The 117,698-nt window shown below is 57.5% G+C and overlaps 4 protein-coding genes and 1 long non-coding RNA gene across 7 annotated transcripts; 2 read left to right on the top strand and 3 right to left on the bottom strand.

Moving 5' to 3' along the window:
• The first annotated feature begins 1,928 nt into the window (after positions 1 to 1,928).
• On the top strand, positions 1,929 to 23,007 carry LOC142011658 (uncharacterized). Its single transcript, XR_012645157.1, has 3 exons — positions 1,929 to 1,981; positions 2,431 to 2,547; positions 22,714 to 23,007. It is a non-coding gene; the product is annotated as an uncharacterized LOC142011658 (long non-coding RNA).
• SCARA3 (scavenger receptor class A member 3) lies at positions 15,859 to 45,799 on the bottom strand. 2 transcript variants are annotated; one of them, XM_074991508.1, is made up of 6 exons: positions 45,419 to 45,799; positions 33,980 to 34,036; positions 32,255 to 32,374; positions 27,614 to 27,712; positions 25,936 to 26,979; positions 15,859 to 15,920 (listed from the first exon to the last, which is right to left on the bottom strand). In XM_074991508.1, exons 1-6 carry the CDS (start codon positions 45,423 to 45,425, stop codon positions 15,916 to 15,918), a joined length of 1,332 nt encoding a protein of 443 aa, XP_074847609.1. In that variant the 5' UTR covers positions 45,426 to 45,799; the 3' UTR covers positions 15,859 to 15,915. The 2 variants fall into 2 exon arrangements, with proteins under 2 accessions (XP_074847609.1, XP_074847608.1); XM_074991507.1 differs by lacking the exon at positions 15,859 to 15,920 and adding an exon at positions 18,561 to 21,929.
• A 5,985-nt stretch (positions 45,800 to 51,784) lies between these two features.
• CLU (clusterin) lies at positions 51,785 to 67,969 on the top strand. Of its 2 annotated transcripts, none has more exons than XM_074991506.1 (9): positions 51,785 to 51,871; positions 57,135 to 57,247; positions 59,414 to 59,562; positions 60,476 to 60,646; positions 61,045 to 61,471; positions 64,100 to 64,213; positions 65,178 to 65,404; positions 66,180 to 66,361; positions 67,746 to 67,969. In XM_074991506.1, the coding sequence occupies exons 2-9, from the start codon at positions 57,163 to 57,165 to the stop codon at positions 67,750 to 67,752; spliced, it is 1,362 nt and encodes a 453-aa protein (XP_074847607.1). In that variant the 5' UTR covers positions 51,785 to 51,871; positions 57,135 to 57,162; the 3' UTR covers positions 67,753 to 67,969. The 2 variants fall into 2 exon arrangements, with proteins under 2 accessions (XP_074847607.1, XP_074847606.1); XM_074991505.1 differs by having other exon boundaries at positions 67,743 to 67,969.
• Positions 67,970 to 68,118: 149 nt separating this feature from the next.
• Positions 68,119 to 81,364, bottom strand: LOC142010750 (uncharacterized). Its single transcript, XM_074989162.1, has 5 exons — positions 80,903 to 81,364; positions 78,989 to 79,072; positions 76,634 to 76,871; positions 69,777 to 69,983; positions 68,119 to 69,087 (listed from the first exon to the last, which is right to left on the bottom strand). Exons 1-5 carry the CDS (start codon positions 81,362 to 81,364, stop codon positions 68,870 to 68,872), a joined length of 1,209 nt encoding a protein of 402 aa, XP_074845263.1. The 3' UTR covers positions 68,119 to 68,869.
• A 3,374-nt stretch (positions 81,365 to 84,738) lies between these two features.
• Positions 84,739 to 100,247, bottom strand: SLC35F6 (solute carrier family 35 member F6). Its single transcript, XM_074989062.1, has 6 exons — positions 100,150 to 100,247; positions 93,620 to 93,692; positions 91,994 to 92,165; positions 89,766 to 89,978; positions 88,561 to 88,671; positions 84,739 to 88,143 (listed from the first exon to the last, which is right to left on the bottom strand). The coding sequence occupies exons 1-6, from the start codon at positions 100,224 to 100,226 to the stop codon at positions 87,662 to 87,664; spliced, it is 1,128 nt and encodes a 375-aa protein (XP_074845163.1). The 5' UTR covers positions 100,227 to 100,247; the 3' UTR covers positions 84,739 to 87,661.
• Between the last annotated feature and the right edge of the window lie 17,451 nt (positions 100,248 to 117,698).

Below are 117,698 nucleotides of genomic sequence, written 5' to 3'. Positions count from 1 at the left end.
AGTGGGCTCGGGAGCGGCACCACCAGCTGCTTGAAATAACGCCGCTCCTGTGCCATAATGCAGACGGGAAGAGCCATCCAGCACAGCTTTCCCCTGAGACGTGTATTTCTCTTGGCACCGGCGGCTGTAGCCCAGGTCCTGGTGCCAGGGAAAACTGGTACATAGAGTGAAGTTGGCGAGGAGGCTCAGAGGGGAGGGGTGGTTGCCAGGAGACACCATATACTGCACTTACAGAGTGAGGAAAACAACCCACACCTACCTTGTCCCTCTGTCTACCCGGGTATTTCTGTGCCAGGAGCCCAAGCAGAGACAGCCAGCTGCGATTTAACCCTCGCTCTGAACAGGGGTCCAGATGGCTCAGTCGACCTCACAATTTAGTTTCATTAGCCCCAGGTGGGGAAACTGAGGCACCGAGAAGGGCTGTGACTTCCCAGAGGTCACCCAGCAGGCCAATGGCAGAGCTGGGACCAGACGGGCAGGTGCTTGGGGCTTTATTTCCCAGGCCACACTAACCTTCCCCTAGGTGACATAAGAACGGCCACACTGGGTCAGACCCAAGGTCCATCTAGCTCAGGAGCTGACGGTGGCCAGAGCCAAGTGTCCCAGAAGGAGTGAACCCAACAGGGTACCAGCAAGCGATCTCTCCCCATCGCCTGTTCCCAGTTTCTGAACAATAAAGGTTAGGAACCCTAACCCTGCCCAGCCTGCCTAATGAATTCATCTAGCTCTTTTGTGAACCGTCACAGTCCGGGCCTTCACAGCACCCTCTGGCAGGGAGTTCCACAGGTTAACTGTGCGTTGCATGAAGAAATGCGTCTCTGTGTGTGTTTTAAACCTGCTCCCTGCTAATTTCATTGGTTGCCCTTTAGATTTTGTGCTATGGGAAGGAGTAAATCACTTTTCCTTATTCCCTTCCTCCGCACCAGTCATGATTTCATAGACCTCTCTTGCATCCTCCCAGAGTTGTCTCTCTGCCAGGCCGAGAAGCCCCAGTCTTATTCATGTCTCCTCATACACAAGCTGTTCTATACAGTGCCAGCATCCTGTCTACACAAGTCCCCTCCCCATTGCCAGCAGCCAGAGCAATAGCGGAGAGCTAGTGAGGCAGGGACAGGCAGATTGCACATGAACTAATAGTAGCAGAGAGGGAGCTGTGCTAGTCTATACACCAGCAAAACAAAAAGCAGTCAAGTAGCACTTTGAAGACTAGCAAAATAATTTATTAGGTGAGCTTTTGTGGGACAGCGTCCCACGAAAGCTCACCTAATAAATTATTTTGCTAGTCTTCAAAGTGCTACTTGACTGCTTTTTGAGCTGAGTTCTGTACTCACGTCAGCCCCCCAAGAGTTAAGGTCTGAGGCAGTTCCTGGTGAAAGGAAAGCAATCTTTTCAGTGACTTCCCCTACGCGGCTTCCCGCACACTGCTAGAGAAAGAGGTCCTTGTGGTCAGAGCAGCATGCTATGGCGTCTGGAGACCGGGCTTCCAGGCCTGGTCCGTTGCTGGTTCCCTGAGACCATCTGCGGTTTTCTCTGTTTCTTTGCCTTTGCTTTCCGTGCCGTGAGGACACACTCGGGTCAGGTTTTCAGCCTTTTGTCCACAAACCTGAGCACTTGAAACACTTTTTCCATGAAAGCCGAAGGTGTGTCTGTATTCCAGAGCCTAAGTTGACAGAGCTCTGCCAGCCTGACCCTCCCACCAGCTCACAGGCAGCCCACGTGCACAGAAGGAGTTTTTCTGTAGGTTTGCAAACACTGCCACCTCCCCAAACACAGCCCTCCTAGACCCAGGGGAAGCCGCTCAAACATCCCAAGAGGCTGGCCAGGGGCAGGACACCAGCCTGGGAGGGCAGATGTTGTCCTTCCCCTATAGCGTGTCAACTTCTGCACCATGCCCAGAGTGTCTCAGTGAGAGCAAAAGGCTCTAAGGAGAAGCAGAAGCAGAACCCTCTTCTGAGTCACCCTCATCCACCCTGAATTTGATGTGAGTGACACCTGACCCCCGGTCCCTGGTGCCAGGCTGGCTCTGATGGGCTGTAGGATCTGCTCCGTCAGGGGCTGTGGGGAGTTGGGTGTGTTCCCCTTGGGGAGTCAGAGCAGGGAATGAGATTGACTCAGGTTCACTTTCTCCTTGGACAGTGGAGATCCTGGGCACTCAAGGGGACCCTGCTCCAGCCAGGCTCATGCCTGGCCTTGGGCCCCTTCTTCTCCTCCTGGAGCAGCTGCGGGTGCAAGTCCTCATGGGGGACTTGTCCACAACCCTTGGCTCCAGAATCCCTTGGGAGGAAGAAGGAGCCAACAAACTAGCTCTAGCTCCCCTCCCCCAGCGTCTCCAGCAGAGGGACCGGGGGACGGAGACAGACTCCCAGACAGGCGAGATTGGGAGCTGGCAGGAAAGCGCTGATGGGGCCCCCTCTCCTTCCCTCCCATTAGAACTCAGCACTCGGGAACTCGGTGGCTTAGCTGCGACCGTCCACCAGCGACCAGCCGAGCACACGGGCCGGCCAGGGAGGGGATTTACCGGCTCTGCAAACTGCTGCCAGGCCGCAGGTAAGGAAACCCCACTGGGAAACGGGACCCAACAGAGCAGTGACGCTGACAGGAGCCAGGCAATGGGACCCCAGAGGAAATGTTCCATCCCCCATCTCAAACAGTCCCCCAGTGGGAAATGGGAGCCCTGTCAAAACCCACCAAATCCTCTGGGACTGACCCCCACTGGAGGATCATAGAATCACAGGGCTGGAAGGGACCTAAAGGGGTCATTGAGCCCAGCCCCCTGCTTCAGGCAGGATCAACCCCCACTAAGTCATCCCAGCCAGGACCTTGTCAAGCTGGGACTTAAAAACCTCAAGGGCTGGAGAATCCACCACCTCTCTAGGCGCGGTATCGCCTCCCTTCCTCGTGTGCCGCTGCTGCTGGCAGGGCTGAATTCCAACCTCGAAGGCCACAGAGCAGCAGCCGCTGGCCAGGCACCCAGCTCAGAAGGCAGCGCTGCCACCAGCTGCAGCACAGAACAAAGGGTGGCAGGTGATAGTATCACTGCCCTTCCTTCTGCCCACTGCTGGCGGCAGTTCTGTCTTCCAAGCTGGGCAGCCGGAAAGGCAGCGCCACCGCCAGCCGCAGCGCAGAAGGAAGGGTGGCCCGGCGAGGTATTGTCACCGCTCCTTCTGCACTGCTGCAGGTGGCGGTGCTGCCGGCTGAACTGGGCAGCCACAGCGCAACGACCAGGCGCCCGGCTCAGGCTGCAGCCCTGTTGCGATCAGTAGCACAGGTGGAAGGGAGACGTGGTGCGGTGTCGCCAGCCTTCCTTTTGTGCTGCCGCTGGCACTGGCTCTACCCTCTAAACTGTCCATCAGGAGAGTCAGGCACCAAGCTCAGCGGGCAGCCTGGCCCCAGCGGAGGTGCAGAAGGACGGGTGACATGGTCTGCTACTGCCACCCTTCCTTCCGTGCCACCACCGGAGCTGGTAACCTCCTTGGGACCAGGACTGGGTCCCGCTCGGGCCTGGGGGAGCTGCTGCCCTACGGCTGTTAAACGCTCAGTGCACATTCCAGCCCAGCCCAGAAGTGAGGCAGGGGCTTCACCTCCGCAGAGATGTTACTCCCGCCCGGCCCGGCATCCCCAGGGCTAGATCCTGCCCAGGCGCCTCCAGGCCTGGTGCACTTACCCCTTACTGCTGCCTGTACTGAGCGTCACGAGTGACAGCACTGAGCACCTGCAGGATCAAACCCCAGGTTTAGCTGGGATTGAAACAGGAACGTCCAGACTGGGTCAGAGCCGGGCCCCATGCGCACCAGGGCCCTCCGCACCCCCAGTGGCAGCCCCGGCTGCATGGGAGCACAGGTGAGAAATCCTGCAGCCAGGCACCGGGGGGACCTGCCCTGGGACTGTTTCCACCCGGCGCCAGCACTTAGCCTGGCTCTTTAGAGAAGTGATTTGGAATTTCCTGTCCCTGTCGCAGCGGTGCCTGAGGGTCTGTTAGCTGTTCCGATTGCCACGAGCGGTCCCAGCTGGTCTAGAGCCCATCTGTTGTCTGGGGAGAGGGGACTGTGCTTTCCAACGTGCATTACTTTGCACTTATCAACACCGAATTTCAGCCGCTGTTTTGTTCTCCAGCGGCCCAGTGTTATGAGATCTGTCCCAGCTGGAAGCAAACAGGGACGTAGGGACCATTCCAGCCTCGGGGATCCGGCTACAGATCTGGCACAGATGGGTACCCCCGGAAAGTGTCACACCCTGTGTGCTCTGGGGCCATCCTCCTGCACCCTGAGCTGGCCCTTCCACCCCCAGTTGATACCTGGGCACAGCTGGGGCCTGCCCTTCCCTTCAGTCCCAGGGGGCGGATCGGGCTGGTGCCCGGTGGGGTGGGGCCAGAGGGGGCAGGAGTTTGCAAAGGGAAAAGCCCTGTGATACCTTGTGCCATTTGAGCCCTCGCAGCCAGTCCCTGCCCGCCTGGAGCGGGCGGAAGGCCTCCTGCTGGGATCTGGACGTGGCAGAGCAGCCGTGGGAGCTGGGAGTGGCGGAGCACCTCGCATGTCCCCTCAGGACGACGTCTGAACAAGCCAGGAGTCTCCAGAGCTTGGCCATTGAGGTGGATGCCAGCAGGGGTGTGAATACCCTGGGTGCAATCACACCCCAGCACACAGGAGAGCCCAGGGCTTCTTGTGAACCCCAACGGCCTGTCACACTCCCAGAAATGGTGTCCAGGGACAGCTCCCAGCACGGCCTGGTCTTCTCCGCCCCCCGCCCACACCCAGGGACAGCTCCCAGCACGGCCTGGTCTTCTCTGCCCCCCGCCCACGCCCAGGGACAGCTCCCAGCACGGCCTGGTCTTCTCTGCCCCCCGCCCACGCCCAGGGACAGCTCCCAGCACGGCCTGGTCTTCTCTGCCCCCCGCCCACGCCCAGGGACAGCTCCCAGCACGGCCTGGTCTTCTCCGCCCCCCGCCCACACCCAGGGACAGCTCCCAGCACGGCCTGGTCTTCTCTGCCCCCCGCCCACGCCCAGGGACAGCTCCCAGCACAGCCTGGTCTTCTCTGCCCCCCGCCCTCGCCCAGGGACAGCTCCCAGCACGGCCTGGTCTTCTCTGCCCCCCGCCCACGCCCAGGGACAGCTCCCAGCACGGCCTGGTCTTCTCCGCCCCCCGCCCACACCCAGGGACAGCTCCCAGCACGGCCTGGTCTTCTCTGCCCCCCGCCCACGCCCAGGGACAGCTCCCAGCACGGCCTGGTCTTCTCTGCCCCCCGCCCACGCCCAGGGACAGCTCCCAGCACGGCCTGGTCTTCTCTGCCCCCCGCCCTCACCCAGGGACAGCTCCCAGCATGGCCTGGTCTTCTCTGCCCCCCGCCCACACCCAGGGACAGCTCCCAGCACGGCCTGGTCTTCTCCGCCCCCCGCCCACACCCAGGGACAGCTCCCAGCACGGCCTGGTCTTCTCTGCCCCCCGCCCACACCCAGGGACAGCTCCCAGCATGGCCTGGTCTTCTCTGCCCCCCGCCCACACCCAGGGACAGCTCCCAGCACGGCCTGGTCTTCTCTGCCCCCCGCCCACGCCCAGGGACAGCTCCCAGCACAGCCTGGTCTTCTCTGCCCCTGGCCCACGCCCAGGGACAGCTCCCAGCACGGCCTGGTCTTCTCTGCCCCCGCCCACACCCAGGGACAGCTCCCAGCACGGCCTGGTCTTCTCTGCCCCCCACCCACACCCAGGGACAGCTCCCAGCACGGCCTGGTCTTCTCTGCCCCCCGCCCATGCCCAGGGACAGCTCCCAGCACGGCCTGGTCTTCTCTGCCCCCCGCCCACGCCCAGGGACAGCTCCCAGCACAGCCTGGTCTTCTCCGCCCCCGCCCACACCCAGGGACAGCTCCCAGCACGGCCTGGTCTTCTCTGCCCCCCGCCCACACCCAGGGACAGCTCCCAGCACGGCCTGGTCTTCTCTGCCCCCCGCCCACGCCCAGGGACAGCTCCCAGCAGAGCCTGGTCTTCTCCGCCCCCGCCCACACCCAGGGACAGCTCCCAGCACGGCCTGGTCTTCTCTGCCCCCGCCCACACCCCAGGACAGCTCCCAGCACAGCCTGGTCTTCTCTGCCCCCCGCCCACACCCAGTGACAGCTCCCACCACAGCCTGGTCTTCTCTGCCCCCGCCCACACCCCAGGACAGCTCCCAGCACAGCCTGGTCTTCTCCGCCCCCGCCCACACCCCAGGACAGCTCCCAGCACTGCCTGGTCTTCTCTGCCCCCCGCCCACGCCCAGGGACAGCTCCCAGCACGGCCTGGTCTTCTCTGCCCCCCGCCCACGCCCAGGGACAGCTCCCAGCACGGCCTGGTCTTCTCTGCCCCCCGCCCACGCCCAGGGACAGCTCCCAGCACGGCCTGGTCTTCTCTGCCCCCCGCCCTCACCCAGGGACAGCTCCCAGCATGGCCTGGTCTTCTCTGCCCCCCGCCCACACCCAGGGACAGCTCCCAGCACGGCCTGGTCTTCTCCGCCCCCCGCCCACACCCAGGGACAGCTCCCAGCACGGCCTGGTCTTCTCTGCCCCCCGCCCACACCCAGGGACAGCTCCCAGCACGGCCTGGTCTTCTCTGCCCCCCGCCCACACCCAGGGACAGCTCCCAGCACGGCCTGGTCTTCTCTGCCCCCCGCCCACGCCCAGGGACAGCTCCCAGCACAGCCTGGTCTTCTCTGCCCCTGGCCCACGCCCAGGGACAGCTCCCAGCACGGCCTGGTCTTCTCTGCCCCCGCCCACACCCAGGGACAGCTCCCAGCACGGCCTGGTCTTCTCTGCCCCCCACCCACACCCAGGGACAGCTCCCAGCACGGCCTGGTCTTCTCTGCCCCCCGCCCACGCCCAGGGACAGCTCCCAGCACGGCCTGGTCTTCTCTGCCCCCCGCCCACGCCCAGGGACAGCTCCCAGCACAGCCTGGTCTTCTCCGCCCCCGCCCACACCCAGGGACAGCTCCCAGCACGGCCTGGTCTTCTCTGCCCCCCGCCCACACCCAGGGACAGCTCCCAGCACGGCCTGGTCTTCTCTGCCCCCCGCCCACGCCCAGGGACAGCTCCCAGCACAGCCTGGTCTTCTCCGCCCCCGCCCACACCCAGGGACAGCTCCCAGCACGGCCTGGTCTTCTCTGCCCCCGCCCACACCCCAGGACAGCTCCCAGCACAGCCTGGTCTTCTCTGCCCCCCGCCCACACCCAGTGACAGCTCCCACCACAGCCTGGTCTTCTCTGCCCCCGCCCACACCCCAGGACAGCTCCCAGCACAGCCTGGTCTTCTCCGCCCCCGCACACACCCCAGGACAGCTCCCAGCACTGCCTGGTCTTCTCTGCCCCCTGCCCACACCCAGTGACAGCTCCCAGCACAGCCTGGTCTTCTCCGCCCCCTGCCCACACCCAGGGACAGCTCCCAGCACGGCCTGGTCTTCTCTGCCCCCTGCCCACACCCAGTGACAGCTCCCAGCACTGCCTGGTCTTCTCTGCCCCCTGCCCACACCCAGTGACAGCTCCCAGCACAGCCTGGTCTTCTCCGCCCCCTGCCCACACCCAGGGACAGCTCCCGGCACGGCCTGGTCTTCTCTGCCCCCTGCCCACACCCAGTGACAGCTCCCAGCACGGCCTGGTCTTCTCCGCCCCCTGCCCACACCCAGTGACAGCTCCCAGCACAGCCTGGTCTTCTCTGCCCCCGCCCACACCCAGGGACAGCTCCCAGCACAGCCTGGTCTTCTCTGCCCCCGCCCACACCAAGGGACAGCTCCCGGCACGGCCTGGTCTTCTCTGCCCCCGCCCACACCCAGGGACAGCTCCCAGCATGGCCTGGTCTTCTCTGCCCCCTGCCCACACCCAGGGACAGCTCCCGGCACGGCCTGGTCTTCTCTGCCCCCGCCCACACCCAGGGACAGCTCCCAGCACAGCCTGGTCTTCTCTGCCCCCGCCCACACCCAGGGACAGCTCCCAGCACAGCCTGGTCTTCTCCGCCCCTGCCCACACCCAGGGACAGCTCCCAGCACGGCCTGGTCTTCTCTGCCCCCCGCCCACACCCAGGGACAGCTCCCAGCACGGCCTGGTCTTCTCTGCCCCCCGCCCACACCCAGGGACAGCTCCCAGCACGGCCTGGTCTTCTCTGCCCCCCGCCCACGCCCAGGGACAGCTCCCAGCACGGCCTGGTCTTCTCTGCCCCCCGCCCACGCCCAGGGACAGCTCCCAGCACGGCCTGGTCTTCTCCGCCCCCGCCCACACCCAGGGACAGCTCCCAGCACGGCCTGGTCTTCTCTGCCCCCCGACCACACCCAGGGACAGCTCCCAGCACAGCCTGGTCTTCTCTGCCCCCCGCCCACGCCCAGGGACAGCTCCCAGCACAGCCTGGTCTTCTCCGCCCCCGCCCACACCCCAGGACAGCTCCCAGCACAGCCTGGTCTTCTCCGCCCCCGCCCACACCCCAGGACAGCTCCCAGCACTGCCTGGTCTTCTCTGCCCCCTGCCCACACCCAGTGACAGCTCCCAGCACAGCCTGGTCTTCTCCGCCCCCTGCCCACACCCAGGGACAGCTCCCGGCACGGCCTGGTCTTCTCTGCCCCCTGCCCACACCCAGTGACAGCTCCCAGCACGGCCTGGTCTTCTCCGCCCCCTGCCCACACCCAGTGACAGCTCCCAGAACTGCCTGGTCTTCTCTGCCCCCTGCCCACACCCAGTGACAGCTCCCAGCACAGCCTGGTCTTCTCCGCCCCCTGCCCACACCCAGGGACAGCTCCCGGCATGGCCTGGTCTTCTCCGCCCCCTGCCCACACCCAGTGACAGCTCCCAGCACGGCCTGGTCTTCTCCGCCCCTGCCCACACCCAGGGACAGCTCCCAGCATGGCCTGGTCTTCTCCGCCCCTGCCCACACCCAGTGACAGCTCCCAGCACAGCCTGGTCTTCTCCGCCCCTGCCCACATCCAGGGACAGCTCCCAGCACAGCCTGGTCTTCTCCGCCCCCGCCCACACCCAGGGACAGCTCCCAGCACAGCCTGGTCTTCTCCGCCCCTGCCCACACCCAGGGACAGCTCCCAGCACAGCCTGGTCTTCTCTGCCCCTGCCCACACCCAGGGACAGCTCCCAGCACAGCCTGGTCTTCTCCGCCCCCCGCCCACACCCAGTGACAGCTCCCAGCACGGCCTGGTCTTCTCTGCCCCCCGCCCCCACCTAGGGACAGCTCCCAGCACGGCCTGGTCTTCTCCGCCCCCTGCCCACACCCAGGGACAGCTCCCAGCACAGCCTGGTCTTCTCTGCCCCCCGCCCACGCCCAGGGACAGCTCCCAGCACAGCCTGGTCTTCTCTGCCCCCCGCCCACACCCAGGGACAGCTCCCAGCACGGCCTGGTCTTCTCTGCCCCCTGCCCACGCCCAGGGACAGCTCCCAGCACAGCCTGGTCTTCTCTGCCCCCCGCCCACACCCAGGGACAGCTCCCAGCACAGCCTGGTCTTCTCCGCCCCCTGCCCACACCCAGTGACAGCTCCCAGCACGGGCTGGTCTTCTCTGCCCCCCGCCCACACCCAGGGACAGCTCCCAGCACAGCCTGGTCTTCTCTGCCCCCCGCCCACACCCAGGGACAGCTCCCAGCAAGGCCTCTGCTGATAATTTGCTCCCCTGGCAGGTTGCATAATGCACACCAGAGGTGACGAGCTGAGGATTTAAGGGGGCCTCCCACCAGCCATGTGCCCCATCCCCTCCCTGCCATGCTCCACCCATGCCCCTCCCTCTCCCCTTGCTCAACCCCATGCCCCACTTCCCCCACCTGCTCCTGCCCATCTCATCCCCCATAAGCGCTGTGTCGGTGCCAGTGGGGGTGGGTCACTCTCCCCCCCTGCCCCGGAGCGGCACAGCCCTAGGAAACTCCCACGGGTCTCAGCCCCACACTCGCCGGACGTGGTGCAGCTCTGACAGTGGGGGGGGGGTGACAATGGGGGGTGTGCGTGTGACCCCCGGTGCTTTCCGCCCCCCCATGTCGCCTCTGACACCCAGGCTCTTTTCTCCCCGGTCCCAGCAGTGTGGGGCTCATGCCAGGAGGCGGCGGAAGCTCTCGCCCAGTCGTTTCATGCCAGTGGGGCAGGGCACCGCCTTTGCCGTCCCCCACCTGGCCCCTTCACGCACCACAGTCGCAAGCCCCCGTGCAAACAGGACCACGTGTCCCAGCAGCTATGGGGCTGTTCCCAGGGGGTGGGGGACTCATCTGCCCCCGGGGGGGGGGGGGGCTCGTCTGCCCCCATCCTTTCCCACGCCTGGCCCAGCTAGCGGCTGTGGCTGAGAGTCCCTGGAGCCTCTAGGCAGCCAGGCCCAGCAGACTGCGGGCTCCAGCAATGAAAACCGACTCCTCGCGATCCCTGACGGCCGCTCATTAGCGGGGCGGGGGCATGGGGTGGGGAGGTGTGCATGGCAGAAAGGCTCCTGCAGGGTCTGATGGTGTGACTAGGGGGTTGAACCTGGCACCCACCCGGTCATGCTGCAATCCAGTGCACAGCACCATGGGTAGACAGAGAGATCCCAGGTCTGGGTCTCCTGTCACTTGTGCTGGTGGAAACTGGGCACAAGGTCGCTGAGTTCTCCCGGTGTCAGCAAGAGCAGGGTCAGCCCCAGAGCCCCCGTGCCAAACCTGAACAGCCCCTGTTCCCCATAACATGCAGCCCCCTGGTACTGACACCCGGGGCGGAATAAATTTTGATATGTGCACCAAGACAGGTACAGAAGTGCACCACCAATAGAAACACACGCTGGGGCGGGGGGTGCTGCTCGTCAGCTGGGCAGCACCTGAGTCCCGCCTGGGTGGCTACCCAAGTGCTCGGCTTGTAGGGAACAGCAGTTATCATCACCGCAATGGACACCTGCTGGTCAGCGGGCGAGGGCGGGTAGCATGTTTTTAAAAAGGTCTGTAACCTTGTGGATGTATTGTCCTCACGCTGCCGCACCCAAGTGCCAAAGGGAGAGAGAGAGAGAGCCAGCGTCCGCGTTGTAAACCTCTGTGGCTATCAAAACAAAGCTCGAGAAATGTAGCACTTGGAGGACTCGCAGAATGATTTATTTGGTGATGAGCTTCTGTGGGACAGACCCGCTTCTTCAGCTCAATTGCATTAAGCTGAAGCAGTGGGTCTGTCCCATGAAAGCTCGTCACCGAATAAATCATTTTTTAGTCCTTCAAATGGTACATTTCTGCTGCTTTTTTTGCTGGAGTACAGACTAGTACGGCCACCTCTCTGTGACTATTATCAGAGAGGGAGCTGTGTTAGTCTGTATCTCCAAGAACAACAAGAAGTCCTGTGGCACCTTATAGACTAACAGATATTTTGGAGCATGAAGCAGGTCTTTGTCCTCGAAAGCTGATGCTCCAAAATATCTGTTAATCTATAAGGTGCCACAGGACTTCTTGTTCTCTGTGGCTATGTAAGTCATCAGCCAGAACAGAGCCTAAGAACTGCCACAGTGGGTCAGACCAGAGCTCATCTAGCCCAGTGGCCAGTGTGCCGACAGTGGCCAGTGCCGGACGGCCCAGAGCGAGTGAACAGAACAGGGAATCAAGTGATCCCTCCCCTGTCACCTTTTTCCAGCTTCTGACAGAGGCTAGGGCACCTGCCTTGGCCAGTAGCCACTGATGGCCCTAACCTCCCTCTCAATTTATCTAGTGCTTATTTGAACCTGCAACAGTCTTGGCGTTCACAACATCCTCCAGCAGGGAGTTCCACAGGTTGGCTGTGTGCTGTGTGTAGAAACACTTCCCTGTGTTTGCTTTAAACCTCCTGCCTGTTAATTTCACACGGTGACCTTAGTTCTTGTGTCATGAGAAAGAGTAAATAACATTTCCTGATGTACTTTCTACACACCCGTCATGGTTTTATAGACCTCTATTATATGCTCCCGTCATTGTTTTTTTGTTTCCTAACTGAAAAGCCCCAGTCTTAGTAATTGCTTCTCATGCGGAAGCTGTTCCATATCCCTAATCAGCTTTGTTGTCCTTTTTCAGAACCTTTTCCAACTCTCGTACATCTTTTTTGAGATGGGCTGACCACATCTGCACGCAGTATTCAAGCTGTGGGCATAGCATGGATTTATAGATAGGCAATATGATCTTCTCTGTCTTATTCTTTATCCCTTTCTTAATGATTCCCAGCATTCTGTTAGCCTTTTCTTTTGACTGACGCTGCACATTGAATGAATGTTTTCAGAGGACTATCCACAATGACTCCCAGATCTCTTTCTTTGGCTGTAATTTAGACCCCATCATTTTATATGTGTGGTTGGGTTGTTTTCCAACGCGCTTTGCATTTATCAACATTGAATTTCATCTGCCATTTTCTTGCCCAACCACCCAGTTTTGTGAGATCCTTTGGTACTTCTTCCCAGTCTGCTTTGGCCTTCACTATCCTGAGTAGTTTTGTATCAGCTGCAAACTTTGCCACCTCATTGCTTATTCCCCTTTCCAGATCATTTATGAGCAGGGAGAGAGCCTCGTGAGAAGGAAACAACAATCTCTAAGCATCAGAGAGGTAGTCGTGTTAGTCTGTATCTTCGAGAGCAACAAGAAGTCCTGTGGCCCCTTATAGACTGACAGATATTTTGGAGCATCAGCGTTCGTGGGCGAAGACCCGCTGCACAGGTTACAGTGAGAGATTGCGCCACACACTCTGACTCATGCCCACAAAAACTCACGCTCCAAAATATCTGTTAGTCTATAAGGTGCCGCAGGACTTCTTGTTCTCAGCAATCTCAAGCTGGATCCTGCTCATTGAATGCAAACAAACGTTGTGCTAGACCAGGGGGTCTCGCTCAGCCTTTCCAGATTACTCTGCCCCTTTCAGGAGTCGGGCTCGACTGTGTGCCCCTCAATTATGCCTCACTTTAAAGCAACTTGCTTACAAAATCAGCCATAAAACTCCAAGTATCACAGCCCCCCACCTACTGAAAAATTGCGTCTTTTCTCGCTTTCCCACATCTTTATAAAATAGCCCATTTGGAATTTCAATCCTCTACCTACGTTTCCGTGCATGGACTATGGAGCAGCATGAACAAGTCGCTGTCTTTATGCAGTTTTCATTGGGGCTGACTTTTGCTAGTGTTTTTTAGGCAGCCTGTTGTAAAACTGGCTGCTCTATCGGTGAGCTGCTCTGCCCCCTGGAAGACCTCTGTGTTCCCCCAGGGGCACAGTAGCGCTGGAGGAGAATCACTGCCCCAGATAAGGATCAAAGACTCTGTTAAGTGTATTCTCTCTGCTTCCTGCCCCCCTCAGTCAGGGACCTGTGTGGGAACTGTTGCTCTCAGCTTGGCTTCTGAAGGAAGAAGATACAAATGCTGAGGACGGAAATATGATCTTCTCTTTGAACTCTGGTGGGGCCAGGGACGCTAACTAAAGCTGAGAAACCCAGGGCAGGCCCCAGTCCCCGCCAAAGACACTTTGAATGAACAGATTCTTACCGCTCTGTGGCCCTGAGAAGCCATAGTCGTTCACTCAGGTGTGTGTTTGCTTGCTTTAATATGAAAATAACTCTCCTTTCTCCTCATTAATAAAGTGATGGGCTTTGTCTACACAGCCAATGGAGCGACAAAACTTCTGTTAACAACAAGTCCTGTGGCACCTAATAGACTAACAGATATTTTGCAGCATAAGCTTTCATGGGCAAGGATCTGCTTCATCAGATGCATGAGTGGGGGGGGGGGTGGTCTCAGAGGGGTATTTAAAGAGTGAGGTCCCAGTAAGAGGGAGGGCCAGAGCTGACAAGGTCTATTCAGCAAGGTGGAAATGGCCCAGTATTAACAGCACTTATCAAAAGAGGAAAAAACAAATCTGATCAGACAGGGGGATGTGAGCCATTGTCAGAGTCTAATGGGGAGATAGTAACACCCAGAGCAGAGAAACTGCCTTTGTAAGCTGGCAGCACAGAGACTGGGAGAGGCTCGCAGTTTACAAAGGCAGTTTCTGTGCTCTGAGTGTTAATATCTCCCCATTAGACTCTGACAATGGCTCACATCCCCCTGTCTGATCAGACTTGTTTTTTCCTCTTTTGATAAGTGCTGTCGATACTGGGCCATTTCCACCTTGCTGAATAGACCTTGTCAGCTCTGGCCCTCCCTCTTACTGGGACCCCACTCTTCAAATACCCCTCTGAAACCACCCCACCCCACACTCATGCATCTGACGAAGCGGGTCTTTGCCCACGAAAGCTTATGCTCCAAAATATGTTAGTCTATAAGGTGCCACAGGACTTCTTGTTGTTCTCGAAGCTACAGACTAACATGGCTACTTCTCTAAAACTTTTGTTGTTCACAGTTGCTAAAAATCCCTGCCCTGGTACTCACACAAAAATCTCTGTCATTCCCACACTCTAGGGATACACACACCTTTACCCATTCCTAGTGCTCAAGGTGTGGCCCTGTTAATTTAAGTACCCATCTGTACCAAATTCCTGGGCTCTGTTTACAGCACCTTGCACCAGGGAAAGAGCCTCACACAATAACTTTCTTTGTCTCCATTTATTGACAATTACCCAGCAAGCAGAACACACGTGCGGCACACCCAGGGCCCTGCTCAGGCAGGAGAACCTCCCTAAGAGCCAGGCTATATCAGTTCCATCTGGATTCTAGTTGCTGCACATCTCGGTTGTGCAGAGGATTTATGGCAGCTCTGGTTTTAGGCTGCGTCTTGCAGGTGAGTTCTTCTCCCAGGGCCGCCTTCCTTTCCTGCCTTTTCCCGCTGGTCTCCTGCTTGGGTCTGAGTGCATATAGTGAAACTTGAGTCCTGCTTAGCTGCACTGTAACCAGTTATTTTTACACAAATTTTATGGAAGTGGGATGGACCTGCTTCTTCAGCTCAGTTGCATTAAGCTGAACCAGTGGGTCTGTCCCATGAAAGCTCGTCACCGAATAAATCATTCTTTAGTCTTTCAAACGCTACTTTTCTGCGGCTTTGTTTTGCTGGAGGGTTTTGCTGTGACTATTATCAGAGCGGCAGCCGTGCGTGTCTGTATCTTCGAGAACAACAAGAAGTCCTGTGGCACCTTATAGACTAACAGAAAAGTTTTGAGCATGAGCTTTGGTGAGCACAGAACACACATCTGATGAAGAGAGTCTGTGCTCACGAAAGCTCATGCTCGAAACTTTTCTGTTAGATAAATTGAGGGAGGTTAGGTCCATCAGTAGCTACTGGCCAGGGCAGGTGCCCTAGCCTCTGTCAGAAGCTGGAAAAAGGCAACAGGGGAGGGATCCCTTGTTTTCCTGTTCTGTTCACTCGCTCTGGGCCGTCCGGCACTGGCCACTGTCGGCACACTGGCCACTGGGCTAGGTGAGCTCTGGTCTGATCCACTGTGGTGGTTCTTAGGCTCTGTTCTGGCTGATGACTTACATAGCCACAGAGAACAACAAGAAGTCCTGTGGCCGTGTCTACACTTGCCCAAAACTTCGAAAGGGCCAGGCAAAGGGCCATTTTGAAGATTGCTAATGAAGTGCTGAAATACATATTCAGCGCCTCATTAGTATGCGGGCTGCTGCGGCACTTCGAAATTGACGCGCCTCGCCGCCATGCCGCTCATCCAGACAGGGCTCCTTTTCGAAAGGACCCTGGGAACTTCGAAGTCCCCTTATTCCTATCAGCAGATATCAGCAGATAGGAATCGTGCTAATGAGGCGCTGAATATGTATTTCAGCGCTTCATTAGTAGTCTTCGAAATGGCCATTTGCATGGCTATTTCGAAGTTTTGGGGTAGTGTAGACACAACCTTAGCGTGCTAGTTTCTAAGGTGTGTAACCCCTCCTGTTCACTAGCCCAGTGTGAAGTTAATCCACATAGGGGAAGCCTTGCAATTTCTTGCATAACTTGGGAGGCTCCTTGGTGTGCTCTGCGTTGTGTGTTAATCTGTGTGCGCCTCTGACCAGCCCCACTCAGCCAAACCACCAAGAACAGGCTTCATTCTGTAGAAAAACACAAAACAGGATCACAGTTCAGCAGCCCTGCTCCTCCGCCTGCAGCCTGCAGGCTGCTTCAGCTCAGTCTCTGCTGAGACCCTGCTCGGGCGCAGAGGACACATCCTGGCAGGAATTAGGGAGTTCTCCCAGCATGCTGCAGTTTGTACTCCACAACTTGTGGTTCCCAGGGCTGGGGCTGAAATGCACTGCTCCTTGGGCTGCAGGGCTGCCTGTTACCTGTGAAGCTACAGACTAAGGTGGATTGCCCTCTAGGTCTACAGGAAGAGAATTCCCTAACCAACCAGACCCCACCACCTTCATTGATTTACACTGAGCGAAGTCAATGATACAGCAGGTGGGAACAATTAAAAACCAGAGATCAGACAAGGAAAGCGAGGCCCATAATCAGAGAATGAGGGTTCCACCACCCCAGCTACTGATGAGGAGTTTCTTGCGGTTGGACTATGTTTTCTTTACAAGCACTCCTGAGGGCTGTTTCTTTGGCTGGAGGCCATAAGGCCAGGGGCTCCTTCTTAGCAGCCTGGCATTACGTTATTTTAATGCACTGGAAGCAGAATGCGAGGCGGGGCCTCCCGGCTTTACAGCTGAGGGTGGCTGCTCTTTTCATCTGGCTGCAAATGAAGGCCCTAGGCTGTGGCTTGCCAATGGGGCTACGGAGAAAGGTGGTCTCCTCACAGCCCCAAAGACCAAAACTGGGCTCCAGCAAGAGGCAGTGTAAACAGCACATCCAATGCGAATCCTGCTAGCCGGGAGGGGCAGTATTGTGTTGGTACTCAGTGTTTGCACAGCCTGATGCTTAGAGGCACAGCTACGTCGTGCGGAGGAACTTTAACCATCGTTTATTCCAGGCCTGGCTACAGCCGTTTGGCGTTAAGATAAGATCTGGGGTAGCAACTCATCTGGGGTAAGCGAATGGTATCTTGGCACTGGGAACAACCCAAACGCGGGTGATTTCGGGCGCACCTGAGCAGGGCTCTCCAAGCCCAGCTTGCCAGGGTGGTGCACAACTCCGGCGAGCCCCAGGCGCCTGTCTGCAGTGATTCAGGAGTTCACCCCATCAGCCCTGCCCTGCTTTGGACGGTGGGCCTGGAGGTGTGGCCTGCCGGTTATGGGCACCTCCAGACCAGGTGTCCAGCGGATCTGTGACTTCGGTGCCTGGAGGAACAGGTCTGAGGTTCGGGGGCAGGCTGCATCTGGTGCTACTATGCCGCAAGGCAGCAGAGTCCATGTACGCTGAAGGGGGTGCTTGGCTTGCTGGGGGTTGGGAGCTGGCCCCTGGCAGACACAGACTGGGCTCCCTCGCTGGAAGGGCAGATGACAATGCTGGGTACCCCCGGGAAGTGTCACACCCTGTGTGCTGTGGGGCCCTCCTCTTGCACCCTGAGCTGGCCCTTCCACCCCCAGTTGATACCTGGGCACAGCTGGGGCCTGCTGTTCCCTTCGGTCCCAGGGGGCGGATCGGGCTGGTGCCCGGTGGGGTGGGGCCAGAGGGGGCAGGGGTTTGCAAAGGGAAAAGCCCTGTGATACCTTGTGCCATTTGAGCCCTCGCAGCCAGTCCCTGCCCGCCTGGAGCGGGCGGAAGGCCTCCTGCTGGGATCTGGACGTGGCAGAGCAGCCGTGGGAGCTGGGAGTGGCGGAGCACCTCGCATGTCCCCTCAGGACGACGTCTGAACAAGCCAGGAGTCTCCGGAGCTTTGCCATTGAGGTGGATGCCAGCGGGGTGTGAATACCCCAGGTGCAATCACACCCCAGCACACAGGAGAGCCCAGGGCTTCTTGTGAACCCCAACGGCCTGTCACACTCCCAGAAATGGTATCCAGGGACAGCTCCCAGCAAGGCCTGGTCTTCTCTGCCCCTCGCCCACACCCAGGGACAGCTCCCAGCACAGCCTGGTCTTCTCTGCCCCCCGCCCACACCCAGGGACAGCTCCCAGCACGGCCTGGTCTTCTCTGCCCCCCGCCCACACCCAGGGACAGCTCCCAGCACGGCCTGGTCTTCTCCGCCCCCGCCCACACCCAGGGACAGCTCCCAGCACGGCCTGGTCTTCTCTGGCCCTCGCCCACACCGAGGGACAGCTCCCAGCATGGCCTGGTCTTCTCTGCCCTCCGCCCACACCGAGGGACAGCTTCCAGCATGGCCTGGTCTTCTCTGCCCCCGCCCCCACACGCAGGGACAGCTCCCAGCACGGCCTGGTCTTCTCTGCTCCCCGCCCACACCCAGCAGGGCCTGGTCCTCCCCCTCATGCCCAAGGGCAGGACCTGATCACCCCACTCTCTAGACCTCCTGCATGGCTGGACCCACCAGCTGAGTAGCCGTTCTACAGCCAGTGAATCGTTGCTTCATTTGGGGGCAGCAGGGGGAGGTCTCCTCTTGTTCCCTTTCCCACCATCCCACCTCTACCCCTGGGGTGGGGGCCAGCCTTCCACTCCATCTGCTCCCCAAAACCCTGGCCAGTCGCAACCTCAGGCCAAGCAGGCCAACGGAGGCAGAACGGCCCCTGGCCAGGAGAGCAGCCCGCCGGGAATGGGGCACCCCAGGGCCCAGCAGTGCATGGACCACACATCTCTTTGCCTCGACGCAAAAGCGCTGGGGAATGCAGCACACACAACGCCCAGACGCAGCCCCTCCCCATACAGCTGCATCTTTATTGAGCCGGGAATACACCCGTCACTACATCCTAGGGAGAGACCTGGGGGCGGGGGGGGGGGGGGGGAGGCCACAGACCAGCTGCACCTCAGAGCTCAGACGCGCACACAACACCCTGCCAGCCCGTGCCGCCTCCCATTGTGAAGGCACCATGGCTGCTTAGGTGGCTGCTGCTCCCAGCCTGTTGCTGCCGGGTCCCCGAGCCACACACCCATCCCTCTTGCAAGGGCAGGGGGTGTTGGCTGTGGGCTGGTCCCCTCAGGCCTGGGCTGGGGCGCTCCCCAGGTGCTGGAGGGTTTGGGGGCCTGCAGTGGGGCTGGGTGAGGGATGCCCACACCAGCCGTGGCTGGGAGCAGGCGTGGTGGGGCTGAGGTGTACTGCAGGGGCTGTTCCAGCCCCGGTTCAGACAGCGATGCCGAGCCCGGTGTGCCCATGGGAGTCCTTCCCTCCCCAGGTGTGGGCCTGCCCCCGACCACGGGCACCATGTGTGAGAGGAGGCAGCGCCTGGGCCCATCATCCCAGCACGGCGCTGGGGCCGCGAGCCGGTCAAGGGCTCAGCTCCAGGAATATGGTGCTCCCCAGCCTCTTCATCACTCTCCTTCCCTATCCCCTGGAGACACCCCACACCTCCCCGAGCCTGCTCCACCTCTAGGCCCAGGCTGCTCCAGGTCAGCCTCCCCCACCACCCTGGGTGCTCCCCGAGAGCCACGTGGCACCTTTCCCCGGCCTGTTGCCATGTCGCTGGTCGCCCCTTGCTTGCCCACCCTTAGCTCCCTGCTATTCCCACCGCTGCAGCCACCTGCCGCATGCCTGGGCACTGTGCAACCCATGGCTAAATCGTCCTGCCTCGGGGGTCAGAGCAAGGGGCTTTGCAGTTCAGGCCAGCCATGGAGTAAGCTGTGTGTCTCTCCATCAGCCACTAATGTTCCCCCTACTATGTCCCATCCCGGGGCGGGAGGAATTTTATGTGCGCCGAGGGGTACGTGGCTGAGCACAAACCACAGAAAGACACACTGCCGGCTGCGGGCGCTCTGCTCAGCAGCTGGGCGGCATTTGAGTCATTCCTGGGCGCCTGCCCAGGCTCTTAGCTTACCAGGCCCTCCCAGCCACCAGCCTGGGACTTGGGTTCTAACTCCACCCCCATATCACTGCGTTCAGCTGGGCTCCCACAGCTGGCAAAGGAGCATTCAGGGATCAGACCACCAGTGTAAACACCATCTCTGCCCCCTGCCCGACACAGGCCAGACACCTGCCCCCCAGGAATTCAGCGAGCCCCATAGCCACGCTTGATGGGCACTGAGGGAGACCTGACCTGGGGATGTTGCCCCAGGACCATTTACCCTCATGGTTAAACATAACAAGCAGTCCCATGGCACTTTGGAGACCAACGAACAAATCTCCTGTCTTGATTTGTCTGGTTTCAGCTCCCAGCCCTTGGGCTGTGCTAGATCTTCCCTGCAAGCCGGTTATTAAATGCTGACAGCCTGTGGGCAAGTCACCCTTTACCATTGCTCTGTGAAGCTCGACGGAATTGTAAAATCCCAGGGCTGGAAAGGGCCTCAGGAGGTCATCGAGTCCAGCCCCCTGCATAAAGCAGGATCAACGCCCACTAAGTCATCCCAGCCAGGGCTTGGTCAATCCGGGACTTAGGGATGGAGATGCCACCTCCTCTCTAGGTAACGCATTCCAGTGCTTCACCACCCTCTTGGGGAAATAGCTTTTCCTAATCTTCAACCCACAGCTCCCCCTCTGTAACTTCAGACCATTGCTCCTTGTTCTGCCATCTGACCCCACTGAGAACAGCCTCTCTCCAGCCTCTTTAGAGCCCCCCTTCAGGAAGTTGAAGGCTGCTATTGAATCACCTCTCACTCTTCTTTTCTGCAAACTAAATAAGCCCAAATCCCTCAGCCTCTCCTCATAGACTGAGCAGCACCAGGCTAGCTCTGCAAGGCAGGTTCTCAAACCCTTTAATTAGGCCCACAGCTGCTCTCTCACCCCTTGGCAATTTGTCAGCATCCTTCCAAGGGCTGGAGGTTTTAACCATGAATTGAGAGCCCACTGGCTTGGCTGCCTAGGGCACAGTCTGTTCCCCAAATCCCCATCCTGACTTAGGGGAGCCCTGTTCAAGGGGAGCCTGGGCCCCTTTGCTGCGAGTGGCCAGCTAGGGTGGTGGGTGATTATGCTGGGGGCCCAGGCTACCAGGAGCTGAATGGGGACCGACCTGGCTGGTGCGTGATTGGGAGGGTGGATCCTCGTGTTTGAATACAGGCCTGAGGGATGCTGGGCGAGAGCCCTGCGCAGGTGTGGCATGAGAGCAGGGTGGCACTGGCTGGAGCGGAGGATGCGGGAAAGAAGCTGATGGTGGAGACTGAGGCAATGAGCGACTGGAGGCAAATCTGTCTGTGCCAGGCAGCCAAGTGCCCAGCAGGCTCTGCCAGCCAAAGCGCCATGGGAGCCCTGCTGCAGCCAGCTGCCCAGGTCTCAGCTGCAGGGCAAGGCCTGGGGGCTTCTCAGCCAGGCCCAGCCTGGTCCCTCAGCCAGACGCTCACTCCCACACCCCCAGCTGCACACGGTGACTCCGCTCTGTGCCTGGCAAAGAGCCCGGGACGGGCAGGGCAGGGTGGAGGCAGCGCTGGCTTCCCTTCAGGCCCTTCTGGGCACCGGGCTGTCCTTGGCTGTCTCTGAGGGTGTGGGAACCGGCACAGGTGGTGTCCCTCGTCGCTGCTGGGCACCCAGTCACTCTGCTCAGGCAGGGCCGCGGGGGTGGGTCTCTGCTGGGAGCACCAGCTGCCGCCGTCGCAGGGCCAGCGGGTGCTGGTGACGGTCTAGGCCCAGCTGGCGTGTTCAGTCTGTGCTGTGCTGGGGAGATCCCTCCTCCTGGCCCCAGCAGGGCCAGTGTCCCACAGGCAGGGCTGCCTTACATGCCTGGTGGCCCCGGTGAGCCCGGCAGCCCCCTCACCCCGGGGTCTCCCTTTGGACCTGGTGGCCCAATCTGGCCTGGTGACCCCGGCTTCCCTGGGGTCCCTGGCTTCCCTTGTGGCCCCGCTGGCCCCTCTGGCCCTGGAGCTCCCTCTGGCCCTGGAGGGCCCATGTCGCCTTTCAGCCCCATCTGTCCCTTAGGTCCCATCTGCCCAAAGATGCCCTTGGTGCCTTTCAAGCCCGGCTGGCCTTTCGCACCGATAGGTCCTCTCTCGCCTTGTGGGCCTGAGGCGCCTGCAGGGCCTATGGAGCCATGGGGGCCGGGAGAGCCCAGACCCCCAGTATCTCCTTTCCACCCCTTGCTTCCTGCGGGCCCCTTCGCTCCCATGTCGCCTTTGAGTCCTCTGGGTCCAGGGAGGCCTGGCACACCTGTGGGAAAAGGATCAGGTGGTGAGCACAGAGCATCGCTCATCCATGTTACCTCGGATACGGTATCCAGGTAACGGGAAAGGAACAGGCTGGGAGCGCAAAGCAATGTTAACCTGTGTTACCCTGGTTACAGTATCCAGGTAATGCGAAAAATCACGTGGTGAGTACAGAGCATCGTTCATACATGTTACCTTGGTTACAGTATCCAGGTAGTGGGAAGGGATTAGGTGGTGAGCACAGAGTATCGCTCCTCCATGTTACTGTGGTTACGGTATCCAGGTAACAGGAAAAGAACATGTAGGGAGTGCAGAGCATCCTTAAGCTGTGTTACCCTGGTTACAGTTTCCAAGCAACAGTAAAGGATTAGGAGTGCAGAGCATGCTCAGCCAGTGTGACCTTGGTGACAGTCTCCAGGCAGTGGGAGAACAGGTAGGGAACACAGAGCATCAGAGAGCTCTGAGCTCTGCCTCTGGAGACCCCCTGAGCTGGGCAGGCAGCACAGGAAGGTAACAAAGGACCTAAACCCACCGGCACCTGCCCATGCAGTCAGGGGGCACCAAGTCTGTGGGAGGTACTAGATCACACCGCAAAAGCCACCTGTGCTATGCCTGCAAAGCACTCAGTAGCGAACAGGCAGCTGGCGGGTCCAGACCACGGCTTACTGCACTGTTCATAACCATCTGACTGGTACATTGTCCAACACCCTCCTCCCCGACTGTTGTATCTGATTGTCATCTCTTCTCAGCTGGTGACTCCTCTGCATCTGTCTCTCTTGTTTCCACAGCAATTGGAACAATGGCACCTGGCCCGGGTAGAACAGCCAGTAATAAATATTAACACCCAGCTGAGCGGTGGCTTTGGCAGGTGAGGCAGGAGAGGGAAAAGGTGCTGTACGATGGGACCAGCCAATCCGTTTTCACTTGTACCCGAGCTCTGTTTTGGGTCAGTGAACTGAGCCACGGGCTTCCCGGCTGCATGCCGGGTTGCAGCCAACTGCATCTTTCTGCAAAGGCGGAGAACGTCGGATTTCCCAGCAGCACGGCTGAACACAAGGAACCCCAGTCCTGGTGCTGCACCAGGTCTGCTCAGCCCTTGGGGGGAGGGGAGGAAATCTGCCTCCCCCAGTAAAACAGGACTGAGCAATTAGGTGTAATTATGGAGAACTTTTTAAAAAATTTTCCCTCCGAGGCACCTGCCTTTGGTGGCCATCGGAGACAGGGAACCAGGGCAGACGGAGGCCCTAGGGTGATGTTCCCCCCCGCCCCGCCCCGTTGCTACGTATGTGGGGCTGGTGGCTCGTCCTGCTTTCTGCACACCCCGGGGGCAGGAATAGCCCCTCTCTCCTCCTGGTGCACGCAGCCCCAGAGGCTGTCTGGAGCTCAGCAAGGGGAGAGTATCTGAGGTGCTCCGGAAGCCTCCAGTAGGGCCTGGGGTCCCCGACTGCCGGCCGGTACGGGCCACGCTCGGCAGGGCTGTCCCAGGGCATCTTGAGCAGCTGCACAGGGAGAAAAAGCCTCTGGCTGGACACACAACAGGCTGAACCGGGGCAGGACCCCCCCAACCACCCAGCACTGTCTCCTGATGCTGCGCTCCCCTCCCGACCAGCAGTGAGGGGGAGGGCTGGGGGTGGGTGTGAGGTGTGGGTGAGGTGCGTGTGAAGGGGGAGGGTTGGGTGTGGGGCGCACTGTGGGTTGGCGGAGAGGTGTGGGTGACGTGCGTGTGAAGGGGGAAGGTTGGGGAGTGGGGCACACCATGTGGTGGTTGTGAGGTGTGGGTGAAGGTGAGGGTTGGGGGGTAGGGCGCACTGTGGGGTGGGTGTGAGGTGTGGGTGACGGGGGAGGGTTGGGCTGTGGGGCACACCATGGGGTGGGTGTGAGGTGTGGGTCAGGAGCATGTGAAGGGGAAGGTTGGGGAGTGGGGTGCACCGTGGGGTGGGTGTGGGGTGTGGGTGAGGTGAGTGTGAAGGGGGAGGGTTGGGTGTGGGGCGCACTGTGGGGTGTGTGTGAGGTGTGTGTGAAGGGGGAGGGTTGGGTGTGGGGCGCACTGTGGGGTGGGTGTGAGGTGTGGGTGAGGTGTGTGTGAAGGAAGAGAGTTGGGGTGTGGGGTGCACCATGGGGTGGTGGTGAGGTGTGGGTCAGGTGCATGTGAAGGGGAAGGTTGGGGAATGGGGCGCACCGTTGGGTGGCGGTGAGGTGTGTGTGAAGGGGGAGGGTTGGGTGTGGGGCGCACTGTGGGGTGGGTGTGAGGTGTGGGTGAGGTGTGTGTGAAGGGGGAGGGTTGAGGGGTAAGGCGCACTGTAGGGTGGGTGTGAGGTGTGTGTGATAGTGAGGGTTGAGGGGTAAGGCGCACTGTAGGGTGGGTGTGAGGTGTGGGTGAGGTGTGTGTGAAGGTGAGGGTTGGGGGGTAGGGCGCACCGTGGGGTGGGTGTGAGGTGTGGGTGGGGTGGGTGTGAGGTGTGGGTGAGGTGCGTGTGAAGGGGAGGGTTGGGGGGTAGGGCGCACCGTGGGGTGGGTGTGAGGTGTGGGTGACGTGCGTGTGAAGGTAGGGGTTGGGGGGTAGGGCGCACCGTGGGGTGGGTGTGAGGTGTGGGTGACGTGCGTGTGAAGGTAGGGGTTGGGGGGTAGGGCGCACCGTGGGGTGGGTGTGAGGTGTGGGTGAGGTGCGTGTGAAGGGGAAGGTTGGGGGGTAGGGCGCACCGTGGGGTGGGTGTGAGGTGTGGGTGAGGTGCATGTGAAGGGGAAGGTTGGGGGGTAGGGCGCACCGTGGGGTGGGTGTGAGGTGTGGGTGACGTGCGTGTGAAGGTAGGGGTTGGGGGGTAGGGCGCACTGTGGGGTGGGTGTGAGGTGTGGGTCAGGTGCGTGTGAAGGGGAAGGTTGGGGAGTGGGGCGCACCGTGGGGTGGCAGTGAGGTGTGGGTGAGGTGTGTGTGAAGGGGAGGGTTGGGGGGTAGGGTGCACCATGGGGTGGGTGTGAGGTGTGGGTCAGGTGCGTGTGAAGGGGAAGGTTGGGGAGTGGGGCGCACCGTGGGGTGGCAGTGAGGTGTGGGTGACGTGCGTGTGAAGGGGAAGGTTGGGGGGTAGGGCGCACCATGGGGTGGGTGTGAGGTGTGGGTGACGTGCGTGTGAAGGTAGGGGTTGGGGGGTAGGGCGCACCGTGGGGTGGGTGTGAGGTGTGGGTGACGTGCGTGTGAAGGTAGGGGTTGGGGGGTAGGGCGCACCGTGGGGTGGGTGTGAGGTGTGGGTGAGGTGTGTGTGAAGGTAGGGGTTGGGGGGTAGGGCGCACCGTGGGGTGGGTGTGAGGTGTGGGTGAGGTGCGTGTGAAGGGGAAGGTTGGGGGGTAGGGCGCACCGTGGGGTGGGTGTGAGGTGTGGGTGAGGTGTGTGTGAAGGGGAAGGTTGGGGGGTAGGGCGCACCGTGGGGTGGGTGTGAGGTGTGGGTGACGTGCGTGTGAAGGTAGGGGTTGGGGGGTAGGGCGCACCGTGGGGTGGCAGTGAGGTGTGGGTGTGTGGGAACTGCGTACTCCAGCTCTGCTTTCGCAGGGCTCTGGAAGGCCGTGATTTCCCTCTCAATGGGTGTGCGCCCCCACCCCAGCGGTAGCAGTAACCCCACTTGCCAGGGCCGTGGGGTCTCCGCTGGCGACACCCCACAGAGGTCTGCTTTGCCCCTCGCACTAGGCCCGTTCCCTCAGGCCAAGCCCCAGAGAACCCTCCTCCCTCCTGAAATCAAGACCCTGAGGTTTTTGTGCCAGAACCAGCGTCCCAAGGCACCTCCAAAAGCCCCTGCCTCCAGTTCGGCCACGTACCAGAGTCAGCTCCCCGCTTTGGGTTGCCTGTCTGCTGCCTCAGTTTCTCTGCTGGGCTCCCTGGTGAAGGCGCACACGCTTGTGCGGCTCACCTGCACCACAGCGCTTTATCAGGTTGTTACGTCATCTGCCCGAGGGGCCTGGCCCTTTCGGGCCGCACATCCCGGGCTGAAGCCCCAGATAGGATACACCCCCGTCCAGCTCACCTCGTAAGATGGTGACGTTGCGGAGGACCTCCCCGTGCCGGACGTCCACCACTTTCATCTCCTCCATGACCATGGACAGGTTGCGTATGTCGAAGTCCAGCCGGGCGCTGAGCAGGCTGAACCGCTCCCGCAGCAGGTCGGTGGTGGCCAGCATGAGGCCGACGGACTTGTTCAGGTAGTAGAGCTCCTCGGCGTGTGAATGGAAGCCCAAGGTGCAGGAGAGCCGCACGTCATCCAGGTACTTGAGCATGCTGTGCACGTGGCTGTCCGTGGCATTGATGTTGGTGAAAATGGTGCTGATCTCGATCTCGTGGGAGGTCATGCGCCCTTCCAGCGTCTCGAACCGCTCTGCCGTCCGGTTCTGTGCGTACCGGGCGTGGTACTGCAGGTCCCGTGTGCTCTCCTCCTGGTCGTCCAGGAAGGAGGAGATATTTTCCAGCTGCATTTGCAGCCCCATCACCTGCAGCACGAGGTCGTGCACGCCTTCCGCGTTCTGGCTGACCCTCCGCGAGGCCACGGTCGTGCTGGCCTGGACGCTCTTGACCAGCTCGCTGGTCTTGGAGGAGGCGGCCCTCAGGCTGCCGAAGAGCCGAGTGTAGTTCTGCCACTCGCTCACGATCTTCTGCAGCGTCAGCGTCTCCTCGTCCGTCTTGCGCTGGATGGCGCGGATCCACTCCGAGGTCTGCCCTGCCGTGAAGTTCATCTGCTCCACCACCGCCCTGACGTCGTAGTGCTCCTGCCGCAGCCCCTTCAGGGAGCCATCCAGGGCCGAGGTGGCCGCCTGCCAGCCTCTCACCTGGGCCAGGAAATGTCCCAGGCTCTGGTTGACCTGCTGGATGGAGAAGGAGCAGCCGTCCATCTCGCTGGTGATCTTGCTGCTGGAAGCCGAGAGTTGCTGGTAGCTCTGGGAGGTCCGGTCCAGCAGGATCTCCTGCACCAAGAGCATCTTCTGTATCTCCTCCAGCTCCTCCTGCAGCTTCCTGATCTCCTGCCCCAGCTGCCCCACGTCGCGGCAGGAGGAACAGTTTCCCGAGGGTGTCTGATCTGGTAGAGATGCAGAGCTCTGTCATGCTAAGCACCAAGCAATGCCTCCCCTGACGACTACACCTCGGCGCCAGTAAGCCCTCTCCATGGCCTTCTTCCCATGTGTCCTGGGATCGCTAATGCTTGGACATGGGTACTGATGAGCCACACATGGGCTAACTACAGATCTCTCCAACTGGGGAGGCGCCAAGATCACTGGGTCCTTACCCCGACTCTGACACTGAATCCCCGCAAAGCCCTAGTCAAGTCACCTAACTGCTCCATGCCTCAGTTTCCCCCATATCTCGCTCCAGCTTTCCCATATTTTCTCATGGGAACTTTTGCAAGGAAACGGTGGCAGAGACATAGGTCTCCCACCCCGGACGTCCTCCTAGTTCTTCCTCTAGCCAGAATAGCAGCTCACGTGGAAGGTTCCCAACATCTGCCCCGTTCTATCTGCTAGAGCAAAGTGCTGCTTCCACCTAGGCTGGTAGAAGAATTGCTTGCACCACGGGCCAGCAGCCTCCCCACTCCCCTCCCACTAACACCCACGCAAACTCCTGGACTCCAAGGGCCACTCTGCTGTCCTGGGGTTCACAGCGCAGGACGAGGAGACCTACCAGGGCTGGGGCTCCATGGGGATCCAAACACTCACCCAGCTGCTGCAGGTTCTGCTGGACAGACACGAGTTTCTTCTCATAGTACATCTGGGCTGAGCTGATGTCATCAGCTATGGAATTGACCTTCTTAAAGACTGCGGGGAAGAGAGAGAGAGGGTAGCATTGGCGGGGGGGGGGGGTCATGGTCTTTCCAGAAACCAAACGGCCCAGAACAGCAGATGTTTTGGAGCCAGATCCCCAGCTGATAGAAACTGGGGAAGCTCTGCTGAAACCCTTGGAGCCAGATCACTCTCTGGTGTAAATAAGCACAGCTCCACGGACATCAATCAGGCCAGATGCCCAGGGAGCACAAATGGGTGGGGTGGCCAGAGGGCAAAGTCAGGAGCGAAAGGCTCTTGCAGAACAAGCCCTGAGCAGCAAGGGGGCACCTGACACAGCCAGAGGAACTCCCCCCAACCTAGTGGTGCCAGCGGTGTGCGGTGATGCCGCTCTGGCGCCCCAGAACAGCTGCAGGTGGCTAGAACCCAGCTGGCTGTGCCAGGAGCTGTCCAAACCAGTGTGCTTTTCTGGACGCACTGAGCAACCCCAGGGGGACGAGGATGCCTCTGCAGCCCCACATGAGCACCGGGTGCTGAACAGAGACACCAGCCCTCATGGTACAGTTGTGTACATCAGCCTGGTGACGTTAAACACCCCCGTCTTGGTGGACTGGTGTGAAGAAGCTGCTCTGCCAGGTCAAGGCTGCAGGACTCTGAAACCCCAGGTCTCTGACCTGGCAATCTCTCTTCCCACCCAGCGCAGAGCTTGAGGCCTGAAGGGACTGCCAGTCATCCAGCTGGCCTCTTGCACAATGTTCCTGCTTATTCTGAACACTCATGCACAGAATAAGTTTTGCTACAGGCACAGAGGTGTGTGTAGGGGCGCAGCAACGACAGAAACACAGGCTATGGGCACTCTGCTAATCACCTGCGTGGCACCAGACTATCTTCTGGCTGGCTGCCCCGGTGCTCAGCTCCCAGGGAACCCTGCTCTTGCACATCGCAGGTGACTCCCTTCATGCAGCACCTGCCCACAAAACTCCCCACCCAGCTGTGAAAACGAGGAGCCCTGGGGCACCTTAAAGGCTTTATTTGGGGCTAAGCTTTGGTGGGTAAGAACCACTGCGTCAGATCCATCTCCCAAAGGGCTTTTTACCCACCAAAGCTTATGCCCCAACAAATCTGTTAATCTTTAAAGTGCCAGGGCACGGGGGTCTGTACAGCTCCACCCAGACACGACCTGCACTGTGGCGCTGGCCAGGGCGGGCGGGCACTGGATATCGGCTCCAGGCGGTAAGAGCCATTTCCGTCTCGGCCGCTGGTCAGATTTTCCACCGGGGGCGGCAGCAGCTTCCCATCCGTCTCCCTCTCTCGATTTCCTCCCACATGTCATTTACAAGCCTCAAACATGACAGGGAAGGTCTGTCTTTAACGGGTGCGGAACAGGCAGGCAAGCTTCCCAGGGGCCGGAGCTGCCAGCTGTCCCTGGAGCGGAGCAGAGCAGAGCCTTGGAAACAGGTCGCTCAAATCCTCTGGGTGGACGGGACTCCACGGGCTTGGTGGAAATGGGAGGAGCTGTGGGGAAGTGGATGGTGCTTCACCACATTGCACCAGCGGGGGTCGGGCCCCCTGAGGCTGGTGACGCAAAGGACCCCCCGGTGTTGGGAAGGCGAGATAACCCGGGCATCAGCTTTGCAGAAACTCCCCTGGCTCATGGCTGCTGGGGAGGCCTTCCCATCCAAACCCAACTACAGAAGCACTTCCCACAGGGTGACCAATGGGAGTGGCAGCCTGAGGCTGAGCAGGGGTTGGGCAAGGAGCCCAGAGCGCGCTGGGAACAGACCCGCCACCGGGATCAGGGACAGGTCACCTCCTATGCAGCATTTGCTGAGTTACTGCGCTGGCCCGGGGGCTTGCAGGGGCTGGGGCTTGCAGGCTGGGGGGAGGGGAGGATGCTGGTGGGCGGAGAGAAGAGAGGCTCTGGGTTTGGATTGATGGCCCCAGCCGGACTTGCGCTCTCCAGGGCTTGCACTCTGGCCCCAAGGCTGGGTGTGCTCAGGTTCAGAGGCGGGAATGGGCGACCCTGGGGATGGCTTGTTATAGCGCCATGGGGGTAAAACCTCCCTGGGCAGAAGCTGGAGGTTGTCTGGAGTATAAGGGGGATTTGAGGGTGGGAGGCCCAGACCAGAGGACTGGACTCAATGTCACAGAAGGGTCTGGCCAGGCCTGCGTTCCCGTCTCCCACCCTGGGGCTTGCGGGCGCAGCTCCGTCAGCGGATGGAGCTCCACCGCGAAGGTTTGGCCCCGCCTCTTGGTTTGGCCCCGCCTCTCAGTTGTTCCAGGTCATCTCCAGGTACTCGCACCGGCCCATCGCCGCTGGATCTGGGCTCTTCCCAGTTGTTCCTGGATTTCGCCCCGCGGCGCCCACCCTTCGCCCCTCTCTCTGCTAGCACGGCCGAGTCCTGGCCCCTGTGCCCTGTAAGCTTAGCAGGTGAACGGCCGCCCAGTGAGAGGCCAATGCTGCCCAGCGGATTGGCAGAGTGCCCACCGCTGGGTTGTGTGTTTCTGTGGGTGGTGTACATCTGCAAGTGCCACGGTGCAAATAAAATTTAATCGGCACATAGATGAGAAAAACAGCACATGGATGGAAAAAAATTAGAGGGCCCCCTCCGAGCCCAAGGAACATGCCAGGCCTCTGCTCTGGGCTCGCCAGGCATGGGAAAGCCCCTTCACCCCCATGCTGGGTGAGGCCCTATCTAACAGCTCTGTGCTGGGAGCCTGTCTGCATCAGTCAGCTGTTCTCGGTGGGCAGCTGTCACACGGCAGGGTTGTGCTGCCACGTGACACTGTCAGTGTAGCAGCTGGCTGGTGCTGCGGGACAGGACAAGCTGGTCTCTCCTACGCCGGTGCAGTGGGCTAGCCAGATGGCAGGGGGCTGCAGGTAAGACAGGCCACAGCTCTGCTGGCCCATCCTACCCGGGGGGAGGAGAGCCCCGAGCGTGAAGCTGGCTTGGCACAGGAACGACCTGAGAACCGGTAGGAGCAGAAAGCCCCGAGGCCACCCATGCAGGGGAGAGACCAGGGCTAAGGCTGCAAGATCCAGCCCTCGGGTTACTCAGGACTTTCCCAGCCCAGCACAACCCTTGCCCGCCCAGCCTGCAGGATCTGGCAGCTCCCTCTGCCCAAAATAAGGCCCTGCAGAAAAGCCTGGAAGAAACCACCACGCCAATTGCTGGGTCTAACTGGTACGAAGGCCCTGTGCCAAACCAGAGATCCCCAGGCTAGGCTGCTGCTCCGCTGCCCGGAGGGGCTGTGGGTGGTCTTCACGCGTCATGGGAGGCAGGAACTTGCTTTCTTCATGCGCTCGGCAGGATCTCTGCCCCCCCAGTGCTCTGCAGGTCAGGGGAGCTGGGCAGGGAGATGCTGGTGAGCTGTGCCTGACCTGCCGGGTCCCGGCCCACAAGACAGGTGCTGAAATGCCAGAGGGGTATGCTGGCTTCATCTGGGTGAGCCCCAAGCGTGTGGCTTTAGTTGGACAGGCACCAGACTAGCGCACAAGGCGCTAGAGACTTGAGTTCTCTGCCTGGCTCTGGAAGGGCTCGAGGACAGCGAGAAAACAGCCACCGCTAACTGGTGACAGAAGGAGGTGAAGGGGAGAAGGTGTCACGTAAGGGGCTCGGGGGCGTGGACAGCTTTAGCAGGGTTTGGGCGGCTAAAGGGTTAATCTTGGCTAGCAGTAGAGGGGCTAGGACACTGGGATGAAGTGGGGCGTGTGAGGGTTTTATTGCCCTGGTGAGGCTGCGCGTGTTTCCTGATGTCTTGTAGTAACACCAGGGAGGTGCCTCAGTTTCCCTAGGCCTGACACTGGTGCACAGTGGTGAGGGGAGTTTGGGTGTGATGACTTCTCACCCACGCCCAATGACCCTCCATGGCCTTTGTAACTCACGCTGCCCCCTTTCTTCCCCAGGAAACACAACGAAGGCGGGAGGAAGGGCCGGGCTGGTTTGAATGGGAACTGGGCTGGGGAGTGGGGCAGTCTGGTCTGGCTGGAGAGAGAGGAAGGGGGACAGGGCCTGGCTCGGGGACCCCTCTCCCAGGGTGGATGGTACCAACGGCTGCTGGTTCCTGTGCTGGCAAGTCTGTTCCACGCTGTATCCCTGTCGGCTCATAACCCTCCTGTTCCCCCAGCTGAGTGAGAGCCACGTCTGCCCACGGAGTCGGGGGGGTGAAGGCTGGGGATCCCCCCACTCCGTGACAGACACACAGCAAAGCAGTTTGGATTCCACCCACCAGCTGTGTCCAGGGCACACATGCACCCTTAACCCAAGCAGGTGAGTGGATTTGGCACTGGTGTTAGGAGACATAGATTCCAGCCAGCTCTGCTACTGAACCACGGCATGACCTTGGGCAAGTCACTTGTCCATGCCTCAGTTTACCCACTGGTAAAACGGGGGTGACTGTCCCTGCCCAGCCTTTGTGACGTGAGGGTTAATATCATTACAATTACAGTCCCCCAGGCCTCAAGGGAATCAGGTGAGGCCTCCCAGGCAGGGCAAGCCCCCGACAGGCTGTCAGCTCGTGTCTCCTGGGGAGGGGCAGCCCGGAAGGAAGAGAAGTTGGCTTCCCCAAGGTGCTCACCCAGGGATGCCAGCACAGTCACTGCGATGATCAGCAGGATGCAGAAGACGTACAGCCCTTTGACGGCGGTCTGGAGCGTCAGGTTCCGCTGGCACCGGCTGCAGTTGGTGCGTGTCCTGCCTGAATGGGGACAATGAGGAGGGAAGGTTGGACCTTTCTGTGCAGGGCCTGGCATCCACCCCCTGGGGATGGACAGAAAGATGCAGCCCCTCAGGACTGGGGCAGCCCTCGGTTTGCCCCCGCCCTGACACGCACGGTGGTTGTGAACTCGGGGGCAGCTATTTGCATCCCACCCACGGGGTGGCTGTAAGCAGAGGGTAGAATCAAGGAATCAACCCCTGGAGGCCACCGGGTCTGACGGCATCTCCCTGGGTGCCCCTCTGGTACTGACGCCTGGAGCCTGAGGTAATGGGGAGCAGGAGAGAGGCTAAGGCCCCCTCCCTTTTGGGCTCCCCATCCCAGTTCCAAAGGGGACGAACAGGGATCCTCGCCGGCCACCCACCGCACACTCTCCGGGGTACGGTCCCACGGGCGGGCAGGGCCCAGGCTTCGGGGCAGGAGGGAATTGTTCCCCTGCTCCCACCAGGGCCAACCGGTGCTGGGATGAGATGGCTGGAGGAAGAGAGGGCACAGGGCCCCAGGCCCACATCCTCTGACAGTGAGAGAAAGGCCCCAGGACCAGGCCTAGCTGAATTTGCTCCACCCTGCATGGCCCTGAAGCTCTCGCATGGAACCCCCAGGGAAGACACAAAAGAGGAAGACCTCGGACAATGGGGAGAAGATCGACTGAGACCGAAGGACAACAACCAGGGCACTCCTGGAGCCAGCTAGAAGTTCCGTCCCAAGACAGAGTGAAGTAGAGGAGACGTGGACGTGACCCGTGCTCCATGCGGAGTGCAAGGCTGTAAGCCAAGCGAGGCTCTCACAGACTCTCAAACCCCAGCCCCAGGCTCCCAGCCAGCCCCCGCCCACCCCTCAGAGCACCCGACTTCAGCAGGCTGTGCCCAATGCACATGTGGTCCAAGTTCCTCTGCCACAGCCCTTGGGCTCTCTGTGGCTGAGGTCAGTGCCTGGGGGAACCAGCGTTGGGAGGCCAATTTCTGACCCCCCCCAGTGGGCTTCTCCTCAGTTGCCTCTTCTAGCCCATGCGGGGAGAGATCGGGGCTCTCCTTGGCTGCTTGAGGGCTGGGCTCCCTTCTCCAGCGAGCATCACGCCCGGAGCACAGGGCCTGGGACAGTCCCTGCCCTGCCATTAGGTGGTGGGACTGATGGGTACGTCAGTCTGGTGGGAGGTCATAGGGACGCTCCTGGCATACAGGCAGCAGCTCCCTCTGCGAGGGCCTAGCCCAGGCCAGGCCGTAGCCGCTGCACAGACAGCATGAGGGAATCTGGGAACTGGAGGACGACAGGGTCCTTCCCCGTCCCTGGGACCCATTTCTGTCCCCTCTGCTACCCCGCAGCCAGCGCAGGGAAAGGCCACCATCCATGGTCCAAACCCTGCTCACCTTCCTCAGACCTGCCCTGCGATAAGGCCCTGCCTCACTTCCTCCCCACTTATGGGCCCCTGGGCTAATTACAGGGTCTCCCCAAAGAGCCCTTCCCCCTTGGGGCAGAGCCTTGTGAAGGGAGCCCTGGAAGACGGACACCAGGGAGAGTCCCAGCTTGCCCGTGGGGCATGGAGCGGGCAACACCTGATGGGCTTCCCCGGCTGGCCGGCCCCCTCACCGTCTGGTCTGTATCGGAAGGACGGCATGTCGTCGTCTTCTCCCGGGACGTCTTCTTCTGGAAGGCAAGCAGAAGCCTCAGAGACTTTGCCCTTGACCCGGCTGAACAGACCCACGCGGTGGCCTGGCAGGGGGCCAGAGGGTGCCACCTGTGCCCACCCTGTACCGCTCCTCATGCCCCAGGTGGCTTCCGTGGGAGGGGTGCCCCTTGGCATGAGTCGGGGCAACAGGGTCCGGCTGGTGGGTGACGGTGCCAAGCTGGTTCCAAGGTGGCAGTTTATTTTGGGCCTTTTTCCAATAAACTCCTGGGGGCTCAGCCCCACCCCTCACCCCCTTGGCTTCTACCCAGCTCAGGCATTTGGCAGGTGGAAGAGGCCCAGGCAGGGGGCTTTGGAAATTGCCCCATCCAAGCTCGATTGTGTTTGGGAGCGAGCAGCTGCAGTCCGTTCGGTACAGCGGAGGGATCCCTGCTGGCCGCTGGCTGAGCTCAGCAACAGCAAACCAGGGTGTCCCGTTCCCCGCATTGCTTCTGCGCCTTTGCGCACAGCAATAGGGTGGGAACCAGCCCAGCAGTAACCAAGAGCTCTCCCAGCCTCGCCCTTCTCCCAGCTTGTTCCCAGCACTCAGACGCTAAGGCCAGAGGGACCATGGTGATCATCTGCCCTGAGCTGCTCCTCGCAGGTGGCAGATCCCCTCCTACCGCGCCGGGAACAGGCCCAGGCCGAGCGCTTGACATCCCCAAATCCTGACTTAGAGCCTTCAGATCGCAGAGAATTCACCGGTTATCGGGGATCCTTTCAAGCCCGCAATTAACATCTCCCAGTTCAGCTGCACTGGCTACCACCCTGCCCTGCCTCGCCCCCTCCTGCTGACGTGGGGCAGACAGGAGACCGGATACACAGAGCCCCGCTCAGTCCTGCACGCCCAGCCCCTGGATTCACGGAGTGGGGGGGGCCTCTGCTCCCTGGAGCAGGGCTGAAGTCTGTCCCCGCCCAGCCCTCATGTAGCGCTGTAAACGGGCACCGCACTGCAGTGACCGCCAGCTGCCGGCCCCTGCCCCGAGGGGCTGGGAATCCCTGGGGCGGTACGTCACCGGGGCAGTGAGACACAGCTTGTGTGCAGGCAGCTGGGGGAGACGGGGTGGGGGCGCAGAAATTGGCAGTGCACTGGAATGAACTGTGGGGGGGAGCTTTCCCTCAAGGGTGCCATCACAGCTAGCTCCTAGGAGCGTACGAGCCCTGCTCAGGTGTGTCCCTGCCCAGAGGGCGCTGGCGGAGAGCTGGAAGCCTTAGGCGGGTGCCCCGGGGGATCACAGAGCAGACACAGCAGCTGTTACCCTGAACCCGCCCAGCTAATCCTGGCTGCTCGGCTGCTGGCCTGCTTGCGGGGAGAAAGGCTCCCATTCCCAGCCCCTGCGGGGCAGGCCGGGGGGCTCTCCTGCGACGTGAGCCCCCACGGCCTGGCTGCTGGGATGTGAAACCCACATCCGCCTTAATGCAATACAGGCAGAGCTGTCTACGAGCTCAGGGCAGGTCCTCGGGCTTCACCCCCTTTTCCTTCCAATGCACATTACCCAGCCCCTGCACTGCAGCCGTTCCGGGGGCCCCGGCCAGCCCCTGGTTCGGAACACAGCTCTGAAACGCGCTAACAAGCAGAGCAGGTGGGGACACACGGCCTTGCACACCCGTTAGAGCTGGGTGTGCGTGCTCCAAGCCAGGCCGGGCATGGTTGTGAACAGGGTAGGAGGAGCGAGGTGAGGCCGGCCCATTGGCCGAGCTGCAGAACACCTTGGGCTGGGCTCGGGGGCTGCTTACCGCCTGAGACAGCTGATTGCAACCAAGGTTATTCATAGAACATCCGGTGAGAAGAGAAGGAGCCTGGGGAGCGGCACGCCTCCATTCGATTCCTTTCTTTGCCACTGCTGAGCCCCTCTCTGTGCCTCCGTTTCCCCAGCTGCAAAACTATTATGCGCTTGGAGGCCAACCAAATGGGGCCCCTTTGTGCTAGGTGCTGTACACCGCATAAATGAAAGTCCTGCCCCAGAAAGTCCACAGTGGAGCCTATCGGACCGTAATACCTCCCAAGGGCCTGGCTTTCCCATGGGGCACACTAAGCCACGTTCCTCCTGCTCCGCTCCTTCCTGCCCTCAGCACGGCAGAGTGAGACGCCACATGCTCAGCTGTGGGGCAGGTGGAATCCCACCTCGGCTGTTTGCGAAACGAGGCGTGACTGGGGTAGCGGGCGGAGCTCAGCAGAGCTGAGACTAGTGGGGCAGACGCCTTAGCTCTGCCAATATCTCCATCCCCCCAGGGCTAGAAAAAACCCACAAACCCCACTAATCTTTTGGATCAGACATTCCCAGGGCAAGAGCCAGGACTGGTCAGCTGAGCGGCTGCTACAAACTCCCATGCCCAGCAGTGGGAGCAGGAGGGAGCCAACCCTTACCACCGGCTGTGCTGTCAGGGCCGGCTTCAGCCAGGTGTTGTTAGGTGGAGGAGGGGTGCTAGGTGCTGTACGCACACACAGCAAGGAACACCCCAGCCCTGCAGCGCCCACAGTCTGAGGAATCAAAGCACACCGAGATCCAGCACCTCACCCAAGCGGCGGCAGCGGAGCCAGGCAGAGACGCCTGATCTGATTTCCCAGCTGGTGCACTAGCTCCCCCCCAACCCAGCTCGCTAGCCCGCCTGCCCAGCTCGCTAGCCACCCTGCCCAGCTCAATAGCCCCCCTGCCCCGCTTGCTAGCCACTGCACTCAGCACGCTAGCCTATCTGGCCAACCCTTTGTCCCCACTGTGCCCCAGACCAGTTCAGGGACCAGCCCACTGGCATTCCTTATTAAACAGCCGGAGGGGAGATCCTGGTGTATATCCCACAACCCCGTCCTGACTCAGGGGGCTGAAGATCTCACCCCAAGTTCTTGGCCAGTGCAGGGAGCAGAGCTTCAGCCTGGCCAGGTGGCGAGGTCCAGAGGTCAGGGGAAGCTGCATGGCCGAGGGTCTGGCCCCATTGCTCTGCGTCCACCGCTGAGTGTCATTGGAATGAGGAAGGCCCCTTTCGTATCCAGCCTCTCTTGCTCAGAAGCCGCAGGGCCATCTGCCTGCACCGACCGGGCCCTGGGCAGCCCTGTGGGGTCAGATCCCGCACCACGGGGCTGGGCAGAGCACATGGCATTGTTCACAAATGAGCAGACGCAGTCCATATGGCCGTGCCCTGCACGTGGCCTCTCCAGCCTGGCTGGAACCCAGGGTCTGCTCCCCGCTCTGGGGGGGACGGATCTTGAAACCTGGCTAGATTTCAGCACAGTGGAACCCCGAAACCTCACTGGCAGCAGAACCCCAGCTCCCCAAGTCCAGAGCTCAGTGTGTGGTCATAGGCAAACGGTGGCCCCCCAAGGGAAGGAGGACATCCGTTCCCCCCACCGATCCAGGGACAAGGAAAGAGAGAAAGTCGTGAGACGCAATCCTGGCCTCTCACGGCCCCTGGCACAGGAGAACAGCCGCATGGGATGGGGACGGATGGAAGAAAGAGCTCCCATCTGATTCTAATTTCCCCCGACACAATCCCGCTCCTGCACTGAACGGACTAATGAACCCTCATGTGCTTACAAACAGCTCCTGAGCCGTAAGACTCAGACGCGGGTTTTGCGTCCCTCAGCTGTGTCGGAGGGTGGCTGGATCCGGCGTCTCCTGTTGGCACGTCAGAAGCCCTGCAGAGCCCGTTGTGACGGGTCCCTTATGCTTTCGAACGTCTCACCAAACCCTGGGGCTGCCTGGAAGAAGATGCCGGACAGCACCAGGCTGGTGGCTCAGCCCCACCGGGCTGACCTTATTTTAGACAATTCCAAGGCCGGCGGCTTTCTCCTTCTGCTTTGGGGAGCCAAAGGGTGGGAGCGCACATCGGCCGCAGCCCTCGCTAACAGATGACACTGTGCTGCTTTAGCGATGGACCGTCACCCAGGAGGACATAAAAAATGGGGTTTATTAACATGCCTCTGGAGTTTGTTGTGGATGTTGTTCTGGAGCTGCACCCCGATTCCTGGCACTCCCCCAAGTACAGTCCTAGGCAGGCGACAGGCAACACTGACTCCAAGAGCATCCATTGGAGTTTCTTTGGAATTTCCGGATGTAGGATAAAAAACCCTCCAGAGTGAAGTGAGACTTGGGTAGCACTTAGAATTGGCACTGCCCTTCTACAGACACTGAAATTTTAGACTTGGCTACCACGGTCGAGACAGGTGTCGAATCAATTAGATGAACGCCAATTTTCCCAATCGGTCTGGGTGCCCAGAGAAATCGGATGACTGCAATGAATCATCCGTCAACCTGGCCTGGAACCAAATTCACTTAACAGATATAGCTGAAAAAATCCACTGGGGTCTCTAGCATATGAAAGAGCCACATCTCAGGGCTTTGATGTAATTACCATGCACCACAACTGTTTAGCCAAAAGGATCACATTATGCAAATAGACAAGAGTCAGTTTCCAGCTGTGTGGCTGAATCCCCTGCCAACACCAGAACTCTACTAATCAGGGAGAGACAATTTGTTATTTAAAGCTCAGAAGTGAAATTGTAACAGTGAAAAAATGATTCTCTTAATGAGGGCCCCGGGAGATTCGGGCACGTGAAACCCTGCTAGTTTTCATCTGCCTCTGGCTCAGTCTTAAAACTGACATCTTGACATACAAAACTGTCAAAATCTCCAGGGTTTGCTTCAAAACAAGAAGTGCACAAAAATAACAGAGAGAAAACATGATATTGGCAATAGCTCTCGACGAACAAAGACCGGCCGCTTGTCCACAAGTAGAGTCGCAAACCTGAGTGACTGTTTTCTTTCTAAAAAAACGTGTCGGCCTGAGGTACCATATAGACTAACAGATTTATTGGTGCATAAGCTTTCGTGGGCAAAGACCCGCTTCGTCAGAAACATCAACCTCGCAGGTTTTGAGGCTATAAATTCTGTGCCGAGTCTCACCAGGCAGTAGTCAGAAACCGCAGCGAACGGAAGATGACACACGGCTCGATTCTGTCCTCATTTATGCCTGTGTAATTTGGGAGTAACTGACCTCCCTGATGTCAGAAGAGAGATATTGGCATACAACCGAGCTGAGCTGAGAACGAGTCCACAAATCTGATGGGACTCCATAAATTAGTTGCAGGTTTGCTCAGGTCTAGATGCTTCACCGAAGGGAAAAGAGCTCTTCCAAACGCAATGACCTGCATCATGGTGTGTGCGCTCCGTTTGAGCCAACAGCTTTCGGCACCAAAGCAGAGTTTTATGCTAGAAGAATAACTCCATTATCTGGTACCAACAGTGGTCTCTGATCCCCTGGGGCTGCATAACACCCACATCGGAAGGTTACGCAGCCCACGTGTGGCTTTCGCACCGCTCACAAAACTGGATGAATTGTGCATCTTCATGGCATCCTCGCAAAAACCTCATGTTTCTCTTTGCAACAGCTGATCGCTAACAAAGTGAAATGTTACCAGACAAACACCCAGGAGCGGACAGGAAACAAGATTTTATTGCGCCTTTAAACCAGTGTGTGGTTAGACTAAAGTGTGGTCAGCCAGGCTATGTCCGCACAGCAAAGTTATAGTGAAACAACAGCTGTTATTTCGAAATAACTTTGTTGTCGTCTATGCAATGCACGGGTGTCATCACTGTCATCTACACAATACAGGTGCATTATTTGGAAATCTATAAGCCTCATTTGAGAAGGAACAGCACCTACTTCGAAATAAGCGCAATGTACTTGGACAATGGCTGTGTCTACACTTGCATTCCTCTTTCAAAAGAGGTATGCAAATAAGTTAAATCAAAAATGCAAATGAGGTACCAATTTGCATATCTGGCACCTCATTTGCATGTCCTTATTTTGAAATAGCTTCTTTCAAAAGAAGAAAAGCAGTGTTGACACGGCTCTTTTGAAAGGAAACCCCATCTTTGAAAGAATCCTTCTTCACCCTCAAAAAAGGGAAGAAGGATTCTTTCGAAGATGCGGTTTACTTTTGAAAGAGCCGTGCCTACACTGGTTTTCTTTCGAAAGAAGCTATTTCGAAACAAGAACATGCAAATGAGGTGTCGGGTATGCAAATGTGTGCCTCATTTGCATTTTCAATTTCCCTCATTTGCATACCTCTTTCGAAAGAGGAATGCAAGTGAAGACACAGCCAATGTGTTCTGAAATAGCAAAGTGCGAAACTGAAATACATTTCTGTGTGTAGCTGCGTTATTGCAGAACAAAATCTGATCTGATGATATGATCTGAAGAAGTGGGTCTGTCCCACAAAAGCTCATCACCGAATAAATCGTTTTGTTGAGCCTTTAAAATGCTACCTGACTGCTGGTTCATTTTGTTAGAATATAGCCTAACCCGGCCCCTCCTTTCTGTTACTATTTCAGAACAGTTCTGCTGGACGAGCTATTCTGGAGTAATTTATTCTGGAATGGATCTGCTGTGTAGACGTAGCCTCAGGTATCACCAAACAAACGACCAAGCAAGATAGGCTGGTCTCCCGGTTGTGAGTAAATCAACAAGCCAACTGATTTGTGCTCTGCTAATTCCCATGAGCTCCCCAGAGCTCACAGCTCCTCCCCCTTCTCTCCGTTGCCAAGGTTCCCTCTAATTTTTTCCATCCATGGCCAGAATAAGTTTTGCTCTGTGCGCCGAGGCATGGCCAAACGTGCACCATCACTAGACATAGAGGCTGCCAGCTGTAGGTGCTCGGCTAATCAGCTGGGTGGCACCTGAATCTCTCCTGGGCAGCCGCCCAAGCACTCAGCATGCAGGGAACACGGCTGCTGCCCCGAGAGGGCACACGCCACCTGGTGGTATGGTCAGGGCACAGTGCCAAGGTGGGAGGACAAGCCAAAGCGGGTTATACTCACCGGGGAGCCAGGGGGTCAGTTTGCCCTGGCACTAGCTCTGGCACTCTACATTGGAGTGAGTGCCCTGCCCCCCGCAGGACCTGACCATAACAGATTGTGGGGTGCAACGTTCCTGCTCCCTCCAGCGGTGCTCAGACGCTGCTCTCCCCGCAGTCAGATAGAGAGGGAAGAGGCTCTATGTGGATTATTCCCACCTGCTGTCACGGATGAGCAAACTGCTGGGTGAGGCTCTCAGGAGATCAGCCGAGATGCTCATAAAAAGTCCCTTTAAGGCTTCAGCATCTAACAGTCTCAGAAGCAAACCACCAACAGCCTGAAGACTAATGCTCTGCGTTCCTGCAGCACTGCCACCAGAAGACAGCAAAGGGCTCTTGCGACAAACCAGGCGCCTCCCAACCCATCGCAGAGCCACCTGCGTCACTGTCCCCGTTTCATACACAGGGAAACTGAGGCATGGGGGGAGTGACTGTCAAGGTAAGGTCAGTGGCAGGGTTGTGAATAGAACCCAGCGGCTGCGACATGCAGCCTGCAGCCTAACCACTAGGCCTGCTTCCCTTCTTCGGTCTAGCCCCTCTCTCCGCAACGCGGGAGGACGCCAAGTCAAACGCGGTCCAGATGGGACACGCAGCACGTCGAAGAAGTGAGAAGTCACTTGGCAACGCCGATCCGTCGCTCGTCCCTAGAGCCTCGGTTGCTTCCCTGGACGGCACATTTTCCACACCGAGGGAACGGGGCATTTGAACCCTCATCAGCCGTGGGCGTGAATTCGATGGCAGCTGCCCGTGTGCTCCGGGAGGTGAGACCCGCTGAGTGCAGCTTTAAGTCTGTATGGCTTCTCGGGCTCCCTCGGGGGAGGAGGAGATGTACAGGGCTGCGAATCGTCTCCGGAGTCGTGTGCCTTGGGCTCTGGGGGGCTTTGAGCGGTGGGGCATGGCGGGGCAACAGTGTGGTCCAGGCAGCGCTAAGGACTGGCTGCCCCAGCCGTACCCCTTCCACACAAGACCGTGCCCCTTCTGGGAGCACATCCACACACACCATCTCCCCCAGGGCCCAGCGAGGCCATTGGCTCTCCTGCTGGCCCTTAGGCTGGGTAGCAGTGGGCGTTCAGGATTTCTAGGGGGAAGCTGTGGTAGTCTGCAGCTTCACAAAAGACAAGCCGTTCTGTAGCCTCTTAAAGACTAGCACATTCATTTATTAGGTCATGCGCTTTCCTGGGTAACACCCTAACCCAGGAAAGCTCAGGGCCTAATAAATAAATGTGCCAGTCTTTTAAGGTGCTACAGAACTGCTTGTGTTTTGGGATTACTAAGGGTGATTTTTACTCCTCTGATGTGTGCAATAAAGGTGCCTGCCTGTGAACGAGAAAGCAGTGTGCAGGAGGGAGTGGTCCAGCTGTTTCCCCGTGCTCATGAACCTGATGACTGGGCCTGGCATGGTGTGGATGCCTTCCAGACTCAGTCTTGCAGATTTCAAAGCCAGCAGGGACGGCTGTTTTCGTCTAGTCTGACCTGCATGGCACAGGCCACAGGACTGCCCTGAAACAACTCCTGTCTGAAGCAGAGCTGTTCTTTGAGGAAAACATCCCCTCAGGACTGAAAGACTGCCAGGGATGGAGATAGGATCTCCCTTGACTTCCGAAGGCTTTGGATACCACCCCATGTGACTGTCTCCGGAGCAAACTAGGGAAAAACAACCTAGTTGGAGCTGCCATAAGGTGGGATCAAAGCTGGCTCGAAAACCAGACTCAAAGAGCAAGTGACCGATAGTTCACAGCCAGGAGGGAAGGGCAAATTGAGTAGGCTCCGAGAGGGATGTTGCCTGGATCTGCTCCGAGGCAGTAACATCTTCAGAAATGGTTTGGATAATGGCCTCCAGAGCACACTGACAAGGTTCGTAGAGCAACAAGAAGTCTCGTGGCAGTTTATAGACTAACAGATTTTTTGGAGCATAAGCTTCCGAGGGCAAAGACCTGCTTTGTCAGATGCATGAGATATGACCAACAATCACGAGTAAAGGTCTAGAGAACAATACTGACCAGGGAAGACTGAAAAAGCATGAGGAGACACAATGGTCTTCAGAGCTGTACGAGGAGCGTGGTAATTTGTTCTCTTTGTCCACTGGGGACAGGACAAGACGCAACGGACTTAAATTTCAGAGAGATTTAGGTCATGAGACACTAGGAAAAACTTCCTAACCGTCAGGGTCGCTAAGCACCGGAATAAATTGCAGCTGTAAGCTGAGGGCTTGGATGGCCAGCTGGGAGAGAATTAAGTGCCACCCAGCTGATTAGCAGAGCGCCTGCCGCTGGCAGTGTGAGTTTCTATTGGTGGTGCACAGCCCCCCAGGCTTTGGTGCTCATAAAACTTATTCCACACACGGATGGACAAAACTAGCGGGACCATTCCTAGGAAGACGGCAGAATCTCTCTCCAGGGAGGTTTTTAAGAACAAGTTAGACGAGCTTGTGGCAGGGACACTCTAGCTAGTGCAGGCAATGATGAACTCACTTTGGCACATTGTTCCAGTGATTAACGACCCAGAGCTTTGACTCCTGCTCGTTGGACCTTGCTCTGCCTTTGCCTGTTGGTTGAGGGGCACCCTAAGGTCAGAGATCTTCCATCTCCCCGCCCAGGCTGGAACACACACACTGATCCAGTCACCAGAGCAAGCTCCTGGATTCTCTCCTTGTAAGGCAGGCGTTCCAGACTTCATTAGTGCTCGTGTGGCCATAAGCAAACGCCCTCGAGTGCTAAATTAACCCGGTGTTCCACGTGGAACAGCTCCACAGGCTCTGCAAACAGATACTCCGCGAGTTTCCACCACTGGCGGCGTCCCAATTAGCAACCACTTATAAAACTCCCTCTCCCCACCTAAAAAATAAAGGAGCCCTGGAAAGGGGTTGTGGGAGCCTGGCTGTGCACATGACATTTTCCAAAGCAGGCAAGCGGCCCTCTGGCTTCCCCCTCCCTCTGGATCACACACAGCCGCAGGGCGAGGGGCTGGAGAACCTCCCCTCTGACCAACGCGCCCTGAGCTCAGCTGTGGCCACAGTTGTGTTGGAACTTTTTGCCCTCAGACAGTTGCTTCCGGGCGGCCGGTTTGGAACATGCCCAGGCCGACGCCCAGTGCGCGGGGCAGGGGATTGCTCTGTAGCCCAGGGTCAGCTGGTGCCGCTGCTTTCAGGTCCCAGGCGAACGCCTGCCTAAGGAGCTGCAGGTGGCAGGGGAACGGCTGGTCCCGCTCCGAGGAGAATCAGCCTCAGTCATCTCCCGAACTCGACCTTTAACCCCAGTGAGCTCCCACGAGAATCGGCCTCGGCCACCTCCCGAACTCGACCTTTAACCCCAGTGAGCGTTACCCATTGCATATGTGGTGGTGGGGACTGGGGGATAGCTCAGTGGTTTGAGCATTGGCTTGCTAAACCCAGGGTTGTGAACTCAATCCCTGAGCAGGCCGATTAGGGAAAACAGATGTCAGGGATGGTGCTTGGCCTTGCCCAGAGGGCTGGGGACAAGACTAGATGACCTCCCAAGGTCCCTTCCAGCTCTAGGAGATGTACATTACTATTATTATTACACATGCAGCACTTCTGACATGCAGCCTGTTCTGGGGCAGAGGGAACACACTGCCCAGCAGGCAGTTCATTTGGCTTGAAAAGGCTGAGCCAACCCTCCAACGCAGCTGCCAGGTCCTTACCCGGCCCCCACTATCGCAGCGACCAACCCCTTTGCCACCGCTAACCCCGTCTCCTGCGTTCACCTCCCTGGGAACTTCCAAGCACCCCGGCAGTCCTGCAAACCCCCTCCCTGGGGCACACCATGCTCTGCACTGTCGCTCGGCCGGGGGGAAGGTACCGCAGCAGGGATGCCAGGCCGGCACCCAGCAATCCTGCGAGATCAGATGCAATCAAAGAAGCTGCCGCGGGGTCCTCCTGCCCTGGGAATCCCCCTGCCCCCACCCCGGACCTTGTGGCCCTCCCTGAGGCCTGTGCCAGCCACTTCATGGGCACAGGGTCTGCCTGTGGCCCACAGCAGCCAGGCGTGTAACAGCCTCGCTCCCGACCCCCACCCGGGCTGGCCGCCCGCTGCGCACCAGGCAGGACGGCTCCCGCGGGGCGACGCACAGACTGCGGCTGGGCTGGCCCCCGGGACACGTGCCGCGCGGAGGGGCCGGGGTCCCTGGCGCTGCGCTGGGGGCTCCTTCTCCCACATCCCGCCCCGGGCCGACCGAGCTGGCGGCTGGGCTGGGCAGGGAGGGGTTTTCTCGCCTCTCTGCTCCGGTGCCCGGTGTCAGCCCCTTCCCCGCTCCGGCCCCAGTTCCGGGCCTGCACCCAGGGCTGCCGGCGGCCGTTCCCCGGCCTGGGTCACACAGGGAGGCTGGGCGCTGCCGGCCCTTCCGCCCGGGGGTCTGTGACTCTGCCCAGCACCCCCAGCTGACTGCATCTGCCCCCCGCCCCCGGCTGGCTCCTCCCGCCTCGCCCTGGGCTGCCAGGAGACCCCAGCGCCCCCGGAGCCTCGCAGCGGCCGCCACACCCGGGCACCCGACTCACCTTTCATGGTCCGCGCGGCGGGGCCGGGGGCTGCTCGCTCCAGGGACGCGGGCTCCGCGGGGAGCGTGCAGCGAGGGCAGCCGCTCCGCCCCTGGCCGGGAAAGGCCCCGCGGTCACGGCTCCAGCCCTCTTGCCCGCGTGCCCGGGCCGCCCCTCCACACGGGCATCCCTCGCTCCCTCCCCGGCCGGCCCCTCAATCAGCGGCCGGGTCAGCTTCCCCGCTACCCCCGAACCGCCCCGAGCAGCCGGGCTGTGCCCTGCGCCCTTCCCATGGCCGCGGCCCCGGAGCCGGGCGCGGGGGGGAGCCGCCGCCCGGACGCAGCCCAGCGAATACGTGCTGGAGAAGACGGGCTGCTCCCCGCTCTCTCCCGCCAGCGCTAATTGCTACCAAATGTCCAGGCTCCGGCCCAGCGCGGGGACGGGCTGTGTGGGAGGGACGGGGCGGGGGAGCGGAGGGCAGCTGGGACAGAGCGGGGAAGTGGCCACCCCGGAGCCAGGGTTTCACGAGCGGCAAACATGGGCTGGCTCGGGGTGGCTGGAAAACTCCGGGAGGGTTTGGAGCCCGGGGGCGGCTTCTGCCGTCGGTAGGAGTCAGGGGCGGCTGGGATAAAGTGCAGACCCGAATTCCGGGGGCAGGGAGCGGGTGGTGCTGATCCTGCCCGTCCTGGGGGCCAGATCCTGAGCTGAGCGGGCCCCGTGCTTGTGGGAGGGCAGGCTTGCAAACTGGGCTCCGGCATCAGCCCACTAGAAATGGGGGCCGATGGGGCATCTGTGTGTGTGCACGTGTATGTGTGCACGTGTGTGAATGGTGTGCGCATGCATGAGAGTGCACGCGCACGCACAAGTGTGTGTGCAAGCACGTGTGTGTGCACGCACACGCATGGTGTGTGCATAGACCTGCATGTGTGCATGGTGTGCAAGTGCATGAGGGCGCATTTGCATGCAGACGTGTGTGCATGGTGTGCGTGTGCATGAGAGTGCATGTGCATGCACAAGTGTGTGCGCGAGGCCACGTATGCGTGTGTACGCATGCATGGTGTGTGCATAGACGTGCATGTGTGCATGGTGTGTGTGTGCGTGAGTGCATGTGCATGCACAAGTGTGTGCGAGCCCACGTGTGCATGTGCATAGTGTGTACATAGACACATGCATGTGTGCATGGTGTGTGTGTGCATGAGTGCATGTGCATGCACAAGTGTGTGTGCAAGCCTGTGTGTACGCGTGCACGCATGCATGGTGTGTGCATAGACATGCACGAGGGTGCATTTGCGTGCACAAGTGTGTATTTGCGTGCATAAGGGTGTGTGTGTGTGTGCAAGTGCGTGTGCATGTGCACGAGGGCTGGTGTGCGTGTGCGCACGGGTGCGTGATGTTCTGACCTGGGGTGCAGGGGCTGTGGGTCGCAGAGCCAGGGAAGGCAGAGGAGGGGGGTTAACCGTTTCGCTGCTGCTGCAGGGCTTGGTTAGCATGTGAGGGGCCGGCAGGCAGAGACAGGGCGGGTTAAGTCCCTCTGCAGGCGAGGGGCCCACAGGAGCCACCCCCAGCTCTGAACACAGTGCTTGGGGGTTGGGCAGCTTGCCCCAGACCAGCTTGGAAGTGGCTCCCAGCGTGTCTAAGACACAACAAACCCTGCAACTCGGTGGGAGGGGGCTTAGCCTAGCCACCCCGTCAGGTCCCCTTCTGGCCCTGGGGTCTGGTGGTTCCCTGCTCTGGGCAGTCTGCAGCATGTCCCCAAGGCTCTACCGCTACTCGCTGGGGACAGCAGCAGGATCCGAGCTGCATTGAAAGAGGGGCCTCCCTGGCAGTGATGGGAGCCCCCAGGAATTAAAGCCCCAGAAGTCTGGGCCAGAGGGTCCGGAGACCAGGCTGAGAACTTCCCACAGCATTTCCAGTGGTGGTGAAGAGCCGGGCGGGGCCTTGTCGCTTTCTCTGACTCATGCTCTGTACACAGGGTCTCCCCACATGCCCTACAGTTAAGGAACCTTAAACCTCCCCAGCTTGGGTGCTGACATCTCTGGGCCTGCACCCTGAGTACCGTGAACCCTCTGCTCCAGGTGGGGGTCCCAGCAGATGTCTGCGCTGACCCATTAGCAAGCAAGGAGCCCTGCACTAGCAGGGGTGGGCGGAAGCCAGGCGAAGAGGCCCAGGCTCTCTCCACAGGTTTCCCTAGGGCACGGCTTCCCAAACTGGGGAGCGTGCCCCTCTGGGGAGGTGTGAAGAAATTCCAGGGGGGCCTGAGGCAACTCAGTCCTCCCCCATTCTCCCTCTTCCAAGAAGGAGTCGGCCTTTGCTTCCAGCTCTCAGCCCCTGCTATTTTACATGGGCGACCCAGTGCAGCCAATAGAAAAAGCAGGCAGCCGGCAAAGGCCCGTGTGGCACTAGCTGCCTCCAGCAAAGGTGTGTGGGTTGTTGGGGGGGAGGAGGAGGGGGTTAGATGGGGGCTAGGGGAGCCTGGCTCAGGGTAGAGGAGGGACTCAGGTGGGTGGCTATTGAGGCTCGGGTGGCTGGCCCCTGCTTGAGCTGGCGGGGAAGAAGCGCTCTGTATTCTTCTTCCAGTTTTGTAAATACACCCCTGTGAAAAAAGCTTTTCAAGTTTACTCACATTGAAAACGAAGCAGATCAGCTGGATGTCCAAAACCATGTGTGTTGGGCACTTCCATCTTTCCAACCTAGGACTCCCCAGCTTGTGAAGAAAATGCAGAGTCATCCTTCGCATTAAATTCATTTTCTTTCTGCTGTTTCTGCTGTTAAATTACATTTTCATTAAATTTTTGGGCCAAGAAAAACTCTCTGTGTTTATTTTTAATTTTAATAACATTTTATATCAAGTTTTTGTGTTTATTTTAAATTACAGATTGAATTTTTGGTTAGCAGGGGGTTGGATGATAGTGAAGAGGAGGTGGGGGCGTGAAGGTGTCTCAAAAATCAAAAGTGGGGGCGTGATGCTGAAAAGTTTGTGAAAAGTTTGCTCCAGAGCATGGGGACCCTCTGCTGCCTTCTGCTGGTCAAGGGCCACACTTTTCTGTGGAGGGGCTGTGGGGTCTGGGGTGGAGGTTGGGTGCAGAGAGAAGCTCGGGATCAGGCGCTGGAGTGCAGGCGAGGAGGTGGGGCCAGAGGGGGAGTTTGCATGAAGAAGAGGGCTGTGAGCTGGGGGCAGGATCAGGGTAGGGGTAGGGGCATAGGAGAGGGTTCTGGCCTGGAGAAGGGGTGCAGGAGCGTGCAGCATCTGGGAGGGAGTTGTGACCTGGGATGTGCACAGGGTCTGGGTGGTGATCTGCGGGAGGGATTTGCGGGGAGGCGGGAAGGGAGTTTGCAGGGCCAGAGGAGAGGGGGAACACTGTGCACTCTGCCCACACCCCCAGATCAATCTCTGCAGCTCCCATAGAATCACAGAATCCCAGGCTGGAAGGGACCTGAGGAGGTCATTGAGTCCAGCCCCCTGCTTCAAACAGGATCAGCCCCCACTAAGTCATCCCAGCCAGGGCTTCGTCAAGCTGAGACTTTAACTTCTCGGATGGAGATTCCACCACCTCTCTAAGTAACACATTCCAGTGCTTCATCACCCACCTGGGGAAGTAGTTTTTCCTAATATCTAACCTACACCTCCCCCTCTGTAACTTCAGACCATTGCTCCTTGTTCTGCCGTCTGACCCCACTGAGAACAGCCTCTCTCCATCCTTTTTGGAGCTCCCCTTCAGGAAGTTGAAGGCTGCTATTAAATCACCCCTCAGTCTTCTCTTCTGTAAACTAAACAAGCTCAAATCCCTCAGCCTCTCCTCATAGGTCTTGTATCGGAGGGGTAGCCGTGTTAGTCTGGATCTATAACAGTAACGAAGGATCCTGTGGCACCTTATAGACTAACAGAAAAGTTTTGAGCATGAGCTTTCGTGAGCACAGACTCACTTCTGTGCTCACGAAAGCTCATGGTCAAAACTTTTCTGTTAGTCTATAAGGTGCCACAGGACACGTCGTTGCTAATAGGTCATGTGCTCCAGCCCCTCAATCATTTTTGCTGCCCTCTGCTGAACCTGCTCCAGCAAATCCACATCCTTTTTATACTGGGGGGCCCAAAACTGGACACAGTATTCCAGACGTGGCCTCACCAGTGCTGAATAGAGGGGAACAACCACTTCCCTAGATCTGCTCAAAATGGTCCTCCTAATGCACCCTAATATGCCGTTAGCCTTCTTGGCTACAAGTTCACAATGTTTACTCTTATCCAGCCTTTCATCCACCATAACCCCTAGATTCCTTACCACTGTACTGCTGCTGAGTCAGTCGGTCCCCAGCCTGTAACAATGTTTGGGATTCTTCCGTCTGAGTTGCAGGACTCTGCACTTCTCCTTGTTGAACCGCATCAGATTTCTTTTGGTCCAATCCTCCAATTTATCCAGGTCACTCTGGATCCTCTCTCTATCCTCCAACGTATCTACCTCTCCCCATAGCTTGGTGTCATCTGCAAACTTGCAGAGGGTGCAATCCAGTCCCTCACCCAGGTCATTAATAAAGATGTTGGTTTCTGGCCAATGGGAATGGAAAGGATTGGGTGGGGGACATGGGACACGCAGCACAGCGAGGCACATGTGGGGAGCTTCCAGTCATTTTGAGCCTGCCTTGGGGTCCCGGTGGGGGAGCTGTGGGCTGGATCCAAAGGCGTGGGGGGCTGGATCCCGCCTGCAGGCCGTTCCTTGCCTGCCCATGGCATAGAGAGGGAACTCATAAAGTCAGCAGACGAGTCCAAGCCAGGAGGGGTTGCATCCGCATTGGAGAACAGGGTCAGAATTGAAAATGGTCTGGACAAACAGGAGAAATAGTCTGATGCAAACAGGATGAGGCTCAATAGGACAAATGCACAGTACTGCATGGAGGGAGGAACAATCAGTATCACACACGCATAATGGGAAGGGACTGTTTAGGCAGCAGCACAGCAGAAAGGGATGGAGGGGTCAGAGCTGACCACAAGCCGAGTACGAGTCACCAGTGTGAGGCTGCTGTAAAAAGCAAACCTGATTTGGGGACGTATTCCCAGAAGGGTTGTGAGCACGACCCAAGAAGCCATTCCTCTGCTCCACCCTGCGCTGGGCAGGCCTCGCCTCGAGCGCCGTGAGACGTGCTGGGTGCCACATTTCAGGAAAGCTGGGGAGAAACTGGAAAAACTTCAGTGAAGAGCAACTCAAACAGTCAAGTATCAGAGACGGAGCCATGTTAGTCTGTATCTTCGAGAACAACAAGAAGTCCTGTGGCACCTTATAGACTAACAAGTATTCTGGAGCATCAGCTTTCGTGTGCAAAGACCCGCTTTGTCAGATGCATGAGTGGGCAAAACGATCAAAGATCTGGAAAACTTGAGCTCTGGGTTAGACTGAAAAACCTGTCATCAGCTGGCAGAAGAGACGATGGAGAGGGGACGCGTGACACTTAGCCCTGCCCTGAGGGGACTAGCTCAGATGACCTTGGAAGGTCCCTCCCCGGCCTACCACTCTATGCATGAGGCACCTGCATATTGCTGGGGATCTGAGCCCAAACAAGATCCCAACAACAGCTGCCCAAGCAGGGCTGGATTTGAACCCAGGACCAAGGGGCATGTGCCCCTTAACGGCCCACAGCAGCAAGAAGGCTGGGGGGGAGCCCCGGGGGCTGGAGGAGAAGGGAAGGGGCTGTGGGTAGGGAAAGGGGGAACAGCTGGAGAAGGTAAAGAGAAGCCTGACTGGGTGAGTGGTGGGGGAGGGCAGGACGCCTGGGTTCCATTTCCAGCTCTGCCAACCACTAGGGTGAGTGGGAGCAAATCCCTTTCTCTCTGGGCCTGTTTCCCCTTCCGGGGGACAGGAGGTGGCTGGCTCTGAGCCGGCTGCAGGAGCCGAAGGGGGCTGGAAGGGGGCAGTGCATGAGGCCCACTGCTCGACGGAGACCCGCAGTTCTCCCCAGCTCCACCTGCCCGCAGTGGGGCAGGCTCGGCCCCTTGATTTCCCCTAAGGCACCTGGGGGGCGAGGCTGCCTTTGGGGGTGCGGAGAAGCACCTCGCTTTCCCCAGCCCCAGCGCCCGGTACCGTCGGGGCCGTGCACTCCGGCGATCGCTGCTGCCGGCGCTGGGCTGGGGGTCCCGGGGGGCTGCGGGGGGCCGGGGGACCCAGCAGCGGGAGCAGCCCCAAGGCCCCGGCTTCGGGCGCGCCCCGGGCGGGAGCGGGACCCTGGCTCTGCCGGAGCGCGGCGGTGGCCGGGGGGGCGCCCATCACCGCAGCCTCGCCCCTGCGCCCCGCTTGGCCCCGGCCGGGGTGCGGCGCGGCGCGGCTGAGCCGGCCGAGCGCGGAGCAAGGGCGCCCCGTGGCGGCCGCCGCAGCGAGCCGCAGGGGCGGGGGCGGGCCGGGTTGCAGGCCGTGCTGCGGGGGGCCGGAGCGGGATAAATAGGCGGCGCGGCTCGGCCCGGCTGGCGCAGCGCAGGACGGAGCCGCCGAGGTGAGCCCCGCGGGGCAGGTCCCCTCGGCCGGGCAGGCGCCACCGCAGATTGCTGCCGGGCCGGGCCGGGCCGGGCTGGGCTGCAGCGGGGGGGGCGTGCGGCCGCCGCCTGGGAACGGGGCGCGCCCCTCTTCTCCCGTCTGCGGGGCTGCGCGTCCTGGCGCCCGGGGGTGGAGTGGGGAGAGGCGGCAGCCCAGCCGGGGGCGGGGGGGGGGGGGCAGTCCGTGCAGCGATCTCAGGCAAAGGGGGAGCGCGGGTAGGTTTGCTGGAGCCACCGCCCCCTTTGGGGGGGGGTCCCGCGGGCTTTCTCTGGCACCTCGGGACGGGGGTGTAACAGGCCTGGACGTTGCTGGGGATGGGGAGAGTTAATTGCCTCTCCCCCACCCGCACTCCTTGCAAGGCGCTCTCCGCAGTTTCTCCTTGGTGGCCCCCCTCCCTGCAGGGTTGTCAGTCACCCGGCCCCTGGGTGGGGGTCTGTCCCATCGCCTGGACCTGAGACCCCCCCCCCCCCCAGCGACCCCCTTTGCAGCTTTAGTGACTTGGGCCGGGTGACTTAGTTCCCGGACCCAGCTCCAGGGGCCCTGGTTCGGTTCCACCAGGGATCTGCGGTTTCCTGGGCAAAATTGTTCTGCTGCTTCTTGAGCCTTCTGCGTCAGGGTTCCCGGCCTGGGGCGAGGTGGGAATTCCTGCATGTTGGCCCATCCTGGGAGCTGCTCTTGGAGGCAAGCTGCTGGGCTACAGGCCCTAGTGATTTGCCATGTCATGGCTGTTCCCAGGTGACGGTCGCACCATGGGGCTGGCAGGCCAGGCCAGGCAGGCGAGACAGGTGCGATGCTGAAACAGCAGCTCTTAGCATCCGGATCAGACTGTTCTCAGGTTTGGTCCAGCCGCGCCTCCAGAAGTTTCCAGCTCCAGATGCGCCAGAGGGAGGGGAAGGTGCTCGGAAACTTGTGGAAGGCCGTGGGCGAGTCGGTGCTGCTGTTCCTGGCTGTTTTCTTGCCGGTCTTGCGACATGCTTCTTGCGACATGCTGGTTTTCTTTCCAAACCCCAGCGAGTCCCCTCCTGGACTTGGCCTGAAAAGGGGCTGTCCAGCAGCTCTCCTCCATGCAGAGTTGCCTGAAAGTGGCAGCCTAGCTGGAGGCCTGGAAGGGCAACACAAACCATCCAGCACTTATCGGTTAGGGTTTTAATCCCCAGACTTCTGTCTGTCGGCCAGTCTCTTGGGGCTCTGACTCAGGGCCTTTAAACAGAAGGCAGATAACCACACTGCACCTCTGCAGTTGAGCAATGCTGCAGTGGGTGGGGCGGGGGGGAAATAAGTCCCCACAGGCGGCTGGCTAGGTGCCCAGTGCTGGGGTGCGTGGCGGGGGGGGAGACAAGCGATGCTGGGGGTGTGTGGTTGGTTGGGTGGGGAAACATGGCTCAGAAAGGGGACTAGTCGTAGGAGCTGGCTGATGGGAGGGGGAGAATTCGGGGTACAAGCACGAGGCTGGCTAACCGCTGCGTTGCTGTCCTTGGCGGGATCAGACTGCAGGAAGGGAGGGGGACCTCATGGGGCATATTGTTCCCACTCCTAAGCCATCTGGAAGCCATTTCTGTGGGCCCCGCGGAGCGCTGGGGTGGTGCCCAAAGCTCTCCTGCCACCGGTGAGCTGTCTCCGTCTCACCCCCCCCGAATGGGTGTTGGGGTACAGCAGATGAAAGCTAGCCTGCCCCTCCCCCTGCCCTGCAGCAGAGTTGTGGGGCCTCTAACTGCAGCAGCGGAGCAGGGCCTGTGTGTGTGTGTGGGCTCTGGGTCAGGGTTAGGGGGGCATCTGCAGCCTGGGGGGGGAGCACAGGCTGGATTGATGGGGTGGCTTCATTGCTACATGCTTCCCCATGGCTCTGAATCAAATGGGGCCGAGCACTGAGCTCCCCGGCTCGTGTGGTGTTTTTCCTTGCCCCCCCCCCACTCCATCCAGTCCCCCCTCCCTACGAAAGCTGCTGCGCCCCCCAGACTCCTCCACTCCCCCCCATTGCCATGCAAAGCTCAGCGCCATCTGAGCCAGCTCACGTCCGTCCCACCACCTCTGGCCTGGGGATCTCGTATCTCTCTGGCAAGGTCGTTCGGCGTCCTGTTATCGCTTCGGCGTCATGTGCTTGGGCTGGGTCCAGCCCCATGGCAGAGCTGGAGCTAAAGCCAGTCTGGTTCCCCCCCCGGCCCCCTTCCCGGTGCTGCTTGTGAAGGGGGCTGCCTGTGCAGAGCCTCCCTGGATGAGGGTGTCTGCCTTGATTCCTGCTGCCCCCAGATGGAGTCCCCAAGGACAGCCCAGCCCCTGTCCGCTCTGACCGCCCCTGTGGCTCAGTTCAGAGCATTCCCGGCCTGCAGCCGAGCACTGCAAGGGTAGCCCAGGGCACCAGGGGGTTTGCAGTTCAATACATGCTGCCAGCCGGCGCTGTTCCGTGAGCAGCACCCAGCTAGGGTGCAGGAGACCTAGGCTCTAATGGCGCTTGGTGTGCCTTGTGGCTTGGACCGTGCCGAGCCTCAGTTTCCCCAGCCGTAGCAAGGGGATGGTGCTGCCCACCCATCTTTTGAGGGCTGCTGCTCACAAAGGTGACTTCTGCCACCAGCCTCTGCTGTCCCTGTGTCTGAGCCACTTGCTTCCATTGGGTCCAGTGTCTGGTTTGCACAAAGGCCAGCTGGGCTCCCTCCTGCAGAGGAAAACCTTTCGGGGGTCGCTTTCCAGGCTGGAAAGTGCAGCCAGCTTTGCTCAGCCTCCAGGCATTGGGATGCATGCCCTGGCCCCGCTGGCTTGCAAGCCCACTGGGTGGGGGGCTTACGGAAGTGAGGGCTGAGCAGCGCCCCAGGACTGAGCCATGCACGGCTGCAGCGAGTTGGAGACAGCAGCCAGGGGCCTCGGCTGACCAGTCTTTGTCCGTCTCGATTCCTTAGCTCTCATTGAAACCAGGGATGAGGCAGCCCGGTCCCACACTCCCCCCTAGCCCTGCACCAGCTGAACTGTGATTCAGCAGCCTGCCGGGAAGGAGCCCCCCTTCCCTGGAACTGGGCGTCCGCCAGCCACTTGCCCAGCAGGTGGGGGGGGCTCTTACGTAAGGTTTCTGCTTGGATGTCTGGGAACTTCCCTGTGTGCAGCAGCTCTTGGCAGCTGCTCCTGGATGGAGGTCAGGGCCGCAGTAGCTTCCCCCCCTGCCCTTGCCCAGCCAGAATGGATGAGCATTTGGGTCACAGCAGGGACGCCGGGGCCGTGTGCGTGTGTAACTCGGCAGAAAGCCCTGGGTGGGGGTTGAGTCAGGAGCTGGGATTGTTCTTAGGTCTCCTGTGGCTCTTTGTTTTGGCACTAGGGGCAAAGCTCTGCTTAAACTGTCCCAATTCCCAGCTGCAGCTGGGCTGGCTCGAGGCTGGAGCAGTCACTGCTCAGTCCTTGTCCGTTCAGTTCTCTGGGTTCACTCGAATCTGGGCTCCTGCTGCAGGTAACATGGGCAAGGGATCACACCGTGCTCCTTGCCCCTCTGCAAGGCTCTCTGGCTGCCAGGGGGAGACTGGGGCTGCAATGCAGCACCCCTGCACCCCACTCACTCAGGAGGGGGTGTTGTGGAAGGGGTGTCCCCTTGGGGTAGAAGGGGAGGGGCTGGATGGTGCAAGGGGCAGAGCGGGGGCTTGCCTTCCCCAGGTGTGCCTTCACCCGCTGCCCCAGGTGCAGACCGTACTCTGCCAGTGGCCCAAGCAAGCCCCGAGCCGAAACCAAGCCTGCACCCCCACGAGTGTCACTCGGTGTCTCCAGTCCCGGCACCCACCCCAGCAAGTCTCTGTCACTGGTACAGGCCGAGAGAGGGATCTGGATCTGAACACCCCATGTTCAGGCTCTAGAGCTGTGTTTTCCTGCTTGCTGATAGGAAAAGTCCTCCCTGCAGGGTCATGAGCAGGGTAGAACCTGGATCCTTCTGTGCAAACATTGGACTAAGCGAGTACTGCCTTTGGCTGCTAGCACTGATTCACGTGGGTCAGCTGTGATGTGGAACCAGTGTTGCACAAGCATTTCAAGAGAGGCACTTTGAGGCCATTGCTGGGCCCAGCTCTGGTGCCAGAGGGCTAAATGGGCGGCTGGAACACACAGCGCTGAGGAAGGGCTCTGATGCGTTCATGGGACTGCCCAAACATCTGTGTGAGGCAGCCGGTCTGCCGTCCACTGGTGCATGGGGATAAGTGATGTGCCCCGGCCTTGGAAGGAGGCTGGGTCAGAGCCGAGGTTAGAGCCTTGTTCCCTTTGGCTTCTAGGCCTCTGGGCAGGCAGGTGGCATTTGGCTCTTAGCAAGTCCAGGGGCTGGACTCGGTGACCTGTCCAGGTCTGTATTCTGCAATACTAAATCCCAGATGGGTTTTGGCCCCATATTTTTGAATTTATTTTTTTTCTGTCATGAAGGGCCCCAGAGGCATTGGGGCTGGAGCTGCCTGTTTGCATTAACTTGGATGAAATGCGTGGGCTCCCCTAAAACCAAGTCAGGCTTTCGTTGGAACGACAGCCCGCGTTCCCTTGCACTGGGGACTGTTTGAGAAGGAAAAGGTCCCTGTTTCTGTCTCTGGGCTGGGAGTAACTCCCACAGCAGGTGGATTTTGGGATGCCACCGGATCGGGCAGAAGTGGGGTTTCACCTCAGTGGTGCTCTCCGGCCTGTCTTGGTCCAGATGTCTTCTAAGACGAAGAAGATCCCAGGGTCCCAGGTGGGAGTGTGTTCCCTCTAAGCTGAGCACTTTGGTAGCTGCCCAGGGGAGATTCAGGTGCCACCCAGCTGACAGAGTGCCCAAAGCCGGCAGCCTGTGTTTGTCAGTGGTGGACAGCCGCCTGCACCTTGGTGCACTCAACAAATTTATTCCGCCGTTGGGTGGAAGAATGTGGAGGGCACAAGGGGTGCCTGCAGTGAGGGGACTCTCACTGTCGCACACTGTCCATAGTCGTCGTCTTTTGTACTTCCCCTTCCAATAGTTTTCTTTTAAGGACCCTGGACGTGAGCTCAGGGCTGAGCCACCCACCCCTGGTTACTGTGTGCTCGAAGTCAGCCTGGCCTCGACTGTACTGACTTTGGGGCTATCTCCTGTTTGGTTGGCTTGTTAGCAAGTACAATGGCTACTCAGGCCAGCCGGTTCAGCATCTCGTCCCTGGTCCCTTCGCCCTTTGTTCCTGTAGCATCCTGGGAGCGAGCTCCTGTCCTTACCAGGTCCCCTCTGCTGGCAGGGCCTGCCTTATTTCGCCTCCCTGTCTCTTCAGGCCTGCACAGGACCTTGAAGCGAGGAAGATGAAGCTGCTGCTGCTCTGGCTGCTGGGGCTCCTCCTGGCTGGGGAAGAAGGCCAGGCCCTGGTCCCTCCCAGTGAACTGAAACGTAAGTGGCGTTGGTGCAGCGCAGCGTGGGGGGTGGGAAGTCCCCAGGTGATGGGGGGGCTGGTGGGATTGGCCGGGTGTGGTAACACGGGCTGTACGGCACTGGGACGCCGCGCTGCAGGGCCAGGCGAGCTGTCTTGGGTCTCTGAGCCCTCTTCCCTAGGCAGCTTAGCCATGGTCAGGCTCCCCTTCCATAGGCGGTCTGGTGCTGTGCCCCAGGCTCCAGCTGAGGGGCCCCTCACTAGCTACTGAGCACTGCTTTTACCCTGGCTTGGCTGCTACGGGCTGCAGGTCCACTGGCCAGCAGTTCTGGGCCCCAGGGCAGAAGACAGTGGGGCCCTGCCTCCGCCTGACTTGACCCTCCTTGTCCACGGACGCCTCAAGCAGCCCCCTCCTCAGTCAGAAGACCCACTTCCCCCACCCTCTGGAACGAGCCCCGGGGCAGCCATGTGCTCCCCCTCCCTTCCCTGTGCCCAGCCTGCCTGCTCTGGGGACAGCCACGCCAGCTGCGTGGTGCAAAGGCTTTCGATACGCCCCGTGCAGGTTCCAGGGCCCGGTTGTCCAGCCCAGGAACCTGCATGGGAGATAGCAAAAGCGTCTCTGAATCTAGAGGTGCTTTTTGGCAGAGCTGCCCCTGCACCCCAGCACTTCTGTTTCTCTCTGGCTCCCCTCGCCATTGGGCTGCCCACCCGGGAGCTGTGAGTGGGGGGGAGGGGTATCCCCTGCAAGCATGGGGGGGGCTAAGTTGGGGTGGGGGGCCCCTGGGATGTGCAGGGGAGGGGCCAGGCGAACGTGCGTTTGGCTCTGAAACCTGGGAGAGTTCCAGGATTTCGGCTGTTTCTAGGGTCTTTCCAGATTGGAAACCACAGACTCCCAGGGCTGGAAGGGAGCTCAGGGGGTCATCGAGTCCAGCCCCCTGCCTAAAGCAGGACCAACCCAACTAAGTCATCCCAGCCGGGGCTTTGTCAAGCTGGGACTTAAAAACCTGTAGAGATGGAGATTCCACCAGCTCTCTAGGCAACGCATTCCAGTGCTTCACCTCCCTCCTGGGGAAATAGTTTTTCCTAATATCCAGCCTACACCTCCCCACTGCAATTTCAGACCATTGCTCCTTGTTCTGCCATCTGACACCACCGAGAACAGCCTCTCTCCATCCTCTTTAGAGCCCCCCTTCAGGAAGTTGAAGGCTGCTGTCAAATCACCCCTCACTCTTCTTTTCTGCAAACTAAATAAGCCAAAATCCCTCAGCCTCTCCTCATAGGCCATGTGCTCCAGCCCCCTAACCATTTTGGTTCCCCTCCACTGGAGCCTCTCTCAGCTTGGTGCTGGGTGCCAGAGCTTCCAAAAGATCAAGGACGGACCTTGTCCAGTACCGAGGGCCGTGGTGGGTTCTCTGTCAGCAACGATTTTTAAATCGACTGGATGTTTCTCCTTAAGCTCTGCTCTAGCAGGACTGTTCTGTGGCTTGTGTGGGTGAGTCACCTCAGGATCTTGGAATCTGTCATCCCTGGAATCCAGTGCCCCATGGGGAGAACTGGGGCTGGCTGGGGTGGATGAGGTCCCTGTAAACCAACTTCACACCGGTGCCCCTGGCATCCGGTTTCCCACTCCAACTGGAAGACGTTACCGCACTGCAGTTGTCAGGCAGGTCACAGAATGGCCAGACCCTCTGCCCACACACCTGGGCAGGCCTGCAGGAAGCACCTGGCAGCAGGAAAGGCCTGGGTCCAAGCCAGGTGCTTGGTTGTGCGATCGTGTCTCACGCAGCTCCCACCCAGGGGTTTGCTGAACCGAGCAGCAGGCCTAGGAGCTGGCTCTTGTGCCTCTGAGAGGGGAGCGGGCTCAGAGCTGGGCGTGTCTTTGGCGTTGAAATGCAGTGGGTGTCGTTGGCCCCCTCCTTCCAGTATGGTCAAAGCCCAAATCTAAGCCAGGCTCAGGCCTCAGGGGCTGAGAATGGACCTGGGCAGAGAGGTTTGTAGGAAATTTCAGCTGAATTGAATTGGACGCTTTTTTAGACCAAAGACGCGTTGGAGGTGCAAGTATTCGGGTGGGACAGATGGCGGTTGTAGAGTCCGGGTGGCCATCTGAGAGGAGGTGCCCTCAGCAGGTGAGTGTCTTAGAATAGCTCTGCTGAGGCAATTCAGGACTCCCCTTCCCCCCCACCCAGAAATGTCAGCAACTGGGAGCAAGTTCATCAGTGCCGAGATCGAGAACGCCATCGACGGGGTGAAGCAAATGAAAAGCCTCATGGACAGGACCAGCAAAGACCATCAGGAGATCCTGACCACGCTGGAGGAGACCAAGCAGAAGAAAGAGGTGAGCGCAGGCAGGGGAGCCAAGGGGAGAACGTCCCCGTGAAGCCTGTCCTAAATCTCGCCACGATTTGGGCTGGGAGGGGGTTGACGCCGTGGAAGTCATCTTGTATAAGAAGCCATTTCACATCCCTTACTTTTGCATGCACACAAGAGCCTGTCCTGTCCTGGACCTGTTTGAGAATGGCTGGGAGGATGAGCTCTATGGAAGGCTTTGATGAACTGTTTGGAGTTGGGGAGCCAGCTCCCTTGTCCCTGTTTTTCCTGGCTGATAACTGTTTCTCTTTGGAAAGTGATTTACCATCCTCTCACTAATTGCCTCTGACGCTGGGCTTGTTTGTGGAAGGGTATAAAATACCAGAGTTAGCTGCATCCAGCAGCCTTGCTGGACCTGGTTTTCCTGGTGTCCAGTTTGGCTCATCTGTTGCCTTATTGAATTCAATAAAGCTGAATGTTAGCCGCCTAAACAGAGAAGTCTTGTGCTTGAATGCTGCGAAATAGCCACCCTCCCACGGGGCAAGCCAAACTCTGGCTTCCCCAGGCAGCTTTGATTCTCAATAGGTGGGAAGTGCACGGGCCTGAAATAAAAGGAGACTCATGTCTTATCCATGTGAGTCGAATGTCAGACGTGTAACAGACTACATCCGCTCTGGCCCTGGGGGGGTTTGAATCTTCCTGCGCGTGTGGTACTCGCTCCGCTGCCTGAGCCCGGCTCCCTCTGGGCCCTTCCTTGGAAGTCTCGCTTATCCTCTAGGTGATGGGAGCTTGGGAATAATCTCTAATGAGGCTCCGTGGGCTTCTCATGCTAGCCACCGGCTGCTTCCCGGCAGGAGTGGGGCTAAACTCTCATGCTAAGGGGGATTCTCCCTTAACTGGCTCACACCTCATGGGCCTGGGTTTAACACGTTTGCTTCCAGCAAGCCATGCAGCTGGCCAAGGACACGGAGAAGCGGCTGATGGAGAAGCCGGAGGTGTGCAACGAGACAATGCTGGCCCTGTGGGAGGAGTGCAAGCCCTGCCTGAAGCAGACCTGCATGCGGTTCTACTCGCGGACCTGCCGCAGCGGCTCGGGCCTGGTTGGCCGGCAGGTGAGCGGCCAGCTGGGCAGCTGAGGTCCTTCCTTGGTTGTGGTGGAGGAGAGCTGGAACCCCTCTCCAGGGCGTGGGATGCTGCGACAGGCTGGGCCTGGAGATCTGTACCAGGAGCTCTGTGGGCCAGAGCTTTTATGGGAGCCTTCACCTGGGCTCAGAGGGGCTCTGGTGTTTTTGATGTATGGGAACGGACTGGTGGCCACTGTCCTCCCCACCTTCCATATGGAGGGTGGAGCCTGCAGCGCACATCCCCCTGTGGCCTGCTGCCACCCCCTGGGGGAGTGGGGTCTGATTGGGATGCAGTGGCGGGGGAGACCCCAGCCCTGGGGGGGTGTATCGTGGGTTTGCAGGGGCCTGCCCAGCTCACAGCACCCCATCTTGCCTTGCTCTGGTAGCTGGAGGAGTTCCTCAACCACTCGTCCCCCATCTCCATCTGGGTGAATGGCGACCGCATAGACTCCCTGCTGGAGGAGGACCAGCAGCAGGGCCGCTGGCTGGAGGACCTGGAGGAGCGCTACAGCCTGGTGGAGGAGGGCGTGGACGACCTGTTCCAGGAGAGCACCCGGGTCTACGGCCACACGGCCCCCTTCTTCCGCTTGCCCTTCATAGGAGGCTTCCGGGGGCCTATGCACCCTCGCTTCCGTGCCCCCTTCTCCAACACCAGGGTGGTCCGGGATGCCCACCCCTTCTTCTCTCTGCCCCACCATGGCTTTCACCGCCTCTTCCAGCCACTCTTGGAGATGAGCCAGCGCATGTTTGAGAGCTCCCAGAAGGCCATGGAGCAGGAGAGCCAAGAATCCCTGCTGGGTGGGCCCATCACAGGTGGGCGATAGCTAAGGACTGCTAGGGGAAGAGCCAGCAGGGCTGGTGGGTGGCTGGGGCCAGAGCCAGCCCCCTCCCCTGGCACGAGCTAGTCAGTGGCAGTCAGGAAATAATGGTGGTCCCCTATCCAGCCCTTTCACTGTACCGAAGGCACTTTATTTCACTGTGGGGGGGATTAACCACTGAAACAGCTTATCTAGAGCTGGGGAGATTCTCATGAGACTGGGTCAGACCAAAGCTCCCTCCAGCCCAGTGTCCTGTCTGCTGACAGTGGCCAGTGCTAGTGCCCCAGAGGAGGTGAACAGAACAGGGGTCATCATCCAGTGACTCCCTCCCCTGTCCCCCATTCCCAGCTTGTGGCAAACAGAGGCCAAGGAGACCAGCCTGGCTAAAAGTCACTGGGGGACCTGTTCTCCAGGAATTTCTCTTCTCCGTTATAGTCACGGCCTCCATCATCCTCGAGCGGGGAGTTCCGCAGGCTGACTGCACCATCTGAAGAAATACTTCCTTGTGTCTGGGTTAAACCAGCTGTCTGTTCAGCACCGGGGTCACCCAATGACACTGTTCTCAGGGGGAGTAAATAACTCTTCTTTATCCAGGCTCTCCAGACCAGTCATGATTTTTATAGACCTCTTTCATCTCCCTCCTTTGTCACCTCTTTGCCAAGCTGAGCAGTCCCATCTGCCACGGGGGAGAAGATAAGCTCTTCCAGGCCGCCCGTCAGTTTGGTTGCCATGTTCTGAACTTTTTTCCAACTTCTCTTCCATCCCTGGCCACTTTTAATCCAGGGTGGGTGTTTCTCTAAAAGCTCTGAGCAGCTGTAACTCAAGGCAGGACTAGGGTATGCAGGAAGTCAGGGCAGGTGATCACAGTGGCTTCTTCTGGCTTTAAACCCTGGTGTCTCCCTTCTCCGGCCCCAGGGAGAAGGCCTCTGCCCTGGGGACTAGCAGTCCAGTTCCCATCACTGGCCTTCCCTGGCTGCCTTGGCAGAGTCTGAGACAGAGCTGGTGGCTACTCTTCTGACAATGTTTGAGTTCAGTGAAACAGCGGGTGTGAGAGTAGGGACAGTTTCTGTGTTGATTTCAGCAGAGTTTTTGGTCTAGAAACTATGTGGGGGGCAGCAGGAGAGGGCGCTTGCTAATATCAGCTGCCGAGGGTTTCGCAGTGGGATGTTCGGACTTGTCATTCTGAAATTTGTTTTGCATTTTTGCATTGCCAAAAAAGTCTCAACTGGCCCCAAACTGGCTCACTGGCTTCTGGGTAAAGTCCATTTTGAAGGGAAACTTTGAACAAAAGTTATTTGTTTATTTCCCGTCCCCTGGTTGGAACAAGACCAAAAAAATGTTGAAATTCTGCAGTTTCCCACAACCTGGAATATTCGGTGCGGGGCTGATGACGCGCAGATGGACAGCTCTGATTCTGTCCAGTAGAGGGTGCTGCTGGTTGACTCGCCTCCCTCCCACGGGTGTCCAGGACTTGCTTAGTTAGTGTATTAAGACTCCAAAGGTGCTATAAAAATTCTAGTGTTTGCCTTCCCTCCAGGGGCCATGCGATGATGTATTATTCTCCAGCCGAGCCAGGATGAGACAATCACAAGAGCATTTGCTAGCTCTCTTGTAGAATGAATAAATAAATGTCAGAGCTAGTGAATTATGGCCAAAACAAGCTGACGTTTATTTTATACTCCTCAGTAGGTAATTCACAAGCTTGAGCCCTTTTGCCAGACTTCAGAGGGATAAGAACACAGGCTGTAGCCTTCAATTCTGCCCGCTGCCTGAAGGCAGTGTTCTCAGAGCGTGAGATGCGTGCCACTGGTGGTACGCAGAAGGATTTCAAGGGGTATAGGGCAGAAAAAAAATGGCTGACATTCAGGAGATCAGCGCTGGAAGATGGGGGACGCTAATCAGGCCAAAGTCCCGAAAGGGGTACACATGTTTTAATAGTAACAGAGAAATCTGTGCTAGTTCATATACTATCAAAACAAAAAAGCAGCCCAGTAGCACTTTAAAGACTAACAAAATAACTTATTAGGTGATGAGCTTTTGTGGGACAGACCCTCTTCTTCAGACCAGAACAGACTCAATATTTAAGGCTTAATCTAATTCTTGACTCCCGCCCCGCCCCCCACTCTGATTTGTCCACCTTGATTACTGGTTTTGGTTCTCTGTGCCTTAAATATTGAGTCTGTTCTGGTATGGCTACGGTCTGAAGAAGTGGGTCTGTCCCACAAAAGCTCACCTAATAAATTAATTTGTCAGTCAAGTTGCACTTTAAAGACTGCTTTTTTGTTTTGACAAACGTTTTAAGCTTGAGAAACACTGTCTTAAGAGATAGCTGTTAATTAACAGACTCTGGTGGCTGGCTATTTGTGTTCTATTCTTCCCTGCTTTGGAAGAGCTGCTGTATTCTTTGTTTCCCATCCTGAGCTGTTGTGCAGAGTTGCTCTGCTTTGTTAACCGCTGCCACGCTCCACCCCAGAAGCAGCTGCATTTCAGCAAGGCAGGAAGGGACTCTGCCTGACTGGTACTTGACGGTAAAGCGCACGGAGTTGGTGCACTGGGCAGTGGTGGATGGCTTTGCCAGTGCTGAGAAGTAAAGCTGTACCTCCCTGGTGTGTCTCATCTTCAGAAACTCGCAACTCCAGCAACGACCGCATGGTGTGCCGGGAAATCCGCCGCAATTCTGCTGGCTGCCTGAAGATGAAGGACAAGTGTGAAAAGTGCCGGGAAATCCTGTCTGTAGGTGAGCAAAAGAGATGGCTGTAAGCAGGGGGTTGGAACAGCCAGCAGCTTTAGAGCTGCACCGCAGCAGGAGTTGAACTGGCAGCCTCTAGGTCCATGCATGGCACTGGAGAGCCCCTTCCCCTGAGGTGACTTTCCCAGCAGCAGGGAGCAGTGTTACAGGCAGCCCAATGCCACCCTCATGTGTTCTCCATGCCTGCGTGAGGCAGAACTGATTGCATGTGGGCAGCGCCTATGGGGAACCAGCGTTTGGCGCCAGGACCAGATCCTCGCTGGTGTAAACCAGCACAGGCCCAGTTACACCTCCAGAGCTGGCTCCAGACCTGTCCCTACCCCACTCATAACAGGGTGGGGCAGGAGGATGGAAGAGCGGAGATTTTCTGCCCCAGATCCCCAGGCCTCAGACAAGCAGTTCCATGTGGCGGCTGGCTCAGGGTTCAGTGATGGGGTGGGAGGGGACTCGGGGGTCGGGGGATGACCAGTGTTCCCTGTAAGCTGAGCGCTGGGGCAGCTGCCCGGGGGAGATTCAGGTGGTGCCCAGCCCATTGGCAGAGCGCCTGTAGCCAGCAGCGTGTGTCCAAATGCACAATAAAATTTATTCTGCCCATAGAATAAACAGACAATTGGGAGCATGGGGGGGGGCACTGGAGGGATCAGCAGCATGTGGTCATCCCCATACCCCCATTAGCTAGCAGGGGAGCTGGGCTGGGGCACCTGGGGGCTGTTCTGGGGGTGGGGGGGTGCATACATGGCCCAGCACCAGCAGTGGCATGGGCTGTTTGGCTTTGCTGGCAGAGAAGGACAGGCTAAGCCATGGAGCCTGAGTCCCCCTCCCCACTGATCCCTTGGAGCTGGGGGCTCTGGACCCTGCAGAGGGACCCCTTCCCCATCAGAACACGAGGCAGGAGCCAGGGTCCTGCCTCCTCCTGCCTCACAGGACCCTGGCACCTCGGTCTCCTCCGCAGACTGCTCGCAGACAGACCCAGCCCAGGGCCGGCTGCGGGAGCAGCTCGAGGACGCCCTGCGCCTGGCAGAGCGCTTCTCCCACCGGTACGACGAGCTGCTGCGAGGCTTCCAGGAGGAGATGCTCAACACCTCCAGCCTGCTGGACCAGCTCAGCCGGCAGTTCAGCTGGGTCTCGCGCCTGGCCAACCTCACCCAGCCCAGGGACGGGGCACTGCAGGTCACCACGGTGGGTCCCCGCTGCCCTTCCCCTGTGGCTCTGAGGGACGGGGGGGCAGGGCCACGGGCTGCTGAGATCTATGGGTCTCGTGCTGCCCACAGAGCCCCCGGCTGGCCCTTGGGTTCCTCCTGGTGCCCCAAGAGCCAGCTGGGCACAACGGACTGACCCTTTGCTGCAAAGGACCCAGAGTGGAGGCAGCCAAAGCAAGAGGGGCCTGCTGGGGGGCTGGGCTGCCCCTGCCTGCAGGGGCAGAAGGGAATGGGGCCGCGCACACGGCATGGGGGAGTGAGCTGTGCTGGCACCCAGGGATGCCTGGTACTTGGGAGCCCCACCCCAAGGAAGGAACGAGGCACCAAAGCCCCTTGCGAAGCAGACATCTGTGCTGCCTGACTGGCCTGCGCCCCACAGCCCCCTCCCCAGCTGGGCTGGCTGCTAGCTGTGCCCGTCCCCTGGACCACTCCCCGACCCTGTGGTGCCGCCAGGCCCAGCTGGGCACAGGGCACCGAGCTCAGGTTCCTCCCCTCCGAGTAAAGCCTCTGCCCAGTCAGCCCTCCACAAGCCTCTGATGGGAAACCCTGGGGCAGGCTCTGTGCAGTCGGCTGCTGGGTCAGGCCCCACTGGCCACAGGGAGGCTGTGGGCAGGAACTGGGGCGGGGGCTGAGATGGAGCCGGGAGGAGCAGCTTGGGCTGGGGAAACAGGGCACCAGCAGAGGGGCTCTGCGAACGCGCTGGAGGCCGAACACCTGGGATCTGTGATAACTGGCTCATCTGCCTTCTCCCCCAGGTGCTTTCCAAGGCCCCCAATCCCCAGGACCCCTCCCTGCCGGCTGACACGCAGGTGACCGTGCAGCTCTTTGACTCGGACCCACTGTCCCTGACCGTGCCGGGCGAGATCCCCTGGGACGACCCCAAGTTCATGGAGGTGGTAGCAGCCGAGGCGCTGAAGCACTACAAGCAGAATGCCCTGTGAGTGCCCAGCCCAACAGATGCTGCCCTCCGCCCAGAACAGAAAGCCCTGGCAGAGGCTGTCATGCTTTGGGGTGTGAGCGAGGGCCAGGCCTGGGCAGGCTTGAATGAATTCCACCTTCTCCCCCTACAATCCTTCCCAGCCGCTGTAAGCAGCTGCTTCTCCCATTCCTGCTCTGTCGTTATGCAGCGCTGCTCTGTTCCACTCCAGCAATGGCTGCATTTCATGAGGGGGAGGCAGAGCTTGGTAAAGGAACCCTGACATGTCTGCTCTACCTCTTTCTGCCCTGCTCTCCTTTGTTCTGTGACAGGGTGTTAGGGGCTGCAGGAAGCCCCTAAGGCCAGCCCTGCCCTGAAGAGACCAGACAGACCAACCGTAAGGGGAAGAAGGAAGGAGTATTCTCAACTCTGCAACTGGGGAAACTGAGGCAGATTCAGTTACTTGCCCATAGACTCAAGGGACCTTGAGAGGTCCTCAAATCCAGTCCCCTGTACTCAGGGCAGGGAGAAAAACTGTTCTCTGGGGCTTCTGAGGATAGGACAAGGAGCAATGGGCTTAACCTGCACCCAGGGAGTTTTAGGTTGGACATTAGGAAGAAACTTCCTACCTGACAGGCTGGTTAAACACAGGAATAAATTGCCAGAGGAGGTTGTGGACTCTGGAGGCCTTTAGGAGCAGGGTAGAGAAACACCTGCCAGGGCTGGCCTACACCACGCGTGAGCTAACTTTTTACATCAGGCTCCACTTTTTGTCTCTGCTGTTGGCAGCCCAGCTCCCAGCCTGTCTAATATCTGCCAAACTGACAGAAAAGTCAGTTGTGTTCACGGGGGGGTGGGGGGGCGGAAAGCCCTTTGGGCACCTGTAAGACAATAAGTCTGTAGATAACAAAAAAAACACCCTTTATTCATGGGCTTATAAATGTGAACACAGACACAAAACCAGTAACAGATTTCAACACTACTAATGAGCTGCATGAAGCTCAGCCCCCGCAGTTGCTCAGGTTGTGCCCCAAATTTCCTACCCCCACCCCACAAGGGGCACACTCCAGTTTTGCTCATCCCTGGTTTAGAAGCAGCTTGGTCCTGCTGTGAGGGCACAGGGCTGGACTCTCTGACCTCTGGAGGTCCCTTCCAGTTCTCGTGTCCTGTGGCAGCCTTGCCCAGCCATCAGAGGTGCTTGTCTAACTAGCTCTTAATCTCTAGCGATGGGACCTGACAGGTAAGCGCTGCCTGGGGCAGCTGTCTAGTCCCGCTCCAGGCCAGGCGTGCTCTCCGCTCAGACCTCTGTCTCAGGGCTTTGCTCGTTAGGCTGGGCGTCTGATTTCCTTAGCCCCTCCCCTGGCTAAGTGTAATGCGCCTCCTTCTCTTCTCTTCTCTCCAGCAGCGAGTGACGGCCTGAGCTGCCGGCCTGCGTTCAGAAGATAAGCCATAGCCGTCAGCAATGCCCTTCTCTGTGCTGCATAGCCCCTAGCGCTGCAGAGCAGGCCCTGGCCTGGCTCGCAGCCCTCATTCTGTCTGCACTCGTAGGTTGAACACTGTACTGCCTGCACTTTGCTGCTGGGTCGTAGGGACCCAAAGAAGAAATAAAGTTAGATCAGCCGTGGAGAAGCCGGCCTGGCGTGGGGTGGTTACGGGCTCGGCCAGTGGGAGCACGGCGACTCTGCAGTGTCTGAAGGAGGTGGGGGGCTATACAGGCTGTTCAGACCCACCGGCCCTTAGTGCCCTGGTCATTATTGCAACAGAAGGCCCAGGCTCTGTGTCTTCTCCAGGGAGCACCCTCAGAGGGGGTGGGACCGAGAGCAAGGCCAGGGTGCTGGGTGAGCACAAGCTGGCTGCACCAGAGCAAAGGGCACAGCTCTGCCGCCTGCAGGCCATGGGGAGCCCTGAGTTGATGCACTTACGGCCATCGCAGCCCAGGAGGGGCAGAGTGGCTTAGGACAGCTGGCCAGAGCCCTTTACAAAGCCAGTCCTGCAAAGGCCCCACCCTTCATCAGGTGATGCCGGCAGGCGCTGGCGGCTCCCCATTGGGAAATCAAAGCTCTGTCCAGTCCAGCCCCCGGGAGGCAGGGGGCAGCGGCTCCCGCAGGAGGTGCCTGTGGGCAAGAACCACCCAAGCTGACCCAGTGCATGGCCACCTGGGGGAGGGGGGATTCTCCTGTGGCCTCCTGCTGCTGTCAGCAGGATCTCTGGCCCCAGCTTTAGGCAGAGGGAGCGCAGGTGCAGAGGGTAGGGCAGCCCAGCCATCAGCCCTGCTGTGGGCTCTGCAGCTGGCTCCTGCAGGGGTCCTGTCGCCACCCCCAGACTTGGCTGGGAGAGAGTTGCCAACTCTCCCAGGCTGGCCAGCCCAGAGGCTGGCTGTAGCAATGGACGCTGGAGTGTCATGTCCAGGAGAGGTGGCAACCTGATCTCAACTGGCTCCAGCTGCAGGGAGGGGAAGGGGCTGTACCAGAATCCCAGGGCCTGGGAGCCACAGCTGGCTGTGGCTGCTGCCTCCTGCAAGGGTCGCCGCTAGTGGCGGCCCAGCGCCAGGCGCCCGAGAGCGGCCGCCACGGAGGCGACGGCAGTGGCGTTGGCCTGGCAGCGGTAGAAGCCGGACTGGGTGGAGAAGCAGCTGTCGACGGTGTCCAGCAGGCCGGGGTGCTGGGCCTGCCCCTTGCTGCTGGCGTAGAGCTCGGCCTGCTCGTTGGGCTGGTGATGCAGCACCACCAGGACGGCCTTTCTCGTCGCTGGGCCGGGGGGAGAGAACAGCGTTAGGGGCAGAGGCGGATCCAGGGCCCCGGGTCCCACCCAGGGGGGTGGGGGTCCCCTGTGCCTCCCCCCACACCCATTCCACCAGCAGCATGGCCTGAGCTCCATCCTGGCCCCACGGCAGGGAAGGGGTTGTGGAGGGCCGGGGGCTGGACCTTCCTGCAGGGCAGGGGAGCAGGGTCCCAGCCCCGGGGCTTCTCCATGCCCTCCCCCCCGTGCTTCTGCTGGAGGGGGGGCGGCTGCTGCTGCTTCCTGGCAGGGCAGAGGCATTGAGGGGCGGCTGAGAGGGGCAGAGGGCTTCCCCTGCTCCAGCCAGCCGCTGCCGCCATGGAGCCCGAGCACAGCATGAGGGCTTCCCCCTGCCCTGCCACCCAGGGCTCTGGCCTTTGCGGGGCAGCAGTGGATTTTGTCCCCCCCGGGTCCCCCCATTGGCTGGGGTCCTGCGCCTCGGCTGATCCACCGCCCTATGCTCTGCCCCCTCCTTAAAGACGGGGGCAGGGATAAGCACTGACAGCTGCATCAGCTGGGCAATTCCCTGCCTACCCCAGGCCTGGGCCAGGCTGGCCTGTTGGGCCCACCAGCTGAAGGAGCGGTGCCCTCGGTCCCCTTGTTCAAGGGTAGTGGGGCAGAGACCGGCCCGGCCCCTGCCGGCGCCAGGGCCACTCACCTGGGATCCCCTCCAGGGCGTTGCTGATGTCGGTGCCCGCGCGGGTGGAGATGGGGCAGAAAAGCAGCAGCGGGTGGCTGGAGTGAGGCTCGTACTCTCCTGCCTGGAGGGAGATGCCCTGGGCTGCCAGGAGATGAGCCAGCTGGTCCACGAACTGCCTCTCGCAGCCAGCCGTCTTCCCGCTCACGCGGACCTGCAGGGGCAAGGCTGGCAGGGAGCGGGGCTGGTCAGAGAAGAGGGAACACGAACAGGGGGCGCAGCAGGGGACCGTGTCCGGCTGCGTGCTAGTTCCCCCCCGTTCCTGTGCGTGGTGGTCTGCTCACTGGGGGGCTGGGGCTCCGGAGGAGTGGGTATAAGCCTCAGAGCCACTACTGGTCAGGGAGACTCCCCAGTTACCCGGATGCTGCACCAGCTGGTACCCAAGGGAGCTGTCGGTTCTACCCTTGTCATGACCCTGAGCTGCTCAAGGGTCACTTTGGTTAGGAGGGTTTGAGGACCCTTGCTCAGTCGCACAAGGCATGTCCTCAGCCACACCTGCCCCAACCCTCCACTGCCCTCCTACACCCAGCCCTCCCTTCCCCCCACACCCATTCTTAAGCCCATGGGGGCTGGGAAGCCACCAGTGTGGCATAAATCCCACAGAACAGTTGGGAAAGCAGGTCTGATGGGGGCAGGTGATTAAAACTCACAGGTAAGTCATAACCACTGAGACCTGGGAAATGGGTCAGAAAGAGCGGGGAGCATGGGCTCTAAGAGCAGTGATAAAGGAGACACGAGAGAGAACTGGGGGCAAAAGCAAACCAACATCTCAGGTGACAGTAAATACACGAAGTTTGGGGAACACACAGGAAGACCTCGAAATCACAGAATTGTAGAACACTAGGACTGGAAGGGACCTCGAGAGGTCATGAAGTCCAGCCCCCTGCCCCAATGGCAGGACCAAGTACTGTCTAGACCATCCCTGATAGACATCTACCTACCCTGTTCTTAAATATCTCCAGTGATGGAGATTCCACATCCTCCCTTGGCAATTTATTCCAGTGTTTGACCACCCTGACAGTTAGGGACTTTTTCCTAATGTCCAACCTAAACCTCCCTTGCTGCAGTTTAAGCCCATTGCCTCTTGTTCTATCCTCAGGGGCCAACAAGTTTTCTCCCTCCTCCTTATGACACCCTTTTAGATACTTGAAAACCGCTATCACGTCTCCCTTAATCTTCTTTTTTCCAAACTAAACAAGCCCAATTCTTTCAGCCTTTCTTCACAGGTCACATACTCTAGACCTTTAATTATTCTTGTTGCTCTTTTCTGGAGCCTCTCTAATTTCTCCACATCTTTCTTGAACTGCGGTACCCAGAACTGGATACAATACTCCAGCTGAGGCCTAACCAGCGCAGAGTAGAGCGGGAGAATGACTTCTCGTGTCTTGTTCACAACACACCTGTTAATGCATCCCAGAATCATGTTTGATTTTTTTGCAACAGCATCACACTGTTGCCTCGTATTTAGCTTGTGGTCCACTATAACCCCTAGATCACAGAATCATAGGGCTGAAAGTCTGTGGGCCCCACTACCAGCCCCTTAATCATTTTTGTTGCCCTTCGCTGAACCTGCTCTAGCAAATCCACCTCCTTTTTATACTGGAGGGCCCGAAACTGGACACACTATTCCAGATGTGGCCTCACCAGTGCCGAATAAAGAGGAATAACTACTTCTCTGGATCTGCTCGAAATGCTCCCTTTCTGCTGGAGTCATTCCTAGACAGTCTCTCCCCATTCTATGTCTGTGAAACTGACTGTTCCTTCCCAAGTGGAGCACTTTGCATTTGGCCTTATTAAACTTCATCCTGTTTACCTCTCCAATTTATCCAGATCATTTTGAATTATGACCGTATCCTAGTCAATAAACATAACTCTGACAGCAACAAGAAGTCCTCTGGCACCTTATAGACCACCAGATACTTTGGAGCGTCAGCTTTCCTGGGCAAAGACCTGCATCTGATGAAGATGCGTCTGACGAAGTGGGTCTGTGCCCATGAGAGTTTATGGTCTAAAATATCTGTTAGTCTGTAAGGTGCCACAGGACTTCTTGTTGCTCTTGCAGATACAGACTGACACGGCTCCCTCTCTGATACTTATGACAGTTGACATCACAGAGATTGGTGGGATAATACACAAGTGGAATATTTGTATAGCTGGGTACTTTATGCAGGAAGGGCAGGCAGTGGTGTGGCCTTATGTCAAAGATGCATACACGTGGGGTGAGGCTGAGACTGATGTAGGAGACAGACCTGTTGAGAGTCTCTAGGTGAGGATAAAACGGTTTTGTCAGGGTGGGGGTCTACAACATCTACCTGACCAGGCAGAAGAGGCAGATGAGGCTTTTTTTTAACAAAATCATCCAAAGCACAGGACTTGGTGGTGATGGGGGATTTCAGCTACCCAGACATCTGCTGGGAAAGTAACACAGTCGGGCACAGCTGCTCCAGCATGTTCTTGGAAAGGATGGGGGACCATTTTTCACTTCACAAGGTGGAGAAAGCTCCTGGGGGAAGGCTGCTCTAGGTTTGATTTTAACAAATAGGGAGGAACTGGCTGAGAATTTGAAACAGGCAGGCAGCCTGGGAGAAAGTGACCATGAAATGATCGAGTATGTGATTCTATGGGACGGTAGGAGAGAGGAGAGCAAAATAAAGACAGTGGATGTCAAGAAAGCACACTTCAGCAAACTCCAGGAGCGGGTAGGTAAGTGGGTCCATGGGAAGCAAGACTAAGAAGAAAGCAAGTGAAAACAATTGACCATTTTTCAAAAAGACATTAAGGCTACGTCTACACTAGCACACTACGTCGAAATAGCCTATTTCGAAGTTAGGACATCGAAATAGGCTACTTCGACGCGTATCGTCTACACGTCCTCCAGGGCTGGTGCCATCGACGTTCAACGTCGAAGTAGCGACGGGGAACATCAAAAGGAGCAGCCCTGGAAGGAAATGTGGAGCATCCACACACACAAGTGCTCCCTGTCGAAATAAGGAGCCAGCAAAGCCCCAAGCCGCTCCCTTAAAGGGCCCCTCCCAGACACACTCGGCCTGCACAGCACAAGAGCCACAGAGCCGACAACCGGTTGCAGACCACGTGCACGCAGCATGGACCCCCAGCTGCAGCAGCAGCAGCCAGAAGCCCTGGGCTAAGGGCTGCTGCGTGCAGTGACCATAGAGCCCCGCAGGGGCTGGACAGAGCGTCTCTCAACCCCTCAGCTGATGGCCGCCATGGAGGACCCTGCTATTTCGAAGTAGCAAGACGCGAATCATCTACACCCGCCCTACTTTGATGTTGAACGTCAAACATCGAAGTAGGGCGCTGTTCCCATCTTTGGATGGGAATATCGATTTCGACGTCTCACCGCCTAACATCGATTTCAACATCGAAATAGCTCACGGCACGTGTAGACGCGACGCGCGCTATTTCGACGTTGTGCCGGCTACTTTGAAGTAGCCGGCTAGTGTAGACGCACCCTAGGGGTGAAAAAGCAAACTATTCCACTGCAAAGAAGCCAGGAAGTTTGGCATGAGGCTACCCTAAAAATAAGTTTACATATGGAGATACATGTCTTATAGAACTGAGAGGGACCTCAGGAGGTCATCAAGCCCAGTTCTCTGCCTTCTTGGCAGGACCATGCACCATCCCTTTTTTTTTTCCCCCCAAACTCCAGATCCCTAAATGGCACATTCAAGGACTGAACTCACAACCCTGGGTTTAGCAAGCCAATGCTCAAGCCACTGAGCGACCCCTCCCCCTCCGGCTTTACCCAGGAGAGCCTGAATGACCTAAAAATCAAAAAGGAAACCTTCAACAAGCGGAAAACGGATCAAAGTACGTAGGAGCTACGCAAACAAATAAAAGTCTGTAGAGGCAAAATTAGAAAGGACAAGGTACAAGACACACTCAAATTAGCTAGAGACATAAAGGGTAACAAGAAAACATTCTACGAATACATTAGAAGGAAGAGGACAATCACAGACAGGGTAGGCCTATTACTCAATGAAGAGGGAAAAACAGTAACAGAAAATGTGGAGGTGGCAGAAGTGCTTAATAACATCTTTGTTTTGGTTTTCACCAAAGTTAGTGGTGCTTAGACACCTACCCTAGGGAATACCAGTGAAAATGAGGTAGGTTCAGATGTTAATATAGGAAAAGAACAAGTTAAGATTATTTAGATAAATTAGATGTCTGTAGATAACTTAGATGTCTACCCAGGCCCAACAGGTAGTGGTCAATGGCTCAATATCCGGAAGGCGGTCAGTTTCAAGCAGAGTGCTGCAAGGCTCAGTTCTGAGGCTGGTGTTGTTCAACATCTACATTAATGACCTGGCTGAGGGACTGGATTGCATCCTGAGCAAGATTGCGGAGGACACAAAGCTAGGGGGAGAGGTAGATACGTTGGAGGGTAGAGAGAGAATCCAGAGTGACCTGGATAAATTGGAGGACTGGGGCAAAAGAAATCTGATGCGGTTCAACAAGGAGAAGTGCAGAGTCCTGCACCTGGGGCAGAAGAATCCCAAGCATTGTTACAGGCTGGGGACCAACTGGCTCAGCAGCAGTACGATGGAAAGGGACCGAGGGGTTATGGTGGATGAAAGGCTGGATATGAGTAAACAGTGGTCCCTTGTAGCCAAGAGGCTAACGGCATACTGGGGTGCATTAGGAGGAGCATTTTGAGCAGGTCTAGAGTAGTAGTTGTTCCCCTCTATTCAGCACTGGTGAGGCCACATCTGGAATATTGTGTCCAGTTTTGGGCCCCCCCATTAGAAAAAGGATGTGGATGTGCTGGAGCAGGTTCAGTGAAGAGCAACAAAAATGATTAAGGGGCTGGAGCACAAGACCTATGAGGAGAGGCTGAGGGATTTGGGCTTGTTTAGTTTACAGAAGAGAAGAGTGAGGGGTGATTTAATAGCAGCCTTCAACTTCCTGAAGGGGAGCTCTAAAAAGGAGGGTGAGAAACTACTCTCAGTGGTGACAGACGGCAGAACAAGGAGCAATGGTCTGAAGTTGCAGAGGGGGAGGTGTAGATTGGATAGTAGGAAAAACAACTTCCCCAGGAGGGTGGTGAAGCACTGAAACGTGTTGCCTAGAGAGGTGGTGGAGTCTCCATCCCTCAAGGTTTTTAAGTCCTGGCTGGACAAGGTCCTGGCTGGGATGACTTAGTGGGGGTTGATCCTGCTTGTAGCAGGGGGCTGGACCAGATAAGCTCCTGAGGTCCCTTCCAGCCCTGTGATTCTATGAAATCACCAGGGTCTGATGAAATGTATCCTACAATACTCCCCCAGTGCTGGCTGAGGAGATACTTGACAGCCAGAAAATAGTAAGGAGAATTTTAAAGAACAAATGTCAAACCAATGTGATCGCGTTCTTCGACAGGATAACAAGCCTTGTGGATATGGGAGAAGCGGTACATGCGGTGTACGTTTACTTTCTCTTTAATCAAACTAGGGAAATATAACGTAGCTGGAGCTCTACTACAAGGTTGCCTCATAATAAGTTGGATAACCTTCCCCAGAAAGTAGTTATCAAAGGGCTCACAGTCACGCCAGAAGGGCATAACCAGTGGGGTTCTACAGGGACCAGTTTGGTGACCGGGTCTCTGCAATATCTTCATCAAGGATTCAGACAGAGGCACAGAGGGCACCATTCTAAGGTTCGCTGACAACACCAGGCTGGGAGGGGCTGCAAGTGCTCTGGAGGATCAGATTATAATTCAAAATGATCCAGACAAATTGGAGAAATGGTCTGAGGTAAATAGGACGAAATCCCGTAAGGAGACATGCAAAGTGCTCCACTTTGGAAGGACCAACCAATCATAGATCCCAGGGCTGGAAGGGACCTCAGAAGGTCATTGAGTCCAGCCCCCTGCATAAAACAGGACCAACCCTAACTAAATCATCCCAGCCAGGGTTTTCTCAAGCTGGGACTTACAAACCACTAGGGATGGAGAATCCACCACCTCTCTAGGTAATGCATTCGAGTGCTTCACCTCCCTCCTGGAGAAGTAATTTTTCCTAATCTTCAACCTACACTTCTTCCTCCGTAACTTCAGACCATTGCTCCTTGTTCTGCCATCCATCACCACTGAGAACAATTTCTCTCCATCCTCTTTCGAGCATTCCCTCAGGAAGTTGAAGGCTGCTATTAAATCACCCCTCACTCTTCTCTTCTGCAAACTAAACAAGCCCAAATCCCTCAGCCTCTCCTCACAGGTCATGTGCTAAAGCCCCTTAATCATTTTTGTTGCCCTCCGCTGACCCTGTGTCACACGTACAAAATGGGAAGTGTCTCCCGAGACGGAGCACTGCAGAAAGGGGATATAGGGGTCATAGTGGACCACAAGCATAGGACAAGAAGCAAAGGGCTTAAACTGCAGCAAGGGAGGTTTAGGAAGATTTTCCTAATGCCCAGCCTGTCAAGGCGGTCAAACACTGGTATCAATTGCCCAGGGAGGGTGTGGAATTTCCATGACTGGAGATATTTAAGAGCAGGTTGGACAAGCATCTGGCAGCGATGGTCTAGGTAGTGTTTGGTCCTGCCCGGAGTGCAGAAGACTGGATTTGATAGCTTCCTGAGGCTCCTTCCAGCTCTGTGATTCTAAAGATAGTCAGGGCAGGAGGAAGGGCTGCAGAACATCGTTCAACCCCTTGGCGAGGCACAGCCCAATCCATGGAGACACACCCAGCCCCACTGCTCCCTCAGCTTGCCCACCTGTCCATCGCTGGTCCCTGCTTCTCACAGGTGGAAAGAATCCCCCCCATTGCTGCTCAACCCAGGCTCCCTGGGTTAGCCTGGTCAGGGGAAGTGCAGGTGCTTACCTGTTTGCTGGGTGGCCCGGGGGAACGGTGTCTGGGGAGTCCTGGAGAGCAGTGGCCAGCGGGTTGGGAGCTGGATGGATGGATGTTGGGACGCTGGCGCTGCCAACCTGCCCTTCGTCTCCTCCAGCTCCCGCCGTAGCCTCTGGTTCTCAGCGAGCACACGGCTGGCAATTCGGAGGGGAGCTTCTAGAGCCTGGAGGAATTCCAGTGTCTCTGGGTTCGAGGAGCCTTTCAGAGCCTGCGAGGAGCAGCAGGGACTTAGCACATGGAGCAGGCACCAGCCCGGGATACAGGGAGATGGTGCAATACCCAAATCTGACCAAAGCATGGCTGGACTGGGACTCCTGGGTTCTATCCCTGACTCACTGCGACACCTTGGGCAAGTCTCTCAGGAAGCCCAGATCCTTGCAGGTGTTCAGACATCTAACTCCCAGTGCCGTGATCTCTCTGTGCCTCAGCTTCCCAGCTCTACAATGTGGTTAACTGCACGCCCAAAGGGCTGGGTGGTGGGGCGGAAGGATAGACGCACTCCAACCCCTGAGGTGCTGAAGTGCCACTGCAACAGGTAAGTAGCTGGGACAGATGGGAACTGGAAAAATCCAAGCACAGTCTAAACCCAGAGAGGGGCCACAGGGCAGCCAACGGGACAAAGGAGTGATGGAGGCCTACCCCATATATGGTTTTTTTTACCAGTGTCACGATGGGGTACAGAGGGCTTATTCTTAACTGAATCATGCTGTTAAAACCCCAGGATGGACCCAGTGATATCAGGATAAAGATGCTGGACCAGCAACCCCTGTAATCCGAGCACTGGGGTAGCCACCCAGGAGAGATTCAGGTGCTGCCCAGCTAAGTAGCTGCACACCCACAGATGTCTGCATGTGTTTCTATTGCCAGTGCACATCTGCACATGCCTAGGTGCGTGTAACAACATTTATTCCACCCCTGGATGGACAAAAACAGAGCGAACACGAGCAGGGACTTTTCTCTGGTGTTTTGTCCAACACCCAGAACAATCCTGGTCCAGGGCTGGGACTCAGGAGATCCTACCAGAGTAGATACAAATGAGAGCTGTATTAACTAAGTCAGGGGTGTGCAAAATGGGGAGCGGGCCACTTCAGGGGGGCACAAGATTTCATTGGGGGGCACGGCAGGATCGGCTGCTGGGTCTCCAGGCCTGTCCATCTCATTACAAATGTTGACATCTGTTTCTGTGTGTAGTACCAGAGAGGGAGCCGGGCTAGCCTGTACACTATCAAAACAAAAAAGCAGCCCAGTAGCACTTTAAAGACTAACAAAATAATGTATTAGGTGATGAGCTTTCGTGGGACAGACCCACTTCTTCAGACCACAGCCAGACCAGAACAGACTCAATATTTAAGGCACAGAGAACCAAAACCAGTAATCAAGGTGGACAAATCAGAAAAAAAATAATCAAGGTGAGCAAATCAGAGAGTGAGGGGTGGGGGGAGGAGGAGTCAAGACTTAGATTAAGCCAACTATGCAAAAGAGCCCCTGCAATGACCCAGAAAGTTCACATCGCGGTTCAAACCATGTGTTAATGTGTCACATTTTAAGTCTGCATCTTACTAAAGAGGAATTTTCACAACAGTCTTGAAAGAGAGGCTGCTGAACTCTCTTTTATATTCAAATTCGACACATTAACACATGGTTTGAACTGGGATGTGAACTTTCTGGGTCATTATAGGGGCTCTTCGGCAGACTTGGCTTAATCTAATTCTTGACCCCTCCCTGGCCCTGCCCCTCTAGTCTCTGATTTGCTCACTTTGATAATTCTTTTTCTGATTTGTCCACCTTGATTACTGTTTTTGGTTCTCTGTGCCTTTAATATTGAGTCTGGTCTGGTCTGGCTATGGGCTGAAGAAGTGGGGCTATCCCATGAAAGGTCATCACCTAATAAATTATTTTGTTAGTCTTTAAAGTGCTACTTTACTGCTTTTTTGTTTTGTTTCTGTGCGTGTGTGTGTTCACTGTTATACACCAATTAATACACTTTTTACATTCTACCAACTTATTTTCTTGCACGGCCGAAAGGGGTTTTCCCATTTGAACACAGCGAAAATTCCGTCGGTTTGGATTCCATTAGATGGGGGGGAGGGGGGCTGTTAATTGCAGGGATGAAAAGTGGAGCCTGACGTAAAAAATTTGCTCACCCCAAACTACTTCTCCTCCTCAGCCCAACCCTGGTGCACACGGACCCCGGCTCAGGCCCAACGGCAGCGTGTTGCATTGCCTGGCGCTTCTCGCTCGGACAGGCACGTGATGCTCTGTTACCAGTACCTGCAGGAGGTTTTATCAGCTGGACAAGGTGAAGCTGGTTGGCCAGTCCCTCACCTCCAGCTGCATCTGCAGCCTCTCTGCCGTCTTCCGAATCTCGCAGGCCGTTCCAGCTGCCTCCCACTCCCGCCGCGCGCCGAGCTTAAAGATGAAGAGACACGCGAATTGTAGCAGCAGGCTACAGGCGCCCGGCCTGCTTTCAACCTCCTTGTCCTTGCCCATCACTTGAGCATCCTGAACAAGGCTGCCAACATCCCCCCATAGGGCCCAGGGCAAGCTGTGGGGTGGGCCTCCAGAAGGGGCAAGTCTGGGAGCCAGTGTCCCCCCAGCTAGCACTTCAGCAGTGCTCGGCCCATGCTGTTCAGGCTGCTGGTATTCTCACAGGAGCCCAGGGCCCCTTTGCAACAGTGGACCCCAGGGCAGCTGCCCCCTTCCCCCTCGTCAGCGGCCATGGGCATGGGGGTGGATCACTTCAAACTGAGGGATCAATCGACCCAGAGGTGCTGGCACGAGGGGTGCTGCAGGCAGCCCCCTGGCCTGAAGTGCTTTCCATTGCTGTTTGGTTCACTGGCTCTCAGTGCCCCCGCGTCAAGCAGTGGGACAGTCACTCTGTGGGCATATCCACATGGCCCACAGCCCTGGAACATGGCTGCAGGGACAGGGGTGCATCAGATGGGCCTAAGAAGGGAGCCAACTTATGGTTAAGGAACAGGACCCAGACTCAGGACTCCTGGGTTCTATTCCCATTCCGCCACTGGCGGACATCCCTGCTTTCTGCTTCCTTTCCCCCATGCGTAATGGAGCTCTGGCACTTCCCTGCCCCACAGGAGAGTTTAGTGACAACACATGCATAAACAGGAAGCTGACATAAAAATCGGGGGAGTGGTAAATAACAAAGAGGACCCAGTCACTGCCACTCAGCAATCTGGGCTGCTTGGTTAGCTCGGCACAAGCCAACAGGACCTGCTTTAAGAGGGCGTGAGGTCCAAGGCCTTTTTCTGCAGCCACATTAAGAGAGCAGCAAGTCAAGAACCAGGAAGTCACATCGCTGCAGACCCTCGAAATTACAGCCAAACTATGTAACTTCAGCTGCTAAGAAGCTGCCCCTTCGAATAGCACGGACCCACCTCACGTAAGCGAGAAGTTTTTAAAAACCTTCATTTGATTGCATTCTGTCTGGCAAAGAATCGCTTAGCAACCATTGGTCTGAAATCACTACTTCGCTATTCTCCATTGTTTTGGGCTCCTGCCTCTGTCTGCTTCTTTGATTTGTTTCTGGCTGTTGCACAAACTGGGCGATTGTTTTTAAGTCCTGGGGGAAGTCCATTAGGTCTAGACTGCAGGCTTCTGTCGACAAAACTTCAGAGCACATGCCCTGATGGCAGATCTGTGGGCAGCGATGTGCCGGCCGGGAGTGTTCTGTTGACACCTGGTTCCACCAGGAAGAAGGGCTGCCTCAACAGGGGGTTTTTCCGACCTTGGGCCCTGGGGCGGATGGGCCAAATGTCGGAAAAGCCTCTCCCGACAGAACTGTCAGCAAAAGGGACGCAAATCCATTGCACCATTTGTGTCTCTTTTGCCGACAGTCCTCGGCAATGGAGACATAGTCCTACCGTTACTCTGGCTCCCAGCCCTAACGCAGCCCCTCTCCCACTCCCTGGCCATGGCTGTCATCCCAGGGCTGCAGCGCTCACACAAGGCACCCCCAGAGCGGCTGGCAATGGATTAACCACCCCAGGTAGGCCAGGCCCCTGCCTGTGCCTTCCCACCCAGCCCTGCCATGCAGCCAGCTCTGGGGCGGAGTGCAGCAGCGGATTATGGCGCAGTGCTACACCCTGGTGCCAAGGCAGCGCGCAGCACACATCTCGGGGGGAGGCAGGGCAAGTCCCCAGAGGTTATGCGGAGGGGACACACCCTCCCAGGCCCCAACGCCAAACCGGGGCTGGGGCGGGCTCTGAGGCCCGTCCTCACCTGAGCGTCCGGCTCCCCGCCCGCCCGGTCCCGGCGGCTGGACGCCTCTGGGCCCATGCCGAGGAGGCAGAGCAGCCGGAGCATGAGGGCGCCTCCCCGCAGGTCGGCGTCGTTCCGCTGGGCCGCGCAGCTGTGCGCCCCCGGGCCGGGCCCTAGGCGGTACCCCGGCTCCGCTGCGCTCCCGGGGCTGGCGCGCTTGTCCGGGGCGGCTCCTAGGCGGCTGCCGCTGGAAGTGGCGGACTCCGAGCCCTGGGGAACCGGCGGCGCCGTCCCCGCACAGCCCCAAGCCGGCGGGCCCCTCTGGGGCTCGGCCCCTGCGCCCTGGCCACCCCGTGCGCCTTGGCCACCTGGGCGCCCGGGCTCCCAACTCGCCCCACCGCTGCTGGAATCCCCCGCGCCGGCTCCAGCCCCCGGACTCGGCGGGGCTGACCCCTCTGGGGTGCAGCGCCAAAGCTCAGCCATTTCCCGGCAACCCAAACGAAACGAAAGCGAAAGCAGGGCCGGGCGGCGGCGCTCCCTCTGCAGGCGGCCGGGTCACCAGCCAGTCCCGCGGGGCGCTCCGGCCTCCGGGGTGCAAACCCGCCCTGGCACTGACGCAGCGAGACACAAGGGGGCGGCCTGCTCCTGCCCAGGCTGGAGAGATTTACTCTGACCTTTGCGGCCCTAATCCCCTGGGCCTTTGCTGGTGATGACCCTTAGACTTCTTGTTTGCTAGTAAACTGGGTCTTCGCCCGCGAAAGCTCATGCTCCAAAATATCTGTTCGTGTATAACGTGCCATAGGACTTCTGGTTGTGCTCAAGAGAGTTAAGATCAAAGCATCGGAGGGGTAGCCGTGTTAGTCTGGATCTGTAACAGCAACGAAGGGTCCCGTGGCACCTTATAGACTAACAGAAAAGTTTTGAGCATGAGCTTTCGTGAGCACAGACTCACTTCATCAGATGCTGGGCTTGGAAATCTGCAGGGCCAGGTATAAATAAGCCAGAGATCCAGACTAACACAGCTACCCCTCTGATACTTGACACCATGCAAGGCACTGCATTTAGCTATATTGAATGGAAATCTATCAACCTCACAAGGAAGCTTGCACAAACCCAGACAGACATCATTTTTCTCTCCAAATGCAAACGAATGGACATCATCAGCTGCTGGTAGTAAGCCTCACCCTTGCTGACTGAGCAAACCTTGTTATCCCCACCCTTGCTCTGGCTTATTTATACCTGGCCCTGCAGATTTCCAAGACCAGCATCTGATGAAGTGAGTCTGTGCTCACGAAAGCTCATGCTCAAAACTTTTCTGTTAGTCTATAAGGTGCCACAGGACCCTTCATTGCTGTTAAAGATCAAAGCAGACAGGGAAGAGCTTGGAAAAGAGCTCAAAAGCTGAGTGATTGGGCAACCAGAGGGCCAAGGAAATGTAATGCTGTGAAATGTAAAGTAATATACACTGGAGAAAATAATCCCAACTAGACAAACAAACTGATGGGGGCTGATTTAGTTATAACTACTCAAGAGCAAGATCTTGGCCTCATCCCGGATAGTTCTCTGAAAACATCAAAAAAGCAAACAGGATGGCAGGAATCATTTAAAAAGGGATAGAGAATAAGACCAAGAATATTTTATTGCTGCTGTTCGAATCCATGGGAGAACCATGTCTTGAATACAGTGCACAGATGTGGTTCCCTCATGTCAAAAAAGATATTTTAGCTTTGGAGAAGGTTCAGAAAAGGGCAATTAAAAAGATGAGGGGTTTGGAACGGTGACACATGAAGAGAGATTAAAAAGGCTGGGACATTTCAGCCTAGAAAAGAGTGGAGTAAGGGGGATATAGAGGTCTATAAAATCATGACAGATTTGGAAAAACTAAATAAGGAAATGATTTACTTGTTCCCATAAGAAGTAGGGGTCACCAAATGAAATTAACAGGCTGCAGGTTTAAAACTAACAAAAGGAAGTTTTCTTCATGAAGTGCACGGTCGGCCTATGGAACTCCTTGTAGGAGGCTGTGAAGACCAGAACTTTAACAAGATTCAAAAAGAGCGAGATAAATGTTTGCATGGTCGCTGGCTCGTCACTGTTGATTTTTGATGTTTCAACATCTGTTACCAGTTTAGTGGTTACCCTGGGACAATAAGCTGGGGTCAAAGCCCCTTCTTCCCACGAGGTACTCACTGAAATTTTCTCAGGTGCAGGAAATGAAGGAGGGCCCAACAAAAATTCACAGGCTGTCAATGGCAAGATAACAACATAAGAACAGCCACACTGGGTCAGAACAAAGGTCCATCCAGCCCAGGGTCCTGTCTGCCAACAGTGGCCAATGCTGGGTGCCCCAGAGGGAGAGAATGGAACACGGAATCGTTAAGTGATCCTTCCTCTGTCATCCATTTCCAGCCTCTGACAGATGGACCTAATTATTTAAGGCAGGGGTTGCCAAATTTTTCAGAATCACACTCCCCTTTTGTTGTTCAAAAGACCTTTGTGTCCCCCACCTCGTCTTTACCATCATCCAACCCCCCTTTAACCCAAAATTCAATTCATAATTTAAAATAAACACAGAACTTGATATAAAAATGTTATTTAAACTTACAAAGAGGCACAAACAGTTTTTCTTGGCCCAAAAGTTTAATAAAAAGGGAATTTAACATGAGAAACAGCAGAAAGAAAATGAATTTAATGTGAAGGATGACGCAGCATTTTCTTCCCAAGCTGGGGAATCCTAGGTTGGCAAGATGGAAGTGCACAACGCAAATGGTTTTGGACATCCAGTCGATTTCTTTGTTTCGTCTGTAATGTGAGTAAACTCGAAAAGCTTTTCTCGCGGGGCGTATTTGCAAAACCAGAAGAATGATACGGAGCGCTTCTTCCCCAGCTTTCAAGTGTATTGGGAAATATTTTACCCAAAATTCCTCCATGCTTGAGTGTTTTGAAATTCTTTTGCACTTGAAGCATGTTTCGTTTCGAGTGCTTGTTCTTGCAGTACTTCTGGCGGTGTATCGACATCAGTGTTGAATGGATTTCATACTAATTTATGAATGGGGTTGCCAGAAAAGCTGTCTGGAAAATAGCAGACAGCAGACTCAACGGAGCCGTGCCACCCTGCCCCCACCCCACGCGCCAACTGCCGAACCCTTAATGCCCCCCCCCGATCTCAGCTCCCTTACCTCCTGCTGGACCTTGACTCCAGCTGCACTGACACCAGCCCAGACGCAGGCTGTGAAGACGGGTTTCAGCCCCATGCTGGACATCGCCTGGGCCCCATGAACACCAGCTCCAACCCAAATGGGCTGCTGCCATGGCCCCAGAACTGCAGGTGCAGCCTGCGCCCTGCGGAGACCAGCTGCAGCCCTGGCTGGGGTGCTGGACACTGTGCTGGGCCTGTCCCAGCCCGGAGGCTGACTACGGACCAGCCCGGCTAACGGCACAGCCCGTCTTGCGGCTGCCTGGTGCAGCCCCAGCTGGCCAACTGCCTAAGCCCTGTGCCAGCAGCCAGAGCTGCCAACGCCAGCCCCCCCGGTCCCTGCACTGCCTGAGCCCTGTGCCAGCAGCCAGAGCTGCCAACGCCAGCCGCCCCGGTCCCTGCACTGCCAGAGCCATGTGCCTGCCTGCCAGGGCCAGCTGCCTGCTTGCCCGCCAGCCAGCCAGCCACCAGCCAGCTCAAGCTGGGCCCAGCTGCCCGAGCCCAACAAGCTGCCCACCCGAGCCCCTCCCCCCCCTCAAAGCCAGGCACCACCAGCTCCCTGCTCTTACCCCATCGCCCTCCCTTCCCCCAAGCCAGGCTCCCCCAGCCCCCCCTCTAACCCCATCCTCTTCCTCCTCCCTCCCCCACTGACCCACAGTCCTTTGCAGGAGGCAGCTAGCTCCATATAGGTCTTTGCCGGCAGTCTGCTTTTTATAGCAGCTGCGCTGGGTCACCCCTGTAAAATAGCAGGGGCCGAGCACTGGAAGCAAAGGCCAGCTTCTTGGAGTAGGGGAAATGAAGTGGGGGAGGAGACTGGATTGCCTCACGCCCCCCCCCCCAATGGGGCACACCCCCCAGCTTGGGAAACCATGATTCAATGTCAGTCGGTGGTGTGATTCAAAAAGTTAGAACTTCATAAACGGTCAAAACACCAACTGTCGAGGTTACATGTCAAACCATACACTGTAAATTACCCTTCAATCAACAAAGCAACCCTGGTTGTATTATTCATTCATCCATCTGTTCTCAGCCTCATTTAAAACCCTAAATCACTTGATTTTGGCTCTAGTTAAGTTTTCAAGCAGCATTTTTCTAATTTGTAATTGTGTACATGTTGGTTGCCGACAAAGACATTTTTTGTTCTGTGTGCGAGTCTGGTGAAATGGGGATTTTGAATCCTCCCAAATCTGCCTGTAGTGCTAGCATTCCTATTGTCGAGAGGGGAAACCGAGGCACAGAAGTGTATCGCTCAAGAGGATAAAGGGATGCTAAGGTAGAGGGAGGAATTGAATGCCTGTCTTCCAAATCCTAGGTCACCTCCCAACCTCATCCTAGCTGTCTGTTCATCTGCTGCCTGCTACTTTAGAGCGTCAGCTGTTTGAGGCATGGGCTCTCTCCCTAGGGATCTGTACAGCACCTAGCGTAATGGGGCTCCCAACCTAGCTGGACATACTCCAAGCACCACCCCCGTGAGCTGCAGGTCACCAGCGAGTGTGTGCACAACTCATTTAGAGTTGCAAATCCCGCACCAGCCGCTAGAAGGGACCTGCGAGGCTCCTTTCACCTGGCTCATGGAGGGGGGAGAAGGAAGGCAGCCCCCATTCCAGCTGCCCTCTGCTGCACCTTCCTGTCTTCTAGGGTCTGCACTGGCTGCCCATCATTGAGGTAGCCAAGCGCCTTCTGCGGGCTGAGGGCAGCACCCCTGACTGGCAGAGTGGGGTCACAGCACCAGGGTCCGGCTCAGATGGGATGCACAGAGCAGAGCAGGCTACCTCGGCAGGGTAACAGGCGGGGATGGACACATCTCTGCTTACCCAACCAGGTGGCGCTTTACTGCCAAGGAAGCTAACCTCCCCAGGCTGCACTGCCACCGCTTTCGCTGAAGGGCCCAACAAACCCTAGACCCCGGCTGGGAGAGAAGGTGGAACACACATCCCCCTGCAGGCCCCACCGCTTCCAGACCGGGGCTGGCATCCTGGGTGGGGTGATTGTATTGGGGGGGGCATGCAGCTGGGCACCTGGACATGCAGGGTCCCATCCTGAGTGCAGTACGATAGCTCATGGCATGGCCTGGGGCAGGAGGAGCCAGGCAGTGCAGCCCTGCCAAGAGAGCTGGAAAGCAGGGCATGGGCCGGGGTGGGGGGGTTGCTGGTGAAGAGGGAGAGAAATGGGGGGGGGGCGGCTTTTGTTGGGCAGGTTCTGAATGACTTTGGGGGTTAGGCGGCCGTGCAGGAAGGAGAGCCTGAGTTGGGGCGGGGGGAGGAGGGCAGAGAGAAGCCAGGCTTGCTGGCCACTAGGGTGTGGCTCAATGAGTGAGCATTTGAGGGAAGATCAAGTGGTCCTAGGTTCAAATCCAGGTGCCCCCTTTTAAGTATTAGTTTCCCTCCAGCCTGATGTCCTCCTGGATAAACCTGGGGGGATTCAGCTCACAGTAACTGGGGCTTAACCCTCCCTTGCTCACAGAGGGACAGGTGGGTTTGTGTTGTACATGCTGGTGTGTGTGTGTGTTACTGTGGCAAATGCCTCACAGAGAGGAAGCAGAGGTCCCTCTGGGAAGAAACATGCGCACAAGTTCAAATCTGGTTTTCCAGGGGGCTGCAGGCTGGATTTCTGGATAACCAACCTGGTTTACACACACACAGGGCTCCTGAGCCAGCCCTAATCCTGGGGGAAGAGGGATGGATCTGCCCCACAAGATGGGGAGCCTGGAGCAGTGACAAGCTGGAAAGACCCAGAAGGCAGGTGAGGGAGGGACTGAGCTCAGGAGCAGGCAGCTGGGTGCTCACACAGGTTTCTCTGCAGCGCTCTTACCTCACTTGGGCCAGCAGAGGCTGTAGTTATGACTAGGGGCAATCATGGGGGGGACCAGACTGGGGGAACAAGCAGGCCAGCCAGGGCAGCTTGGCTGTGCTGGGTCCCACCCAGGGACCTGCTTAGCTGGGAAACATCCCAGTCTGCAGGGGAGAGATGAAGGGGGAATACAGGCAGGGCAACTCTGAAACAGGTTCAGCAAAGAGGGCCCCACCCTGCAGATGGCTTCAGCCCTGAGCAAGGAGAAGCGCAGAGCTCTAGGCGCAGGAGGGCTGGGAGCCACAGGCATCACCCCTCCTTGCCCAGCTGTGCTGGAGGGGGAATCCCCTCAGGGCGTGGGGCACACAGGACCAAGGAAGGGGGGGGTGGGCCTGTCCCCCCAGCCCTGCAGAACAGTTTCCCCACATTACACTGTGAGCAGAACTAGGTGGTCAGAGCGAGCCCTCCTCCAGGGAGTCCTCCCGCACGAAGGTCCCCACCAAGCGCCCACGTGAGCCTGAGCCCAGGGGTCCCGCAGCTCCATGAACCCATCACAGCCTGGCCGCTGGCCCTGCGCGGGGCACAGAATGGTGGTGTGACCCCTTGGGGGAAGGGCTGTGACACCTCTGCAGCCAGGCAGACCTCCTCTGGGGCCAATGCATGGGGTGGGGGGGACCTCCGAATCCCCTCTGCTGTCCTGGAGGAGCTGTGCCCGCCCACCTGACAGCCAGCCCAGTCCAGAGAGGCAGGCTCGGGCGGCCCAGCCCGGGCTGGGGAACCTGGCGCCCGGCTCCTCAGCTGTCCCCGTTGATGGCCGCCCTCTCTCCCCTCAGCAGATTCTCTCGCTCGGCCTCGGAGCCCAGGGCAGCGGCCGAGGGCTGGCGCCAGGGCAGCCTGGCAAGCAGGGGCCGGTGCAGGCCATTGTAGAGGGCGGTGCCGGCCAGGAGGATGAGGAACCCCAGTATCTCCAGGCCGTGGAAGGCCTCCCAGCCCAGAGCCAGGCTGACGGCCCAGACGAGCACGGTGCGCAGGCTGTCCAGCACCATGCGGGTGGTGGCGCTGATCTCCTTGGTGACGCTGATGCCGGCGAAGTTGAAGAAGGCGATGCTGCTGATGTTGCCCAGCAGGGCCAGGGCGATGAGGGGCTGGCGGCCGATCTGGCAGAAGGCGTCCAGCGCGTCCTCCAGCACCCGCCGCGGGCCGCCGCCCAAGCTGCCTGCCGGGATGTAGTACATGGGGACCAGCAGCAGGGACAGGATGACGAAGCCAAAGAAGCCTGCGGTGGGGGAGGAGAAAAGCCGGGAGCTGCCGGTTGGGGCTTATTCCCACCAAACCTGGGGCACTTCCCCGCCGGGGCGCCGGCTCCGGGGTTCGCTGGGGGGTGGATTTCAGGAGACCGCAGCAGGGCTCTCTGGCTCAGGCAGGCTCTGGCACCCCTCGGCCAGAGCACGAGCTGCAAGGTTTAAATGAGACCCCCACCCCCCGCCACCAGAGCCATGTCTATTCCGACCTGCCAGGCCCCCCCCCCATCTGCCCCATGCGGCAGAACCCCCCACCCGCTGTCCTGGTTAAGGACAGTTCCTCTGAGCACCTGCCCCATGGCAGGAGCAGCCCGGAGCCCAGAGCTGCCTCCCCCTCCTGGCCCCGCACAGGGGTGCCCCCGCCGGGCCCCCGGCCTGCAGCCACCACATACCCTCCGTGCCCACAGCCCGCAGCGGGTGCACATCGTGCTTGTAGATGAACTTCTCCTCCAGCACCATCTGGATGGCTACGATCACCTGGGCCATGATGATGAGCAGGTCACCTGGGGGGGTGGAGGGGAGGGCGTGGGGATCTCCAGGCACAGTTCCACCCCGATGCCCACCACCCACCGGGCGTGAGCTGCTGCATTCCCGCCGCCAGCCCCGCCGCGCGCTGCAGTTGGAGTTGCTGGCTCTCCACAAGCACAAAACCACCCTGTCCCCGCCCCTCCTCTATGGCCCCGCCCCTTCTCCAGCCCTGCCCCGCCCCTCCTCCATGGCCCTGCCCCTTCTCCAGCCCTGCCCCGCCCCTCCTCCATGGGCCCACCCCTTCTCCACAGCCCCACCCCTTCTCCAGCCCTGCCCCTGACCCTCCTCCATGGCCCCACACCTTCTCAGCCCTGTCCACAGCCCCACCCCCTGCCCCTCCTCCACAGCCCCACCCCTTCTCCAGCCCCACCCCCTGCCCCTCCATTCTCCCCACCCTCACTGGCTCATTTTCCCCAGGTGGGTTCAGTGGGCTGGGGGCTCTGGCTCTGGGGGGGGGGAGGGGGGTCAGAGGGGGCTTTGGGCTGAGGCAGTGGGTTGGGGGGCAGGGGAGGGTGAGGGCTCCACCTGGAGGTGCAGGCTTTGGTTGGGTTTGGGGATTCGGGGTTTGGGGGCCTCCGAGCTGGGAGCGAGCAGAAGTGGGGGGCACAAAGGAGGGGGCTGGGGTACAGACTGCGAGCTGCGCTTACCCTCAAGTCTCTTCCAGAAGCAGCCGCACGGCCCTGCTCTGGTCCCTAAGCAGAGGCTCAGCCAGGCGGCTCCATGCACTGCCCTGTTCACAGGCACCCCTGCCGTGCCCACTGGCCACGGGTCCCAGCCAATGGGAGGAGCGGGACCGGCGCCTGGGGCGGGGACCGTGTGTGGCGCCCCCTGGCTGCCTCTACATGGAACCTACAGAGGCGGGACGCGGCGCGGGGGGCGGGCTAGCAGGGAGCACCACCAATCAGACAGTCAATGGCCAGGTCAGAGCTGCCGACCGGAGCCACCAGGATCCCTGTCGGATCAGGTCAAAGCCCGGAGCCCGGCTCCCTGAGCTGCAATCCCAGTCGGACCTGCTGAGAGATCTAGCACCAGCCACCGCCCCCTCAGACTCCATCCTGGTCTCCCGTACCTGTGATCACCTCGCTCAGCTTGTGCGTCTCGGCGTGGCTGCTGAGCATATCCGCCAGCCCCACCACCACCAGCCCGGCCATGGTGACCAGGATGCCCAGCCACTGGCTCGGCACCAGCTTGCGGCCCAGGAAGGCCACCGAGAGCAGCCCGGTGAAGATGATCACTGCCCCACGCAGCATCTGGAAGCTGGAGGCGCTGGTCATGTTCAGGGCTGGGGAGAGAGAACATGCGTGTGAGTGGAGCTGCCACGCCAGGCTTGTCCCTGCCTGCCCCCCCAGCTCTAGTGCCACACCCCATCCCCTGGCTACCCCTGCCCACCAGCTGTCTGCCTCCCAGCCCATCAGAGGAGCCCCCCTAAGCGTGGGTTTCCCCGCAGAGCAGCTCGGGGGTGCGTGGCTACGTCGCCCTCCGCTGGCTTGAAGCTCAGGGGATAAATGCCCTTATGCCACTCCAGCTCATTGCACTCGGGGCCTGGTTTGTCACAGCCGAGGGGCCTGGTTCGAGCCCCCAAAGTGCAGCAGCCGGTGAGGCGTTGAACCTAGGGCCCGGGGCGGCCACCGTACCTGGCAGAATATTGGAGCTGCATCATCGGGTCGTTCAAAGCCCCTCCCGCCTGCAGCAGGTGAGCACACAGGCCGGCCACTCAACAGGATTTAATCAGCTCTATGGCCAGCCAGGCTCGGCCGCTCTGCTTTCACACGTCACGTGGGGGGGAGTCCCCGGCTCAGCTCAGCTCAGCTCCCCTCCCCTGCCAGCCTGGGGTTGTTCACGGGAGTGAGGCCCGGCAGAAAGGGCCTCACCCTCGCTTGTGGGAGGACCAGCCTGTGTTTTGTGGGGCCCAGTTTTATCTCCTGATCTTCCCGCCAGCGAGGAGCCCTTTCCGTGGCTCCGTCCCACACCTCTCCTCGCACCACTGCGTCCGCCAGAGATCAGGGCCGGTCTAGTGACACAGCCCCCCAGCAGCTACGGATTCTGCCTGACCTAGGGCCACCGTAGCGGGCGAGGTTCCCACACTGGCTTCTGCAGCACGCCGGCAGTATCGCCGCAGCTGTCGAGCGGTCACTGGGGGTGAAACATCAGCTGCAAGTTCTTTAACTACAAACTCAGTTAGGGGCCAGTTCGCCATTTGGTTCCTCCGGTTTTACACCAGCATAAGGATCTGGAGGTGAAGGGGCCTCTCTAGCTGCGGAAGAAGTGGGTCTGCCCCACGACAGCTAATACATTATTATTAGAATAATAACAAACACAAACGCATTATTTATGATTAATAGATATTAATGATATGAATAAATCTGGAATAAATAGTTAAGTTATTTTGTTAGTCTTAAAAGTGCTCCATGACTGCTTTTTGCCCGCGAAGGAAGACCCATGGGCTGACCTTGGCCGGCCAAGAGGCCACAGAGAGCTCCCGCCCCTCTCTTCCTCCGTTACCCCCTCTCCTGGCTCTGCCTCTGAAGGGAAAGCCTCTTCCCCCCCACGTCCCATCCACTCGGGCCAGGCTACAGGGGGATGACTCAGGTGCAGGCAGAGGGGGATTGGGCCCAGAGTTTCGAGGGGGGATTATGGACATTGGAAGAGCCATGTGTGGATACAGGGCTTCCGGGCTGCGCTAGTCTGGTGTGGGGAAGGGAGTGGGGGCTGGCTTAGCTGGAGAGAGGAAGGACAATGCTGCAGTTAGGAGGCTGTGTTGGCAACCAAGAGAGCAGGATTCAACTCCCAGCTTCGCCACAGAGCTCCGGCGTGGCTGTGGGAACGTCACTGCCCTCCCGTGCCTCGGTTTCCCCTCTGTATGCTAGCACTAATAGCTCTGCCTGAGAGAGGGGACATGGTTAAAGCGACGTTCCGGGGGGCGCCTGGATACTACGCTACTGGGGCCCCATAAGTACGTAAGATAAGGTCAATTTCTGCCCCCCCGGGGAGAGCACCCCCTGCAGGGAGCAGGCCGCCCTCCGAGATAAGGCGTACTCTCTGGGGAGCTTAGAGGAGACCACGCCCAGCTGGGCTGCCTGGGGGTTGGTTCTCTTTGCAGAACAGATGAGCAATGCAGCTGGGCTTTGCTTTTCTCTTTTCCGGAGCCAGACCCGGGAGGTGAAAGCCCCCGGGAGGGCCAGCTGCAGAATACTGGGACGCTTCACTGAGGTGCAAAGACAACTCCCCTTGCCCCGGTGTGTCCAGGGTGCCCTGTGGCCCCAGGCCCAGTGCCATGTCGGGGCGTCCAGCACTCACCCACATACATGATGCTGGTGCCAGTCATGTCGCAGAGCGCTGGGGGCAGGAAGAGCAGCGGGTTGAAGGGCTGCGGGGGGCCCATGCTGGGCTCAGCTCGCCGCCGGTCCCTGCAGACCAGGAGGTAGAAGGCAGCCAGGCAGGAGAATTCACCCAGGAACATGCCCACGGCCTGGAACGCAAACACAGCAGCTCTGTAACAACAGGGCAGGGGGAGGCAGCTCGGCAGAGACCAGGCATGGTGTCTCCAGGGCCAGCCGCGCTCCTCACCCAGGGACTGTCCCAGGAGCTGGACAAACGGGAGAAATGGGCTGAGGCAAACAGGCCATTTGTTCAATGAGGACAAATGCAGAGTCCTCCGCTGATGGAGGAACAATCAGTTTCACACACGCAGAATAGGAAATGACTCCCAAACCCAGCGCACTGCAGAAAGGGACCTGGGGGTCACTGTGGACCACAAGCTAAATATGAGTCAACCGTGTGACACTTGCAAAAGTAGCAAACATGACTGTGGGCTGCATTAACAGGAGAGTTGTGTGCAAGACACAGGAAGCCATTTTTCCGTTCTACTCTGCGCTGATTAGGTCTCAGCGGCAGCATTGGGTCCAGTTCTGGGCATCGCATTTCTGGAAAGATATTGAAAAAAATCGGAGGCGGTCCAGAGAAGAGCAACAAGAATGATGACAGGTTTAGAAAATGATATAACCTCTGAGAGAAGATAAAAAGAACTGGGTTTGTTTAGCTTAGAAAAGAGAAAGCTGAGAGGGGACGTGATAGCGGTTTTCAAGTACCTATAAGGGCGTTACAAGACGGAGGGAGAAAACGTGTTCTTTGCCTCTGAGGATAGAACAAGAGGCAACGGGCTTAAACTGCAGCAAGGGAGATTTGGGTTGGACATTAGGAAAAAGTTCCTAACTGTCAGGGTGGTCAAACAGTGGAATAAATTGCCAAGGGAGGTTGTGGAATCCCCATCGCTGGAGATATTTAAGAACAGGTTAGATAGTGTCTGTCAGGGATGGTCTAGACAGTACGTGGTCCTGCCATGAGGGCAGGGGGCTGGACTCGATGATCTCTCGAGGTCCCTTCTAGTTCTAGTGCTCTGTGATCCTACGGAGGGACACAGACCCCGGCAGCTCTCCCAGGGCCCGGTAGCCTCCCCTGTAGCTTTGCTGGGGGATCCCGGGACAGGCCAGGCCAGGGCTTAAAGCGTGACACACACATGGCTGTGCAGCCCTGCTCATCTGGAGGGAGTAGAGAGCCAGGGTGGAGGTGGAAATGCCTCTCCCCTGACTAACCCAGCCCAGTCTAACCCGAGCTCGCCGGGCATTCTGACTGGGTGAGGTGCCAGAGCCCCTGCACAAGCCAGGGCTGGCACCGGGGGTGGTTGGGGGAAGATCTGCAGCTGGCCCCCCCCAGAGAGGGGCAGAGCCACGCAGCTGGTGCCCCCGCTGGCAGGGCAGTCACAGAAAAGGGACGGGAGCTGCTCTTGCTTCCGACCTGCCGGAGACCGTGCCGGCCCTCCCCAGGAGGGTCTGCCAGCAGGGCTGGCCAGGCAGGAAGCAGAGTCAGCAACCTGGTCAGGTGCCCCTGGCTGGCTGGAGCTGCAGCCCGGGGGGGCGGCCGTACCTGGAGGAACGGATGCTGGAAGCTGTGTTCCGGCGTCTCACCGCAGCCCCCCGCGCTGAAGTTGTCGGCCCACCTGAAACAAGAGGGGGGTCGCAGTCAGAGCAGGAAACCAGCAGAGATAGAAACCGGGCCCAGCCCCTTACACCAGTGAAGCAGGACAAGCTACAGCGACACCAGCCGCTGCTAATCGGGGTGCCCAGACTTTACCCTCCACCCCCGGCAGTGCCCCTCCAAGGCAGGGCTCGGGGCACAGACAAGGGAACAGACTGGCGGCTGGGGGCAGAGTGAAGACCGGGAGCTGGTGCCAGCAACCAGGACTGGGTCGAGGACAGGAGATGGGCGGGCGGGGGCCCTCCCTCGCTGCCCCCTGTGGTGCTGGCTGGGGCCCAGTGTTCCCTGTGAGCTGAGTGTTTGGACGGCCACCCAGAGGAGATTCAGATGCTGCCCAGATCATCAGCAGAGTGCCCACGGCCTGCTGCACATTTCCAGTGGTGGTGCACAACCTTTGGTGCACATAACAAAATTTATTCTGCCCACGGATGGGAAAACTTAGAGGGAACACCACCTCTCCCCCTCACCCCTGAATGTTCCTCCATAGGCATGCACTGCCTCACAGCTTGGGGACCTCTGCCCCAGGCTCTGCTTGGGCCAGCAGGCTGGAAACCAGGGTGAACAGCGGAAAGGCCAGGGCTGGATTTGGGAGGCACTAGCTGAGTGGTTTGAAACAGTGGGACGGGCCCATCAGCTGTGGGGTATTTTAAGTGATTGGCAGTGAAATAGTTGGCAGTTGAAGTCTCGTTGTCAGTAGGTTTCAGAGTTAACATGCCAAGCCAATGGGCGCTATCCATCCTTGCCTCAGAGCGCCTTTCAGCCTCACTGCTGCCTCAGGAAACTATGTGGCATCTGCCTGCATTTGAAAAACTTGCCTTAGACATTCGCAATTCTGGAGCAAAGGCCAGATTTTCAGCTTGGAGCTTGCTACAGTATACACAAGGCCCGGTCCTTTGGACAGATACTGTTGCTGTTTCTAGCCTAGCGTGTCACCAGGACTAGAGGGACGATGAAGTGGATGAGAAGTGGATGCCCAGCTTTCCGTTCCTAGAGAGTAAATCCAGCTTGTTCACACAAGGTCAGCAGGCTGGAGCCAGTCTCGCTGGTCTGGGACAGCGAAGCTCAGAGCTCTCTTTGAGGGGAGCCTTCAGGCACGTGTCACATGCTTGCTAGCTATGGGGAAGTGGTTACGAGCAGCAGCGGGCTCAGTCTAGCCAGGGAATAAAGGGAAGAGCTGCTTTAAGACAGCCTTGGAGCTGCTGAAGCACCATCCTCGCCCAGCAGGATCTGTAGGTGAATCACAGGACGGGGTTTGAGCATCGTCACAGGTTCAAATCCCACGCAGCTGAGACTCCCACACAGAGCAACAACGCAATCTCAGGGCCTCCTCCCAGCATGGGAGAACACAGCCCCCCCAATTGCCTGCAGGCTGCCAGTGCTTTTGAGATGGGCTGTAGGTGGGCCACATGTTCCACCCTTCATTTGGGGCAGGCGGCAGAGGATTCGCTGAGTTCCAGCGAGTGCCCCAGAGGGCAGCAGTTCTTGTGCTCGGCACAAATGCGCTTCCCCCAACTTGGGATTATTTTCAAGGCTTTTAAAATCTTTTAGCCACCCAGAACCAGAACCACAAAATAGCAGAAAACGCCTGGGGCCAAATGAGCCGTAAGAAGGTTTTGTTTGGGGCAAGCAAAGTGTTTCCTTTTGACCGTCTCTTTTTTTAAAGCTTCTTTTCAGCCTCGCAAGCTTCCCTTCTGCAGCAGCCACTTCGAACCAGGCAACTCACAGCAGCCGAAAGGAACAATCCCCCCAACTTTTGTGCAACTTTTTCTCACCCTGGGAGCCGTGGCCAAACCAGCCCCCTCTCGCCAACTCCTTCTGCTTTCACAATTTTTTTTTTTTTCAGACAAAACGTGATTCGGCGTAGAGCTCCCAGCCAGCTTTCCCGGTTACAAAGCACCTGACGAGCAGCCAAGTCAGAGACTTCCCAGGCAAGGCAAGTTTGCTCTCCTTGGGGCCTGCAGACAGGAGGGCCGCTGCTCGGCCAGTCACTCTGCAGACATGGCTGCGAGCCCAGCGATTAGCACAAAGCTTGAGGGTTCCTGGCACCAGTCCCCAGGGAGGAGTGACAGCGAAGCGAACGGGACACCCCTGTGTAACAGACAGAGGAAGCGAGCCAGGAGCTCGGGAATCAGATGTCAGCACTGCAGCTACGAGGGATCCCTCGAGTCGGGGCGCAAACAGGCGGTGCCGTGCGAGCGAGGACTGGACGGGCCACCCTTTGGGAGGTGAAGGGGGTGGCAGCTGCCCCCGAACCCATCCAGCCATAGGCAGAGGTGGGGAAAATGTGGCCCTGCCTTTTGCACCCCACACGCCGCTCCAAGTGGCTGGCTGTGGGGGCCGTGTGCTCCACGCATGGGGAGCCTCTGGGCAGAGGGCAGCCGCATGTGCGGCCTTCACAATCTCACAGCTCCCATTGGCCAGAAAGCAATGGGAGCTGCGTGGGCTGGGCTTGCAATGCACGACCCCCCCACCCCCCTGGGGCCTGTAGCATGCAGAGCAGCCGGTCCCTTTGAGTGGTGCGTTGGACGGGGCAGGAAGGGAGTCTGCCCCAGGGTCACACAGGGCAGCTGGCTGCAAGCCGCTTAGGTAAGCGCCTCCCGGCCAGCGCCTGCACCTGGTACCCAGCCCTCTGCCCCCCCTGTGTCACAACTCAAACCTGCTGCATCCCCCCTCCTGCACCCACCCCCTCCTCCCCCAGCCTGCCCCCAAGCACCTGCCGCAGCCCACAACCCCCTCCTTCTTCCAAGCTCCTTCCCACACCCCGACCCGCCTCTGCACCCAGCCTCCACCCCAGACCCTGCACCGCCCCCAGCGACATCGTGGAAAAGTGCAGCCCAAGATTGAGAACTGACTGCCCAGCCCCTCCAGAGACAGGTTTCTGCCCCCTGGCAGAGCCAGGCTGGTGAGCTCTGCCCCAGTGTCTCCCATGGCAGCCCCACCCAGCACGGCTTACCCACAGACTCCGCCCAGGAGTTCACCTGCTGCGGGGCAGCATCGGGGCCCTACAAAACAAAACCCTTTGCCCCAGGACGGGAGCTGGGCAGAGCGTGATCCTGGGCCCGATTCCCTCAGCCCTGCAAAGTCACACCCAGCCAGGAGAGAGAAGGGCCCCGATTAACTTCTTTCTCTGATGATTTCATTCTGTGTGACCCCCACAGCCTCATCGCTTCATTACCAGCTACGAGCCAAGCGAGGCAAGATGTGGTATACCTAGACTTTAGTAAAGCATTTGATACGGTCTCGCATAATATTCTTATCGACAAACTAGGCAAGTCCAACTTAAATCGCGCTGCAATAAGGTGGGTGCATAACTGGCTGGCTAATCGCACCCAGAGAGCAGTTGTTAATGGTGCTCAATCCAGCTGGGAAAGCATAACAAGTGGGGTTCCGCAGGGGTCTGTTTTGGGACCAGTTCTGTTCAATATCTTCATTAATGATTTGGATATTGGCATAGAAAGTACACTTATTAAGTTTGCAGATGATACCAAGCTGGGAGGCGTTGCAACTACCCTGGAGGATAGGGTCATAATTCAGAATGATCTAGATAAATTAGAGAAATGGTCTGAAGTAAACAGGATGAAGTTTAATAAAGATAAATGTAAGGTGCTGCACTTAGGAAGGAATAATCTGTATCACACATACAGAATGGGAAAAGACTGTCTAGGAAGGAGTACGGCAGAAAGGGACCTAGGGGTTCTAGTAGATCACAAGTTAAATATGAATCAACAGTGTGATGCTGTTGCAAAAAAAGCAAACCTGATTCTGGGATGCATTAGCAGGTGTGTTGTGAACAAGACACGAAAAATCATTCTACCGCTCTACTCTGCGCTGGTTAGACCTCAGCTGGAATATTGTGTCCAGTTCTGGGCACCCCAATTCAAGAAAGATGTGGAGAAATTAGAGAAGGTCCAGAGAAGAGCAACTAGAATGATAAAAGGTCTGGAGAACATGACTTATGAAGAAAGGCTGAAAGAATTGGGCTTGTTTAGCTTGGAAAAAAGAAGATTGAGGGGGGACATGATAGCGGTTTTCAGATATCTTAAAGGGAGTCATAAGGAGGAGGGAGAAAACTTGTTCTTCTTGGCCTCTGAGGAGAGAACAAGAGGTAATGGACTTAAACTGCAGCAAGGGAAGTTTAGGTTGGACACTAGGAAAAAGTTCCTAACTGTCAGGGTGGTCAAGTACTGGAATAAGTTGCCAAGGGAGATTGTGGAATCTCCCTCGCTGGAGATATTTAAGAACAGATTAGATAGATGTCTATCAGGGATGGTGTAGATAGTGGTCGGTCCTGCCGTCGGGGCAGGGGACTGGACTCGATGGCCTCTCGAGGCCCCTTCCGGTCCTAGTGTTCTATGATTCTATGACATGTTTGTCAGCATTCAGGGAGGTCCTCCGAGCACTGATCCCCCATGCCTGGAATTCCCGGGAGTCAACTATTAGCAATGGTTTCGAGCAGGGCAGGTACCGTGTTCGCCAGCGAACACCCTGGCTGCAGGCAAGGCTGAAAGCAGAGCTGGAAATGCTCAACCTGGGCAGTGGAGTGCCAGGGCAGGACACAGCCCAGCAAGAACAAGGAGAGGTACCGTGCGGCTTTGCTTGCCTGTTCCAGTGGAAAGCCCTATCCTCCAGCGGCAGCTCCCCGCCCCTGCCCGACAGGATTCCCTCGTTACCCCCTGTGCAGGTAGCAGGCCAGCCGGTACCCCAATCTGCCCTCAAAGACACCAGCGATTCCCTTCTTGGCAATGACCGGCTGGCAGCTCATTGCCGGGAACCAAGAAGCTGCATCCGCTGCACATCACAGAAACCAGGGGAGTTGGACTACACTGTCCAGACAGCAAACAGGCAAAACCTTTTTGTGTTAAAAGATTCAAGCAAGAGCAAAAGGGCTGGACAGGGCGGCAGCCGAAGCAGGGTGCATTTGGGACTTTCCATTGTGGCTGTTCCGGTTCCTGACCTGTTCCACTGCCACGTACAAAGACCTCCTTCGATCTCTCCTGCTCCATCAGCCCACGGGCGTAAGCACAAGCCCTAGTGGATCAGCAACATCCTGGAGTCACAAGGCACATGGGCCATTGACCAGAATCTGAAAATCCACCACCAAATTCAACTGCCCAGGGCCCAGAGGCCTATGGGAGTGGGGAAGCGAGAAGAGGTGACGCTGAGTTTTCTGCAGATGCAGAGAGCTTGTGTCTTGCACCAGGGGTGAAGGCAGCATCTGCTCTGTGCCACAGGCACCAGGATGTGTGGGAAACCCGTAAAATGGAGCCTCAAAGCTCCTTGGGAAAAGCTGGAGGGACCTGAGGGCACAGCCCGGGAGTCCAGATGCAGGGCCGGGCGCACCGCAGTACGCCAGAGCAGAACTACTTTCTTGGCTGTGCACAGGACGGTCCAGCTAGGCCAGAAGAATTTCTGCACAAGTCACGGCAGAGCATGACTCCACCTGCCACATGAGCAGACAGGCCGGGCCCAGCCCAGAGACCCCCTACGCTGACTCAGCTCTGCATTTTGCAAGAGGCTTTAAAAAAAAGTCTAATCAGCAGGTTCTGTGGAGACACAGTTTGCCAAGGCAGGGACTCAGCAGAGGGTGGTCACCTCCTGGGCCACGTTGGGCGAGCTGCTTTAATTGCCCTGTGCCTCGGTCTCCCCATCTGGTATTTCATTCATTGTGGCCAGGCGCTCGGGCTCTGCAATGACAGGCCCAGGAGAACCACCCGTCTACGCCCAGGCCTCTCTGGGGCCAGAGCCTTGGCCCTCCGAACAGCCTGGCAGCGGAGCTGAAAGCGCCTGCATGTACAGCACTGGGCACACCCGGCACAGCAGCTGGAGAACTGAGGCATGTGACGCACCTGTCCAGACACCCCGACGCTCCCCCATTTGCTGAGGGCTGGGGAGTGACCCAGGAGAGGCACTGGGGGGGCCCGAGATCAGAGCTGGTCTTGTATCTTCCCACCCTGCTCCTCCTCTGCAGATCAGGGCCTGGCTCACTTCAGCCCAACAGATCAGTGGACGGGACCAGACAGACAGGGGGCATGAAGCCCAGAGGAAACACCCCCTTGCTGTGCTCCCCAGGTGGCTCTCCGAGAGCAGGTGAGGCCCCCCCTCCCCCGCAGCTCCCTGCCTTAGGCGCTGAGATCTGGATGCAGAGACCCCCCTCCTGCTCCTAGATTAGGGCGCAGCCGCCCCCTGAGTCTTGGAGATTGGGGTTCAGGGCCCCCCCAGCCCCCATGGCTCCAGGAACCCGGCCTCGGCCCCTGAGATCGGGGTGCAGGGCCCCCCCCAGCCCCCATGGCTCCAGGGACCCGGCCTCGGCCCCTGAGATCGGGGTGCAGGGCCCCCCCCAGCCCCCATGGCTCCAGGAACCCGGCCTCGGCACCGGCACCGGCCCCTGAGATCGGGGTGCAGGGCCCCCCCCCACTCACTTGGCCGCGAGGGTGTTGATGGAGCCGGTGAGCAGCATGAGCCCGGCCAGGCCGAGCTGGTACCGGCTCCAGGCCATGCCGCCGCCGCCGCCGCCGGAGCAGGAAGGAGGGTCACATGACCGCAGTCAGCTGCGGGACCCAGCCCCGCCCTTGGGCGCCGCGTGTTCCCCGCCCCCGGCCCCGATCCCGATCCCGATCCGGCCGCAGCGGGGCTGGGGGGGCTCGGAGGCGCCAGGCAGCCTGGGCTGGGGCTGGGGCTGGGGCTGGGGCTGGCAGGGCCCCCGGGGGCTCCCGGCCGGGTGCGGGAGCCGCGCTGGCTGCGCGCCCGGGAGAGGCGCCGGTGCCCCCCGCCGATGAGCAGCCCGGGTGGTTCGCATCGGGCCCTGCCTTGGCGCACGTGACACTTATTCCACCCGCGGAGGGGGGAGCATTAGAGGGGGGCCCTGTTGCTGACCCCCCTGGGCAGTTTCCTCGCATCACATCGAGGGGTTGTCCTCGCTCTGCTGTGGCTGCTGCCCCCCCCCCACTTCCCACCCTCACCAGTGGGACCCCCCTGTGGTTAATTCCTCTCTGGCAGCTGGGGGCCGCATTTCCCATTGAATTTCCCCAGTGACAACTCCAGCCATAGGGCCCTGCTAGGCCTTTTCCCGCCAGGGGCTCTTTCTGCTCGGTTCACGCCTCTGGGCCCCGGGCGATGGACGCTGGCTTGGATGGATCTTTGCTCCACTCCGGCCAGTCTCATGTGCTTTGGTAACACAAATGTTTGCTCCCTGTGGAGGTAAATACAGACTGTGAGCGAGTGGCACTGTAACCCGTCTGTTAAGCTAAACAGCTGGAGCTCCTTGGCTCCCTCCTTGCAGGGCAGACTTAGTCCTTTAATCATTCTCAGGGCTGATCTCTGAACCATCTCCGGTGAATGAGCCTTGAACTGTAGACACACAGAGCTGGATGCAGGACTCCCGCAGCGGTCGCACCTGGGCCAAGGACAGGCAATATACCAGGGATTCCCAACCTCTGGGTTGAGACCCAAACACGGATCGCAGTTAGATTTGTTAAGGGTCGCCAGCAGCTCGGAGCTGTATGGGGTTCTTTAAGGAGCCATCTGCAGCTCCTTATGCTGCGACTTCCGGAGAGAAGCAGTTATACATAATAAGGACCACTTTGATATTTGCAATGGCAACGAAAGGTCCTGTGGCACCTTATAGACTAACAGAAAAGTTTTGAGCATGAGCTTTCGTGAGCACAGACTCAACTTCATCAGATGCTGGACCAGCATCTGATGAAGTGAGTCTGTGCTCACGAAAGCTCATGCTCAAACCTTTTCTGTTAGTCTATAAGGTGCCACAGGACCCTTCGTTGCTGTTACAGATCCAGACTAACAAGGCTACTCCTCTGATATTTGATATTTGCAGTCATCCCAAGCAACCCACGTAACAGACTCCTGCAAAAAGTCATTTTTGCCCCCTCCCTTCCCCTCTTTTGCCCCCTCCTTCTTTTCTATGTTGCGGATGTCAGTTTTCATAATTTTGTTTGTATCTTCCCCACCCCTGAGTGTGACTCAGCCAGCTCCTGCGTGTGGGGTTGTGATGGAGTGGGGGATGGGTATGTGTATGTGTGGGGCTCAACAGAGGGTGTGGGGCTCCTGCTGAGGGTAACCAAGGGGACCAGGTGACACCTTTGTACTGCAGACAAAGCGGGAGGTGGAGCCTGAGGGGTTTGAATTGGAACTGGGAGTTGGAAAGCGGTTAGTCTGGGCTAGGGGAGGGAGACAAAGGAGGGGGCAAGGCCCTGGCTCTGGGGGCCCACTGGGGCCTCCTGTCCCCAGCGTGGATTGGACTGGCTGTCTCTGGCAGCTGTATGGACTCTGCTGTACGACCCTGTGTCCTGTCAGCTAATAAACTTGCTGTTCTCCTGCTGAGTCAGAGTCACTCCTACCTGCAAACAGGGTGCAGAGCTTGGGAACCCCTGAACCCCATCACAGGGGTTCAAGCTGGAGGAGCTGAGTGGGGAGTGGTTTGAGGATGAGGATCTTTCCCCCACCACAACTCAGATGAACTATAATAATAAAATAATAATTAACAATAACAAATGTAGTATTATTAGTTTATTATTATTAATGTCTTTTCCTTTTTTCTATGAAAGATCTACTCCTTATATAAACACGAAGGGGTGCAATTTTAGAGGCTTGCCTCAGGCGCATAATTCACTAGTTACATCTCTGCTGCCCCCACAGTCCCATTTTTGATCTGCCTGGGGTCACCAGGTGTTCCTGAATTGTTGGAATGGGTCCCCACCTACAGGAGCTTGGGTGAGTGTGGGATTTGGGGGGCTGTGTGGTGAGCTGGTGCGTGAATGTCTGTCTGCAGCTATGTTACTTTGCAGAGAAGGGCAGTTTGATCAGCTGCTGTGTGCCTGAGCAGTTTGCAAGGTGTGAATTGGGGGAGTTCCCTGCCAGGTGAGCCTTCAAGGGCTGATCAGACTGGAGGCAAGGCTTTGAGCCAGGCCTAACCAGCTAGCAGCTCTCTCTATAAGAAGGGAGCTTTCAGCAAACACTGTGAGCAGCAAACAGGGGCAGCAGCTAACAGGGAAGGGAGTTCGCCTCTGGGAGTTCGCCGAGGGAGGAACCCCATGTTTGTTGTCCTTTTCAGGTATGGTGTTCCACCTGTGCCCTGCAAGGCAGCACTATCAGGAAAAGGAGTCTCTGAAGAAAAGAGCCTGAAGAGCGATGGGGGAAGGTGGACCTGGGGGCACTGAGAGCAGCTGGGGGGAGAGGGGCCAGTACAGTGAGGAGGGCGGACATGGGAGCAGATGGGGGTAGAGGGTTGGGGAGGGTCCTATGGTGATAGTAGCTGGCGGGGGGAGGCGAAAGGTGGGGAGGAGGGTCCTGGGGATATGAGGTCATTGCTCCACAGGGAGCTCTGGTGACTTGTGGTGACAGAGAGGTATGAAGTAGTGGGATCCTTAACCACATTCTCCACACCCCACTGCCTTGTGGGTTATGCTGGGAAGGAGCAAGGCTAAGGGAGTAAACCCTGACAGAAAATCCGGAGTGGAGTCCGAAGGCGGTTCGGTGTCAACTTCTGGCGCTGTCCCGGCAACTCCTGCAGCTGAGCTGGTACCAGACGTGGAGGTTATCCTCTCCTTTGGACTATATCAGTAAAGCCGAGAGGGGGACACTGGTGTCTGGGCAGCCCAGAGTCTCCATAATAAGTGCCCAGGCTCGCACCCGGAGAGGTGCTCTGGCATCACTGAACAGCGTTGCATCAACACGGGAGGCAACAGATACTGGTTATAAGCTCTTGCTCGACTGGCGTAGAGAACGAGCGACAGGGGTTGCCTTTGACAGTGGGAGAGATCCTTGCATCTCACTGGACAGTCACCGCCTGCCTCAAGCTGGGCAGCCCCCAGCCAATAGGGTACTGTCCCACCACAGTTCACCTGCCTTGCTGGATGCGTGAGGCTTAAGGTTCCTGAACCTGACAAGTGACTGAAATTTGGGCACCAGGCAAACCAATAAGAAAATCAACATGAAATGAGAAACATCAACAATTTAAGCTTGCTTGCTGGAATGTGCGGACCGTGCTGACCAGCTTGACTGAAGATCTTCAGGCTATCAGTGACACCCAAAAGACCGCTGTCATCAACAAGGAACTGAAGAGGCTCTGAGCTGATATCGCTGCACTGCAAGAGATGCGACTTGCAGATTCGGGATCTCTAAAGGAAAAGGACTACACCTTTTTCTGGCAGAGTAAAGCACAAGAAGAACCCAGGGAGCATGGTGTTGGCTTTGCTGTCAGAAACACCCTTCTACAAATGATGGAATTAGTCATGGGCGGATCAGAAAGACTTCTTCGGATCACGCTTCAAACTTGCGTCAGTCCTGTCCACCTGATCAGCGCTTGTGCTCCAACCCTGTACGCCACACCAGAAGTAAAAGACAAGTTCTATGATGTGCTTAGTGCTGCTGTAGCGCAAATACCTCCTCGTGAACAACTGTACATCTTGGGTGACTTCAATGCAAGAGTTGGAGCTGATTGGGCCTCATGGCCTTCTTGCTTAGGACACTTCGGTGTGGGAAAAATGAATGACAATGGACAGCGTCTCCTTGAACTGTGCACGTACCACAATCTGTGCATCACAAACACATTCTTCCGAACGAAGCCCCAGCACAGAGTGTTGTGGACACACCCACGCTCCAAGCACTGGCGTCAACTAGACGTGGTCATCACTAGGCGTAATAACCTCAAAAACGTCCTTCTGACACGCAGCTATCATAGTGCTGACTGTGATACAGATCACTCGCTAATTTGCTCCAAGCTCAAGCTGAGACCCAAGAAGCTGTACTGCTCTAAACCTGCTGGAAGGCTCCGCATTGACGCCAGAAAGACGGCAAACTCGGAGAAATCTGAAAAGTTCAGAGAGACCCTCCAGGAAAATCTGCGCAGCGGCCCTGGGGGGCACCGATGCAACACTCAAATGGCAACATCTGAGGGATACAGTTTACAACACGGCCTTGTCGGTGTTTGGAAGAAGAGCTAGAAACACGAACGACTGGTTCGAAGCTAACTCCGATGAGATGATTCCAGCCATTGAAAAGAAGCGCGCTGCACTCCTGGAGTACAAACGCTCACCGAGCCAGAGTACCCAGCAAGCACTTAGAGAGGCCAGAAGAACAGTACAGCAGACAGCCAGGCGCTGTGCCAACAACCACTGGCTCCAGCTATGCAGCAGCATCCAGACCTGTGCCGACTTTGGTAATCTCAGAGGAATGTACGAGGGTATGCAGAAGGCATTAGGACCCACCCAGAACAAGATGGCACCTCTGAAATCCACTTCTGGTGAAGTCATCGCTGACAAAGCCAAACAGATGGAGCGCTGGGTTGAGCACTACTGCGAGCTGTACTCACGCGAGAACGTTGTGGTTGACGCAGCCCTCGATGCCGTCGAGCTCCTACCAGTAATGGACAAATTGGATCAGGAACCGACTGTGGATGAACTGAAGAGAGCCATCGAGAGCATTGCAGCAGGAAAGGCCCCTGGCCAGGATGGTACCACCAGAGGTAATCAAGTGTGCCGCGGACACACTCCTGGAACCCCTACATGAGCTGCTGTGCCTGTGCTGGAAGGAGGGTGAGGTTCCACACGATATGCGCGACCCTAACATTGTAACGTTGTATAAGAACAAAGGAGACAGAAGCAACTGCAACAACTACCATGGAATCTCCCTCCTAAGCGTCACTGGTAAACTGTTCGCTCGCGTCATCCTTGGCAGACTCCAGAAGATTGCTGAGAGGGTGTACCCCGAATCGCAGTGCGGATTCCGCGCAGAGAGGTCTACCGTTGACATGGTCTTCTCTCTAAGGCAGCTGCAGGAGAAGTGCAGGGAGTAGAGGAAGCCACTCTATATTGCCTTCATCGACCTGACCAAGGCCTTTGACTTGGTCAGCAGGGATGGTCTGTTCAAACTGCTCCACAAGATAGGCTGTCCTCCACGGTTACTCAAGATGATCCAGTCGTTCCACGAAGACATGAGAAGAACCATTCAATATGATGGCGCATTATCAGATGCTTTCAGAATCAGGAGCGGCGTCAAACAAGGATGCGTGCTTGCTCTGACGTTGTTCGGGATCTTCTTCGCACTCGTCCTGAAGCATGCCTTTGGATCTTCAACAGAGGGCATCTTGCGGCACACAAGATCTGATGGGGAAACTGTTTAATCTTGCAAGGCTGAAAGCCAAGTCTAAGGTGTGTTGTCAGAGTTGCCACCAGCGTGGTGCTCTGCTCTCTCCAATGTATCACTCGGCTGCGTGCGTGTGTTGCCTCTGTGTGCTGCCCCAGCTCTGCAGATAGCTGACACAGCAGACTCAAAGAGAACCCCCAATGACCACAGAGTCTAGTAAGGTGTGAAGGCGCATCGGCCAGGTTTATTGCCGTATTGGCTACAATAGTAGGTCCCTGTAGATTTCTTAGTCTAAGTCAGGGCACACTACAAATATGCACCCACGGTCAATGGACTCGGCTTAGTCAGTGGCAGGACTTTCCACTGCCCCCTCAGCCGGACCCAGACCACATCCCAGGATTACATTCTTATACACAGGTACAAACAACTTACACATCACTCCTGACGTATTGAGGTACAACCCTTCTACGTAGTTAGGTGCCACCTCCCCCTTTGTACATGTTGGTTTGAACAAAACAACTCTATCCATCATATTACCCATTTGCCCCTGTCATGGGGATGTATTGGCCTATTCTTTCTTATCTGTGGGATGTTCCAGGGTAGGGTGTTCTGGTACCATGTACCTACTTCACTATGCTGGGTAGCTATGTTTATGCAACATCAACCCTCTTCTTGCCAACGTCTGTGAGCCGTGCATTCCTTTAGCTCACAGCTGCACTTTGCTTTCTGTTAGCAAAGTCTTGATCATTACTTTGGTTCAGGCCTAAGGCCTCATACTGGGCCAGTACTTACTACATTCCCCCACTTTTTGTCTTTTTATGGGGAGGATGTTTACCCATCGTCCCAGAAAAGCATAATGTACGGACTAGAGATAACCCAGTGGGCTAAACATTGTTGTGTGGTTATCTTATGTTACCATCCATACGTTCATGCCCCATCTGTCTTTTTAGTCTGCACATTCCCTCTTACAACTATTAGGCAGATTTTATTATCCAATTATTTTTTAGTCCCTTATGGTGGGCCTGGGAATATTAGGACCGGGACCTTGAGTTCATGGGGGGTGGGGGGGTCAGGCACCTATTTGTTGTCCTACTGAGGGCTTCGTGGGATATAAAGACTATCCCAAAGATACAAATGTGTGTTATGGAATATATGTGCATATGGAATATATAGGATATAGGTTTTATAACTTTGTGATATACTAATGTAGGTTATGGATATATATGGAGTATATAGAATATATATGGAATATATGGAATATAGGTCTTATAACTTCTCACTCCATGTGATGACTGTTTGGGTGTACCACAGCAGCGTTGATTGCCATTTCCATTCCTTTGTTCAACCGACCTTGTAACTTAGCTTTCTTTGTCTGACGGATCATGTAGCAGCACATTCCTATCAACACAACAACAGTTAGTGCCTGGATCCCCATTAGGAATACACTTAGAGTGCGGACCACTGGATGTAAAGTCCCATCCTCTGGAATCGCCCACCAGGGTGTTTCCACCTCTCAGTGCACCGCATCAATTTCATTTATCTGCTGTTGAATCAATTGGGATAACCCAATTCAATTGGGAAGTCCTCATCAGAGACATGCTGTTCGCAGATGCTGCTGCTGTAGTGTCTCACACAGAAGACCAGCTTCAAAAACTGCTGGATCAGTTCTCCAAAGCGTGCAAGGACTTTGGGCTTACCATCAGCCTAAAGAAGACAAACGTACTCGGTCAGGATGTTGCTGAATCCCCATCAATCAGCATTGACAACTATACGTTAAGAGGTCATCCACGAGTGCGTTTACCTCGGGTCCACCATCACTGACACCCTGTCGTTGGACACTGAGCTAAATAGGAGGATTGGAAAAGCGGCCACAACTCTGTCCAGACTCAGCAAGAGAGTGTGGAATAACAACAAGCTGTACACTCACACCAAAATGCAAGTCTACAGAGCCTGCATCCTCAGCACCCTCCTCTACAGCAGCGAGACCTGGACCCTGTTTGCTTGCCAGGAAAAGAGGCTGAACGTCTTCCACTTGCGCTGCCTCAGGCGCATCCTTGGAATATCATGGAAGGACAGAGTGTCCAACACAGCTGTCCTCGAGCAAGCTGGAATCCCAACCATGCACACCCTCCTCAGGCAGCATCAGCTCCGCTGGCTTGGCCACGTCCACAGGATGAATGATGGAAGGATTCCAAAAGACATCCTGTATGGTGAGCTAGCCTCTGGCAAAAGACCTCCCGGACGCCCCCAGCTGCGCTACAAAGATGTCTGCAAGAGAGACCTCAGAGAGGTAGACATGGAGCTGGACAACTGGGAAGAACTAGCAGACGACCGCAGCAGATGGAGGCAGGGGTTACACAAGGGCCTTCAGAAGGGCGAGATGAGGATCAGACAGCTAGCAGAGGAGAAGTGAGCGCACAGAAAGCACAGTAAGGACTTGACAGACACCCACCACATCTGCAAGAGATGCAGCAAGGACTTTCACTCTCGTGTGGGTCTTCATAGTCACAGTAGATGCTGTAAATGAAGTCCTCAATTGAAACTATAAAGGGCGCGATCCATAGTCTATGCAGACTGAAGGATGCCTACATTCTACGTCGCTTTTCTTCTTTCGAAAGAATATGCAAATGAAGCATCAGATATGTAAATCTGCACCTTATTTGCATTTTCAATTTCCCTCATTTGACTCTTTTGAAAGAGGAAAGCAAGTGTAGACACAGCCTTAGTGTGGCAATTTTTTGGTATGAACCCTGACCGCCGGACAAAGATGTTTCTGTTCCATCAATATATTCCAAGCCCAAAAGTATTCCGTGGCCAAGTTAGCTTGGGAAATGCTGCCTTAGCCAGTTTTAAGCCATATAATGTTTGCCATATTAATTGGTATCATTTTAGCTTTTTAATCAAAATCTTTTTTGCCACCATTTCAGAAGTCCAAATGTGTTAGATCAGCCTTATTACCGTTTATCAATTCAACTTGTAATCTCAAAAATTCAAATTAGTTTGACAAGATCTGTTTCCATAAATCCATATTGATTTTCATTAATTACAGTACCCTCCTTTAATTCTTCAGCAGTTGAGTCCTGAATCAGCTGTTCCATTGTCTTGCCCAAGGGTCAATAGCAGGCTGACAGCCTATAACTACTTGAATCATCCTGTGTAGTTTTATAAAATATTGTCACAGTATTAGCTTTCTTCCAGAACTTTCCCATTTTTGATAATCCTCATTCTGGCTAGCGCCAAGCTAGCTCCTCGGCCAGCTCTTTAAAAACTCTTGGATGCAATTTATTCAGAACTTACCAGAAAGGTACTTGGCCTTTATCAAACTTCCTTGGTTTATTCCAATGTCCATCACAACCCTGTAACCTGGCTGCCGTCCTTGGATAGACCTTTCTGTAGGCTCTAACTTCTGGACTCTCTAAATCTTGCTGATTTTTTTTATGCATCACATCTCTAGTTTGACTTTTCTTCTCCATGCCCACAATCATATCTCTCACCCTCCTCCACCTTGATTGCAGCAACACCCTCCTCTCTGGTCTTCGCAGACCCAAGCCTGGCCTACCCAGATCCACCCAAAATAGTGCTGCCAAATCATGTCCTCACTCCAGTACTTTGTACCCTCTGTTGACTGCCCTTCCCTTTGTACCAAACAGAAGCTGTGTGTCTTTGCTTTCTAGGCCTTCCTTAGCCAGTCCTCACCTGCCTCTCTACAGGGCTGTCCTGCTGATACAGAAAACACGCAGCCTTGTAGGGCACCCAATTGTCCCAAATTTCATGGTGCCCTATGCAGCTGCGAGCTGTATCTGGGTTCTGGCCTCCTGTCCCAGCTCAGTGCTGGTGTAGCAGCGCCTGCCCCATCCCTGGCCACACCCCATGGTTCAGGACCCAGTCCCCACGCGCCAGGTTGAGGATAGAGAGAGCAGAAGGCAGCCGCGCAGCAGGTGTTAGCCGATGGCCAAGGATGTTTGGTGAGGTGCCAGCTATGCCCGTTTTATACCATCCGTGACTTTAACCGCTAGGACGCACTGTCCCTTCGCGGCGGGCAGCCCGGGCTAGGCTGACGGATGCCCCAAGGTCCTAACCACCCATGACTTTAACTGCTAGAGCTCAGAGCTCCTTCGCAGTGGGCAGTCAACACTGACTGACAGGTGCCCCAATGGCAGCACTAAGAGCCTTTCCACACCCGTGACTTTAACTGCTAGAGCTCAGAGCCCCTTCGCAGTGGGCAGTCAGGATTGACTGACAGGCGCCCCAAGAGTTTGCCCTGTAGAGGCGGCACAACTCAACGCTAGGCTCTTAGTACTCTCACCTAATGGCCAGGCTTTATAGCCAAAACGGCTGAGGTTCTTTAATTGTGTTGGCTGCTTTACAGTAAACCAGAGAAACAAGTCAGGCTTATGCACAAATGGTTACCAAAATTTATTAAACTAGATTCTAATCATGTGGTTACAAAATTGCTAGTGCCTACTTATTTAAATGTATAGATGTTACACACACAAACAAGTTACAAAGCTGAAGCCACAATCCCAAAGAAAGACAACAAAGTATAGAGCTCTATTTCAAAATATGTGTACACTAAAGATAGGAGATCAGGTGTGGGTGCTTCTTACCCTCCTTGCATCTCTCGATTCCAGCGGTGCCAAGCCAGGATCGGTCACTCAATTCCGCGGAAAGACGAATAAGGGACAAGGCTCAGGGACCCTCTTAGCTGCAGAAGCCTTGGGAGGCTGTCACTTATCTGACCAGCAGATAGATAGTGAAAAGCACTCAAAAATCATGGTGCTGTAGGTCCCATACTTATACCTCTGTACTCCTTTATTCTCTTTCTCCTTTCTTATGCCAAATTGGGGCTGGTCTGTCTGGGCGACGCCAGCTCTCGCAAGAGTAGTTTACACTTGCAAGGGAGAGAAACAATAAGTTTCGACTACTGGACATTCTTTTATTAGGGTAAATATTTTCCCACCTAGGATGTGGGTGTGTGTGCATCACGTTATTTAGTAGGGGCTAAGAGCCATGTCTGTCACAGCTTCTCCGTCTGCTGTGAGCCTAATCGTTGTATATGTTCCCAGAGGCACATTGCAGCAGCACACCTGTGCTTCTCACAGCTTCAAAGGCTGTGCTGGAATTTATGTTAAGTGCCCTGTTGTTTTGGCTCCCTTGTGTTCCCAGCAATGCTGGTCTGAGAGGGGGCTGGCTGTCTGGCTACAGCAGGCGACTAGACTGCAGTGGCTCTTCCCTCTTAAAAGTGCAACTTCTCTATCAGCTGCAAGACCACCTGCTGCTACTCTGGAGTCCTTGGGCCTGTGCCTCTTTCCTGGCCCTGCCTCGTGTTGCCAGCTCCCCCATTCACCCTGGTAAATAGTGACCCCTTTCTCCACAGCTTCAGTCCCTGCTTCCCTTCTGTGGCGTGCCCACCCCCCCGGGCGTGGGTGCTACTGCTGAGCAAGGAGACTGCCCCAGCCTTTCATCCACTACTGAAAACAAACAGCTGGCCTGTCGCACTTTAAAGACTATCAGAATAATGTATTAGGTGATGAGCTCTCGTGGGACAGACCCATTTCTTCAGCCCAGAGCCAGACCAGAACAGACTCACTATTTAAAGCACAGAGAACCCAAAACCAGTAATCAAGGTGGACAAATCAGAAAAAAAAATTATCTAGGTGAGCAAATCAGACAGCAGAGGAGCAGGGGGGAGTCGAGAATTAGATTAAGCCAAGTATGCAAACCAGCCCCTGTAATGACCCAGAAAATTCCCATCCCAGTTAAAACCATGCATTAATGTGTCGAATTTGAATATAAAAGAGAGTTCAGCAGCCTCTCTTCCAAGAGAGAAGAGCAGGGGGTGTAGGGTGAGGAAGTTATGAGTTCCATAAAACAAAGCATGTAAAAGAGTTCTTCTAATGGGCCAGGTAATTGCTGTCCCCATTCAAACCATGTGTGAATGTGTCAAATTTGAATATAAATGACAGTTTATTGGGAAAAATAACCCCAATTATACATACAATATGATGGGGGCAAATTTAGCTACAACAGATCAGGAAAGGGATCTTGGAATTATAGTGGATAGTTCTCTGAAAACATCCACGCAGTGTGCAGCGGCAGCCAGTAAAACAAATAGGATGTCAGGAATAATTAAAAAAGGGATAGAAAATAAGACCAAGAATATCTTACTTCCCCTATATAAAACTATGGTACGCCCACATCTTGAGTACTGCGTGCAGATGTGGTCTCCTCACCTCAAAAAAGATACATTGGCATTAGAAAAGGTTCAGAGAAGGGCAACTAAAATGATTAAGGGTTTGGAAGGGGTCCCATATGCGGAGAGGCTAGAGAGACTGGGACTTTTCAGTCTAGAAAAGAGGAGACTGAGGGGCGATATGATAGAGGTATATAAAATCATGAATGGTGTGGAGAAAGTGAACACAGAAAAGTTATTTACTTGTTCTCATAGGATAAGAACTAGAGGACCCCAAATGAAATTAATGGGTAGCAGGTTCAAAACTAATATGCGAAAGTTTTTCTTCACACAGCGCACAGTCAACCTGTGGAACTCCTTACCAGAGGACGCTGTGAAGGCCAGGACTCTAAGGCTACGTCTACACGTGCACCCAACTTCGAAATAGCTTATTTCGATGTTGCGACATCGAAATAGGCTATTTCGATGAATAACGTCTACACGTCCTCCAGGGCTGGCAACGTCGATGTTCAACTTCGACGTTGCTCAGCCCAACATCGAAATAGGCACAGTGAGGGAACGTCTACACGCCAAAGTAGCACACATCGAAATAAGGGAGCCAGGCACAGCTGCAGACAGGGTCACGGGGCGGACTCAACAGCAAGTCGCTCCCTTAAAGGGCCCCTCCCAGACACACTTTCATTAAACAGTGCAAGATACACAGAGCCAACAACTAGTTGCAGACCCTGTATATGCAGCACGGACCCCCAGCTGCAGCAGCAGCAGCCAGAAGCCCTGGGCTAAGGGCTGCTGCCCACGGTGACCACAGAGCCCCGCAAGGGCTGGAGAGAGAGCATCTCTCAACCCCCCAGCTGATGGCCGCCATGGAGGACCCCGCTATTTCGATGTTGCGGGACGCGGATCGTCTACACGTCCCTACTTCGATGTTGAATGTCGAAGTAGGGCGCTATTCCCATCCGCTCATGGGGTTAGCGACTTCGACGTCTCGCCGCCTAACGTCGATTTCAACTTCGAAATAGCGCCCAACACGTGTAGACGTGACGGGCGCTATTTCGAAGTTACTGCCGCTACTTCGAAGTAGCGTGCACGTGTAGACGCAGCCTAACATAGTTTAAAAAAGAGCTCGATAAATGTTTGGAGGTTAGGTCCATAGATGGCTATTAGCAAGGGGTAAGGTATGGTGACTAGCCTTTTGTCGAAGGCAGGAGATGGATGGCAGGAGACAAATCGCTTGATCATTGTCTTCGGTTCACCTCCTCTGGGGCATCTGGCACTGGCCACTGTCAGCACACAGGATACTGGGCTGGATGGACCTTTGGTCTGACCCAGTATGGCCGTTCTTATGTTCTTATGACAGTTCTGAACATTCACGCTGCAGACGGTTGTTAAAGTTCCTTTTCAGCAAAACACGGACTTTCAGGTCTTTAACAGAACGGCTCACGCCATTAACGTGCTGCCTGGCAGGTTTGTGTGTTTGGAGCTTTTTGGTGTCTGTTCTGTGCCCATTCATTCTTTGGCAAAGAGTGTTTGCGGTTTGCCCTATGTGCATGGTGTGTGGGCATTGTTGGTACATGATGGCATATATGATGTTAGCTGAGGAACAGGCGAATGTGCCCCTGATTCTGTAAGTAATGTGGTTAGATTCAGTGATGGTATCTCCAGAATAGATACATGGACAAAGTTGGCGATGGGGCTTGTTGCAAGGAAAAGTTCCAGGCTTAGTATGACTGTGGTAAACCTGTGGTTGCTCTGTCACTATCCACTACTGATTTCCTGACTCCCAGGTCGCTGCAGGGACGGATGATGGCAGGATGGGCGTATGGACCTGCCGCCCTCCGAGGAGACATTCGGGTGGCCGGGACCCTCCAGCTTGGATTAATTTATGATTATCACCGAGCCAAACGGGAGGCCAAGCTGTGTCCCCAGGAGTGGGATCAAGGCAGCCCCAGGCCCCACAAGAGCTGGTGAGAGGTGCCCAGGTGACTCCAGCTGGAGAGCCACACCCAGGCTGCGGCGGGAGATGAACCCCCTCCGGCACCCTGCCTGTCTGGCCTGTGGGAAACTGCCTGCCTGCTGCAAATGCCCCCTCAGTGCTTAGGCCTGGAGCGGGCAAGCGCCATCCCCAGCCAGGGTTTGAGATCTAACACAGGGCCCAGCACTCCCCTGCTGACCAGGAGGGCAGAGTGATGATGGTCAAGGGCCATGCTCCAGCTCCTCCAGGCAATGGGGCGAGAGGGGGCTGGGACAGGCTCCCCACGGCTGGTGGCCAATCCCCTGTAGAACCCACCATCTCCAGCCAAGTCCTGGCTCCTCGCCGGGGCTCTGAGCCATTCTCCCGCTCCCTGGCTTTAGCTGTCACCAGGCGTAATAGGACGGGGTTTCTGGGCACAGCTAGAAAAATCAGTCCCACGTCATAAGACACCAGGGCGGGTCTGATCCCACCCTGAAGGGATCTTCTGCATGGAGGGTGATGGGCAGCCCTCCATGTCTTCTGGGGCCTCCCCGGAGGGGCGCTCCTGAAAACCCTTCCCGGTCTGCAGGGGTGGGCTGGGAGCTGAGCCCCTTGGCATGCAGGGGAACAACCCCCCCGCAAGCAAAGATGGGAAATTCCCACAATGCTCTGGGCTTGCTAACTCCCATACAGTGCGGGCTGCAGTTGCCTGGCCCTGCTGAGAGGGAGTGGGAGAAGGGGAGGGGCAGCCCCCGCCCCAGAAGAGGTGATCTCCCCAGCCCCAGGCTGCAGGGCTTGGGCCCCTCTGAAGGCGCTGAAGTGTGAGAGGAGGAGCCTGGAGTCTCCAGGAGGAAGGACGGGGTTGCCTGTGGCTGTGATGGACCCAGCCTCGGAGGGCCTGGGTGAAGCCCACATTCTGGGCAGGCTGGGTTGATACCCACTCTGCCAGCATGGCACAGGGAAGGATCGGCATCAAGGCCAGGGTCCGGAGCACCTTTCGCTGCATCCCCAGCGCCTGTCTCCAGCTCCCTGCGTTTGCAGCGGGGGTCTGGCCGCCAGCCTCTGGCATTCTCGGTGCTAGGTGCCTCACCAGAGCCGTGGCCTGCCAGCTGCACCTGAGAGCTGAGTGGGGAACCCAAGGGGGCAGCTGGCACAGGGCTCCCCCCAAGACCTCCACATCCGTTGCCGCTGGCATCAGAGCAGCAGGGCAGGTGGGCAGGGGTCCAGGGTCCCCACTCTCCCCCGCACTGAGCTGGGTGTGCTGGGGTTCTCTCTCCCAGCAGATGGCACTGCTACAGTGGCTGTGGGAGCAGCCCGTCCTGCGGCCCAGAGCAGAGCTCCCTTTCTGGCTGCAGACCAGACAGCAAAGCCGAATTTGCTTTGCAGCCCTGTGCGCTCAGGGTCTGCCAGGGAAAGGAGCTATCGCCAACCTATCATGCCCCTGCCACTGCCCTCCCCCCAGTAAAAGTCGGGAGATAGTAATAGTAGTAGGCATCCTTCAGTCTGCATAGACTATGGATCGCGCCCTTTAAAGTTTCAATTGAGGACTTCATTTACAGCGTCTACTGTGACTATGAAGACCCACATGAGAGTGACAGTCCTTGCTGCATCTCTTGCAGATGTGGTGGGTGTCTGGCAAGTCCTTAGTGTGCTTTCTGTGCGCTCACTTCTCCTCTGCTAGCTGTCTGATCCTCATCTCGCCCTCCTGAAGGCCCTTGTGTAACCCCTGCCTCCATCTGCTGCGGTCGTCTGCTAGTTCTTCCCAGTTGTCCAGTTAAACGTCTACCTCTCTGAGGTCTCTCTTGCAGACATCTTTGTAGCGCAGCTGGGGGCATCTGGGAGGTCTTTTGCCAGAGGCTAGCTCACCATACAGGATGTCTTTTGGAATCCTTCCATCATTCATCCTGTGGACGTGGCCAAGCCAGCGGAGCCGACGCTGCCTGAGGAGGGTGTGCATGGTTGGGATTCCAGCTTGCTCGAGGACGGCTGTGTTGGTCACTCTGTCCTTCCATGATATTCCAAGGATGTGCCTGAGGCAGCGCAAGTGGAAGATGTTCAGCCTCTTTTCCTGGAGGGCATACAGGGTCCAAGTCTCGCTGCCATAAAGGAGGGTGCCGAGGATGCAGGCTCTGTAGACTTGCATTTTGGTGTGGGGCTTAGCAAACATGAGGTTTTTAAAACAATAACTGTTGGGGCTGCATCTTTGCTGGGTGGGGGCGTCTGCGCCTTGTTCCACATGGGCAGGGACTCCCCGGCTCTGACCCGGCTGGGTGATCTCTGACAAGCAGCTAGGCCAGCCTGTGCAAGTCCGGCAGCTGTGAGGTATCTGCTGGGGTGAGGGGTGGACCGTGGGTGGCCGGCTCTAGTTATTTCTGTCTGGGTCAGGTCTTACGACTGACAGCGGCTGGGGTGAGGGTCAGTCTCTTTCCCCCTGGTGGGGGAGCCCTGAGGGTGCCTGGGGGCTTTGTTGGAGTTCCTTAGAACTGTGCACCCTGGGCTGGGCTCCAGGCAGCGAAGGCCGGTCGGAGGAATGGGCCTGGCCCATGGCGGCAGAGGCTGGGGTGGGGTTGTGCTGGTCCATCCTGCCTGGGCGAGGTCGGTTCACAGGCGCGGCCCGGCCTCCAGGAACCTCAGCCCCGACCTCCGGCACTGAGTCGTGACCGTAGCAAGTGGCATGGGGCCAGAGGAGCAGACCTGTCCCCTGCTGCCTGGCTCAGAGCCACCTGCCCCAGGCGTGCGCCGGCGCTTGGGGGGCGCCGAGCTAGCTCGGGCCTGGGCCGTGGAGCTGCCGACCCGGAGCCCACGTTCGAGGGGAGGCAGGCATGGTGCTCGCGGGGGGTGCCCATTGCTAAGCTGCTCCGTGTTCACCGCCGGTGTCCCCAAGGGCTGTGGCCGTCCCGCCCAGGGGCATCGCCACTGGCGTGATTCCACGCTGCCCCTGTGCTCGGTCGGGTGCCAGCCCACAAGCCCTGGAGCTTGGGATGGTGTCCAGGGAGGGGAGCTGGGGCACTGGGGTGCCGAGGGGCCAATCGCTCAAAGGGGTCGATGAGTGTGGCACATGGAGCCTGCTGCAGGACCCCCGAAGGCCTGGGGCAGCAAAGACAACCCCAGCTCCCCTGGGGGCCGTGCTGCCCCCCAACACACCTACGTATGGGTCCGGCAGTGGAGAAGGGCTGCTGCAGAGAGCTGCCGGCATTAGAGGGCCACAGACTGGCTGGTCTGTCCCTGGGGGCTGGCTCCATGCAGGTGTGGGCGGGGGGAAGAGCGCCCCCTGCTGGAGGCCAGTGCCGCTCCCCAGGGAGCCCAGGGTTCGCTTCTCTACCCTGCTCAGATCCGGGGGACCACTGTGTCCCCTGGGCAGAAGGGAGAGTAGCTCCCCACTGACAGCCCCCCCCAGAGTTACCTCGTCACCCCTGCAGCTGTTCCTTTGGGGGGGCAGGTCACCCTCTGCAGCCCATTTCCCTTGGTGGGCAGGGTCACCCCTTCCGTGGGCTCAGCTCCCTGCTCCCCAGCAGATCTCACTGCCCAGAACCTTTAGCCGCTGTTCCCTGTAGTTTTCTCCTCTGCTCAGTCTCATCCCCTGGCTCCCAGCAGGACCCCCCGGCGCGCCGGCCGGGATGTGGCATATGTCAAGAGCTGGGGCCTGGGAAGGCCATGCTCGCACCTGGTGCGGATCTCTCCAGGCAAGCAGCTAACCCCCTGGAATTACGCTGCTGCCTCACACT

This window comes from Carettochelys insculpta, chromosome 3, assembly GCF_033958435.1.
Source record: "Carettochelys insculpta isolate YL-2023 chromosome 3, ASM3395843v1, whole genome shotgun sequence".
Taxonomy (NCBI): Eukaryota; Metazoa; Chordata; order Testudines; family Carettochelyidae; genus Carettochelys; species Carettochelys insculpta.
The sequence above is the reverse complement of the archived record's forward strand: the minus strand, read 5'-3'. Positions and strand labels throughout refer to the sequence as shown.

Coding starts and splice junctions, on each gene's coding strand:
- SCARA3 (XM_074991507.1), bottom strand. Junction 27,713..32,254: donor GACTGTGCTGGCATCCCTGG/GTGAGCACCTTG, acceptor TCTTCCCCGCAG/TCTTTAAGAAGGTCAATTCC. Junction 26,980..27,613: donor GCAGAACCTGCAGCAGCTGG/GTGAGTGTTTGG, acceptor CATCTCTACCAG/ATCAGACACCCTCGGGAAAC.
- CLU (XM_074991505.1), top strand. CDS start 57,163: ATGAAGCTGCTGCTGCTCTGGCTGCTGGGGCTCCTCCTGGCTGGGGAA. Junction 59,563..60,475: donor AGACCAAGCAGAAGAAAGAG/GTGAGCGCAGGC, acceptor GTTTGCTTCCAG/CAAGCCATGCAGCTGGCCAA. Junction 64,214..65,177: donor CCGGGAAATCCTGTCTGTAG/GTGAGCAAAAGA, acceptor TCTCCTCCGCAG/ACTGCTCGCAGACAGACCCA.
- LOC142010750 (XM_074989162.1), bottom strand. CDS start 81,364: ATGGCTGAGCTTTGGCGCTGCACCCCAGAGGGGTCAGCCCCGCCGAGT. Junction 79,073..80,902: donor GCGGGGAGCCGGACGCTCAG/GTGAGGACGGGC, acceptor TTCATCTTTAAG/CTCGGCGCGCGGCGGGAGTG. Junction 76,872..78,988: donor GGCTGCAGATGCAGCTGGAG/GTGAGGGACTGG, acceptor TGCTCCTCGCAG/GCTCTGAAAGGCTCCTCGAA.
- SLC35F6 (XM_074989062.1), bottom strand. CDS start 100,226: ATGGCCTGGAGCCGGTACCAGCTCGGCCTGGCCGGGCTCATGCTGCTC. Junction 93,693..100,149: donor ATCAACACCCTCGCGGCCAA/GTGAGTGGGGGG, acceptor CTCTTGTTTCAG/GTGGGCCGACAACTTCAGCG. Junction 88,672..89,765: donor GCTGAGCGAGGTGATCACAG/GTACGGGAGACC, acceptor CCACCCCCCCAG/GTGACCTGCTCATCATCATG.